This window comes from Scaptodrosophila lebanonensis, unplaced genomic scaffold, assembly GCF_003285725.1.
Source record: "Scaptodrosophila lebanonensis strain 11010-0011.00,11010-0021.00 unplaced genomic scaffold, SlebRS2 tig00000001-arrow-pilon, whole genome shotgun sequence".
Taxonomy (NCBI): Eukaryota; Metazoa; Arthropoda; class Insecta; order Diptera; family Drosophilidae; genus Scaptodrosophila; species Scaptodrosophila lebanonensis.
This window is the reverse complement of record NW_022060529.1, coordinates 7,622,354-7,764,779: the sequence shown is the minus strand read 5'-3', so window position 1 is coordinate 7,764,779 and position 142,426 is coordinate 7,622,354. Positions and strand designations below refer to the sequence as shown.

The window sequence follows — 142,426 nt, the reverse complement described above, 5'->3', positions numbered from 1 at the left end:
AACACCTAGATCTAAATCCTTGTTCAGTTTCTTCTGCTAAATTCATTCTGCAATCATTGGTTTCAAATGTTTTATACAATTACAATGTTCCGTGAAATAACTAATGTTTTGCCATTTCTCTAGTAAAATTCCGGCATTCTATCATCTGTTTAAGTAGCACACCAGATAAAAAATGTGTTCTCAGAGCTAAGATTTTAAGTTTGTCATCATGTCTTGGCAGCTTCTACGCACCTCTTACGTATGTAGCCCCAAATCATATGCATAACTATGGGCATGTGTTCTGTGTATGTTCGTATGTTCCTGGGAGTTAGCTGTGATTTACTTGCAGCCGCAAGTGTTGCCAAATGCAATAAAAACAGTGTTGCGGCGACACACACATGAAATATGTTGCTGGCGATGACACAAACCCAGGACAAAGGTAAACAGTGAAAAAAGGACTCGAGTGCGGTACGCTGGCCGCCTATCAACGCATGGACTCTTTCGGAAGGCAGGCAAGAAAAATGTAGCACGACTTTGCGTAAACTTGTTCTGAATTGCCACACCCGCCTCCCCCCGAAACGTGACCAACTTTATGCGTAATTTATGGAACACCTTTTTATAGCCTGTACCCAAAGGGTGAAAGGCTATACTAGTTTTGTGCGCATGTATGTAACACAGAAGGAGGCGTGGCAGACCCCACAAAGTATATATATTCTTGATCAGGATGAGAAGCCGAGTCGATATAGCCTTGTCCGTCCGTCCGTCTGTCCGTCTGTCCGTCTGTCTGTCCGTATGAACGCAAGGATCTCAGAAAGTATAAGAGCTAGAATAACCAAACTTGGTTTCCATATTCTCCTAAGACCGAGAAAGTACGAGTTTGAGTTTTTTTTCGATGCACCCCCCCACTCCCCCGCAATTCGTGTTTTTTCTTATAACTTCCGTAATTCTCGGAATTTTGAAATCAATTTTGGTAGGTACATCCAGTTAGTACTAATGTGTCCGTGTGCCAAATTTCATCATGATAGGTTAATTCTGAAGAAAGTTATAGCCATAAGTAAAATCGCTGCTCATGCGCTGCCTCTGTCGGCAGCGCTGCCCGCAGCTGTTGTTGTTGTTGCTGCTTTGGTTCAACTTTGTGCTGCATACATACACGCATATAAACACGCATAGGTACGTGATGTAAATGTATGCTGTTAAAACTAAACATAAACATATATTCTAATTTAATTTAATTAATTAATTCATTAATTTTTTTTAATAATTTAATTTTTTTTTTAAATTTTTTTTTTTTTTAATTTTTCTTTTTTTGTGGAGGGTACAGGCTATTTTACTGTCGGGCTTGCTCGACTGTAGCGTTCTATCTTGTTTCTTTTAGCTATGCGCATAAAAATGTAATGCAGTGTTTGTTGTTTCGTGATGTCAGGGGGTTAAGTGGCACGCTTGTGCCAACAACAAGCAGTCCTCAGCTCATTTCGATGCCTGCAGCAACAGTTATGTCCTGCGGCACATCCCTACTTTGCATGCTCTGTGCGAAAATAAAAACTAAGTAGCAACACCAACAACCTAACGACAAAACTTGCAACCGCAACCGAAGACAGAGGCAGTCAGCAACTCTTTGAACCCTGGCCCAAAACTTCTGCAGCGCAACTCGGCGCATTTCAAGAAAACAACTAAAAGTCAAATAAACAATTCAACTTTGAGCGCACAAGGACGACAGGAATAGCAACAGCTCCAGCAGCATCACAATCATCATCATCAACATCATCATCGCTCATAATGTTAGCAACGTGCAAGGAGCAGCTGCGCAGGCACACGCCTTGTCCTGACACTCTCCTGCCATAGCCATTCCCATTTCTCGGCTCCTATTTGTTTTCAGCCTGTCGCTAAGGTTGCTCTACCTCTTGAATTTAATTGTTAACAAGCGCACGAAGCAGCATCAATTATTGATGGTCAACAACTAGGGAGCCGAGAAAAGCCAAACTGAGATTTATATCTTTGAAGTAAGTAAATGAACTTCTTTCAAAGAACAAATAGTAAGGAGAGGAGCATTTAAAACGATTAGTCTTAAATTTAGGAAAAATATTTCATGTATTTGCTTTTGCTCCGCGAATTCTTCTTGTCTTCTTTTTGCTCAATTTTGACCTTTATCAGTTTATTGAGCCGTAAGTTGTTCAATACCAGAAAATAGCAATCTCAGTATTCAACTTCAAATGGGAAGCCAACACTTTCCAATAAATGGTGATCGAATATGTCCCTTGGTAAACGTTCAACGATTGCAGTTCATTTGTCAAACTCTTTATACCCTGTACCCAAAGGGGCAAGCCGAGTCGATATAGCCATGTCCGTCTGTCCGTCTGACCGTCTGTCTGTCCGTCTGTCTGTCTGTATGAACGCAAGGATCTCCGAAAGTATAAGAGCTAGAGTAACCAAACTTGGTATACAGATTCTCCTGAGACCGAGAAAGGACGAGTTTGTTCATTTTTTCTGATCCAACCCCCCACTCCCCCCCTATTAACGATTTTCTATAACTCCCGTAATTCTTGGAATTTTGGAATTTGGAATTTGGTAGTCACATTAGGTTAGTAATTATATATCCGTATACCAAGTTTCAATATGATAGAATGATCGGAAAGAAATTTATAGCCATATAACCAGGCCCAATGCACACAAGTACACAAACACGCATAAGGCACGATTCTGATGTAAATGTAAATGTATGTATTATATTTAATTATATTTAATTAGTTAATATTTCGTTAATTAATTAAATTAATTTAGTTAATTAATTTAATTAAATTAATTAATTTATTTAATTACTTTTTTGTGAGGTGGTACAGGGTATTTAAGAGTTGAGCCTGCTCGACTTTAGCATTCCTTTCTTGTTTTCTTATAATCAGTCAACCACAGTTGCGTGGTTAATGAATCGGATTTACCGATAGCAATATAGTTAATAATGTCATAAATATATTTTAACTTCTAACGATATAATAAAATAACTATACAACAATTATTCAGCATTTAACATCAATGTAAGTTCTTTTGTTTATCCTTTAAATAATATCTTAATTAAAAGATTCAGTTCCTTTAGTAGCAGAGTCAAAAATATTCTGGCACCATTATTTTGAATCGAATTTTATTTAAAATAAGATAAATCTATAGATCTTGTGCCTAACATGAACCTTAGTTTAAAGTCCTAAACTAACTACAGTAAGAAAATAAAGGTTCAAACATAATTGTATGAAGGTTCAGTGTATATATGTACTGAATCTTATGGCTTGGAAGCTGTTGTCGCTTACAGAATGGCTATTTAATCCACTGGTTTGTATTGGGGATAATATTGCAGTGTATTTTCTTAAATCTTGTCATAGGCCTAAGTCTGACCAAAGACTTTGATTTACAGCTGCTGATACGTTGAATCTGCTTATACAACAGTTTCCAGCTTATTATAAACTAACTATGCCCACACCTTTTTACCATACATCCAAGTAAAAGGAATATTTGCTGCTAGCAGAAAGGTTTATTCGGACAAAGACATTAGCACGAAAGGCGTTGAATATATTTCACATTTTCTGCGGAGGGAGCTTCCTAGGATGCACGCACCATTTACACGCACATATATCTTGCTTAAGCCGCACATTTTCCCATGCCTTTAATGATGATATATGCCTCATAATCCCTGGCACTTTGCTTAGAGGTTTCGCGCTTGCAGCCTGCTACGAACTCACAATTAATGCAGCTCATTATTCGGCTTGATTAGAGTTCCACTTACTTCAATATGCATCCAACATGTCGGTCGCTGTAACGCAGCATTTGCATGTTAGAGCGTTTTTTTTTTTTTTTTGTTGCTTACACACGCCTCAAATAAGGTCAGTAACACATACATACACACACGCGCGCAGAGACATACTAGCTGGGCATTTACATATGCCGCCTTTGGGCTAATAGCTGCCGGCCTGGCATGCATATTTCAAGATGTGAGCTAAAACGTCAGCCAACATCATTAGTCTTCATCAGTTACAGCAACGCTGGAGACGACGATGGCGATGGTGATGATGATGATGATGATGCCGCCGACATCTTGTCAAGAAACCCTTAGACACATACCGGTTCAAGTGTGCGAGCCAACGTATACGCTGCGTATACGTAACGTGCGATTCATCATGCGCCACCTTTGACTGCCTTGACTGCTTGCTGGCTTGGTTGTTGCTCGTGCTGCTGCTGGTGCGACAGCGCTGACACAATTATCACACGGCAGTGTGGCAGTAACAAGAGTAGCAACAACAACAATACAGCCCAGAACAGAGCCGTCGAGTGAAAAGCTGCAAAAGCGAAAAAGTTGTTTCAATTAACTTTGATGTGTTGAAATTCTGCCGCAGGCTTCAAAATAATTAATTGTTGTGTTTGGAAAATTGTGTTGAGTTTTCTCACTTCAGTCGTTCGTCGTTTGTCCTTTGTCGTTACCGTTACTGTCTCACTACTTTTGATGATGTTGTTGCTCTTGCTGCTACTCGTATTCCTGTTGTCTGTTGATTGGGTAACCACAATGCTTTAAGCACTGCCACAGCATTTAAATTTCATACGCTTTGTCTTCCAGCTTCATCCAGCAACAGCATCCACGATCCACCAATGCATCATGAATGGGCCAGCGCACGTAGCATCAATGCAAATTGAAGTAGCAGTGGCAGCCAACCAATTGGCGTACTGACAAATTTGAAGCATGCAAAGTGAAGAAGCCACAAGCAAATACCAAATACCAAAGAAAAACAAAAACAACTAAATTCTAAAAGTGCTGCACATTTGAAATTCAATGAATTTTTACCCCGGCACCGGACGTTGAACATCGCTGGGGTTAAATGAATGGTGTGGCCATATAGATAGAGCTGGGAACGGGGGGTATGGATATTGGCAGTGGCAGTGGCTCACTCAGCAAGGACTCGTCAATTGCACCACTTGACCAATGACTTGACAAAGCGTCGCGCTCCTGTAAGTGTAACACTTTGCATTATGAATGACTTGGTCGAATTGGTGCAAATATTCGGCCATGGCTGCCATTTTAGTTTTAAATTAAATTGCACAAGCAGGAGCTGAAGCAATGCAAACCGCACAAATTTCCTTTTTGCCCCCTTCTTTTTTCTTTTCAGCTATTTGCTTTAAAAGCGCTATAAATTTCCAAAGTTGTGTATGCGTCTGTTTTCAAGTTGAAGTTTACCACAAGTCCAGAGACAGGGAGAGAGACAAAGTGAAAAAATATCACTTGCGTGACTAAAGCAGAGAAATTAATTTCATTTATGCATTAAAATGCAAATAATTCATTTCTGCAATTTATTGTGTACACATATAAAAATTCCATAAAAAACGAATACTGCCATAAAAACTATTTACTGCCAGATATGTGTATTCGTAAGAACATAAAAAAGACTGTACGAGTATACCAAAATTGAATTGAAAAGCAAAAAATGCATGTCGTATAACTTTTAAAGAACTTTCCATAGATTTGAAGCTTGATAAAGAAATTTATGGCCCACATGCTGCATTGATCTTAAAACAATTGATATAAAATAATCAATTTGCACATCTAGGGATGTATTTTTAGGTCTATAATGTCTCTGACTACATATGGCTTGAATCCGGGCATAACTCGCAAATAAAATTACCCCATTTACTAAATAAATAAAATAAAATTTAAAAAATAACCTAATATACTTCTGCTATATGGAGGTGTAAGTTATAAAGTTATCCAACCTATTTAAAGAGTGTAATGGAAATAAAAATGTTGATTGGTGGAACCTTTTAGTATCATTTAAATATGTATCTTTTGAATATGATGAATTTTTTGGGACGATTTGTAAGTGCGTTTATAGAATAAATGGTTTGTGAGTATTTCTGTTGTGTTCCAAAGCTATGTTTAACTTCAATTGAAAGTATAGTATAGTAGGTGAGTTGGATAAGTCATTTTTGTGTGTCCTAAAGAACAAAAAATGTATTTGACTGAGTGCCTGCTTATTCAAAAGTCTAGATTAAAACGTAATCAAGCTCATTTACTGAAGCTAAATCACACTAAATAAGAATTGCAATTCTTTTATAGTGCGTGGTTCATTTAAAATGTTATTCTTCCGTATCAGTCTTGCTGAAAACCACGTTAAATGAAGTAGATGTTTATATAACCAAACTAAATATCTTAGTAAAGGGTGAGACTTCAAGAAGAATGAAACGTTTTTGAATCGACATACTTCGTATTTAAGTGTAAACTAACTTTTTGTTAAACTAACAAAAATCTTTTTTTACCGAGCCCTTACTCTTATTTCTTATTATCAATAAGAATAATGTAAGTAGTTATGTTGGCTGCCAACCTTTCAGGCCTTGACTAACATTTGCCAGTCGTTAACTAATTGCAAAAATGTACTGACATTTTAAAATTAATTCAAGCAATTTATCTTACAAACACTTAGATGTTTAGAACATCAAAGCTACATTTGCAAATAGTTTTCATACACCTCAAAAGCTTAGATACTGAAAGCCAATAGCCCAAAGCTTTATAATAAACACGTATATTGCTTATTTATTACCGCTGCATACTAGGAATTTCTGACACTCTATTAAATTCTCTACAAATTATCTGCGTGTCAGCTTAAACACCCCCAAAAGAAAATGCAAATTTGTGTTGAATTTTTCAGCGATTTTAGCATAAATATTTGAAGCATTTGGCCAAAAATGTATGCAATAAGTAAAATGGCAAGCAGACAGTCTGTGCAAATGGCCCCTGGGATTTGGAAGCTCAACAAGCAACAAGCAAACTAAGCAAGTCAGCAAGGCAGCTGGCACAACGTTGCGTATACGCAATAACAATTAGCAAAAGTTTCGAATGCAATTTGGCTCGTCAGAAGGCAGTCATGGCGGCAGCAAAGCATCTTTAAAGCAAAAATTCCACAAGGATACAGACAAATCGAAATTAATTTGATTTTGAAATGCACAAGAGTAGAGCGATTTGAGCAGAACATGCCGTTTCTGCAATATAATTCCCAAATGCGTGGCAAAACATAACAATACCAGCTGAAACAATAGCACAAACACACCACAACAACGGCAACAGCAACAACAGTAACAATATAAACAACAACAACAAATTTATTTGCCAGCCAACTTGTCAAGTTGGGCAATTAATAAATCAATTTGTACACAACCAAGGCGTTCAGATGTGTGGTGTTAGAGCGTGTGTTTGCCTGTTTACTTCAGAGATAAGCAAATATCCTTAAGTGTAACTGTGACTTGAAGCAATTTTGGTCAATTGAAATGTGCTCGATTAGAATGAGCATATTTGTCAGCGTTCAGGGATTTCAAATGCATTTCTTATTTAATTCAATTTTTAGCTTCGGTCGTCAATGTTAGCACATATCGGTATTTACGTTTATTTAGCATTCCAATGAACAGTTGCACTCTACTACACTTTATTACAGCAACCAACTTCAATGAACTGACGCAAACAAGCAAGTCTATTTACATTTTCTTGGCTTGCACAAAAAAGAAAATAAATACAACTGCTTACACAGGACCCACCGACTGCACCCATCCCTGAATTCAACGAACAGAGTCGCAAGCAAACAAATTGCCCTGCAAATTCAACACAAATAGTGCTACTTTATAACAAAACAGGAAATTCAATTAGGAAATCAAAGTTAAACGGCGTGTGAGAATAGTAATGGTATGCTCGTCGGCCACACGCGGCACACTTGGCTACCAAAAAAAAAAAAGAAAATAAATATTTAGAGATGAAGAAGGGAAGAAAAAGAAGAATATGTTTGCTCTTCAACTCGTGTCTCTTCACTTCTTCATTCTTTGGCAGCCCATGCTGAGCATGCAATATAAATCATGTGGCTATTTTTGGGCAAACAGTTAGCAGCGAAAGGTAAATGAACTAAAGTGCGATTTCCCAACAACAATAACAATAATACGTACATTCTAGTAACAACTACTGTAGCAGTCCTAGCCACTTCTACAGCCGCAGAGCTGGCCAAATGAGAACGCGCACGTTGCCACACTTTCGACTCGGCCAAATAGAGCCATTAAAAGCATTTAACTGCATAAACGAGTCAACGAAGCGTCAACGATGCTGCCCCCGCCCCTGCCCCCTCACATTTAAATGCGATGAATGAACAGCCAAGCATAGCTAGAAAGAGAGAGGGAAAGAGCGGGGGTGCGGCGCAAAATCAGTAAATAAGACAGAGACGCATGCGCGTGCTCATTCATACGAACAGCTGTCGATGCGACAACGCCGACGCCGACGCCAACATCAACGTCAATACTACGGCTTTTGAATTAGGGATGGCAACGTGACTAACAATGCCGAACAGCTATTTCATTAATTTTAAGTTTTCGAATGAATAACTTTTTAATTAATTAATTAATTTTATTATTTATTATTATTATTATTATTTAATTTTAATTTAATCAAAATTGCCATAAAAATTAAGTATTTTTGTTTGCCAATAATCAACGTATCACTTGACGTAACATGTGTATGCATACTATATATTTCTAATATCAGTTAATTACAACTCACTTACTAAGAGGGTTTTCAAGCAGCACCATTCATTAGCTAGTATCAACAACTCTGCAATTGGGAGTAAAGTTAAAATAAAAACTTATTCAATGGCCGAATATTTCTAAGCATCAAGATTCTTTTTTTTTTTTTTTTTTTGTTATGTCCAAAGTTGTAGACCGATTACTTGCATGAATATATTTCAAAAAAAAAAAAAAAAAAAAAAAAAAAAAACAAGCATTTTAATAATTTTCAACAACAACAATTTAATTTAAATTGTAAAACTAATAAACAAATTAAATATAAGAAATTCAAAAAAAATGTAAATTTCCAGAATTTCATAGTCAGTTTGAATTAAAAGCTTATAACAAAATGTAAGAAAATGGTTTCGGAACTCAAAGTTTAAAGTATGTCCGTACATCATAGATAGACCTAACTGTACGTGAACGAAAACGCCAGGGTACCAGGGCTTATTCGACTTATATCTATCTATAACTGGCTTATCTGCGTTGTGGCATTAATATTTCGAGAATTTTAAAACTGATCTATGTGGTAAATATCTTCAATCTCTGGCAGTACTCGGCCGTGGGCGTTCTGTTCTTTGGATTACTGCTATCGACAGACAGACGCCTGTATTTAAAGTTAGTTAACCAGTTACAGAATATTTGAAAAAGGTTCATCTTTCCACTTTTCTCATTGGCCATCGGTGTTGTACTTAATACGATATTTATAAATTGAAAACCGGACATTTCTGTTTTGTTGGGCTTAGTGTCATTACTACAGTCATTGTGTTGATTCGATTGTATGGCTACCCATTAAACAATTATAATAAAAATAGCCTTTATGACATTATTATTATTTTTTTTTTTTTTTTTTTTTGTTACTATTTATACATGCAAGTGAGATCACAAGACGTGACCATCAGAGTTCGGCTTTTGGACGCGTTTTGATGCTTCGGCGGCGCCGGTTATGCAATCGTTTGAACGGTAAATATCTGCGGAGCTACTGACGTTTGACTGACCAAGCGTGCCCAAAAGTCTTGGTCGAAAAATTGGTTTCAAGTGTAGCGCCCGGGGCGTTAAGTGGCACGGGCACGCCTCAGAGACGCAGCCACTTCCACAACCACGGCCACAGCCACAGCCGCCAAAGTTGGTTGCGTGCGTTGCTTGGTTAGCTGAGAATCTTGCGGTAGTTTTGTGTTTGCTCAAAACCGATTTATACATATACGAGTATACAAGTATACGAGTACATACGTATGTATATACATACTACATACAAATATATTTACGTACATGCAGCAGATAAGTTGATGTAAATACATACATACCCGTACATATGTACATATTTATGCGACGACGTTCACTTCCTCAATGGTTTGTGGTTTGTCTAGTTTGCCAGCAGCAATAATAACAACAACAACAGCAGCTGGCGTGCTGACTGAACAACTAAGTCGTACTGTTCTTTTTAGTAGTTTTCTTGAAATTCGGAATGCGGAGAAAGTAGGCCGCGTGCTCTGTGTGCCCGTCTATCGGCCGGCACTTGGCATTCTCAGACGCTCAGCCAGCCGAAGCCGAAGCCTCTGCCACATGCACTGAGAGACAAGTTCAAAATCCACCCAGATCTGTCGATAATGCTCGTATACCAAATTTTTACTCCAACATATGATAACATTTGATATGAGTATATCTTAGTAAAGCTGAGATTACTCCAAGGCTCACATTTTCGAGGATCTAAGTACAATTATAGTATAACGAAATTATCATGTAATTTGAATATTTAGCAGTGTTTACTCTTCAGCAATCTAATCGATGCGTTTTAGTTCTCGCTGTCCATATTTGTACAAAACAATGCCAAACTGTTTCTTCTTTACTCATTTTTTCCACAGTGTGTCGCTTCTGTGTCGCGTGCATGCAACATTCCATGCAACTACCGCATCGGCATCGGCCGTCGCTGCACAACAGTTAGTAGTTCCGTTTGCTGCAAACGGATTTCAAGCCACTAATTGGTCGCAATATGTCTGCAAGCCAGCTAGTCAGCCTCTGCTGGCTTGCTGATCATCATCATCATCATCTTTAGAAGCAGCAGCAACAGCAGCAACAGCAGCAACAACAGCTTCGTCCTCGGTTCAAATGTGGCAGCAACAGCAACGGCAGTAGCAGCAGCGGCAAGGTTGTTTCACGTTTGAGTTATTAGTGCAACATTGTTGCAAAGCCGCGGCCATTAGTCTGGGCCCAAAGATAGCAACTACAACCCAGACGGCGTCTCCATGAGCCTCAGCTATATTGCACATACTTACTTATAGATAGCTTTCATATGTTTCTGTTTGTTTGTCTACTTGTTGGTGTCAATTTTTTTGATATTTAAAGCACATGTATGTGTGTGTGTGTAGGTGTATGTGAGAGTGTTTGTTTTGTCTGCATATCGCTGTATCGGTAATGAGTGTCAACCATACAGCTCGTAATGTTTCATTGGAAAGCGCCACATTGTAGTAACTTACAAGTCATATACATGCATCAAAATCTATTAATGTTAATCAAGTGATTTGCTTGCGAAGGCGCCAACGACAAAAAAGCTACACCATTAGCGAGTTTCATAGATGTGTATACAGGCGAAGCAGCTAAGCTCTGGATTTAGCCAGAAAGTTATGCAATAAAGAATCTTCATTAAAAGTTAATTAACTCCTTAAATGTTAAGCTACAATCAACTAAAAAAAAGTATATCCATTGCTTTGCTAAAGATAAAGTGTAAAGTAGTCGATTTGTAATAAAAATGAATGCAACATTATGAGTAGATGAAAATACTTATACTTACTTTTAAGATTGACTTATCAGCTCTCTTGTTGTCGGTTCTACAGTCTTTAAAAGGCAAACAAGTCGTTCGAGTTAATTGTTTTGGTCCGCGTAGTTTACATCATATAATTAGTAATATTTTAAATATACTATAAATTAATGTCCTACCGAACATGAGTTGCATTGATAGGTGCTAAAAAGTTCCAACGGGAAATCAGAAATGATTTTAATTGAAAATTGTAAATAAATTGTAAATAAGAACATCAATTAAAATTCCAATATCTTGCACCATCTAAGTTCGATTGAAACTAATCAAATAAAACTTTTAGCGAGAAGGAGGTCAAAAGATAAAATCGAATAAAATCGATCGACTTCTGCTAGGATTCAGGCCGCAACCAACATCACCATTCTTAAAATAAATCTTTCAACAAACGGCTTTAAGGAAGAAACTGTCTGAGCTCTTCCAACAAACATAACACACTATTATTATTATTAATATAAAATTATTTAAGTTCATTGGGCTATAAAAACTATTTTGCACAATTTTCAGAATCGTGTAATTCCCAATGCATTAGGCATAAATTTATAAACAGCACAAATGTTGTTTAAAGCACAAATTGATTGTAAATTTTTATTAAATATCTTCCCACAAGGTAAGGTTAATAGGCATTTAATAATAAATATTAAAATTGTTGCCGTTGTAAATTTGCATTTATCTAGCTATGGTATAGTAACAAATTAAGTTTATCTCACATTTTCACTAATTAATTTCATTGCATTAAATTTTGAACTGGCACTACCTGTGGTTAGCCATTACAAGCAAATTCTAAAATTAAACATACAAAATGATGCTTATATTTATTTTTTCAACAGTAAGCATAACCGTGGGTACAAGCCTTTGTATTTATCGTTGTGTGTGTGTATGTGTGTGTATAAATGTGCGCTGTCAACTTAGCAAAATGCTCATTGAAAAAACAAAAAATAATAACCATTTGCGCAGCATTTTGCCAAAAAATAACAAGCATAATAGTACGAGTAATAATAACAACTCAAAACTGAATTCGTTGCGAAAAGAATAGAATTCGCGTTCATATATACCTACTATGTACATGTATGTGAGTATTTGTACATTCGTAGATATGTAATATGTATGTGTTTGTGGTTGTATGTATCAGTGCTATGTACGAATAAATATAGCAACAACCTACGCCACTAAGTACACACACCCCTGCCGCTAGCTTGGAGGTCGTCAGCTATCGCCCCTCGTCTACTTATATCTTACCCTCCTCTTCAGCACCTTGAACAGCTGCTGCTGCTGCTTCTGCTTCTGCTTCTGCTGCGTAGATACGCCGGAGAGTAAAGCAAACGACGCGCTACAAGATATACGATTGCTTTTAAGCGTCTCCCCCTCCCCATTGGCGCGCCCACAAGCCGGCAATGAGATAGGCAGACAAAAGTACTTAAAGTTTTGAATTGCGCTGCTTGAGAGTGTATGTCGCGAGTACACACACACACGCACACGCACACACACACACACACACACATTTGTGGGTAAAACAATTGTACAAATATAGAGATTGCGTTATTTTGTGCGAATGTGAATTCGAATTTGAATTTTTGGTTTTTAGTTCAAAAACATATGGCAAAAACGTAGACGGGAGTGCGTAGGGTAGGGTATCATTCGCCAACGAACGTTGGCGATGTCGGCGTCCAGCACAGCAGCCGGTTATACACGTACATACATACATATGTGATTACCAATACAATTAATGAAAAATACTACATACACTCATACAACTGAATATATTTATATGGTTATGGAATTTCCAGCGAACCGGAAGTTCATTTACCTTTCGCATGCCTTGCGCGGTCGCCGAGCGCTAAGAGAGACTAAGATAAGGAAAGAGTAAGCGCGGAGCGTGCGATCGTGCGCAAGAGAACGAAGGAGAGAACGAAGATACGAACGCACTAAACAAGAGAGAATGGAGTGCTTAAATGAAGCGAGCCCGACAGTAAAATACTCTGGAACCAAAACCGAGTCGCGACTGTGTGATTTCCTCAATTGAAATAGAGATTGCGAAAATAACATAACATTTTATACTAAATGGTGCGCTAAATAGATTTCTGTAGCAAAGAAATTTTGAAAAGTACTAGCGAAATTATGTTAACTCATATTGCTTAGGTATTATGAGAATCCATCCAATCCAGGGCTCGTTCAACCGTTTGCCAAATAAAGGTGGACACACGTACTGCCAGGTTTATAACTTTTTTTGCCTCAACCTGATTCTACTACATATAGTATATGTCTACTATATATTTAAATATGATTTGAGATGCTCCTCTCTGCTCGATCCACAGATTTTCAGAAACCTAATATGGCTTTTCAAATATAGGGTATAAGCAGGCAAAATTGCTGGTCAAAGTCAACTCTTTAAGAGCGCTGAGCGGCTCCCTTATGCTGTAGCTGCGACGCTGCCACTGGCACTGGCACTGCCGCTGCGCTGCGCCGCTGCCGCAACAAACGAACTTGACACACTGACGCAATTTTGTGTGAATTGCCTGTGCGCAGCGTCTAAAAAGTGTTAGGCGACGGGGTCGACCACAGCTCTCTGTAGCTGCAACTACAAGTATTGAGCAAATAACCATTTGATTTATCTACCGTTTGCTCTTGAATTTTTCTCGCCCGAATCAGGCGCTTGTCTTCTCTCTCGTAACTTGTTTTACTGCACTTGTCTGATGTCTGTCGTTTTTTCCATGTTTTTGTTGCAGTTGTTGCTGCAACTTGGAACTACAGTTAGCCATAATGCCTTGCTGACGTCTGCATCAGCCGTTAAGTTTCGCTTTAATCCGCTACGCTAAGCCTTTTTTGTTCGGTCCAAAAATAGCCATTACTTTGTGGAGCAATGTGCACGCCTTATGTGGCAATCTCTATAATTGCTCATGATAAGCCAGTCTTTAATGACGTCATGTTGGGATCGGCCTACGCACTCTCTGGCCCATTAATAAAAAAAAGCTGTAAAAATATGACGTAAACTATGGTAACGTACGATTATTGTCTTATTGCACCCACCCAAGGCAAATGAAAATTAGGGGTATTCAAGTACACAAAAAAATCGTAATTTAAGTAAGATAAAATATATTATACGAAGTCTCATTAATATAATAATATATGCAATAATATGATAATATATGCAGATAGCAAAGTTTTTGCACATCTGATAAATTTTTGTAGGTCTTAGTTAATTCTGCCTTTTTTTAAGATTTACAATTTTAATTGTATTTTAATAGACTGTTTTCTATTGCTACAGCTATTTCTATTTCTATTTCCATTTACAATTTTAAAAAAAAATTATGTTAACATAAATTTTATTTGCTAGTAAATCTTATTTAAACTTAATCTAGAGGAGCGATTTACTTTTTATATCATTGATTCGGCTTATTTAAATTAATATTCTCTCCGTAATTAAATTAATTAAATTTGTAGACCTAAAATTCGTATCATTTCGTAATGTTTTACAATGTATTTATTTACCAAAGATCATAGCATAAACATATAGATTGCTCTTTAACAATAATGAAATAAAAAAGGGCTGACATATAGTCTAAACGACTAAAGTCACATCTTAATGATTAATTCGCCAATCATAATATATCTACACATCTACAAGTACATATGCTATAAAATAATAATAATATCATAAATGAGTGATTAGTGCATTATGGGCTTTGCAATTTTTGAGTTAGGAACAATTTTATTGATAAATACATTTAATTTATTTTGTTCATTCATTGTGTTTACTGTGAGCATCCCTAGTGTAAAACAATTGGCCTCGAGCTGAACCCACACGTGCTGGTCGCCCTCCGCTTGATAAGCACTTGGGGCGTCCAAAAATTAAATAACAAAAATGGTTTCCATGCCAGAATATGGAAAGTGGTAAATGGCAAGTGCCGTACCCAACAATGCGTAGCGAAAAACGTCAACATCCAGCAGCAGAAGCAGTATTGTGCAATAATTTACAGTTTTTAATGACAACAATTTACCGTGGCATACTTCAAGGGGCAGGCTGTGGCTCAGGCTGAAGCTGAGGCTGTAAGATGGGGATGGGGATGTGTATGGGTATAGATATGGACATGCTACCCAAGCATGGTGTGGGGGATATGGCTGGGGAATGGACGTGAGCGGGTGCTGCTGTGAGCCAACACATTGTTGTGTTAATTAAATGTCATACGTGAGAAAATTGGCGCCATATTGGATTTTATCTGCGTCCTGGTGGCAACCACTGCCATTTGCTCAGCAAACAGACACAACACCACACACACCACACATGCAGTTCATAATCGTGGCCTCTGCCACTACTGTTGGTGGTGTTCGCGGTGGTGTTGGTGGCCACCTCGCTTTTCACATGCAAATACGCAACTGCAGGGAAATGCAGATACTAGATGCGAAATGCACAACAGCCGTCTCGTATGGCTGTGTGTGCTTATCTGCCTTTGGCTTTTGGCAAATTAATGAGCCACCTTCTGTAGCAGCAGTGGTTGAGTGGCTGACTGGCTGGTTGGCTGACTGGTTGGTTAGCTGGCTGGTTTGTTGCTTGTTTGGTTGTTTGGTTGGCCAACGTCACCGCTTTTTTGTTTCGCTGCGCCTTTTGGCCACCAACTTATAAGTAAAACATGTAATTTCAATTTTGTGGCTTTTGCAGTCGCTCTGCTTGCTGCTGCCACTGTTGTTGTTGCTGCTGCTGCTGCTTCTGCTGCTGCTACTGCTGCTGCACATCACGTATGCAGCGCAGGTTTTTATGCCCAAACGGCCCGCCACCAACCACGCCAATGTCGACAACAAAATTGAAGTTGATAATAATGCAGTGCGATTTCTTTGCCGTGGCCCCGACAAAAAAAAATAAAATAAAAGAAGAAAAAACAAGAACACATGATGTAAGCAAAGGGGCTAACTGGTTGGCTGTCTGACTGACTGACTGACTGACTGGTTGTTGGTATTGGTATTGGTACCGAGGATGGCGGCTCGGTTATATGTGGCTGTGGCATTGTGGCGTTGGCGGCTGCAGTTCATATGTCAAATTTGTTGGCATATGTCCAAAGAGAATTTACCAACCAACGAAAAAGTGGGCGGCAGTCTCGTAAAAATCAACGACGGCAGTTCTTAGTGAGTGTTGGAAAACGGCACTTAGCCAGAGCCAAAAAGCGACAGCGGCCAAAACAAATGGCCTGCCTGCCGCTGACTTCGTCTCTCTGGCAAGCTCCCATATGATCTTCCCTCCCCTCCCCAAACTTCTCTCTCACTTCTAGCTGACTGTGTGATGCAACGGAAGCGGAAGTTCGTATTTGCACTTTTGCATTTTCGCTAAATGCGCAATTTTGTTATGCGCCACTGACTAAATAAAAGGCACAGGGCGACAAGCACGACCCCGCCCCCGCGCCCTCCCAGCTTACCTTCGTAATCACTCCACACAGCTGGCACATCGGACAGTTGGCATATGCGGCGTATGTGCAATATTTTTTCCCATCCTTCTTCTTCTTTTGCCCTTTCCGTTTTTTGTTTTTCTTGTTTGTTTTCTTGTTGTTGTCTAACGCGATCCGCTTGTTTTTTGTCAGCAAGCATTTTTCTAATTAGTTGAAAGCATGACTGGTTGACTGACTGACTTGCTGACTGAGTGCCTGAGTGACTGAGTGACGTTTGTCATAACTTTTTATCGCCCTTGTTTGATCCGACTATGTACCACACATTGAAAATCTGCCCCAAGATGTTGCCGCCACATTTTAGGCTAATGAAAGGGGCGGGCGAACTCAAAGTGAGCACAAAGCCAAAGGCAAAGTAATCAAATTGCATTTTGTGCATTTGGCGCAATCAACGCACTGGCCGGCCGGTCCAACCAACAACAACAAGAACAACAAATTCCAGAGCAACAATACTAGGCATTTCCTTGGCACAAAAAGTACGATTTTCCGCACGCCCAAAAAATAACATAAATGACAACTGAAATTGTGCAGGAATGGAGGGGGCCCTCTGGCTAGAGCTCTGGCAAATTTAAAATGAAATACAAACGTTATGGTTGAATGGCTTGACATGACTTAAACCGGAAGCGGAAACGTAAACATTACTTTCAATACGGCAAAGTGGACGCCCGACACTGGCTCTGTGCAATGGCCGCATGAAAGCCGAGAACGGGCGCAGGCCTGGCCACTGGATGGCAAACGCAAACTGCATACCAAATGCGTGTGTCGCAAAACCAAGCAGTATGACTGAATATCCTGGAGGAGGGGACACCAGCCATAGATAGAGATGGTAGACAGAGTGGTAGACAAGGCAGAGGACCATATTTTTGCTGGACATTACAATAAATCTAAAATAAATATACAAGCGGTCACTAGCAACTCATGTCCAAGTCCAAGTTGGGACATCAGTGATGGGCCTAGAAGTGATTTCTGTGAGTCACTGTGATTTCTAAATAGCCGCGATCAAATTACAATACAGTTCGTAAAAAATCTCAATTTACACGAAACACAAATATTTAAAGTATTGATTTACTGGCGTTCCGAAACTTGTAAATAAAACTCATACCTCCTCCTTCGATTCGCCAGATAAAAATGTAAGGCAACTCGATTTATAAACTTACTGCTTACTTTTACGGGCCCCTATGCTTAACATTTCGATTGTAAAGTATGTTTTAATCATCAAATTAAAATAATCATGAGTAAATCCAAGGATTTCTTGCTTTCATGAACATTTGTTATACAATTTCCCAATAAACAAACCCATCATACTGCTACTTTCTGCACAACTCAGTCTGTCGTACACACACAAAGGCGCTCACATACTACAATTCCAGTTGATGACCACAAAAGGTAGTAGCACAAAAAAAACGACAGAGAACGGAGAATGAAAAAAAGAGTTTACGATGTGGCAGAACTAAAATGACTTTTGAAGTTCTTCTTACTTTTCGTTTTGATTGCTTTTTGTGTGTTCCAACTCATTTCGTTGGGGTTTGCCTTTTGGAGAAAATTAGGTGCAAAATGAGCACACAAAATAAATTTTCAATTGCAGCGAAACGAAATAAAACAAAAGCAACATACGCCTCTATAATAATGCCAATGCCCATTGGCAAGGCAATGAGCCGATGGCTCGACAACCGCATCGACAACGATTTGAACCGACGCCGGAACATAAAAGACCTACAAAAAAAAAACGACAACAGAAATCACAAAAACAAAAAGGTTTTGTGTTGTGTTAAGGGCATGAGTGGGCCTCTGATTTTGCTCGCCTTTTTATGCCGCTTTTATGGACCCTGCTTTACGATTCAATCTTAAAGGCATGAAATCGAGGAACGGATTCACTTTAAAGGGCGGGGAGTGCGGCATTTAATAAGTTAAGCACATAGGCGTTTAATATGCGTAATTGTTTTTGCAAGCTATGGCATGTCGGCGCCCAAAGCCATGCATGGCAAATAAACAGTAGCGGGCTGCCAGTAGGCAGGACTCCCGAAGGTGGGCAGGCAGACAGGACACAGACATCTTTATGCCTGCACACAAAATTTATGCGTATTTAGTGCACGCAATGCATAAACCAAAATGTATGCGTTGCACTGCACCTCCCAGGACTCCCCTTCCCCTCTACAAGTTTGCCTGCATATGCTTGCACATTCTTGCACACCTATGCAATCGGAGAGTGCTGGACTGTTCGAGTTTGCAGTGTAAATGCGTTAATCTCGAGTCCTGGCATCAAATAACCTGAAACCTGGTAACAAAACAATTAAAACAATATGCAATTTTGATATGTTTATTTGTTGCAGTCTGCCTCATCTATGCTCGGGCTATGCCACCACCAACAACAACAACACCAATAGCAGAAACATCAACAGTAACGACAGCAGATTGCAGTGCAGTTAGTTTTCATTTGAGGGTTTCCTTTGGGCTCAAAATTTTGTAATTGCATTTAGTTTTGCCTTCGTTTTTGTCTCCCTGCTTGTTGTCAGTTACCTTTGTGTGTGAGAAAGCTGGGAGGAGGGGCTATAGATGTGTGTTATGCATATGGTCTGGTTAGCTTAATGTCTTCCTTAGTTGTGAAATCCTTTTCATAAGTATCGCCCCTTTTAGATTACTTAAATGTGGGTGTCCTAGGTAATGCAATTGTTCCGGATAAACAACAAGCTTGGTGTGCTGATCCGGTTAGTTTGCAGAGTTCTTGTTTAAACAATTAGAACTGTGCGGTTGACGTAAATTTTGCAAATATTGTAAGTTATTTTGCCCCATGGAGGGTTAGTGAATAGATTTGATAATATTTCAGACTACTTGAAGCAAATTTAGTAACTAATTTAAAGCGTAACTTATCGGTTGTCCAAACAGCATTCATAATTGCTTTAGTTTGTTTCTGATAAAAAGTAGGTAATTCGAAAAGCTGTCATCTTCCTTGATACATTAAACAAATTCAGAAATATCCAATAACTTGGTGACACATTTAAGAAAAGAATTATTTAAATATTTATTAAGTGTTGATTTGAAAAATATACTCTTGTTTCATAAATAAATAAATCAATTGTCGACGCGAAAGGAGGGCATGAATACCCAAGTGTAAAATAAGTAAACAAAAAAACAGTTTTTTCATGTAAAATAAGTATGAAAGCAATAATGATGATAATGGTAATTGGATTTTTAGCTCGTTTTTCTTCATTGTCCGACATTGATCATTTGATCTTTTATTGACTAGCGTACTAACTCAAAAGTAACCTAATACTTGAAAATAAATAAAAACTTCACCCTTTCTTTTGAACAGAAATTATTTTTAATTTCCCAAACAGGTAGTTCTAAGTATTAAAATAATGAAATAAATTATAGTTATTTAGAATTCTTATGTCCAGAACGAATGGTGTGACTACCACAAACTATTTCTATGTTTCTCGATCTTGTGATTACAATACACAATATTATCGCTGGCAAGGGGTAAAGGAAAAGCATGACGTTAGATAGTTCTACCGATAACCACTATGCAATTCGATAGACAGGCAAAAAACCACTAACTACATGCGGCATTTGGCTCGGGTCTTACCAATACTAATTACCCGTGCTGACCCATTCATGAACTCGTAATGATTCAAACAGCAATAAAATGTCAAATAATTAAAATGCAATTCAAATCACACCCTCAATCGCACACACAAAAGCAATCGCAGCAAATGTTGCTGCAACTTTTGTTGCTGTTGCTGCAACAGCCTCTGACGTTTGCACATAATTTTTGCGGTTTTTGTGTGAAAATTACGCAAAGGACCCGTCGAATGCGCGCCCACTCAACACCTTTTGGAAAACATGTGATTAACTTTTGACTGCAGGCTGGAAGAGTCGGTACTGTTATTTAATGGTGGTTGCGGCTTTTACGTAAACGACAGAGGCTGTGGGCTTGTATCGGGCGTGCCACTATTGCCACTTTATTCCACTGCCTTCTTAGTCCCGCAATTGTTTAAAGTTTCATGCAAATGGCGCACAACGTCAGAACAAAAAGTGAACTTTTTGTACAAGTTTTGCATTGTGATGCTGCAGACTTGATTAAAATATATACGAGCATATACACATACACACACACACATATATATATATATATATACTCAAGTTTTTCCTGCGCCTAAAAGGGTATTTTGTAAAACGCCGCTGGACCTTCTCGGCTTGTTTTATTTTGTTTTGTTGGGCAATTTAACAAACATATCCGCATTAAGGTTAAAAACTTTTAATTGTTTGCTTGTTGTGAGCAGCAGTCGCGACACAAACACACACACTCAGATACATTCAAAGGCGTCGCAGCTGCCGCCTTAGTTCGAAGCAACAGCAACAACAACAACAAAAAAGCGCACTAATTAAAATTCGCGCGCTTTTCGCGTCGGTCAACCAGCAACAACAACAGCAAATACAAGATAAACAGAGGCTACAACAACACAAAACTTTTAGCACAAATGCCATTTTCTTTTTACTCTTTCCCAGTGTAAATGCCCGACAGCATTTTTGGGCGTTTTCGGACTTGGCTTGTTATTAATTTGACTTTTTTGGTGTTGTTTGCTGCTCACTTCTATGTCACTTGTATGTGACGCGACCCAGCGTTGAGTTGTTGCAGCTGCTGTTGTTGTTCTTGTTGTTGCTGTTCCGGCTGTTGTTGTTACTGTTACTGTGCACATTTCTAATGAAGTTTACCAACAGCAATTGTTTAGCAAACGTGCCTTGGCCTGCGTTTAAGCGCTTTTTTGTCAACGCGCGCACAAAAGGGTCATTGTTTACACAATCCTCTATTGCTGTTGTTGTTGCTGTTGCTGTTGAAGTTGCTTGTGTCAGGATAGTCTTTATTTCTTGTTATTGTTGTTGTTGTGACCAGGTTTGGTTAAACTACGCCAAGGCAGCAAGCGAAACGCCAACTGCATACCACTAAGCTTTTATGATTGAAAGAAAACCGGACAACGCCAAAAACTGTGCTACGTTTTTGTATTCTCTTACTACGGCACCCTTTCCCTCTCCATCACTCTAACATACACATGTTCTAATGTACACTTTTTTAGGAGCTGTGATTTTTCAAACTTGGTATGACATGTTCATCTAATTTATACGTCCAAAGATCTTCTTATCAAAACTAGCTTTCCGGTCAGATTATGGATGCGTGGAAACTTTCTAACAAATGGCTTTCTTTCTAGTCAATTAAAATAGGTCTACCTGGAATACATAATAATTGTCCTGGCAAATACTTTTGAATTCAATGAAAACAAACAAAGATAAAGAATTCAGTGTTATAATGACTGCAAAAGATGTTGTAGAATACAATAATAAATAATATATTTTTATTTGTAATAATTTCTAATAAAAAATGCACCCTTCAACTAATTATAACAATAATGGATTTATAATGCTCTTTATCTAATAAATGGAATTTATTTATTTGAATACTAATTTTAAGTTTATAAAATAAATTGTGAAATATTGCGGCCCTGCCGTTACTTTTCCGACCTGCTTACAAGTTGTCAGTCTACCCTCGCTCGCTGACAATGCCCAGTTTTATTTTCGTTGTCGTAAGCGTTTCTTCCATCTGTTTTTCGCCACAGTTTGGGGCGACACTGAGATGTATGGAACGGCCTTTTGATTTAATAGAATTTAAAGTTGTTGCCAACAGAAGAACAAAACACAATACAGCACAATACAATACAATACGAGCACAACACAAGTTGCCAACTAGCCGTAAAAATAGCACCCATCGTGTCTGCTTTATGTGCGACAATAAACATGAACAGAGCCATAAATGTCTATTTTTTGTTTGTCGCGAAAGGCTTGCGGAATAAATATATATAGGGAAGCGAAGCAAAAAAATTCGAAACATAACCAAACCATAGCGGCAAAAAAAAAACAGCATTACAAAACCCAATAAAGTGTAAGTAACGAAGCGAGCAACAACAACTACAACAATAAATGGTCAAACAGAAAGAAAACGAAATGAACACAAAATATTGGCAGCTTGTTTAAGCCGCAGCTCTTGATATTGTAGTTGTTGTCTTTGCTGTTGACTTTTTATGTGCAGCGTAACAAAATATTGTGGTTAACAACTATTTGGTCGGGTTGCGAGGAAATAGTTAAAGATCGGCGAGGGCGAAGGGGTAAAGGCATGCAGAGGCATTTTGGTGAGAGCAACGACAAAGTTTCATTTATTAAAAAGTTGGCCAAGCCAAAATATAAAATTTTTGCAACACATACATATAATGAGTGGCAATTTTTCACGTGTTTGCAATGACAACGAGCGACAATTGCAATTCCGTGCCTCCATCTCTGCCATCCTACAATGGCAATTAGTAAGCAGAAGGCTAGGGTGCACAGTTGTTTACGTTTCAAGACAATTTGTCTTGTGGCACAGAATGTTGCGCCACAAAGTAGGCAACGGTCGAGTAGCAGCAACATGCCGCAAGTTCATAAATTCACGTGCCTCTGCTTGGGTGTGGGACTGTGTGAGTGGTAATGTGTGTGTGTGTGTGTGTGTGTGTGCGGGCAGCTGTAAATTGATGCCGCAAGTGTGATTTATAAAAATGTTGATTGGAATTTCGGGCATGCAGCGCTTTGCCTGCGCAAAACCCTCACCACACACACACAAGCATAAAAGCATGAATATTTGCGTACATCTATCAATACATGACCGCCACTTCCGCATGTAGGTGCACATATATATGTATGTGTGTGTGGCGTTGTATGCCTGGCATACTTTGCGGCGCCACGCACGATTTTTCATAATTTTTTATGCTTTTAATGCTGCCACGCATCAGCTGAGACCATCATCGTCGTCGCCATTGCCGTTGTCGTTGTCGTCGTCGCCGTCATGCCGCCCAGACAGTATGCTGCTAGCACCATCAACACCGTCACATCCCCCTTCACAACTCACCCTATTACACTCTTGATGTCATGTGTTGCGCACAATGCGGCGTATGAGCAATATTTGTTATTTATGCAAATGAAGTTTTTCGCGCACATTTATTTGCTCGCTTTCAAGTGCCATTTAAATAAAATGGCTTTTCGGCGATAGCTGATAGACTTTAAAAAAGCATAATGCGCGGCTGGTTTGTAATGTTACAGAAATGCATTATAACTTGTACAGACAATAAATTATCTTTATGAAATATTGTTCAATTAATTTTTTTTTTAAACTCCTTCTTCTGCCAAGTTGCCTATAAAGATATAGGTTCCTATATAGTGTTAAAAAACTAACATCAACTTCTGACTTCATAGCAGTATTTTTTGCCAATATTTAATTTTCATTATTTTTTAGGTTGAATATCATCTTATTTCTTGTTACAAGTAATTTGTAATTTTGGAGAGACAAAACTTCATTCGAAAAATATTATTTTAAAGGGATTTAAAATAAATACTGTTTGAGTGGCTATTTGCAGAATCTTTGGCAGCTACTCTTCTTCTAATTAATTTTTTGTTTTGATACTTAAAATTGCAAATTGCATTGCAAATAACATATTATACTTAAGATCCAAAGTTAAGAAATAAACTAACGGAATTCGTGTTGTACAAAATTGATATTAGAAATGGCTCTCATCAAATACATGCATTATAATTATAATTCATTTTACTTGGAAAAGTATAAAAGTAAACCAAAACCTGTGAAAATGAAAACCGAATAAGGGCGAGACTAGGCACGTAAACTGTTTAAGGCAACTTCTTATATGAGCCTCGCTTGTGGCAAACATTGCTCAATGTGAGTCTTCCAAGCAACTAAACTACAGCAATTGCAAGCTGGCAGGACATCAAAAGACAAACGATATAAATTGCATAAGTGACAAATATATGCTAAAAACATTGCCAGCACTGCAAGCGCCACAACCATTGCAAATAAACCAGGACTTGTCCGTTTACACACGCCGACCGCTGCCCATTTGCTTTGTGCATGTGAGACAGTGTACCCGTGTGTTTGTTTTTTGTGTGTGTATAGTAAACAAGGCGTAGTGTAGCTAACAGCTTTGCTTTCTTTTTCTCATTTCTCCTTTTGCGCCTTTAGTTATGTGCTGCAGATGCACTAAAAAATGCCAAAGCAACACGAACAACTTAAACAGGAGCTCGACGACGACGCGTTGTTTTACAACAGCCAACAAGCGACTGCAGCAGCGTTCGCCCGATGTCCTTTTAGGCCGTGCACGTGCAACGTGCGCCACGCAAATGGGCACAAGAACTACAACGGCAACAACAACCAACAACCAACAACAACAACACTGCGCCCAGTTGCATGCAAAATTGGCGGCATATCTGCAGCGTTAAGTGGGTCGCCAAGTGCCCGACCAAAGGCCAACAGGCAGGCAGTCAGCCACCCGTTAAGATGCATGCCAAGGCAGAAAAAAAATAAAACCAACAAAAATATCAAATGCAAGGAAAAAGAAAGCGCCAACGAAAACGGCTCAACTTTAAGCTCTCGTCCATTAGCACGCTGGACTTCCACTCTGCCGCAACGATTTATCAAGAAGCACGCGCTCCAGCAAATTGATTATGCTAATTTTGTCGTAGATATTGCCGCAACACCCGCAGCGGGCCGAGCAGCCAAGCAGTCAACTACCCAAGCAGCCATGGAGCAGAGCAGCCGAGCAGCCGAGCAGTCGAGCAGCCAGCCAACTATTAAGAACATTAATGACTGTCATTACTTAATGGCAGGGCCTATCTATGTGTGTGGCGCGCAACATGCAATGCCGAAAAGTATGCAACATTAAATTTGCATTTGCAAGCAACACGAGACGACAACGGAACGAAGTATAACTCGTCGCACTGACAAACGAATAATATTTGTCGTTGCAATTGAGTACCGTACCCTGCTTTCCAAGTGAAAGGGTATACGGGGCTTGGCATTAAATTTTGAAACGTTGGAGTAAAGATATCTATTAGCCCCTTCTAGCGAATGGGCTCAGTCAGAAACATTCTCCCTAGAGTAACATACATACTTGTACATATGCCACTATCTTAACAGTAAAAATAAAATTGCCCAAATTGAACGGAAATATATCAGCAAACAACGCACTACCACTACCAGTGCAGTACACATCTAAAGGCCACCTCAACAACCATTCTTTAGTATTTAAACATTTAAAAACTAGTTGTGAGTTCCACTAAGAAAAAATACAATAAATAATATAATCATCAAGCGAACATCTATTTTTCAGCTGCATTAACAAATAAAGTCTTGTAGTGCCAACGAAAAGGAGTTAGTCAATTAACTGTTAACAATGTAGCAATGGGTAATCAGGATAAGTACAATAAATATTTTGTTACTGTTTGAAAAACATACTTTCTCCTCATCATTAGGTCATTTTTAAAGCCATTTACATACCTGAATAGGACTAAGAAAATGCAATACGATATGAGTTAATTGATGATTTTTTTTTTTTTTTTTTTTGGTTTACAGAGACCAAAATATCGGCTAAAGATGATCTGTTACAGAAATATGTTTTAAAATACTACCACATATAGCTTTGGCACAGCCGGACTAGTATTAAGATATTTGTTGCTATAATTGTTTGTCATTGTTGTTTTTTGTTCTACTGATAGACTCAAAAAGCTAGGACGCGTCTCAAAAATCAAGCACAAAAAGTTGTCACAAATTTCGTTGACAGGTTTAGTCTCAACTGAGATACATAGTTGGCCCTCTGTTTTCATCAAGCATTGAACAACTGATGAATGTTGCCTACAAGCCACCAGCTACCAGCCACCCAACCAGACAGTCTGACTGGCCTGTCAATTGTTTACTTTACAGCTGACAGCAGTTTTGTTTAATTTTTGATAGTTACCTCAACACCTCCACCACTCACTTCTGGCCAGCAAACAAATAAAACAATTTGCTCTGCCCTCCAGCAATTCATAGTTGTTCGCTGTTAGTTGTTCTTCGTCCTTGCGCAACGACAATAAAAATGGCAAATTAAAAATTTTGCACAAATACAAAAATTGCCCGATTTTTGTCACTGGCGCATGCCAAAACATGCCAAACATTTGAGCGCATCGCTTTTTATTACAACTTTTTAACTGCTACAGCTCGTGTTGTTCTGTTATTGCTATTGTTGTCGACAGCAACGTTGACACTTAATTGATGGTGGCAAGCCGTGATTGGTGCCGGGTGCTTTGCGTTTTGTTGAACGGAACTGAACAGAAAACAACAAAAACAAGATTGCAGATGTAAAATAAAATTGGCGCGAAAATCGGTTTAGCAATTGCAGTTTTAGTTGCGACTGGTAAAGTTTAAGCGCGGACTGCCATTAGCGCTGAATTTGTTGTGGCGCAATTAAAACGGGTTGCTTTTTGGGTAGAAATAAGAACGCTTGTAATGGACAATTCCCAAGCGATTTTGTGGAAACACATACTGCCATTACTCGTTCTGATTCTTGCTAGCTAATCATGCAAGGGTGAAATGCTCATAAAAACGAATATATATATTTTATGAACGCAATTCTGCAATTTTGATTTAAAAATAAATAAATATACAATTTGAATTACAGAGAATTGTGTATTGCTTTACAATATTTGTAAGGCTTTACGAAACGATCGAGTCATTAAACGTTGATATTTCTCTGTTGATTTCTACAAACATATTGCTAGAAATCTGTGTTGTGTTTCTTCAAAAGATAAGTTTCCTAGATCAAACATTTCAATAAATGCCTTCATGTCTCAGTCCCAAAGTAACCCTCTTTGCTCTTTTTGCGAAACAATACTCAAATTTAATTTTATCATGTTGTTATAGGTCCTTTCATATCTCTAACTTTACATCGCAATTTCAAATTCACTTATTATTTTATGTACATACACGTACATATATTTAAAAAGCAATCCTTTGCTATTACTGAAAAAATAAATTAAAATATAAAACACAACAATCTGAATTATAAGGCTTTTATTTTGTTTTATCTCTTTTTTTAAACTATTGAAAGGAAAAACAAAGAACGATAATAATTAAAATAAATAAATAAAAACCTTTTTTATTAAATTTACGTGCGTCTCTTTTAAAAATGTGCAATCATTTCGATAAATTTTAATCAATATTACATATACGCACCAATTGAACGAGTGCCTATGCTGAGGCACCTTTAAGTCCCGCTCAAGTTACGGCAACTAAGGTGGTCGTAAAAATCGAAAAGAAATCATAAATCAATGCCAACCTGTCCGGCTATATGGCCATTGGCTTCCTTGCGGCGCACGCTCGTACATCCGCTTTCCTTTTAAATTATGTTATCATTGAGCAAAATGCAATTAAGCGCTGATAGCCTACGGTGTGTCAATCAACGACAAATAAAGGAGGCAGGCAAGTAGCAGAGCACAATGTTTAAGCAGATAATAAACCAGACGCACAAACACACACACAGGCACACACTGCCAGATAGACCGATAGAGAGACTGGCAGCCCCACGAACAAGCCTATACGATATACAAGCATACAGCCGATGTGGCAAGTGCAGAGTTATCATTCTGCGGTAACCAGCGACATGCACACGCATTTAACATATCACGCACCCAGAGCGACTAGAGGAGGGAGGGGAATGAAAGGACGAATCATGCCTGCCTTGGCTACACGGAGTGCGCAAATTGACTTTTGCTGCATTCCAATGCCGATTCCGATGTCGATGCGAATGGCTTTCTCTTTGCCATCACGACGACGTACATTGGGACATATGGCCAATGCATATTCCATAACTTTCTATATAAATATACATATATCTGAACTGCACAGGAAATGCTCTGAGGTTTTTTCTCCCTAAACCTCTAAAACTGTCTCCGTCTTCATATGTTTGGCCGAAAGCTCAGGAAAAATTCATCGAACAATTCCTAGGCGCTATAAATTATAAGTGTATACTTTATTTAATTTATGGATTTATAACGCATTGATGAGTACTTGTAGTTATCCAACCCAATAATCTCACTGAAGATGTGTTAAGGATGAAATGTGAAAAGAACTTATCTTACTTTAGTACAAATTTGATGGCATTTGCTCCACTGGAAGCGAAGTTATCAATCGACAAACAAAGGTGAATATTCATAAGTATTACACGCGCTTTAAAAAAGGTCGTTATGACTTGAATGTTGGCCAGCAAAATTCGCGATTACCGAAAATGTAGTCGAAAAAATGCGTGAATTCATCAAGCTTCATTGAAATGGAATTAAATATTTATAAATCAACCATTCATCGCATTTTAGCGAACAAATGGCTTTACGCTTTGTTCAGCATATGTTGGTCAGCATTTAACAGCAACAAAAACTCCCATTTAAACTATCAGTCATACCTCACATTTACCTGATTTGGCAGCGTGCGATGCTCTTGCTGATGAAGCGTTAAGTGGGCGTAGTAGACACTCGACTACCTGAAGGCCATCACTAAGCCATCATCCCACGAGCTCAAGCCATTGTGAATAAAATACATTGATTTCGAAAAAAAAGTTTGTTTTACATACAAAGTTTTCTTAGTGCACATCTTGTATGCATTAAAATGCACGTGTAAGAGAACTGGCTGTGTTATAAGTGTTTAGTTTAGTAATAAGATATGCTTATGAATAAGAGAAGAGATCTCTGTTGTCGGTTTGCAAATGTATTTAATTTGCGTGATCCTTAAGTTAAATATTTGTATAAAAACATTGTCCAATTCATCACAGGAAGAGTTATATAGTTGTCTGGTTATTTAGCATATTTATCATATGCCCACCATCTCGGGATTCTATCCCATAGTGCGATGATGAGAATGTGTTGCAAGGCGAGACGAAGTGGGGCGAGTCGGGACGAGGCGCTGCCACTGCATACGGCGACAACTTACAAGACAGGCAGGAGCAAGTGAATGGGAGGCACCCGATAGTTGCCCGCCTCACGCACTCGAGTGTAACGTGATAATTTGTCTGACGTTACGTTGATGCGCCGGGAAGGACGTCAGGATGCCATTCGTCGTCGTCCTCGTCGTCATCGTCCCTTGCGCCGTCTGTGCCTTCGTTGCCTGCCTGAGATTGCTTGCCATTGCCATGGGTTGTTTTGGTTTTGGTTTACTCTGGCATCCATATCAGGCCACGGTGTTGATGTTGCACAGTCAACTGTGGCGCCTGGCTGCATGACACTCTGCCTCCCTGGCTGTTGCCTGCTGAGCTGCCATTCAGCAATCTGTCACCTGAGTAACAATTATAGCTGCTGGCATTTTAAGTGTGTGTTCAAGGGTCGCTCTCTCTCGGAATGTGTTTGTGTGTGTCTTCGTTAACTACGCCACTTGTCGGCAGCAACTGTGTGCATTTGTAAATGTGTGCGCCTTGAATCAATCAACTGCCATTTGCACAGGACTGCTGAAACGTCAGTAGGCCTCGACTTGGTTAAAAATTCCGCTCACTTTTCGTATAAATCCAATTTATAAAGAGTGCACCATTTTTAAGTTGCCCGAAATTAATTTTGCAATTACTGAAATGGAAATTGCCGGAGTCTTTTAATTGGAGACCGCCTCTCGACCATACATATGTATTTACATACATACAAACATATACAAGTAGTATACGCAATTATGCCCACAAGAGGTCAGTAGTTCAGTGCGGGGAAGCGTCGATAACGACATGGGCAGAATGACGATTGGCATGGCCAGAATTTTTAAACAGTCATCTTTAATTTTATGCGAACAATGCAACTTATGTAGGGAAATAAAATTAAATTATATAAATAATAAAATGAATTACGGCTGCTGAAAATAAAGAACAATAACTCAAATTATCAAAAAAAAAAACATAGTTTTATTTATATTCATTTTCACAATTATTATTATTATTATTATTATATTTAAAATATCTTGTGATTTTATTCCACATTCAAGTAAAAAAGAGTTCAGTTAGGAAGAATAAAGCTAGAGTTTAATTTGTACCAGCTAGTACAAGTATTCTCCAACGCGAGAAAAATGTAATTGACCTAAAATTCCACGCGATAGTTCCTGCTTAATATACAATACTTATAGTAAAGATCAATTTGTGACCCAAAGCATTGTTTTCCACTAAAGTATAAAGCTATGGTTTCCAATTTAATACTTTTGAATTAGTTGTTCACAAAATTAATGTTATTGAAGAATAATTTTGCTTCATTTATTAATAGGCAGAACTAATCGGAATTTATACCCACCGACAAAAATACCCCTGTCTGTGAATATTTATTTGTATGTGTTATTCGCTGGTCGAACTAATTTTGTTTAAATTTTACTCTCGGACTAAATTTCATTTAACGGTAATATGTGACAGTTAGGTTAATTAATGCATAATTTATTGCTCCACTGCCTTGACAATTGTACAAGTTGACTCACCCAATCGTATCGAACAAATCAACTCGACTAATCGCATGCTTATCCAAGGGTCCAACAATTTCCCAACACTTTAATACACAACAATCGAACAAGGCATAAAGTAAAGCTATAAAATTGTGTGTTAACAATCAATACCATTTAGAGCCTCTTCGAGCGCATTTCACAGCCTGTCGATTAAATCACAGACAGAAAAAAAATAAAGACAAACAACAACAGCAACTGAAACCACACAACAGGCATCATAAATCAATTGGCTTTAATGCGGCAGGCAGACGACAAACGAGAGCGAGAATGAGACCGAGAAGGAGATGGAGATGGAGATGGGGAAAGAGTGTGAGAAGCCACCAGCAGTTCGACCAGCAAACCAAGCTTTAGATAGATTCACAGCCATGACCGATGCCACAACAACAATAACAATAATGCCAGCAACAACAACAAGGTACCTAGACACCAAACAAAACGCGTTTTCGATCATAAATTATTTGCGGGCTCCCGGAAGTAGCTCCCGGCAACGAGACCAGTACACTTTGCCTCCAGCGCCTACGGCAGTGAGAAGGACATCGTCTGACAAATTCACGTTGCCCAAAAACCTAATTAAGCCACAAAGTTGCAGCTTAGGCATGGGGCAAGAGATAATGCCTGTGGCCAAGCTAAAACGGAACTCAAGCAACAACGTGCGACATTTTAGCATTGTCAAGTGTTGCTTGCCATGGTTAATGCTTAAGTAATTACAAATGCCTCGCTTTCCCGACTCCACACTGTGAAAAGTAAGCTGGAAGCTCACTTCTCATTAAGGTGTTATATAGAATGTTCGATTCAACAATAAATTTATATTAACTGACATATGACAGTTGAGAACACAGTTACAACTGTGAAGCTTGTTCGCAACAAATCAATAAAAGGAATAATAAACCAAATGACTGAGTCAAAGTCAAAACTCTGATTACGATGAGACACGCTGTTAATCTGGAAATACTTTTTTAATTTTAAAGAGCTAGATATGGAAGATAAGCTAACACTGTTTAATTTATAATATGAATTTTAAATAAATAAGTAATCTAGTCTACAAAATAATTGAATATCAAAGAAAGATTCGCATATGAATTATATATTTAAACAATATTTTATATAGGCATATATATTCCTAGGAATAATAAATAAACATTTTACGACTCTATCTATGGAGGGATAGCTGCAGCTATTTTCTAAATCTTTTGCGCATTCGGGAATATTTTTTGAGTGTATGCACGACATATAATAGTTTGTATCCTGCGGCTCATTGTTATACGAATATGTATGTATGGCCAGTCACTGTGACTGCGGCTGCCTAATGAAGCTCTTCAAATTAACAACTGCAACTGGTGAGACATATGCCGTTGATGTTCATGATAATGATGATGACGCGGCCAACTAATTGCCCCATCACACACACTCACACACACACACACACACACACACACACATAGATAAATATATATATATAGTATGTATAGACATGATAGCAATTGCAAAACAAAATTAAATTTTTCATCGAAATTTATGTGCGCTGAAATGCTCATCGATACGTAGCCTTGGCGCCGCATTTGCGTGCGCCGGCGTCCGGGGCTTGATTGATTGTTCCGATGCGTGCGCTTTAGCTTCATGGATTTTTGGTGGCAGAAGGCATGAAGCTATGGAGCATGGAGCTAGTCAAGGCGCTTGTTAATAGCCGGAGCGAATGGCCAGAGGAAGACAACCCGCAGACTTTCTGACGCTTAAGCGTTGCCCATTATTTTTATGCACACGACTCAGCAATTTTTTTCTCGGTTTTTTCCGGAGGCAAATTCCTTTTTCGCTTTGTTTTTTTTCGTCCTTATATGTATTCATGACAGTTTGGTTATAGTTGTTGCTCCTTACGCTGTGTTTGCCGCTCTTGTTGGTGTTGTGGTTGTGATTGTTGTACGCTTTGTTTGCCAACGCATAAGCCACTTAAGTTTTTGTCGAACACGCGCCACAATTTAGCGCCAAGTTTGGCGTCAACGGCAACATTGGCGAGCAGTCCAAGCTGAGAGACCCTAACAGCGAAACGCATTTTTAAAGGACAGTTGCATACTTTAAGGCTGCAAGGCGCCAAAAACTTTACCAAGGCAACCAACCGGCCATGGCACATAAATTTTTCCAGAGTAAAGCGGCTTAAACGAATTGCCGCAGCCACAACAACTTCACTGCAGCTATTATTGCTATACATATATTTTGCTTATATTGTTGTTGTTACTGTTCTTGTTGTCCTTGATACCGCTTCCTACGCACACACTTTGTCTGCTTGTTTGCTACACAAGTTTTGGATTGGTCTCAAGTTTTCCACATTTTATAAATAGTTTGTTCAATTTAAAGTCTACGGCACCGAACTTCATCGTCCGCAGATGCGCTCAGAATTACCAAATGTGGGGAAAGTATAATTCCTCAAACGGAACGATGATTATTGTGAATATTTCTTATGCGGTAACTCTTAACATTATTTAGTAAGAAATTATGTATTGCCTGAATATAATTAATATAACTATGCGTTTGTACTAACACAAAAATTCTCACTTCCCAATGTTGCATTTTTAATTATTTATTTATTGTATTAACAAGTCAGACTGTCAACGTTTAATCATTTTCTGAAATGTTGCTAAGCGCAATCAACTGCAGATTCGAAAAAATAATTTTTGTTAGTCTTCTGGACATAATGAACCAACCAAACAATTAATATAGGAAAAAGGAGAGAAATGAGCTAAGATCTCTATTTTTAGGCTTAAAATAAGAATCAATTTCTATTCGATTATTGACTAAGACATTTGAAATTCTAACAATTATAACAACTGGGTGGTCGAATGCTTGATACGTGAAGAGACAGGCATGACACATATCGAAGTCAATCTTACTCATCCTACAATTGAAGTGGAATTACCCAATATAATGAGGGAGGTATTGTGTTAATATGGTGAACTGTTAGTTACGTTTATTAATAACTTTATTCTACAGCTGTAGCATTGGAATAACCTGCAATTACTGGTCAAGAATACTTTATTTGACATTTTTTGGTTAACTGACATTTCAGCATGCTAAAAAGGTATAAATTGGCAGACTTTTTCTGAATTAAATGTCAATTCTTAGTGTAAATATCTGCCAAGTCTTAAGCAACTCCAACTTCAATTTCAGCTTAAATTGATTTCAAATTTTCACTAATTAGTCTTTATTGATTGTTTTTCTTCTTACAACTTGGCAAAAACTTGAATGCATTTTGATCCATATCGGTTGGGCACAAGGCTCACCCAAAACTGTTTGATAAATGTGACAGCGCGACAATGCGTCGCCTTGACGCACAAGCGCGTGCCTCTTCCCCAATCCCTATGCCCCTCCTAACCCTAACTGCTTGCTGATGCGCTGACTGGTTGACTGGCTGCCTGGCACTGTGAAACGGCATGCTTTTAGCATATTTTACATGCCAATCTCTTGGCTCAATGGCACTGACTAAAACAGCAACTACAACTATAGCAACAACTACAAGAGCAGCAACAAAAAAAAGAAGAGGAGCAGCGAATGGCAACGGAGCCAACAGCAATGACTGCATTTATGCAAGTCGTAAGTAAAACTTTTCACACGCAACTCGTAAAGTAAACACACTCGAAAACTAAGTTTTCACTTGCGGATGCGGGGAAGGAGGTAGCATTGGGGATAGGGTCTGGGGTACTAGGATCCTGTGCCGCCTGACTGGCTGACTGGCTCGCTGGCTGCCTTCTGCTTGAAGCTTTCGCACTTCCTTGCGCTCAATTTGCGCATTTTTTGCGCGCAATTACTCAGTGAGGCTTAAAGTGTGGCGATGTCTTCTGCCGTTGCTGTTTCTGTTGCTGTTGCCGCAGCTACTGCTTGGCAGCGCGCCATTCAACAAACCAAGGCTAAAGTTGGCCTCCATGCACTGCCTTGGCTTCCACGCTTAGCGTGCAGTCGCAACTGTGGCCATAAGCCGCCTAAAAGGTGCAAAGTAACTGCCATAAGCTGCTTGCTGCCGCTTTTGGTTTGCCCTCTCGCTGCTACCTGCTACCATTTTTTATGGTCACGCAGCTCAAGTCCAACTTCAGGCCCAGCCGCACAATGTACAACAACACAACGATGCGAAAAAATTAAAAAACTGATGACAGTTGCCGCTTTGCCGTGAAATAAGGAGCAAAGTGTCTTTTTCTTATTTTTTGTTCACTTTCTTCTCGTCTCTTCTTTCCTCTGTTGTCTCGCGAACACATTGCGTATGCGTAATTTTTGCGCAGTGGCTTTCATTAACTGCTTTTTAATTGCCTGCCAGCCCGAAAGCTTCACTCGTCGCCTTAGCCCTTTACCACATAAATCTTCTTCACACGTTCCTAAATAAACTCAAATGCACACACACGCACCCACACATGTCGACTGACCGAAGCTGTGTATGTAGCGCACTCAACAGCTTGGTAAATCGACTTTTAATCTGCTGCATATGGTGTAGCATCCACTGGCTGCCATTACGTCTCCAGGCACTTCCTGCCTCCCCTTACAGCCCTCCATTTCCAGCCATGAGATCCAAGCTACTGTGACAAATACTTCATGTTCATTAGAAAAAAAAAACAAACGCTGAGCTACGCACTTTTTGCAAATGTTCCTTCAACTTCACTCCTCTGGCCTTTCCAATAGTTACTCTTTAATACCCTGCTCATGAAATGCAAAGCACGCAGATATTTTAAGCTACAAACACAGTTTAGACTGCATTATTCATTTGAAACTTGCACACTTAGACTAGGGATTAGATGTGAATTTATTAAATTGTTATACAAATATATGCAACAATTTTTTGAGGATAAAACTAGTCTCTTTTGCAAACAAGAGAAAATCCATCTTATTATATAGAACTATTATTATTATCCACTTGTTTAGTTGTGTTTAAAAAAAATAAACAGATTAGATTTGTTATCGACTGTTATTTAGATACATAACATGCGTTAATAACGTCGTGAAATGGGTGTTTTCATTTTAAAACAATATTATTAAACAGAAATGTACATGAACTAAAAAAGCAAGAATATTCATTTAAAGAAATTACATTCAACAATTATTTTTTTGCTGACAATTAACTAAATCTGAACATAATTGCACCTCTTCTATTAAATTTATGAACGATAGGATTCACTGAAGGGCATCACATAGTCGATGTTTATATTGAATTATGCATTAACCTTACTTGGGAATATATAGTCCACCCCCATTTCGTCTGAGTAATCAGCGTTGTAGACAGCTTTTGTAAAAATTGCGTGCATATTTAAACAAAGGAGCTACGTGTTTTTCAACCGACATGGATTCGTGCATGTGTTTGAGCGCCCGTATGTATGCAACATGCAATGCATTAGACGGCTTATTTGCCTTGACATTTCTACGGGAGCATTGATGTATATACTGCGCGATTTTATGCACTCACATTCATTCGCTTAGTGACAGAAGACAACTTAGAGCTTTTGTACAAATCGCTGGCATCCTCGAATTACGAGCAACTGCCAGGATAGAATGAAATTTATATACTTGTTTGTCCACACAGGCCTTTCCAAAACTATTAATTTATCGTCTTATTTATGGCGAATTTTACGGCCCTCGACGGTGGCCAACAGCATGTCAATGGCATTAGTAGTCAGGCAGTCGCTGCCCCTTTTTTTCTGCTAATGGATTGCGGCACACAAATCTTTAAAATTACCCGTGAAAAGTTTGAAATTAGCCAGGCAACTCGGCGTCTTACATACTAGTACGTGCATAAGTATGTGTACATATGTGTATGCGCCGCCAGGCCCAAGTCCTCGCTAATTTGTAGTTTGATTTTTGATCAAAAGCCAGCAAAAATAAAGAGCACATGAAGGAAATGTTGGACTGATTCCGATTCCGATACCAAGCTGATTGGCCAGGCCAGTCTCAAATGGCAATGACGATGTCTGCAAATTTGTTGCACATGTCGCTGGCAATTTGCTGAACAGTTTGTCTCTCTGCCCGTCTGTGTCTGTCATTCTCTATGTTCTCGAAATTGTTTGTATTTAAAGTTGAGTTTGGCCAAACACTAATTGAAGGCCAGCTAACCGCAAAAGTTTGCCACAAAAAGGCATGACAAAAAGAAAAAGCCAGCCATCTGTGAGAGCTCGATATTAGTTGGCTAAAACTATTTTTTTCTCATGAATTATGGGGTTGAATGGGGAGGGGAGGTCAGAATGGGGTGGTACTGTTCTGCTGCACGTGCCGTGCCACAATGTAATGTTTTCCTTTTTGCCAACTCACACACACACACACACACACACAATCACACTATCACACAAATTAGAAAATTGTACAAGTAATGAAATTAAAGCAACCGCCCAGAAGTATGCAATACAAAATTGCAAATTGCAATTGTTGACAGCACACACCGCACATTGGGATCGAATAGGCAAAAAAAAGTGGAAAGAAATACCTTTTGCGTAGGGCATAATATTGACCAAATTATCCAGTAATCTATTCCATTTTTTAACTAATATTCAACGCACTAGCGAGGCGGCTCCTGTCCAAACCTAAGAAGAGAAGACTGAAGAAATGCCATCCAAAGGATCTCCCCACATGATCCCTTGTATAAAATATATAATATATATCATAAAATATACTTTCATTTTTCATGTAAAACATTGTAAATATTGTATATACATAGATGTAAGTGCGTCCTATAGATGCTTACTATAGACAACTTTTGTATTCCCTAACTTTCAACCAGCTTACGCTGCCATATTGGTAGTAGAAAACTAGTTTAATAAATTGTATATATGTAAAAATTGTAAAAAAAAAAATAAAAAAAATGTCGAAATATTGCTTTACACTTTTGTAAGCATGTTAGATTGTACCTGTGTATAGCAAATTTTCCTCGTTTGTTATTAAATAGCAACAGTAACAGTTGTAAACAGTCTTATTTGTTTGAAAAGTACAAAACTCAGAAAATGTCATTAGTAGTTTAACTCAAATTGTAAAGAATGGGAATAAATCAAATACAAATGTTAATATGTGGCTCCAAACCATCAATTGGACTCTTGATAAGTGAATGACAAGTAGGCTCAATCATATTTTATGATAACTGAAGAGCAAATATTTTCAACTACTACAAGTAGATCCAGACACGTTTTATTAATTCAATTAAGCTTCGATTTGAGTCCAGTGTGCGCTCAAAATCTGTATACGAGTGTGTTGAGAATGGCATGCTATCAGGTGCAGGTATATTCGCATTGTGTTGTTGCCTGAGCTGCCAACAGATCGGCTCAGACTCAATAGCTGACAACTTACACAAACTTTATGCCCAAATCATAAAACGCCAGGCTTGTGCAGGCGCCTAAAAAACGGCTACGGAAAATCCAACACAGCAGTGGCAACAAATGAAACGAGAACGCACGCACATAAATACACACACATATGTACAATGGTACACACATACTTAGAATATGCAATGGCAAGAGCGTGACACACACACACACACTCACTCACACATGTAGGCATACAAACCTATAGCCAGGCCGTCACACAGCTAATGTAACGTAAAACGTAAAATATTCCTGAATGCAATTCCCATGCAAACGAACACACACACACACACACATACATTGGCACACGTCGGCCGCACACACCACTACAGACACACATTTACACACACACAAACACACACACACATACATTGTAAAAAAGTCAAACTACAGCATTGCGGATGTTCAGGACATTCAACTGCACTTTGACCCATATTCCATTCCATTTTGTTGCAAATAGCTGCATCGGCAAGGGACGCACGACAAAAGCCCCAACAACAGCAGCAACAACAACAGCAAAAATGGCAACGCCAACGGCTCTAGGCTCAAGCACATGGACACGGCCGCAGATAGCACAGCTGTTGGGCAGCCCTTCCACAGCCCTGGCAGCTCAACGACAACAATAATAGCAACAACCAGAGCGGTTCTTCCACTAAATCGTTTATTTTTTTCTGCACGTGCATGCGAAGCGATTTTGTCTGAGTTATGCCAGAAAAGCCACCGTATCCACCAAAGCGCCAAGCCGTGTCAAGCCCTCAAAACCAGTGGCAACACCAAGGGCTTTACAGTAGCAGCCCGCCACCTGCAGGCAGCCACACCTGTGATGGCCAGGTAGGTTACATATCCGAGCAATATAACATGTAATTTGGCACACTGTAAAATTATTTAGTTGCCGAGGCAACTGGTAGCCTCCCGATGCTAGTGACCAGCTGCCAGCCCTCCTTTAAATATTTTTGTGACATTGGTTTAGCAACAAATCTTGCTTCCTAGCTAGCATGAGGACCCCTTCGGCCTCTTCTTACAGCTTACAAGTGTCCAAATTTCGAATGCCTTCTTTTATGGACAGACAAATATTTTTGAAAATCATATTGCATTTGTTACCTGAAAATGCATTTAGATTTATGCAGCTACGCATGCCTTTGAAATGAGAATGCTTACGAAAATACTTCAAATATTCTGTGCTATGTCTTGAATTAAAATCACTAAGAAATACTCGTACCTAAATATATTCAAGAATTACAGCACTTACACATCAATTTATTAACAAAATAAAATCATTTCACTGGTTTTTGAAAGTCAATTACCCAATCATATTCAGTTCACAAGTTAGACAGTTTTGGGATTATTTATACAAGCATTGAATAAAGAGTGTAAAAATAATATTTTTGAGTTTCTTTTTAACGATAAAACATTTTTATCTTGAATTTCCCGTTTTTATATGCTTCTTAATTACTGGATGAATTATTGTGATTGGTATGCTTACATGTTCATTAATTGACGAAGAAATAAAATCAGGCTATATATCAACTCAACAAGTGGGTTAAGACTATGATCAAGGCTTATACGAATATAAAAATACAATATATCAATCTTTGGGGGAAGTAGCTGTCGAAAATAAGGAAAACTTGAACACATTTTGTGGCAGCACTTATTGCACCGGAAAATAGCTAATAAAAGTTTTAAAACTAATAAAAAATAATGATATATGCTTATACCTTGAATTGCTCATCATCGTGGATTTTAAAAACTAAGAGCAGTTGTGAGGAATGAAATTTAAAAAAACCGCCTATTTATCATTTGAAACACTCTGTACATACTTATAAGAAACAGGAACTATCTATATCCACCCGCAAAAAGTTGAATTCCAAGAAATATTAATTTATTCTTTGCTACAAAAAACATATAAATCTGACCTTAATTTAGGTATTTTATTAGGAATATAAGAGTTTACTTAACATTTTTATAAATAAGATTCGAAATTAACTTAACAAATGCAATATTAGTAAAAATTTGTATGCATCACTTATTGAGTAATTGCTTGCGGATTCAAAGTACGATAAAACCAAATCCATTGCGTGCCCGTTCATTAGTTTAACGACTCTTTCTGAATATGCAAACTTCTTTTATAAGGGTCATAAAGAGATCCAAAAAAAGTTTTAGTAACTATTAAAAGAAGGCTGAGGCCAAAGCAAACACACAACCTTGCAGCTCAAAACCGCATACCACATATATGCCACCTGCTCTCGCACACAGACACACTCACACATACGCACACTGCACGCCTACCAGCATGGCTGGCAAAACAAACACAAGCATATTTCATCAAACAAAAGCCAACACGACAAAATAGACAGCACTAAACCATGAAAAATATAAAAAGAAAATGGGAACGAAATAGAAATCCACCGGAAAAAATAACTAAAAATGGCAAACATTTCACATTGGCCGCCACGCAACTGGCCAAATGTTTTACGGCCAAGCAGTTGAACCAACCATTAGAGTGTCCAAGTCTCGTCTACATACTCGTAGTCCCATTACAATTTGGCAGCAGTAGCACGGGTATGTACGTATATCCCAAGAGCCCAAGTACTTGCTGTGGTTCTTCTAGTTGTTGTTGCTGCTGTTTTTGTGCTGTCTGTGGCCAAATCCGCAATGCAAGGTAATAAACCAAAAATACGTCAACAACAAAACGCAAATAAAATGAAGAGAGAGACTACTGTAAGGTAGTCAAATCACAAAACCAAAAACCAAAAAATCCAAAATACCAAAACCATAAAACCAACACAGAAAGCTGCCCAAGCACACACTCTCCTAGCACACACATGTAATGCAAAGATAGTGAGGGAGAGAGGTAACCGATAGGTAAGCGAGCTAATTTTAATTATGGTCACAATGGTGCCGTCGGTCCAAAGGCATTCGGCATTTGGCATTCATCTTGGTTCATCAACACAGACTCAGGCATGTGTGTGTCGATCTGAGTGCCTCACCTGCGCACACCTATCAATGCCAAACGCATCGCAGCCATTATGGAAGTGCGCCAATTGTGAGTTGGTCTGGTCTGGTCTAGTCAGTCCAGTCCAGTCCAGGCCAGGCCAGTCCTGTCTAGTCTGTCGGTGTCGCAGGGGCTGACCAAATTACATAAATTAGCTACGACTACTTTTTTATTTGAGTGCGCGACCCTCGCCAAATCAAAGCTGCCAAATTTAATGGACTCCTGTGTAAAGATATTTCAAAGGACGACGCATCGACAGCACAGGAGAAAAAAATATGAGTATAAGAAAAAAGGAAAATTGGAAAATCAAACAAATAGCCATCAAGCCACGTTGGCACATTAGACACGCTGCCAAATGTTCGCTATCGCATCGTATACCTAGTACGTGATATTTGCCTGTCCACAAGTGATGAGAAAACGTGCGATTTTTCAATCGCCATCTGTGATTGCTGTTCTTAAGTCACAGTGATTTTGTGATTCTCTATATTAGCAGATGCAATGCTTTTTTAAAACCATGCGTCCGTAAACAAAAAAATCGACAATTTAAAGAAGTTTTGCATAATATTAAGCCTTTTTGCACAAGAAAAAATTAAGATATAGCTAACTAACAATTTCAGTTATTCTGTGCTGCAAAGAAGAAGTTTAAAAAATAAAACATTACACTTAACAATTAAGCAGTAAATACTGTTCGAAGCTTCATAATTAATTTATATTTGAGCTGATGTAAATACATTTTTTATAAGGTTTTTCCTTTCTTTTTCTTTCTTTCTTTCCCGTCCTTGCTTTCATTTTGCGGGCAGAGCTAATGTTAAGTTGTATTCATTAATACTATTTAATTGAGTTTGTCCAGTGTTTTTTTTTTTTTTTTTTTTTGTTAAATATGAATATTTAGGTGACTTATTCAATATTCCTAACAGAATTTTCATCTGGTATTTAAAAAGCGCTCATAACAGCGCTCATAACAGCGCTCATAACAGCGCTCACAAGCTGAGCTCTGAACAGCGATCGCAATCAAGGCGACCCTTAACAGAATTGATTTTTAACATTCACATTTGCAACTACAAAGGCAACTACAGGCACAGAAGGAGTGGCAATAACAGAGGCGATGGCATTGCAACCACAATACATAAGCATACTTAAACGAAATAGTAGTATAAAAGTTATTATTTCAATTTTCATTTCAACATTTTTGTATTTGGCAATCACAACGACTGAATCACAGCCAACGATTTTTAACGCAACACTGCTGCCCACGCAACCAGCAGAGCTCTGCTATCCAACCAATACTTCCCGCTATTTTCAACAGCCCCTTGGGCTAGCGAAAAAAAAATGTATGTAATTCTTTTTTTTTTTTTGGTTGCTCGACAAGCGCCAACATTACTGATTTCATTAAAATCCATGGCTTTTTCGGCGGTACACCACTGCGTATACGTAATGTTGCATTTTTAGTGCTCGTCGACGTTGTCGTTGTGGCCGTTGTTGTACATTTTTGCTGCAGTTTGGGAATTGGTTTTAGCCATTGCCCCCAAAAATCCAATCCACCCCACTGGCACCTCCTTAACCCTCAACCCTTTGTTGGTGTTTGTGCATTTTTGCGCATACCTTTGGCATTTCGGGCCAAGTCAAAGCGAATGTCCATCTGTCCTCTGTCTATCCGACTGCCCCGACCATTCCGGCCAGTACAAGCGACCGCCTTTCTTGTTGCGTTTCTTTTGCGGTAATAAAATAGGGCTAGCAAAATATGGGCCTGGCAAATGTAGCATTGCTCGCCATCTCTTTCCGCCTCTCGCTCCCTTTCTCGCTCGCTCACTCGCACATTGAAAGAGGTAATTTAATTTATGATGCAGTAAAATTGAAAATCCTCCTGGGCATGGCAGCGAACGCTTCGTTGCCGTTCATTCTTTTTTGCCTTTTCGGTGACACGCTGCGCTGCAGTGTACTGCAGTTTATGGTGCTTATGTGTATGTGTGTGTGTGTGTATGAGTGTGTGTATCTATGTGACTGAGTGTGCATCATGTCGTGTCGTTCAGGCGGCAGATCTGTGGCGGAGAGGCAGCCAGGTGACAGTTACAGATGCACAACTTGTTGGCTAGGGTAAGCTGGGTTTGGTTGATGGCGAGCCGACGGAGATGAGTGCCTGCTTCTGCATAAGAGGGAGCGTGGCTGAGCCGAGCCGAGCTGAGCTGAGTTGAGTTTAAATTGTGTGCTGGACGTAACGCTAAGTTGCTGAGCTGATTTAAGTTACACTGTGATTTATGAACAGATTCTGAAGACGAACAAATCGCCATTTATATTCATATGGAATTGGACAATTCATAATCAACAGGCAATAGATCGCAACCAAATAAATTTGGAATAATTAAATAATTTTGTTACTATATGTGCATTTTAAAAAATGTAACAAACAGCAATAAGAACATAATTTTATTTTGAATATTCTACAAAAAGATACACATATATGTTAGTCAAGCTTTAAATGTGGATAAAATGTACATCTAATCAATCAAATAAATGTAAAAAATTCAAACCTTACTAAATGGTTAACTACAAGTATATTTGGAACTGTTGAGTAAGCAGACAAGAATGCAACCATTTCGTTGTGAAATATTTGCCAGCTAGCTGCTCAAACAAATTAAAAAGCATCAAAAGCAGCACTAGAATTGACGTCTTCAAGACCAGCTTTCAAATGCATTTTTCTCAGTGCCTTTTGTCTTTGCACGCATGAGCCACAACTGTGGCAGGAACAGCACAAACAGCAGCCACATATAAGCAGCAATAACAACATCTATCGCTAAAGGACCAAAAAACTGATAACATAGCAAGCCTGCAGAGACAGCGTGTGTGGCCAACCTTTTGCATTGTTTCTGCTCTTATTATTGCCGTCTCTGTTGCTGCTGCTGTTGTGGTTATTGTTGTTGTTGTTGAAGCTGCCCATGGCTTTGCATATTAAATATGCAACATTCAACCAGGCGGCAGGCCACACACGCGCGCTCGCTCAACTCGACCACGACAAGGCTATAAAGTACCTGGAAATGCCAGCCGCACACCAATAACAACAGCAAAAGCATCAACTGAGAAACTGACACTTACCTGCTGCTACTATTGCTGCTGTTATTGTTGCAGTTGTTATTGTTGTTTTTCCTTGATGCTGCGCCTATCGCTGGCGCCGCTGTGTAAAAGAATTACGAGCTTGCAATGTAAGCCAGCGGGAGATATGACGTGTATCCAATCATTTTAACGCAAATAAACCACAACAGATGGCACTGGCATTGCCTCAGCCCCTACCCCTACCCCTATCCCCGGCTATGTCCTGCTCTCAACCACAACATCAGGCTCAGGACGAGCCTGATCCTTGCAGCCTTGTAAGTTGATGCACGAGTGAGCGCACCTCTGAGGCAACTGAAACTGAATCGCCTGTCCCAATGCATGTCCTTGCTGCACTGCAGTCCTGTGCTCCTATCTGCTTCTCTGCCCTGCGCCGAGCTGACAGACAGCTGGCCCATAATGAATGCATTTTGGGAACAGCGGGCAGCTTATCACACGACATTCGCGTCGACCAGCGAACGAATCGCTGTTATTAAAAGTGGCTCCGGTCCGAGTCCAGCACGTGTGCCTCTATCCCGTACACTCAACAAAAAACGAATTGTTTGCTTGAAATAAAACAAAGGTGAAAAGATATAAAAAAAATAATGACTCGGTAGCTTTGTAAGCAACTACTTTTTTTCGAACTACTACATATTTGTGTTTTTAGGGATCAATTGAATACCGACTTCGACCCAAGCACTAGTGTCAACCACTTTAAGACCCTCACCTTACAAAGCGTTGCATCGTCATCAAGTACATCATTTAAATGCAAAAATATACACTTAAGAAAAGATCAATTGTACAACAACGCTGCGACGAAAGCGTAGGAGGAACTTACATACATATACAATAAGAGCTAAATGTTGGTTATGCCCTATATAAAAGAGTATTAAAGGATAAAATCAAACCAAAAATTGCAATCAACAGAGGAAGGGATGTTTTATTTTCAAACCCCCTTCAAGTATAAATAACCTATAATGAAACAAATGTAATTTTATATTATTATTATATCTCGAACCTTGGCAACACAGAGGTCCCTTTCTATGTCTCTAGTGCGCATGTACCAGGGGGCATCGCATATCTTTCTGAGATTTTTCGATTGATCAACTCGTAACTGGTTTATATGGGATTTAGCAGCAATTCCGTAGATTGGTAGCGCATACTTCCATATTGGGCTTAAGATCGATTTGTAGATTGCCACCTTACTGTGTAGAGACAGCTTGTTGCTGGGTGCAAGCAGCCACGCCATCTCTCCAGCTTTTGTAATGACCGACCGCTTGACCACGTTATTTACCTTGTGAATTTCAAAGTATTTTTAGCCATTATTAAATATGTCCACATTTTTGTTCTTTTTTCACATTCATGAGTGGCTTCCATGGATCATTTAATGTAGACAAGGTGCAAACATAAAAACTAATTGCGATACTCTCTTATCTAATTCTTTAATAGGTATAATCACGTAGAATACTTTTAATCGCCATCCCTAATTTTAAAGTGTTAGCTTAACAATTCTCCAGCAATAAACAGAAAAGTGAGTGATTTTTTTTAGTGTAAGATTTTATTGTAAAGGTGCGCGACTGTAGTTTATGCATAGGCCGTGGCTGCAGCGGTCACTTGTGGCATGCCATGGGGCAGGAGCCGCGTCGCACTTTGTTTACTCGCGCTGCGGTTGGAATTTTTGTCGCATTTACCAAAGTGCAGCGGCTTGTGGCCGAGCAGAGCGGAGCGTTCGCCCTGTTCGTCCCGTTCGTTGCGTTTTGCTGCAGATAAATCTCATGAAATAATTACACGTGTTGCTGTAAATGCTGTTAAATTGCCGCACATACACAGTCTGCTGCTGCCCCCTCTCAACATCCCTCACCTAGGTGGCAGCCCTTAGTTCTCTACATTTACCCTGCTCTTGACGCGTGTAAATTGAAAACTTGCTGCTGTTGCGGCGGCTTGAACCGTTGCCTGCTTTCAGGCGCCACTTTTGCAATGTAAATGTAAATGCATTCATGAATGACTGCATAAATGCACGCAATGAATGACTCCACTCGACGTAACGGCTGCTGTAAGCGAGTGTTTCAATTTACACACACAAACACACACACACCCATTCACTCTCACAAAAGTAGACACATAAAAGCACACACACACACAGACAAGGCACGACATTCGCAGTTACTTTTTGGCCAATTGGGAAAATCATTTTGTGCCATTGCGGCAAAAAAAAATTAAATGTAATGCATGTCGTGTTTTGCCTTTTTTCTTTTAATATAAATGGCAAATAAACTGTCCAGGCGCGCTCATTAGCTGTTGGCAAAAATAAAGTGTTGCCTGCTTTCAGGCGCCTGCACGCCATAAAAGTCAATAAAATTATTAAAATTTGAACAGCTTCATTTAACCAAAATTTACGCATTCCCAATTCATTTTACAGCTACAACAATTTCAATACTGTTTCTGTCATGTTGCTGTTGCTATTGCTTTTGCTGCCGCTGCTGTTGTTGTTGCTATTATTATTATTGCTGGCCAAATTAAAATACAACTGCAGTATGCAGCCCAATACGTCTGCATAGCTACATACCCAAAATTTCTGCCTTGCGGTTGCTGTTGCTATTGCTATTATTATTGTTTATTAGCGTAAAATGGACGCATCTAAAATTTCTATCTAGCGCTTAACATTTAAATGACACTTAAATAGTTAGTGCTGACCTGGCATCGGTTATGTGAATTGGAATATTTGCGGCGGCCATCGAAATCGTTCAGAAATATATCTAATTGCAAGACTTTTTCATTTCCCATTCAAGGGGTAGCCACATAACTTAAATCTTTTACTCTACAATAGTATTTGGAGGTAACTCAGGAAAATATATAAAGATATTTTTACCGGTTCATTTCATTTCTAAATAAGAGAAAATTAAAAAAAAAAAATGTTTGGCATTTCTTTATTATTCAGAAAGTGATTTCTTAAGAAAGAATTCTTTATTTTAAACAACAAGAACTTTGCACAAACTTTTTACAACGATTTTTTCAGCTGGAAAACCTCAACGCATAAAACGTTGTTGCTTTATTGAGCTACAACTAAAAATTATTGTATATCGTATACCCAAGTTATGGCTCCACCATTTTGGACTTGTTGACCACTGTATACCTTAACGAGACTAGCTTCGATAGCCCGATTATAATGAATAACGTTGAGCACCGCAAAATATCAATCAATAACACACTCCACTTCTTCATAGTTGGCAAATCTTTTACCACAGCGCCGAGTTGTTCAAATTTAAAAACATAAATATTACGAGGGCGAATATAGTGAGTGAGAAAGAAATGTTAACCATTGTCTTGATTATGAAATACTTTGTTTTCGTTTTTTCGTGATTTATTTATAGCCGTTGATTGTTTTTTCTTTGGGAAGATCATCAATACGAATCATCTAATGTGCGTATCAAAAAACTGACGGCATAACCTTGTCTGTTTGCGGAACTCGTTTCAGGTGTGCATGGTGGACTAATATTTCATGTATGGTTCGGCATCGATGTACAAAGATCCCACCACGATGTTTTTAGTAGCTCAGCTCTGATATTGTTGGGGCCGACTCCTTTTAAGTGCAATTATTGTCAGGTCGGACCTTTCGTTAAAATGATTTCAAGCACATCACTGAAACGCATGAAACAGACTTGTGTGCTGTCTGAGTTTTTGCTTGCGTGTGTGTTGGTGTATGTATTTGTAACAGCATTTTAGGCTGTATACATTGACAAAGTGTTAATTACAAATTAGCAACAAATATTTATGCATATTTATTTTTGAGTTGACAGACAAATTCGACCACAAAATGTTTGCAGTATCCATTTCTGTAGCCGCCCTCAAATGCCGCCCCCAAAATACTCGGCACTCACACATATGAGTACACACAGATATACTTGTATGTAAGCTTGAAGCAGACACGCTTCAGTTTATTATTTGGCGTTCAAACTGAATGGCTTTTTATTTTTGGCGCAACGCCGCCGCATTGAAGTAATCACATAAATCACGGAGAGAAGCTGTAAAAGCGTCGACTGCAGCAGCAATTGCCCACGACTATGGCCATTATTATTTGTTGCCAGATAAACCGATGCAAAGATAAAAAACTTTATTAAGCATAATGTGGCCATAAAAGCAAAACGTTAAGTACTTTTTGGACACACACACACACGCAATATGTGTGTGTGTGTGAGTGTTTAAGGGACTGGGGCCGGCCAAGGTAATGCCATGATGGATGCGCCCAATGCAGCTAATTCCTTGGCCTTTGTTTTGAAAAACTCTAAATCATGCCAAGTCATAAATACACACACACACACACACACACACACACACACACACATTCACACACATGCACTGTATTGCAGTATTGCTTCATTTTAATTAAGGCGCTGCAGTTGCAGCAAGAAAAGAAGAAAAATTCGAGCAGAGACATGGTCGAAAGACAAATGGCCGACTCGCGAAATGTTTTACAACAGGCAACCCCATCTATCATCTATCATCTATCAAAGCCTAGGGGGCTGAGGGTGCTAAGGGTGGTTAGGATGCCAAGGGCGGCTAAATGCACTAAGGCAAATTGAAAAACCCGGCAGCTGGTTGAATAAACTCATGGACCATCGCGTCGGCCATAGCAATTATCACAGCGGCGGCTTCAACAAAATGGCGGCCTCAAAACGCTTACATAATTCATGTCATGTGATTTGCTCTTTTGACGCTAGATTAAACCATATAACCAAATTAGCAGCAGGACGCGCGCCACGCTCCAGCAACAGAAGCAGCAGCAACAACAACAACAACAGGACCAGCAACAAGAACAACATACCATTTTTATGACATGTATAAAATTTTTACGAGCTGCAAACAAGCCTACTTTCCTCCGCCTCCTTTCAACAATCGCCCAGTCATGCATCATTTTAGTTATTCTTCTTTTTTTCTGCTTTTGCTTTTGTGCAGCCTGTAATTTTCAAATTTTTCGACTGCCGACCATCCTTTGTGCCCTGCGTTGACTACTGCAGTGCATCTTTTCGTCATGGTGTTAGATTTATGCGCGTCGCCTCAAGCCTTTCCGACTATATGTTACTTTGCGCCTCTTCCTGCTCTGTCTGTTCTTCTGCCGTTTCGCGCAATATTGTAAATCATTTCCAAATTATTTAGTTGTTCATACATACGTACATATGTATGTATGTATGTATGTATGTATATGTGTACTTATGAATATTATGACTGCCTCTTTTTGTGGCCAGCATGTGGAGAGAATGTGGCACGTGATTTTATTATAAATTATGCATCATGGACTTGATTTTCATACTTTTCCCCCTTTTTGTTTCCTTTTGAAAAAAGTGCTTTCCTTAAAGTGTGCCCATTGTTTGCCGATTTGATGCGATTTATTATTTATTAGCATGAAAAGGTCGCTGGAATGATTGATACTAGACACTATTTTGCTTTACAAAACTTCAAGGATAGTACCTTACCAAAAACACAAATAAAGTATTTATTTTGTTCCAAGATCAAGTACGACTAACGTTAATAATTGGGTTACTTTGAAAATATATAACGACAATTATGGTCCATTTTTAAATATCGAGATTATTAATAATCATAGTTTTTTCTATTACGAATGTAACTTATTAAGTTGTCAATTGGGATATACTTGTATTTGTTTTATGTACAACACTGATAAGGACTTGGGAATTATGTTCAATTGAAAATTGATTTCCTTTTTAAAATCTCTTATTAGACAATAAAAATAAGTAAGTGTTAAGAGTGTACAACCCTGGTATTTCTGATTGATTGAAATGGTCTTATTAGGTATTTATTTGTGTAAAATATCCAGTTCATTTCCTGTTGGCGCAATAACAAAGATCGAAAGGGTATACTATGAAAGTGTATGTAATAAGAAGAAGGCCTCTCCGTATGAACACAGAGAACTTTTGAACAGTTGGAGGCACCAAACATGACATGTAGACTTGTCTATTATAAACCACGTACAGTCTCTTTATTTCGTATAACTCCCGTAGGACCAGTTGGCGAACAAATCATGTATTTTGTATGCTGTGTATAATGGCTCATTAAAATGTTTTTTGTAGTGTGAAATAGTGTGGTTACAGAGCTGGGAATCGTTCGACATTTTACAGTTGCGGTGAAATGTGCGAATAAAATTTGTAATTATTTAAACTTCTATTAAATTCTTAATTAAGCTTAGTTGCAACCATAACTATAATTTCATTATATAACCTAAAATCTAATCGGTTCTCAGGCGGTGTACAAGTATATCAAAATATTTCTGCTTCGTTTCCCCGACCATCGAAATCTCAGTTGGCATAAATTGCATCAATTGATATTGGCAAAGTTTTTTGGGTTCGGCTCAGCAATAAATTAAAAGTTCTATGTAATTTAATACTTATTATGCACATTCCGTTCTATTATACGGATATTTGCATGATCTGTCAATCTGGCAGGAGCCACCGGCAGGGGGCGCTGCCGTGCCACACACAATCACAGCAAGTTTGTTTTTCCCCAAATGCCGTTTTTTTCGTTTTATTTTATTTTTTCTTGCGCCAGCGGCCCAAAGTGGTGCTATCTATTTATATCGTTTGCTTCGCTGGCGCGCAAAGAAAAACAAGTGGGGAGGAAAACGCTGAAAACTACTAACGAACGACACCTTGTAGGCACTTTTCGTGCAGGTTCTGCTCTTCATTTTCGTTCTTTTTCATATGCACACGTAGTATATGGGACCGCTTCACACGACCAAATCGAGAAAAACAGGCGCTAGCGTGTGCCGCTTTTCTTTTTTCTGTTTTTGGTAGCCTTGTTTTTCTTGTTGCTTGCATTTGTTTGCCATTTCTTTGGTATATATTTGTTGTTTTTTTTTTTTTGTACTTTGTGATACTGCGAAATTGTAGCTGCTGTTGTTGCTGATGCACGAATGTTGTAAATCAAAAGTAGGCGAGTCACACGAAGGCTTTTCCTTTGCCGCCGTGTCCACGATTGCCGGCTTCGCCCATTTGACTGGCAGGCCGAGCGGATAACGCTGGCAATTATCGCGCTTGTGTGGCACGAACGGCGGAAGCGGCAGAGGCGCCATGTTACCTTTCGCCGAGCCTAGACCGGGGGGGTGGGGCCGTCACCGCCGCCATTACCTCGATCCATGTTTGCAGTAGTCGTTTTTGGACCTTTTTTCGTGCCCCGGCCATTGTATCTTTTTTCGCGCGCTGTGTGAAAAGCCAATTGGTAAAAAGTCACTTGTGCTTGGTGTGGTGGACCTCTTCTGTTAAGCGAGTTCCCAAAATATGGCCCTGCATGTGCATGCAGCGAACCCAGTCGGCCAGTCAGTCAGTCATTGAAGTCATTTATTGCCGTTGCTGGTGCTGCTTCAGTTGTTGTTGCTGCTGTTGTAGTTGGTATTATTTTTTTACTTGTTCCTCCTTTTTTTGACAACTGTACTTAGTTCGTTTGGCCATTGCTGTCCTGCTTGTTGCCGTTATTATTGTTGTTCTTTTTCACATTGACTATATGATAGTGGACGCTCCGACTCCAACTCCAACTCCGACTTCAACTTCAACCACCTCCAGCTACGTTCCGTGCAGGATGTGTTTGCAATTTGTGGACATGCCGCCCGTCATTTGATTGCAGTTGTTTTTCTTTTCTTGACTTTATTTCATTGCATTGGAGCCACTTTTTAAATAACTTACACAGATGTACTTGTATGGAGAGAAAAAAGCGTTGAATGAAAAACATTTTCCCTTCGTGTTGTTGTCGTATTTTAGTGCTAAATGAAGTGTTTGTAACTGTTCATTTAGTGTGGCTTCAAAGCTGCCCTTTACTTTGACCAACTAGTGGGCGAAGCAATTAAGTTAATAGAGCTGCCTATACTATATTTCAAATTGTTTTTCTTTTTTTTCTTTTTCACTGGCACAAGTTTCAAATGGTGAACAGATTTGAGGGTCAGTTAATTATTAGCCATTTCATGCAATGGAAACTTTAGACTGATTTCCTTCATAAACATACATTTAGATTCAATTATGATGTTGTTGACAAACAAAAATCAACCTTTCTGGCGTAACTTCAGGAACTTCCTTCATGTCGACAATTTTGTTTGGTTGGGTTTTTAGACTAACTTGTTAGTTTTTGCTAATTTTAAAAATTATTCTGCCTCGGGCCGGAATGTGTGAAGTGCATTTTTCAAGTTATAATTTATGGAACGCATTTCACCCTCCTTAGTTTCATTTGCTCCTTTATCAAAAGAAATATTGCAAAAATGTTAATCCAAAACATAAAGACTAACTCAATAAAACCAACAAAAAAATCGCTTTTTCCTTCGAAGTTAATCGAATAAAATCGATTTAAATTAAATAATAACTAATACTAAGTTTCATTAAACAAGTAAAAAGGGGAAATACTCTGCACATATGTACATATGTGTAGAATAATTATGCGTGTATGTGTGTGTCTGTGTATGCCTCGTGTGCCTGTGCAAGGCAGTAACAACAACAACAGCTGCTGAAATACTCTGTACATATGTGTAGAATAATTATGCGTGTATGTGTGTGTCTGTGTATGCCTCGTGTCCCTGTTCAAAGCAGTAACAACAACAACAGCTGCTTAACTTCCTGTTAAATCGGCCTATCATGATGAAACTTAGCATACAGACTCATAATCACTAACTGGGGTGTATTTTCAGAATTTCAATAAAAAATTCCAAGAAACACGGGAATTATGGAAAATCACTAATTGCGTTGTAGAGGGGGAAGGGAGGGAAATTCCAAAATACACATTTTCTGCCTATTCACATAAGGCATCTGGGACTAAAACAAACAGACAGGGCCAGATCGACTCGTCTCGTCATGCTGATCAAAAATAAATATACTTTGTGGGGTCATCCACGCCTCCTTCTGTCTGTCACATTTTTCACCTCGCGCGCGAGAGTATAAAAAGCTCTCAGATTTGCTTACGGGCCTTGGATGGTTGTTTTGGCCTCGCCTCATTGGTGGCCCTGAACTTCGCAAACCTGCAATCTTGCACATCTAATTCATGCCGCATTTTGCAGCACTGTCTGCATCCCAAACCCAAATATCCATCCATCGATAAAGAGTTCTAGCTGAATGGGTTGCCCTGCCAACTAGCTGTCAAGATAATGTGACATTCTTCAGTAAAAACCAACACTTGTATTTTCTTATAGTTCTTCGCATCCAAAAAAAATTTATGCTGCAGCAGAAGATACGGGCAGCTGCAATGTCTCTTCATTGACAAGATATACATACTTACATACATACATATGTATGTATGTAGAACAACAATACAAAAGATAGTTGTCTTTTTACAAAAAATTATGTTACTGTCGTTTTTAATCACCAAATGCGATATGCCAGCTTGGCTTATGGAAACACACGTAAATCATTGATTAAAATTGTATATGCGAAGAATTTAAGCAACCGAAATGCCTAAGTCAAATGTTTGCCTCGATATGTAATTAAAAAAAAAACTTTTGCAAAATAGTTAGATATGATTTACCCCAGATGGGACTCGAACCCACAATCCCCGGCTTAGGAGGCCGATGCCTTATCCATTAGGCCACTGGGGCGGTGTCAGCTGTGTTGCATAGTCCCATACAAAAGACACATTGGGCCGATTTCTAATAATTTAGTTAACAAGTTGGCAGCTTTGATATTCAAAAAAATAATTCCGGCTTTTACACGTAGGTTGCTCAACACTTTATTTCAATATTGACACTGAAGTTAAATTGTTAATTTTTTTATTTAAATTATTTTTCTTGTTCATAGTTAATATGGGTCCAGGCGATTTTTTGCGTTTTCTAGTAATATTTCTTATACATTTCGCATTGAATTTTATCGTATTGTATCGTCGCAAAATTGTCAGCGACGCCGCCGTCAAAAAAAACGACGGCCTAGAAATTTAATCAGCTGTTAATATGGCGGCAACGTGCATAACTTGCGAGCAAATAACGAGGAAATATAAATGCAGCAAATGTGAGGCGCCCTAGTAAGTAACAACATTGTTCCAACTAAAATCAATTATTCCTTCATCAATATTCTTAGCTGCTCACTAGCTTGCTACAAAAGCCACAAGGGCACAGAGGAATGTGCTCAGCTCCTGGCCGCTCATGACGATGCAACAAAATTCCAAAAACTAACAAAAACATCAGTTGATGAGGAAGAACCCACGCTACATGCTCCATTCCCTACAGAGGACACCGTTTCGCCTGCGATGCTACAGCAGCTAGGTACGATAATCACATATGGGTTAATGGAAGATACTAAGGCACAAATTCTTTTTGCAGCCTCATCAGAGCCACTTCGCCAGCTTCTGTACAATCCCCATCTACGCAATTTGCTGCAACAAATCGATGTGGCCCTCAACGCACAAAATGCCATGGCGGCCGCCATGCAGGAGCCGTTATTTGTCGAATTCGCCAATGCTTGCTTGCAAGTGGTCGAGCCCATGAGCGAGGCGGAACTTGCTGAGCTAGAACGGTGCAGTTGAGATCCGGAATATATTCCCAATGATGACATACTTAGATATATTTATATACACGTAATCTAGGACCAGTCTATAATATAGTCAAACAAATCGGACGGCAAGCTTACATTGCTCAACTTGAACGCAAGTGCATGATAGCGTCGACGAAGCAAAATTGCAGCTTCCTTGGGCTGACGATTGCGCGTAAAGACTCCTTTCTTGTTGCCGCCAACACGATGATATTCTGCAAGACCCAATTAAAATAGACAATGAGATCCATCAAATATCTATGCATCACTAACTTTGTGCCGTTTTGAAGTCAGCAAAGTTCCAAACAAATTCGCCGATAAACCATTCCTGATTCCTCAGCTTATCAAAGGCTTGGAAATGCTGCGTAAAGAGAGCTACCTGATAATCTTCGGACCATATGAAAGCCGGTAACTGCGGATAGGAGAGTCATTGGTCACAATATGCTAAATTCGACACAAAGTTACTTACCATGTGAAAACCCTCCATTGTATCAGCGCCGTACTCAAACATTATGATGGGTCGTTGGAAACGATTATACCAATCATTAGCCTCGTTGTAAACGTTTTTTGCTATAATGTCAACTTGGCCTTCATTATGATACCAAGCATTGTAACGATTAAAGCCAATGATGTCCAGAAACTGTACCATGTGATCCTTGTCCCATTCCACATTAGTGGCTGCCGTCAGTGGTCGATCTGTCGCGATGGTGCGCACATAGGCTGTTAACTTACTGCAAATGAAAACGGACAAACCTGGAATGACTTTCAACAAATATGGGCTCTCACAATTTCCCTACTCAAAATAGGGCTTCGAAGCGTTTTTGGCTGTTCGCGGCTCGTTTGCTATAGACCAGGCAATAACACTGGCATGGTTCCGATCCCTATGTACAAGTTGTTCCAATGCGGACATATGATTCTGCAGCAGTTCAAGCCCAAAAATATCCGCGTTGACGCTGGAACACTCATCGACGATCATAATACCCTGTTCATCGGCGAAATGCATGGACTCCTCGGAGTAGGGATAGTGCGAGGTGCGATAGACATTGGCACCCACCCACTTTAGCAAACTAAAGTCGCGGGCGAGCAGAGCATAGTCCAGGCCCTTGCCGCGTATCTAAAAAATGGGGAATACATTTTAGAAATACATTGTTCAATAAAAGTTGGTGTATTCTACTCATGTACATCCGAGTCCTCATGCTTGCCGAAGCCCCTCAAATAGACTGGGACTCCATTTATAAACAGACTCTTTGTATTCCACTCTACACTGCGTATTCCCACGGGCATCCGATAAACATCCAATAGCCGCATCGTGTCCTTGGCATGTATGGCAAACTCCAAATTATATAAATAGCCAGGCTGTTCATGCATCAGATACGGCCACCAAGGGTTTACATCAGGCACCACGAGCGTGCCGTCTAACAGATTTGTATTCTCTTGTTCTCTCACCAATTGGCCAGACTTGTCAAGCAATCTCACCCGCAATAAGCAGGGCGTCTGATCAACGTGATTAACCATTAATTTATAGTCAATACGGCCCCTCTTGTTTTGTACGTCAGTATGTAGTGCTATGTCGCTGATATAAACCAGCGGCGTGGTGTATAAGTGGACGGATCGATGTATGCCTGCATAGTTGAAGAAATCAAAAGTGTACGTTTGCAGGGGCTCGTTGTTAGATTCGCTTGAGTTATATACCACCGTGCCCTGTGGCACAGTGGTGTCGTTGAGTCGATTGTCGCACATCAGTGTCAGTCGATTCTCGGCTCCAAACTTCAAAAATTTGCTTATTTCCGCCTCAAAAGGCAAATGGCCAATGCTATGCCTCAGCGCCGAGTGACCATTGATCCAGACCTCAGTCTTGTAATGCACACTGCCAAAACGCAGCCACACCCGCTGTTCTCTCTCCCAGCTGTTGGGCGGAAAGAAACTACGTTCGTACCAAACTATGCCCACATGATCCCTCAGAGCAGCGTGTACGGTAATATCGTTGTAGGAGGCAGGCACTGGCATGGCCATGGTGGGTATTCCTGTCTGCTCTAATCCTAGTTCGTACCATTTCTCAAGCAATCCCTGCTGCGAATCGCTGGAGTTGGACTTGATAAAGCGCCACAGCCCGTCCAGACTGCGCACCTCGCGGGTCTCAGATTCCCGGGGATAAAGCAGACCAGTTGTAGGTCTGGGCAGCTTCAAAGCCTCATAGCTAAAGTTTATATCGTCCTCTCTGGGAACAGGTTCCTCAAAACATAATGAACATTCGGAACAAGAATCCTCCAAATTGGCAGATATAACCGCAAATACCAAACTGGCATTAAAGGCGATGATCCAGCACACAAGCAACGTCTTTAAATTCATACTGCACCGTAATTTGTGAAGCATTTATCAATATTTAAATATCTAACAAAAAACACACACACACATAAAATTAAATATTTACACGTAGATTAAAATATTTTTTCTATCGATTTCAGTAAATACATAAATATACTATAAAGCTTTAAAATTGAATTTAAAGTGTGAAGATGTTTAATCAAACTTTCCGGCTATTATTATAAATATTGACTTTCTCCATTAAATTTAAATTCACTACAAAAAAAAACATTACAATTTACTGAGTATGACGCACTTTAATAACAAAGACTTACACCTTGTTTTGTTACTCATTAATAAAACAGCATTTGAATATGATTTTAGTTAAGTGTACGAATTAACGACGAAATATTAAAACATTGGACTGAATATGGAAATATTCATTTGAATCATGTTATTTCTTTTTTGAGTGTACGAAGATTAATTAAAAAAAAGACAGTAGGGACACTCTCCACCACCTGGTAATTTCAACTGATAAGCCAAAGAGCTGCTACCTACAGACTTTTAAATTCTATGTATGTATGTATATTTAATTTTTTATTTCAACACGATTTGAAAATTAAAAGTTGTTAGATATGGTTGCGCGACTTTTTCCATTTAGCACGATTCAAAATAACAAGATCAATGTCTTTTTTACATGGTTTTTTACACGATTTTTTCTGGAACCAATCACCATGTAAAAACAGAATTAGGTGTACTATATTAAAATCAAAACATGTTCTACACTGAGAAAAGCGATTGATTACAAATGAAATGTATGCGGGAGAACTATGAAATATTAATTTGAACGGGCTCAAAGAATTCAGTTGTAGTATTTCGGCAATTGTTCTTATTTGCAAACAGCTGTTTGCTAATTCGAACAATAATTCCGCAGTGTGACCATAAAACTTTGCAAAATATGCTTTCATTGTTATTGTTGAAAATGCACCCAACTTAAAGCCTTGTTGAAGTATTTTTATACCCTGTACCCGTAGGGTATTTTTTGGAATTTTCCCCCCTTACCCCGCTGCAGAATTTCGCCAATAGCGTCCACATTTCAAATGCTACCTAAACCAAACTTTGCACACATCATGTATATATACTGTTGTATATCTACTGTTGTTTAAAAATAAAATTTTATTCAATTCGGTCAATTCTAAGAAAAGTTATTAGCGAAACAAATTCTCGCCAGTACAACCCCCACAAACTGCAGCAACAAGTTCGCTCTTCTTCTTCCTCTTTTTGCTGCTGTTTTGGGCGCATATAACTCAGTGACGGAAGTTTACCTGGGTACAGGGTATTACACAGCGGGCTTGCTCGACTGTAGCGTTTTCTCTTGTTAATTGAATATTCTCGCTGCAGAAAATAATTTCGTCACCATTCAACAACCAAGGTATGTACACATGCATCTCTGACAAATATATTACACATGAATATCCGATGAAGAAATAACCCGCAAATTTATAAGGGATTTCCCCTAATTCCTTTATAATAAACACCTAGATATCGGGCAAAAAAACCATAGTGCACTGTAAGAACTTGAGACACTGCTTACATACATATGTAAGTATGTTGTATGGCTAGTGACTCTGCATGGGAGCACACAGACATAAATTAGATGCAAATGTGCATTCATACACCCTTTACGTGAGTTAGAATACCGAAGAAGGAATAATCAACCGAAAAAATGGTTTTCCTACTACAATTTGCTTATTGCTTATGTTCAATTAAAAATAAAGTTTTTTAAATATCCTATGCGTAGGTACAGACTTTAGCGTTCCACTTTTTCTTTAATGGGATCTCTTAATGGATGTCTTTTTGTAGAAAATATTTTCCTTTAAAATTTATGCAATATAGTAGAATATTTTATTATGATTCGAATACACATTTGAAATCCTTAAGGTATTACGCATTATTAAGCAATTTGTTTACAACTTATATAATTTCAATTAAGAAATACCATATGCGAAAGTTACAATCACCTCCTATTAATTTGGAAATTACTATCGTATGTGCCACCTTGACGCTGCAATATAAGGATACAGATCATCTGGAAAACTGCACTGATCCATATCGTGACCCAACGCAAAATATCGCTTTCTCAGTAGATGCGCTACGGCTTTGGGCTGCCGCGCACGCGTAAATACTCCTTTCTTGTTTCCGGCGACACGTGTGTAAGCTTAAATAATACAGTAAGTAACAAAATTAATTTATTCTTAACTATGTATTCAAATATGCCAAGAGTTGTACTCACACTGGGCCGTCTTGAAGTCAGCAAAGTTCCACACAAACTCGCCGATAAACCACTTTTGGCGTCGCAGCGCATCAAAGGCCTTAAAGTGGCGCGAAAAGAGTTCCGTTTGGTACTCTTCCGACCACAAGAAGGACGGTTGCTAAAAACAGAGTCATGAGAAGGGAGAAACAACAATATTACTAGTTTTTATCCTCACCAGATGCAGACCTTCCAACGTATCGGCGCCGTATTCCGACATAATAACGGGCTTATAACACTTATAATACCAGGCGGTAGCCTCGTCTATTACTCGCTTTGTGATCATATCCAGACGCCCCGGATTACTATACCAACCATTGTAACGATTAAAGCTCACAATATCCAGATAACAAGCCTTTAAGAAAATTTATATTAAAACTAAACCTACTGGCAAGTGCCTTTGCAAAACACCCTGAAATTAACGCTAAAAACGCATTACTCTAAAATTTACAAAGTTATCTATGTACATAGTTAGGAATATATTAGTAATATAGTATCCAGCACATTCAATTCGGTGTGTATGAAAGTCATTTACACCAACTGAATTTGAAATACAGTCAAACAATGGTCGGTACGTCCGTTCTTGAGAAATTGGTAAAAAAAATATACAAGTATATAATTTATTTTCAAAGGGAATACGTTGTAGATTGCGAAAATATTTCATCTGGTTCCGTTTTGGTTTTTAAAATGTTTAAATTTCTGAGCCTATCTATTTTCTTGTTCACTTTGTTTTATTTATGTTAGAATTAAGGAAGTTGTTAAAAAAAACTTCGATTTTTTTACCCTGCTACCAAACAAGTAAACAACTTACTGCCTTATCTTCAATAGCAGACCCACTGATGGCCGCCGTTATTGGTCTACTGCTATCCAAGGAGCGGGTAAAGGTGGCCACATATCTTTTAATAATACTTAGTTAATGCAATATAACAGTCCAAAATAAATTTCATGTCACTCACTCAAAGTAAATGTCAGCGTTCTTCTCCCGGGTGCTAGGCTCATTGGCGATCGACCACATGACCACACTAGGATGGTTGCGGTCCCGATGTATGAGCTGCTCCAGTGACGACTTGTGCTTGCCAAGTAAGGCCTGATTATAGTTCCTGTGATGTCAATATACTAACTTAATAGAGAACTCCGGTCTATTAACTTTAGACTCACTCTGTATCCACGCTGGGACACTCATCGATGATCATGATGCCATGACGATCGGCAAACTGCATAGACTCCTCGGAGTACGGATAGTGCGATGTGCGATAGGCATTCGCCCCAATCCATCTCAGCAAATTAAAGTCGCGGGTGAGCAATGCATAGTCCAACCCTTTGCCTCGCACATCTGCATCTTCGTGTCGTCCGAAGCCGCGAAAGTACACCGGCTTTCCATTAATATTGAATGTTGTGCTTGTCCAACTCAACGTCCTTATGCCCACATTCAATCGGTAGATATCAAGCAGTTCCTCGTTGGCTCCGTGCAATTCTATTTTGAGCTCATAGAGATATCCCGGATCTGGATGCATTAGGTACGGCCACCAAGGTTTTACTTTCTCCACTTGCAGCATCCCCGACAGCTTTGCATCCGAGGTGGCATTGGCCACCTGCTCGCCCTCGCGATTATACAGCTGCACTCGTGCATATAGAGCATTATCTGCCTGATTGGCGGCACTTCCATTCACACTTATCGTGTAGTAGACATAGCCCACTAAGGACGAGTTTCGAATGGACATGTAAGGGAATATAAGTTGTAGCTATTGATAATTCCACCAAAGATGGATGATACCCACAACTATTGTCATTGGCCAGATCAGTGTTGATTTCCACCTCTTCAATGAAGGTCTTGGGCGTGGTATATAAATGCACCGACCGATGTATGCCCGCGTAATTGAAGAAGTCGAAGGAATAGCTTTGTACAATGCTTACTCCATTATCGTTGGCCACTTCCGAGATCTTGCCCTGTGGCACTGTGGTCTGAATCAGCGCATTGTCGCAAATCACGGTTATGCGATTCTCAGACCCGTACTTCAGCAAGTGCGTTACCTCTGCTTCAAAAGGTAAATGACCCATTTCGTGCTTGACGGCTAGCTCTCCGTTTACCCACTAATAAAAGAGTAAAATTGCACCTTCGAAAATGGGGGTTCTATTGCCCTAAATACTAACCACAAACGCTTTATAGTGAACGCTGCCAAAACGTAACCAGACACGTTGATCTTTGGCCCACAAGCGCGACACAAAGAAGTTGCGATCATACCAAACGGCTCCTACGTGGTCCCTCAGCGATTGTTTGGTGGTAATATCATTATACGAGGCCGGCACTGGCATTCCAATAACCTTACGAACCTTGTTTAAATTATCTTTGTACCATTGATCGTTAACACCCTGACTGGGGTATTCCTCATCGGCGGGAACAAAGTTCCACATGCCATCGAGACTACGGACCTCACGCGTTTCAGAGTCCCGAGGATAGAGCATACCACGCGATTTGCTTATAGTAATATCTTGTAGATCGAGAGCTGAAGAGGAGCTCAAGTAGAGGCCTAGGAGCGCATTACACATTAATATTGTTAAAATTTCAAAACTGCACTGAAGACACATTATAGTGCAGGTGCCTAACTTAATTTATACATAAATGTTACCAAACTATTCGGAATATCGAGGGCATTTCGTTTTACTTTCACATATATTTATAATTATTATATTAAATATTGCACTGACATACTGATTGGTAGTAGGGATCGATGGGTCTGCGTGTTACGAGCGGTTAGAGGTAGGAAGCTAAAATTTGAATTTTGTTTTTTATTTTTTTACAAAAATCTCGAAACCTTCGACAATAATTTAATTTTTAAAATTCAAAAGCGTGGGTAATATGATGAACTATGTTAAGCAATTGTTTGTTTCAATTTAAATACTGTCTGTTCAGAAATGTTCGACTAAAATTAAACGCAATTCGAATGAAAGTTATCCAAATAATTGCAAATAGGCTACATTTTAAGCTTGTACATATGTATGTGTATGAATGGGTACGTTTTGAGTTTCTAAGCAATTCAATTCAAAAACAAATGGTTCTCTTTCAGCTTAAAATATTGTGAATATGTATTTTACACTTAACCAGATATAAAAACATTACAACGAACTACTACTAGTTTAGATAATACAATGCGATAAAATCGAAATGCATTCGGTCTGTTGAGCTTTGGCTCGTAACATAAAAGATAAAAATACATATTTACAAAAATGACGTATCAGTATGTATAAACCGGTTGTACTCTCTTCTTGTCACTTTAAGTGGTCGGCAAAAGAAGCTATCAACTGTCTCTATAAGTCTGTGGAATCGTGTTTGCCGCTTTCACTTGGCTCGGCAATATAAGTGAACAGATCATCTGGAAAACTGCATTGATCCATCTCCCGACCCAACGCAAAATATCGCTTTCTCAGTAGATGCGCTACGGCTTTGGGCTGCCGCGCACGCGTAAATACTCCTTTCTTGTTTCCGGCGACACGTGTGTAAGCTTAAAAAAAAACAGAGAACAACAAATTAGCCAATTCTTCCCTAACTGTTCAAATATGCCAAGTACTACTCACTCTGGGCCGTCTTGAAGTCAGCAAAGTTCCACACAAACTCGCCGATAAACCACTTTTGGCGTCGCAGCGCATCAAAGGCCTTAAAGTGGCGCGAAAACAGATCCGTTTGGTACTCTTCCGACCACACATAGGACGGTTGCTAAAAAACAGAGTCATGAGAAGGGAGCAACCACCATATTACTAATTTTAATCCTCACCAGATGCAGACCTTCTAGCGTATCAGCGCCGTACTCTGACATAATAACGGGCTTATTACACTTTTTGTGCCAGGCTGTAGCCTCATCTATTACGCGCTTCGTAATCATATCCAGCCGCCCAGGATTACTGTACCAAGCATTGTACCGATTAAAGCTCACAATATCCAGATAACGTGCCTAGAAGAGACTCTATATTTATGCTCGAATACACCCAAAAATCAAAATCGCTCTGAATTTTTATCTTCAAGGCCTATTAAATAACCTATCAACCTCATTAAGATCACTCATTAAAATGATGACTCATTCAGATACAATTTAGAATAATATCGAAAAATAAACTTCTTTCCAAAAAGGCAGCTTATTTCAAGCAACTATATGACTTACTGCCTTATCTTCTGAAGAAGGCACAGCAATGGCCGCCGTTATTGGTCTGGTGCTGTCCAAGGAGCGCGTAAAAGTAGCCACAAACCTGTTGGTAAAAGATAAAGAATATTAGTGTCCAAACTCTTTGAAATTGCAGTTAACTCACTGAAAGTAAGTGTCCGCATTCATCTGTTGTGTTCGCGGCTCATTGGCGATCGACCACATGACCACACTAGGATGGTTGCGGTCCCGATGTATGAGCTGCTCCAGTGACGACTTGTGCTTGCCAAGTAAGGCCTGATTATAGTTCCTGTGATGTCAATATACTAACTTAATAGAGAACTCCGGTCTATTAACTTTAGACTCACTCTGTATCCACGCTGGGACACTCATCGATGATCATTATGCCATGACGATCGGCAAACTGCATAGACTCCTCGGAGTACGGATAGTGCGATGTGCGATAGGCATTCGCCCCAATCCATCTCAGCAAATTAAAGTCGCGGGTGAGCAATGCATAGTCCAACCCTTTGCCTCGCACATCTGCATCTTCGTGTCGTCCGAAGCCGCGAAAGTACACCGGCTTACCATTAATATTGAATGTTGTGTTTGTCCAACTCAACGTCCTTATGCCCACATTCAATCGGTAGACATCAAGCAGTTCCTCGTTGGCTGCGTGCAATTCTATTTCGAGCTCATAGAGATATCCCGGATCTGGATGCATTAGGTACGGCCACCAAGGTTTTACTTTCTCCACTTGCAGCATCCCCGACAGCTTTGCATCCGAGGTGGCATTGGCCACCTGCTCGCCCTCGCGATTATACAGCTGCACTCGTGCATATAGAGCATTATCTGCCTCATTGGCGGCGCTTCCATTCACACTTATCGTGTAGTAGACATAGCCCACTAAGGACGAGTTTCGAATGGACATGTAAGGGAATATAAGTTGTAGCTATTGATAATTCCACCAAAGATGGACGATACTCACAACTATTGTCATTGGCCAGATCAGTGTTGATTTCCACCTCTTCAATGAAGGTCTTGGGCGTGGTATATAAATGCACCGACCGATGTATGCCCGCGTAATTGAAGAAGTCGAAGGAATAGCTTTGTACAATGCTTACTCCATTATCGTTGGCCACTTCCGAGATCTTGCCCTGTGGCACTGTGGTCTGAATCAGCGCATTGTCGCACATCACGGTTATGCGATTCTCAGACCCGTACTTCAGCAAGTGCGTTACCTCTGCTTCAAAAGGTAAATGACCCATTTCGTGTTTGACGGCTAGCTCTCCGTTTACCCACTAATAAAAGAGTAAAATTACCCATTTGAAAATTGATTGTGGATTGCCTTAAATACCTACCACAAACGCTTCGTAGTGAACGCTGCCAAAACGTAACCAGACACGTTGATCTTTAGCCCAAGAGCGCGGCACAAAGAACTTGCGATCATACCAGACGGTGCCTACGTGATCCCTCAACGATTGCTCGGTGGTGATATCGTTATACGAGGCCGGCACTGGCATCCCAATAACCTCACGCACCTTGTTCAAATCATCCTTATACCATTGATCCCTAATGCCCTGTGTTGGGTTTGTCTCATCGGAGGGAACGAAGTTCCACATGCCATCAAGGCTGCGGACCTCACGCGTTTCAGAGTCCCGAGGATACAGCATACCACGCGATGTTGAAACGTCCTTATTAAGTATGATGAGAGCTAAAGAGACATGCAGAATGTAGAGGCCCAGGATCGCAGAAAATAATGATAGTGCTGAAAATGTATGCATGTATTAAATATTTTTATTGCCAAAATATAAGTTCAAGTTTTCCAAACTTTTGTTTCTCAAAAGTTGGTATTTTAATTGTAATGATTACACACGCGAAGAAAAATACATACATATGTATGTACAGTTTTTTAAAGAGCGTTGTTCAATAAATAAAAATTCGAATCAAAAGAATTTTCTTCGTATTGAAATTTGTTTTAAAATTCGAAATAAGTGTAAATGCGAGAAATGGGATAACACGTCAAACTTAATTACATCATACGTGGTGTTTCAAAAGAAAATGTGATTTTTTAATGCATTTTTTAGAAAAGCATTTATTTATTCATCAATATCCATTTTGCTTGTCCATCAGCTCGTTTTTCGATTTTGATTTTATTTCAAATAGCAAATATTTCAAGTAGCAAATCGCTTTCCTTTCATTGGTCTCCTTCAAAGAAGTTCAAAATTCACCTTTTCTTTTGAACAGACCTTGTATATATATAAATACACGTTCCATAACTTCCTAGTAGTATTCCTTATGAACCGTACGACCTGTTGGCCTGAACTCATGATGCATTGTAATCGAAGAAAACAGTGAGCAAACATGTTTGTTTGTATGTCAATTATAGTATTTTATCAATTAAACGATCAAAAAATTGCCTAACCTAAAAATGAAGACATTTATAATAAAATCGATATGAGGTAACTGTCCGAGCAATGTAGCAACAAATTGCTTCAGTTGCTAGATAAATACTATCAGTAATACTAGTACCTGATAACAAATTACAAAATATGATATGGAATGCTAAAAGTGAACAAAGCTAAGTCGTTGACACATTTTCTGTGAAAAAATTATAATGTTATGTCTGCAAACAAGCAAAAATATAGTGTTTACACCAAAGTGCAAATGAATGAGTCACTTATTTTCAAGCCTTTCTATTTCTAAGTATTAAATTAAATATATGTGCATATGTATTTATTCTATTTAAATAGCAACTATGCACCTATATTATACATTATGTATGTATTTACATGAGTATGCTTAGGCCTCAAAATAATCAAATTAAATCAATGTTCTCAACAATACGCATTTACATAAATATGTACATGTAGTACGTACAATGTACAAACGAGTGTTTTGTGTTCATTGAATACTTTCATATACGCGCCCTTTATGGTCATTTTTATGTCAATGTCAGAAGGCTTGTAACGGTAACAGTAGAAGCGCATTTCATTGTTCCATTGCTCTTCCATTCACGTTAATTATGCATTTTTTGCTAAAATAAAACATACTCACATTTGCAGTTGTAATGTTCGAAATCAGCACGCGAAACGTAACGGAAATGAAATGGTATACAACATTTGTTATTTAAATTACAACAATGTATGAAGAGCCAACAACAATTGGGACAAGAAAACGAATGTAAACAAAATGTCCAACAATAGTAATGTGCGCAAAACACAAAACAAAACACTTCCAAGTTTGGCTTGAGCCAAGCTTTCTAGCAAGAGAGCGAGAAATAGAGGGAGAGCGATACATTGCTTTGGCACTACAGGTGCCATAAGAACAGCTGTTGGTCTATGGTCAAATGGAGAAGGTATGGCATTGAAGACTGCTATTTTTTTACTCTAGCCATTCAGGTACCTCAAAATTGATCCATTTTGAGCTGTGGGGCAACACAATCTGCCTGCAGCACAAAGCATCATTTTGAATTAAACTTAAACATGGCAGGTCTAAAAAGTCATACTGCGTGAATTATGGCTACACCACGGCGCATTATGAGACGTCACACGAAGAGAACATCGAATGACGGACCTGCGAAGTGGCAACCTTCTAGCTTATTTGTACCATGCTGTTAGCCGGCAAGTTATCACATGCATACATATATAGTATGCACAATGTATGTCGGCTCTCCCGCACACACTCATAGTCGCACTCTCGCTCGCATAGATTAGGAAAAGCTGTTCGAATGCGTCAGCTTTGCTTGTAAATATTTTTCATGTTTTGTTTTATTTTGATTAATTAATTATAAAACGCCATATGCGTACGTTCGACATTTTGTTTAAATAATTGGGCACGTTTGTGTCAAGCACCAACATTTTAAGAAACGCGCAAAACTTCTCAGTCCCATAATCTGAAAATGCGGCCAATTATGTTATTGGCTCGCCCTCTCACAGATAGACCGCCAGCTCTTCTTATTTGAACTTTTTAGCGCTACAGCGGAAAGCACACTAAACCAGTTGAAAACGACGCGAACAAGTTTTGGTGTGTGATTCTTTTATTTATCTATTCTGAACTTTTACAACTAATTTTTGATTCTGCTATCTGCAATAAGCGAAAAGCTTTACGAGACCTGCTTAATAAAGGTGTTGAATAAAATTCAAATATTTAACGACAATTCAAAAGGGTGTTTCTTCGAATGCAGTCAACTAGCCCTTTATTGGTTTTTGTTAAAAAAAAAAGTATGTAAATGAAATGATTTAAGAGGAATAATTTTTATTTACAAAAAAGTTGTATTCGATACTATCCTTTTTTAAAGTAAAATTTTGCATAGAGAAATGTACTTCACAGGGTCATTTTACACAAAACTTTTTCACCTTAGAACCAGCAATCATCAGATTATTTGGACTAGTGGGACTATGTCCCGACTCCAAAGGTCCAATTGCTTTTCATCCACTTATGTATTATGTTCATTTTGTTGTTTTTATAACTATTTTTAATACATTTTAAGCAACTTTAACTTACACATGACCACAAACACTTAGCACCCATTGACGGCGACTGACGTTGCTAGCGCATTTTGGGGGCTCTTTTAAAGCCATTTCCCCTCAAATTCTGGCTGAATTGCGATGCACGGAAAACCGTAATTTTAATTCTAGCCACGCTTTTCTCACAGTACCGTTACACTGCATAGCAATGCGTTCAATTTGCATAAAAATGCGCGTCAATGCGTGAGTTATCAGCTTACCCCAGATTTCAATTTTGCGACACCGCAGCCGTATTTTCAAATACATTTTGGCGCCTATAAGCACTTTCCCGAAAACTGCACAGAACTCAACTGATTGCAAAAAATGCGTTGCGTTGGGTTTGACCAGCAGCACCAACACAAGCATTTAAATCAAAGCTGCGACGCTGATCCAGTTTCTTGTGGTTTCAATAAACGTCGCCAACCGACTAAACTAAATCAGCATAGTACCAGAACGGATGTGTCATTACCGGGTAATTGCGGGCTTGCGCGATGCTTGTTCTACGCTTATTTTGCGCACAAAGGTCAGCCGCCTGCGCCCTGGGTCTTTACGGGTAGTATTAGTAGTATTAGCTAGTTCTAAACGCGAGGGCGGAAGTCGGCATGAAAACAAAAATCGTAGGCCCGCACGCATCGCATACCCACACACACACACACCCCCGCAGTACAAAAAGACACACTGCCGAACACTTTCAAATGCAATGAATGTGTGTTCCTAATTAAATATTTGTCGAGCGACTCGATAAGCTGCTCCAAATTCTAAAGTGGAAGCTCTGTGCTGCAGGTCGGCTCCAAGGGGTGGACCCCCTTCCATACAAGAGCCGTCCCAACTGCCACAAGAAGCCGAGCGCTGGTCACAGTTAAAGTTAACAGCAATTGAGCTCTTCGGTCTCCGACTCTTTAATTACGTTTGATTAGGTCGGCAATGCGGAACTCTGCACGCAGTCAGAGTTCACAAAATTAACGATTGTTATTGTCATTTATGAATCTTACATAAAAAATAAAATAAAATTAAATCGTTGATAAAAAATATTTGTTATTTTCAAATTAAAATTAATAATTTAGAACTATTCTAAAAAAGGCTATCCATCACTCGGAAACGAAGAGTAGTGCTAATCCTAAGGGTCGGCCTAGGGCATTAGTTTGCTAAGTCGGCTGACCCTTGAAAAGCATTATGTATTATGTTTTAAAAAGACATTTTTATGTTTTTTATTACCAACCACAAAGCTTTTGAAACATTTTTTAACATTCTGGGTGGCCAGGTTTCGATATTCGTGGTGTTGGCAAGGATGTTCAGTCACTGGTCTTGTTTTAGAATGAATATTTCTTAAGCCATGTTCAATTGCTGGACCAATCGGAATTATTTGCCATTCATCATGTCTAGATGCACAACTGATTACGCTGTGCTCAATCGTTTTCGGGTCATTTGTTCTAATTACAATGATCTTTCATATTTGCTTTCGACAGAACTCGCTCTCTCTCTCTATTCTATAAAATTTATTATTTATAGGTATCTCCGGGGAAATATCTGGCCACTTACTGCTGTGAGTCGAGCCATAGCTTGCCGGACTGGCTTTCAAATTTTCCCCCACCGGGTTGGAGATTTCCCATTTACTCTTCCTCTTTATGCTTAATTAGCTGTTAAGTAGAATTACTGTTACCTGTTAGGTCTATAATGTCTCTGACCACATATGGCTGTGATTCGGGGCATAGCTGGCCAAATGGCAAATAAAATACCCCCAGCAGGTCGGAGGCATTAATAGACGTTATTGTATAGTTTTTCTTAGGCTTTCTGATCTTTTAAGTTGAAATTATAGTGTTGTATTATTAAATATCTTTATTTTAATATATATTATAATATAATATGAATATGTATTGACAGCACTATTTGTTGATATGCTAAGTAAAATAAAATAAAATGTATGTAAAAGCAAAGCTTTTTATCTGTGTACTTGAAGACAGTGCCATACGATAGACAGCATTGAAAACAAATTCATGAACGAAAACTGTTCTTTAAAAAATGAAACAGTGGTGTATTTCCATTGAAAATCAAACGGAATCAACCCGAATACCATAATACTATAGCAACTGTTTATGTCGAACAACCTACGAGTAAAATGGGTATATCATTAATGTTGCTATAAATACACATTGCATACGCAAAACGCTTGACAGGGTATATTAGGTGCAAAGTAAGTAACTACCATCCATGTTTAATTTTTTTGGAACTGTATTTGGGGCAATTTTCGGAATTTTGTAGACCTTTTTTAATTGGAAATATTTAAAAAACAAAAGCAAACTAAATCAGTTAAAAATAGGCATCCCAAGGCCATCATAGCACCCAAAAATGTTGAAAAACATGCTTCTTCGTGTTCACCTTTCACATTCTTCAGACGTGCCTATTCGAATTCTTAGAGATTGCTGCTTACTTGATGCACGAGCACGTAGAATATCTCCAAATGCTTATTTACTATATAGTAAATACTTGAGACTTGGTGTAGCCTAAATAGTTATTTTATTTTATAAGTCCAGTGCGTTTGTGTAATATATCAGTGCAGACATCTCGTAGTTATAAGTAACCTTATGTAAGAGTGCTTCATATATGTATGTTACTAAGCATTGGTGTCAACCAATCGCCTCCAGAAATCTCACGAGTTTTATTTTGCGGATGTCGTTTATTAATTACATTATATCCACGTCTATATATATGTATATTTGTATATTTAATTACGACTTGATGGAATAGGTCAGAATATCATTAATCACAAGCCATGGCTAACGGCTGTCGCTGTCGCTGCCCCAGCCGCTGTCCCACTGGGCGCGACAGTCCCTCAGTTTTTGGCATGCAAAACTTTTCTTTGCATATTTTCCAGCTGTTTTCCACCAAGCGCTTTCACTTTCAAGGCAACACAGCCAAAGAATCAATGGAACGGCATGCCGCAAAAGAAAGTGGAAATGTCAACAAAAGCTAATGACTGCCATGCACCGACAACTAAAATGAATCGAGCCGACCTATCTGGGATATTAGCTAATAACTTATTTTAAATGTTAATACCGTTGAATCAATTACCCATTTCTGATTGGCTCCTTCAACTCTATGATTATTCACTATTAAAATTTAATTGTGCTGCGTTTTGCTTAGGAACACGTTGTTTAGAATCAATTATAATAAAACTTAAACGATTTATAATTCGAATCTCTTCATCGTGCCATTGCTTTCGTTATCAATAACGGCTATGCTTTTGCACATAATTAGTTTAATACTTAAAGGTGCCGACTGCAACAACAACAAAAACTGCGAAGCCAACCGACCGAACACACCCTCTCGTCGTCCACCCAATCGCCCACACACGCACACACGAAACGCAGAACACACAACAACTCAGAAGCGCGCTCGCTGACCGACTGAATTTTGAGCCAAGCTTTGAGCTGCTGAAGAGCGACAGCAGTCTGCACTCAGTCTTTGCAATAGGGGCGGGGGGTGTGTTTTCTGAATCTCGTGTTTTTATACCCTATACCCGAATGGGTATTTTTAACAAGCAATAGGGGTTTCGCCACACCCAACAAAGATCTTTATCTTGACTTACATGCCATGTTTTAAAACTGATCTGATGGTCTGTCTGCCCGTCTATTTGTATAAAAGCAAAGATCGCGGTAAGTGTAAGATCTTGAAACACCAAACTAGTTCTGTATGTTTTCCCCAAGCCTTTACACTTTCTGAGACTTATTAAGTTAATAATAATATCCATTTCAAAATAGTGTAAGGCATGTTCAAGCCAACTGTTTTAGTTGGTATAATTCAAGTGCATCTGAAAATATACATATGTACTATATGAATTGGAATAGGGATATGTACGTACGCAGAGCTATATATTATAGTATTACATTAAAAACTTAAAGAAAATGTGAATAGAAATATAAAGCCCACGATTTTTTTTAAAAAATGACAATTTCTCAAACAAACTTTGGAGTACTCTTTCTCACCTTTAGAGTTTGAGTTCTCCTAAATCGCTTTTGAGTGCTCACCAATGCCATAAAAGAAAACTTAATATTAAAGAAAACTTCCTCTTACCGTTTGTGCTGTGCATTTCGTGGTTTCGTGCACAGAGTATCCAGCAGTCGTGTTCGCGCTACTTTAATGTTCTGCTCGGTTGTTTTTGCATTTTGTGCTTCTGACATTTATGCAGCATAAATAATTAGAGAGTGAGAGACGAAAACGTGCCTTTATTATTGTGTATCTTTTATCTTCTGTTTGCCCATTTTCAATGCAACTACATTTTTACTCGACATTTGTGCGTGCGTTCGATGGGCGGATTTTCTATTTGTCATTCGCATTTACAGTTGGTTGGCTGTTTGCATATTTGTCTAAGCGGCGCAAATTTTAAAACATATGAGTACAACAAAAACAAAAGTTTAATATACGCGCTGTGCTAAATCGATCTTTTGTATGTTTGTTTTTGATAGAAAAGTATATATTTTCTTTTTACAAACATCAGCGATTATATAGGGCAGCGATTTTAATAAAATTTCATATGGTATTGTACACCGATTTTGATTAAAACTTTAAAATATCAAGCTTTAAATGAAAATCGCATAACTACCAGGCAGGCTTAAGATATTGTAATAAGCAAAAAAATATTACTTATCCCACAAAAAGTGTCTTTATTTTCAATGATTGGTCCTATTTTATTTTCATTAATTTAATACAAGATTTTGGGTGCTTTTTAATAAAATTCACGCACGTTTCAATCTATACATGGATCGCTTATACCACGACGAAAACAATTATTACCCTAGACTCGTTGGTTGATCAGTTGAAACGTTTCCGAAAATTTCTTTCGTTTCACATATCATAGTGTAGCAATAGTATTCGTCTAAGTGGAATAAATGAATTAGCGCTTTGGAAATAGAAACGCTCATAGTATTCTGATGGAAAAGTGGGTCGCAATAAATGAAATACGTTTATTGGTTTGTTAAATATTTTATTGAACAGAAAATAGGTGTCTGCATTGTTCTGTATTTATTTTTAAATTCCAATGTATAAATTAATTGTCAATACTAATTAAAATTTTAAAATAACGAATGTTATAAAATGTGAATTCGTTCACACACACATATTCACTTGCAAGTCAAAATTTTGTATAAAACATATGCGTATTGGATTTTTACTATAAACTTAATTGCATTGTTTTGTATTTGTATTTTTGTTTAAGCGCCTTAAGAATTAAAACAGTTGTAATTGTCATCGAAATTATGTTAATTGTTTTACATTTTTTGGTATAACCTGTGCCCGTGTAAAACGAATTGGAAGGATATCAATTGTACAGACAGGATAGGCCCAAATCTAGATACACTACTGTTGAACGCTATCGTTAATGCTGAATTCGTCTTAGCTAGTCGTTCCAGTTATCGGACAGATTCAGAATCAGACAGATGGGAAGTAGGCTTTAGGAAAACTAGAAGTGGTGATAGCCAGAAGGTTTTAACCGTTAGAAGTGCGTAAACATTTTGTCATTTGTCTTTTCATCACCGCATTTGAATGTGGACACAGGAAATTATTTTCCTAGTCGAGCACTCACGACCCTAGAATTCTTAATTGATGATTTACTTGTTTTGTTTTTATTTGTTGTGTGGAAAAATGTTTACGTCGTATTTTAAGTCACATTTAGAACTTGTTTGATTTGTATTTTTTTTAAATATGTTTTACTAATAACATTTAAAAAGATCACCAAAGTTACAGATTTCCCATATTTACGTTGCTTACGTTTCTCTTTTGTTTTTTTTTTTAATATTATTCATAAGTATATTCTTAAATAATGTAAAATATTACTTTTATTGAATAATTACCCGGCATTTTGGTTTAAAGTAAAGGTTCGTCACCATATTTAATATTCGTACACATACAAGTTTTAAGCTTTCCATATTGTTATGATACCTTTGATTTACATTCAAGATTTTTTCTAGTCAAATTTCAGCTAAGGATTTCATCTTTTTCCCATTTGTTGTTGTGTTTTGTTTTTGTTTCTCTGTTTTGTTAAGGAGCACTAACTGGAGCAAAAGTGGACCTGGTGGAGTGAAGTGGACTGTCTTTACATACACACATAAGTATGTGGCTGATCACCACGCATTTCTTGGGAGGGCTCTCTGTGGGGACTAATTGGAAGAGTAAAGTACATAAATACACACACATAAGTAACGTATATAATTGCTTGGAGAGTTAGTCCGCGTCATGTTCGTGGATAATTTTTGTTTAATTGTGTCATAAATTGATTTTATTTCCTTTAGGAAGAGTTGTGCAATGCTGTTTATGTAGCTTCTATGAATTCTGCATATATATATAAAGTATTTTTATATATGTATAAGTATATACGAAAGTTAATCATAGACATCTATAAGTTTACTTAAGACTACTCATTTTTGTTGTTTGTTAAATTTAGTATATTATTGAGTTTCAGTAAACATGTTGATCTTTGTTAATTTGTTTTTCAAAGTTTAAAGCTCAATTTAGTATATGTTTTGACAGATAAAAGGAGAAGTGCTGCTTGAGTTGTATACACTAGACATCGATATCTTTTGTATGGGAATTAGGACAGAAGAAGCTGTACTCTTTGTAAATCACTCCTAAAGAGCTCTTTAGTGATAGAAAAATCACGGTGGGGCTCCCCATTCAATTCAAATTCAATACAAGTCAGGAGTATTCACTGTAAGTTATTTTTTAAAATTTTATGTGCTGTTTGGACTCTCAATATTCCAATCTGATTGAATTATTCGGAAGGAGTGAATTGGTGGAGTGAATGGTTTCATGTCCGAATGATCTGATTATGGGATGTAAACTTTGTGAGAAATGGCACCAGTTGTTAACTGTTGCTTTGAGAATAGTTTAAAAAGTCATACCCTCATTGATGGGATAGTTGAGGAGTTGGAGACTCGTACAGCAGCTTCTTCTCATGCACGACCCACTAATCTGTCAATAGTTTAGCTGCACGACAATGAAGAAACCATTTCAAATTGTGTGTTTACCTTTGGAAATAGACATAAGTATGTACATATATATGGTACATCATACACATGTACTATAGTTGGATATACTCGTGTACATGTACAAACTTTTATTTTGCTTTGTCAGTTTTATATAATGCTATATATGTATGTATATATATAAAGACGATAATTGTTGTTTTTTCTCTCTTCAATCTTAATCACAAGTTCTAAGTATTATTATTTATTGTTTATGTATTTTTAACTGCTGCTGGTTGCTTGTTTGATTTTGTTATTGGCTTTATTAATGTATTGTATTTCCTTATTTTCATTTTGTTTTGCGAGTGGTTAAAGCTTTATACTTCTTGTCCTTTTTGTTTTTTAAATTTAAATTTACGAGATGCATTAATTGTCGACACATTTAAGCTTAAATTAAAAACAAATGGTGTTCTTGCTGGTGTTGTTTGAAAAATGTTTTCCTATTACCATTAGGCTGCTGCTGCAGCTGTGGTCTAGCGCTTAAATATTTGCATTTTGTTATTACATGCTAGCTTATAAAGAATACGAGAATACGACGTGTGTCTGGCTCTGCAGTTGGCCACAGCTGAGACATATTGCCGTCTAATGGTTTCCTTCTTAAAAACAAATTTTAATGCTTTTGCCTTTCGTATTTGTTTTTGTTTCTGTTATTGCATTGTTTCGTTTACATCTCAACTGATGACAATTTAATCTTATAAACTAAAATTGGCTTTCTGTTTGTGTTGTTTTGCATATTTATGTATGCATTTACATATATGCTAATGCTTGACATGTTTTGTATTGTTTCGTTTGTATTGTTAATTTAAGTAAATATTTAAGAAATAAATGTTAAATTTTATTTTGTAATCCCTTGTGTTGAAACGTTAATTTACAAAAAAGTTTCGACTAAATTATGTGTTTTATCAACAAAATACAAATACACGCTGTTGCTAATAAACATTTTCTGCTTTCCTGCTTGGCTAATTTCTCTCGTTTTTTTCCCCTTGTCGCTTGGCATCGTTTATAAACTAATTGTTTAATTGTGTTGTGTAAATCAAATATTTACGAGTAATAATAATGCACACTCAATTTTGCAAAGATGGTCAACTTAAGATTAACAGATATTTGTTGCATTTCGTATGATGGTTACGGCTGCCTTTTTATTTCAGTTGCTATCGTTTAGCGGGTAGCTGCAGAGAGTTATTTAGAAACAAATGGCGCTGATACCGCGCAACGCTTAAATAACAAATGAGCATAATGTTAACTTGAACTGTGTCCATCTTGATATAATTCGATATATAGTAATTATTTGTGTAATATTATTCTCCATTTGTTGTTTTATGCTTTAAGTTTGAAAATAAAACTAAAACTATCTATACTTTTGTACAAAATTCCAAAAAGTATTTACTGAAATTGAATTTGTGTGTGTTGAATGAAAAAAATGTATGTATATATATATAATAGTATTCTAGTTTTTACCCGTACACCATGTTAGCAATTTCTACAAATAATAAAACATCAGATTAAAATAAACTTAGGTTAATATGGTGCGAAGAGACACTCTCCAGGCGAATTTGTTTTAAAAAATGTGTATAATTAAAGTATAATAGTTGAAAAGGGCGTGGGAAAATATACAATTTAAAAAATAATAAATAGCCAAAAATTTGTATACAAATATGCAACATTGAGTGATATGCCATAAAACGTTTTGTTGGTGTCGTTTCTCGTTTTACAAATATGCGTGTGTCTTTGTTAAATTTATAAATAATAATGCTTTTTTTAATTTGTTGTTGTTAGCATTTCAGTTAGGTAACTAAATTAAATATATTATATGGTTAGGAGTCAGCATGGAAAATTGCGTGATATTTGCACTTTGAAAAATTAAGTATGTATTTGTATAAATTAATAAAAGTATTTTTGTCACTGTCACCATTCTAAATACAAAGTATATTGATATCGCTTTGCTTACATAAACAAAAGACGAATTGAAATCGGCCTTTTGCGTTAATCATTTCAACGCAGTTGCCTCTGTCAATCATTATTTGTTTATGATGTTTACTTTTCGTGTTGTTTGTTTTTGGTAAAGCCCAACTTAATAACTATTAAATGTATTTTATTCCTTTGACAATATGCACGTGCTATTGAAGTAAATTTAATTGCTAATTATTATTACAATTTTCAATGTTTTATCGAGTTGTTTGTTTGCTTGTTTAACGCTTGGTTTGGTGGTTGTCTTCGTTCACAGTACAGAGAATTCAAGTTCTTTTGAAATGTGTCTGCGTGTTGATGTTGTTGTTGGGTTTGTTGTTTATTTGAATGTTTGTGAATTTGTGTCTATGTGGTTGTGTATGTTGGTGCTTGTTTGTAAATCAGCAACTGCTTTCACTTTTCGAAGTATGCTCTAAAAAAAACCTTTGGTTCTATGCAATTTCTCAGTTATTTCTCTTCTCAACGTATTGTGCAAAAATATATTTCATATATTATGCATAACTCTAAATGTACAATTACTGGACATTCGTTCTACTTGACAATAAGGTGTGTTTTGTTTTCTCGTGTATTTGCTTTTAGTTGCTCTGTTTAGTATTTTTCTGATGTTTTTGCATTTTGTTCCCATTGTTTTTGTTTGCTATGCTTTTTTGAGAATTTTCACATTTGTTTAACATATTCCTTTGATATTAGTTTGGTTTCCCCCTAAATTGCGCAAACTTGTGCTGACATTCGATTACTCTTGTATTTCTTCCGAGTTTCTGCCTGTTGGTTTGTTTGTTGTGAAGTATCTAAAAACTAATATTGTTTTGTGGTGTTCGTGTTCTTTTGAAAAATCTAAAAACTCATTTATAAATCAAAAAACTATACGACTTACTGGCTAATTAATAGTTATAAATATGCTTGGCTTCAAACGCATTATTCGAATGCAATCAATGTCCGAAATGTGAGGCTGCAACTTTTCTCGTTTCTTTTGTATTTGGCTGTTTCGTTTTTCTGTTGTTTGGAGCAGGTGGTGTATACTTTTTAGGCAAAGTACATGACCTTCTTGGTATCCGCATGCACGGTAATAGCACGGGCCATAGCCCCCGGCGTGCGGTCCTCTGAGCAGCCGCTCTGGTGCGATCCCTCACCGGAATCGTGCTCCTTCTCCACCAGATGATATCTGCAATAGAATAATTCGGAATTAACACCAAAATCAAACTTCACTCTTTCCTCATATGTTCTAACCTACATATAATCTATTCCAAGTACTATTTTTTCAAATATACAAATGAATGGCAGAATAATCCGCGTGCTTAAGATTGTTATGTGTTCGGTCTTCAATTCCTAATATTTGTTTTCTAGCAATTTCCTTAAATTTTATTGTCGTATAAAAGTGATATCGAAAGTCTTTAAAATGAGTCAGACCTCCCTGCTTTCTTCTGGTTTTTTAAAGTTTGTATTTATATATAATTTCTCATGCAGCAAATACTAGCGAACATTGTTCCATAATGGTTCCCTTATTTTCAAATTCATTTTGTTTCCCAGTTCAAATCTCAATGGATTTTTGAATAAGGATCGTTGTTATAACTTGATTCCCTTACTTACAAATTTTTCACTTCAAACCTCAATCGAGGTTATAATATGTAGGTTATGAATATAATCACTAAGCAAGATTTGCCACTTACCTGGCACGGAATGCCACCAAGTGCGCATAGTAAGCTGGTGCTGGTATGCTCACGGAACGGGTGCAGCGGACGTAAGTGTGGCACAGCTGATAGGTCAGGCATTGAAGCTCATCGGAATCGAAGTGGTTGTCATCCCACAAAACATGGTAATGTGAGGGCCGGCTAGTGCCTTGAATGCCCTGATGGCTACACAAGTAAAAGTCGAATTCCGTGGGATGTGTTATGCCAACATCAACTGTGGTGCCTGCTGGTATGTTGCCCGACTTGCCGCTTTGCTCCTTCTTTTCAGCGCAGAAGAGACGTGTGTGATGACGTTTTTGCACCACAATGAATGTGATGCCTGGCCGATACTCTGGCTCCAGTTTGATGCAAGCCTCACGTATGGCTGTCAGCTCATGCTGGAGCACATGCGGAAACTGGCCCTCGGAGACGCCATCGCGATAGAGTATAATGCGATGTGGCTTGTAGCCACCGGTGGATTTGTAAAACATTATGAGTAGCTCACGCACCATGCTGCTCAGCTCCTGGATGATTTCCTGGCGATGTTGCTGAACGCGCACAGTGGCAGCATAACGCGAGGGATGCGCATCCATCGAGCCTACAACAGCGGCGATTGATGGCTTCTTATTATCGCCTGCAGGAGGATGCGTAACATCGGCGCCCAAGAAGATAACTGGTTCGTTAAAGACCTTAGGTCGAATGGAGGGAACGAGTATAGAGTTGATGCCGCCGAGCTTCACGTTGATCTTCAGGCACAAATTGGATAGAGTTTGCGGCGACGTCTTGTTTACATTCTTGGCTTGCACACATTGGGTAGCCATGCCCAGGACAGTGTCGCCCACTCGTTTTACTTCCGCATAGACAGGGGTCTTTCCCGGCAGCACCACCACAACGAGCTGCAATCCCGGGAATGTTATCTTCAGATAACGAAACATGGGCTCCACCTGATCCGGTCCAGTGGCGTATTTGCAGAAGCAGGGCTGTCCAATTATTGGCATGCCCGCATCATTTGAGATCTTTTGCAGCTGTTGCGTAAAATTTCGCAACGCATCTTCGCGCACTGTGCGCTGTGGAGCAAAACAAGCAATGGCCCATATGCGTATCTCGACCCCGGTGAAAAACTGTTTGCCGCGCATATCCCAAACGCCCTGATTGGGCGACGCAAGACTCACTTTGTTCTGTGGTGGGAACAGCTGTTGACCCGTGATGCTAGACACACGACCTCCATACTGCAGTTTTGGTGGTGGCAACACACGACCGCGCACCTCCATCATGGAGTTTGATATGGTCAGACCAAACTCCTGCACATATGAGTCGTTGTTGAAGTCAGCGCGCTTCACCAAATTATTAATCTCGCGCTCCCTATCTGGAGCCGAGCGTGCCGTGGCCTTGATCATGGTCGAGGTTTGCATGTCCGTCAACTTTTTGATGCAGCGTTGACCGGCGACAATATTGCAAACCTCCAACGGCAGATAGGTGTGCTTGTGTTCTTGGCCCACCTGCAGGCAGGGCAGGTGAGGATAACGCAGCTTCATGCGATATTTATCCAGGAAGTACTTGGCCACAGTGCACTCGACAGTCTGACCGTTTTCCAGCTGCAGTGGAAAGCTACACAGATTGAAAAGTAGAGTAGTTATGAGATGAAATAGTCCACGCCCTCGCATACTTACGATTGCATTTGAGCTGGACGTCGTGTCACGTTGCACACACGGTACTTGCGACGCATCTGTCCGCAATGTGTGATCTCTATCTTCAGACCTTTAATTTCCTTGGTGAACTTGACGCGCTGCGAGTCTGTCAATGGCTTGCGCTGCTCATTAATGTCGCGTATGTCCAGCACCTCGCACATGAAGTCAATTACGGGCTGCGCCTTGTAGAATGCCGTTGCAGAAACTAATAGAGAACACAACAATTATTTAATTATATTTTTATTGAAACGTAAATTCCCCTATCGAAATAGCTAATAGCAATGCGAAATCTGATGCTGTGTAATGTTTCAAACATAAACTAAACAACCTAATTTTAAAAATGCTAATGCATTATTTAATTCAATGTTTTGAAGCGTTGTTTACCATTTAAAGATGTTTTCAAAATGGATGTTCAAATTAGCAATGAATTGCAATTACCTATTGGTTTCGATAAAAGGTTAATTTCATTTTTTTTAAATATATTCTAAATTAGAATTTCTAATACTTTTTTCCTAGTTGGCTACGTAATACATATTAAAAATATCGGTTTAAAACATAATCTTATCTCTGTTCGATACGCACCATCAATGTTGAGCATCATTTTCCACTGCGAAGGACGCACGCTCTGATGGAAACCAAACCAAACTTCACGACCACCGCCCAGTGGATGGTAGTAGCCATCGGGAGAGCTGAAAAAACTGCGTCCAACTGGCGTATACGTCATGCTGGGCAAATGCCGCATAACAACGTCCAGAGCCAAGATGGCATCATAAGGGATCTGTCGCGTGCGCCCCTCGAGTGCCTCCTCTAGATTGAAGAGTGACACCTGCGCCTGCCATTTAATTGTCACCCGAAAGATGCGATCCTTTCCTTCACCGGGAAGTGTCACCTCCAGCTCCAGACGTTCATTACCAATGGGCAGTGGATCGCGCGTGTACAAATTATTCCGCCCATCGAACACAGGCTTTAACACGCCAAAGATTTTGCTGTACGCATGTACCATAGTTTCAATGATCTCGCGATTCACCTTGCGCGGACACTTGTCCGGCTGTATATTGATGTCATAGTGATGCACGTAGCCGCGGGGCATGGTCACCTGGAAATGATTGGCACGCAGCACAATTGGACGGCCCTCTCTACCGAGATTGGGTCGGCGTGGACACGTGAAGACGGGCATGTCCGGTTGAGCAGCGGGCGCTGCGGTGGCAATGGCGGCAGTAACGCTGCCCGTTGAGCTCAGAGCGGAGGCGACTTGCGCGGCGGCGGCCGCTGCAGCGCCACCAACCGTGGCACCACCGGCAGCCACATTTTGCGCACTCGGACTGGTGACAGCGGTGGGATTGACTGATGAGCCTGGTGCTGGCGGTGCTGCAAAAAGCAAGGAACATTAATCGTGATCCTTCTAAGCAGCGTTTCCCAAAATTTAACGTCTAAACAATTTAAGAAAAAGCTACAGTTAACGAAACATGCAAACAAGTATTTTGACTTCTAAACAATAAATGCTAAAATACACTGTTTAGCGTTTTGTGTAGAGTAGTAGTGTACTGGTGTTAAGTTTAAAATTCTTTTTGTTATTTCAAGTGCACTTTGCATACAAAACAAACAAATTTACATACATATACGAAACAGAAACAATTTTTGTTAGTAAGAAATTTTGCACAATACTATACGAGTAGAAATTAGTGATGTTTTTTTTTTGTTAGTATAAACTTTGAAACTCTTTTTTTTAAACAGTAATTAAAGAGCATAAACAGTTGTTGCTTTTAGAATTTCAATTTTAGTTTTAGTAGTTGGTTTTGTTTGTAATTTTTGGAGAGAAATTTACATGTGAGCGTGTCGAAGCTAGTCTGCGCCTGAGAGGGACTCTGAGGCCGCGTGGGCGAGGGGGTCCACTGTGACTCTATAAAAAGAAAATGTAATCAAAACAAAATTTTCAAAAATAAAACACAAAATAATGTAAAAAAAAAAGAAATGAAATAAAAGAAAATAGCCAATTATTTTTGTTGGTAAAACCAAATATCAATTAAATCAAATCAAAATAAATAAATGAAAAGAAAAGGCGATAAAAATAGAGTGCGATTAATATTTTAGTTACAGTTTGTCAGCATCATTATTATTTATAGATAATATGCTTCCTTATTTTTACAATGAAATGGAACTTTTCTTTCCCTTGCCATTTGATGTCATAACCTGTCCCACACTTGGTGATTTTAAGTGGTGTTTGTGTGAGTGTGTAAGATTAGACATCGTTTAAAGTTTATACATGTGTATGTATGAATGTAACAATGTTAGTCTGACTGAGAATGGTATTGTTATGCCCGACTTAATATGAGTGCCAAATAATATCACGATCGGCAATATGCAAAACTCCCCTATAATAGTTTAATGCGCAAAATAAAAATAAAAAGCAATATGCGTCGCAATACTAAGCATCGCCTTTTGACATTTGCAACGAACAACAACAATGACGACAACCCCCCCAACCTAACTACCATTCAATTACGCAGCCACAAATAAGTGACAACCCTACGACTATGACAACAGAACAGTGTGGCCACTTCAATTATTTTGCCGTCAGTTTTGAACTTTCGAAATGCCGATAAATAGAAATAGTGGTTTTGGAAGAGGTTCTTTTTATAAAGCAAAATAAGAAAAAATGTAATTTTCATTTCACTATATACGTGAGTATAATATTGATTTTAAAATCAAAATTGTAATTAATACAAAAATATGTTCCAAAATTCAACGAATTGGAACAAACTTTACTGACATCAATGAAACGGAAGAGTTTGAGAAGTTAAGACAACAAATGAAAAAGCACATTTTTCCTTAAACTTTTACATATGTATGTACAAATATTTGATATTAATAAAGATAATCATACAAAGGTTGCCTCAGTTCATAATCTAGCTTTTCCTGAGGCAACACTGCCATACCAGGCTATGTATTTTGCATGCGCCGCAGACCCAACGGTCATTGACCTAATTCTGCAAATGAAAACCAAGCACGTGTCTGCCTTTAGGTCCACTATCTATGTATCTGACTTTGCATGTACGAGTATATTCTTCATACCCCTTCCGCCACCCTCACAACCATATCAACCGTCCCATAACCAAATACCCCCACGAACAACTACGGCTATGCAACATTTGCATTTTTCGACGAAACTGTCGGCTCCGAACTGTTGTCCGTCATTTTACACATTCATTCATTTTCATTACGATGTCGGTGTGAAGTCATTGATGCCTGTAAAATACAGCAGCAACAACAACTGCGCAATGGCAAATTGTATTTGCAAAGTCAGTGTGTGTAGTGTGAGCATGTGTATGTTTAATGGGCTTGCAGTCGCAGACGCAAAAAGCAGAACATCAAATAGTGTACACACACACATACACACGGAGACACACATGTGTTTATTAGTGGGCGTTAGAGGGTCACTTAGGGCAAGGTATTGGTTGATGTAAAGATGTAGTAAATATGTGTGAGCATGTGGCAGTGTAATATTTATTTTTTCTTTATATTTTTAAAAGTATGATCGCGCCACTTACGTTGTCCAACAGGATACATTTTGCACTAGTGATTTTTTTAAAGAAATAAGTAGGTATACAAAGTTGTGTGTATGTATTTGTGTTGTTGTGTTATAAATGTAATTGATTGTTGGTTGGTTTTTGTTTCTCTACTAATTATTAGTTCTTTTTTGTTTTTGTTGTATTTGATTTCAGCCTTTTGCTTATCACACTTTAAAGTAGTATTATTCGTTTGGTTGATTTTTGCATTTGTTGTTATTATTGTTGTACGTAGGTGCGCGTGGGCGTGGTAGGCGTTAAATTTTCTTCTGTTCAATTGGAATTTCACACTCACACGCTTACAAAAACATCTACTTATTTGAGTTGGGGTTGAGTCTCTCTCTGCTTTTTGTTGTAATTGTAATTTGTTATTAATAATATTTTCTATTAATTTATTTATGGAAAAGAACACAAATGTAGGCACAGCTTTCGTTTTATTTATGTATGTATGTAGATATACATATGTATATATTTAATCCGTCGTTGAATTTCTTTTTGTAATACAATTAAGAAAAATTCTCTATTATTTATCTTGCTTGCTGCTCAATTTGCGTGTGTGTGAGCTTGTGCTGCTGGGTGCTCCGCTGGACAAACGACGACGACAACGGCGGTGGCTTCTTTCTGCTTCTTCTGTACGTACAGCAAGAAATGCTTTTGTATGCGTTTGGTGGCTGGTACTGGCAGGCAGAGGCAGCAGGCAAGGCAAGGCAGCTTAAATGTGTGCACGAAGTTTTTCAAGACGTCGTTTTTGTGCACTAAAAACGTTTGCGCTGCTCGCTAATATTACAAAACAGTGGGGCGACTATTGAATTTTGTTTTTCGGAACGTTTTGTACACTTTTCACGCCGCGCACTGCATTATATTATGCAAAAATCTTTTCCGTTTTTCACACAGCAAAGTCCGCAGCAAACACACAAATTTTCTTGCGACGTGTGTGAGTGTGACGCATGCTGTACACGCTGACCGCTTATAAATGAGGGCAAAGCACTCTGGGTCTCAGCTGCTCGTGCATGGGAGTGAGACGACAATACATTGCAACGTACAATGCTACCACTTTTTCTGCAGTGTTGCCAATAATTTTCACAAAGTGCGGCCAAATTATGCGTTGATTGTCGATAGCACGATAAGAGCGATATGTCTGCAATCTGGTTGCGGCAAGCCGATATTTGTGTTGTTGAGGAGCAATTTATGTAATTTTTATTAAATATTAACAATATGTCGATACCATTTAGTGGTACTCTGCGGCGCTCAGGCGGTGTTGTTTCAGCTATTGGCAAACAATTGAAGAGCGTTAATTTAAAAGGAGTAAAACGCGTAACCGTACAGTTCGATCCTTTCGCGGAAAATGTTAAGTCCACACGGTAAGTGTGGGTGTGTATACATATGTATGTAGGGGAATGTAGTGGGGGGCTGGTGAACAGGGTTGGAAAAGCGCTTTTCCCGAATTACTTATCGATTATGAAACATGCGCAATGCGTGCCTTGGCAGCAAATAGAAAAAATTTTCTAGCAACAAAAGCACGCAAGGTACGTAAAGTAGTAAAAGATAAAAACTAAAAACCGTTCAGTGCATCGAATTAAAAGATACGAATAACAACTGAAGTAAAACGTACATGTGTATATGTATATATGTAAGTATATGTATGTACATATGTGGATCTACTTGCCAACACTTCTGCACACTTACCATATGCTTTCCCAATGATGCCCACCGAGTTCAGTTGCAATGTAGTGCCCAGATCGGGATATGTCAACGGCAGCGTATGAAGCTGAGCTGGCCCGCCGGGAGCCAGCTCACGCTCCGTTGACATTTTAGTCGGTGTCGGCGTCAGTTTGAAGCGTTCCTGCTATGCCCAGAATGAGTTTTATGGAGACAGCTGAAATGAACAATCAATAATAGAATAAATCAATAAATATTTCACGATCTGCCTATTAATGCATTCTTCTTCTATTGCAGTGAGTTTCTATTCCTGCTCTCAACGCCAAAGGTAACGCAGACGAATCCTAAGTGTGTTGTTAAAACAGATATAGTTTGTGATCGCCAGCCGGCACAGATTAAATTTTCCCTCATCGAATCAGCACAAGGTAGTATAATCTGATCCAATTAAATGCCATTTAATAATTGAGTTTCTTGCAGAGCTGGCCAAGGCCAAAGAGATACGTTTTAGAAGTTCAAATCTGTCTACTCTGGAGCTGCTGCAGCTATACAATAAGCACGTTTCTACGCTAGCCCCACCCGAAGAAATAGCGACCAAGGTACTGACCAAGGCCGAGAAACAGAAAATTGCTGGTGGTGGCGGCGGCAAAAAAGCTCCTAAGAAAAAGTAAATTCCAGGGAGGTTATCTAGTTACGGGCTCAACTGTGGCATCATGGTGAAGAAGCACAAGGGCACATTGGCTGTCATTGAGCAGATCTATCAGGACATACCCGCTTTCTCTGATGTCTTCACGGAGGAGAGTTTCTACACATTCGCCTTTTGTTTTGTTTGCGCCACCGTCTTGGTGGCCTTTATATTATCCCGATTTATAACCATTAAGCCTGTTGAATTTTAAAACATGAGTTGCGTCTGCCAAAGCAAAACATTTGCACTTGCACATTAAAATTTAAGCTTTAAAATGTATAACTTTTCTGTATTGTATTTTTTCACGACTGCTCGAAAGGGCAGCGTTCAACCAGCCAGTGGATGCTAGACGGTCCCGAAACCAGTTTTGGGCAACAGTTCGACTTTTTCGCTTCTCACTAACAAACCGGAAAATCATCTGCTGTTCGCAAAAAATATATGTATTACAAAAATGGGACAGCTTGCAGGCTGGTACTATTATGAAAGCGAAGGGAGAAGGAGCAAACGATGGAGCCAGTCAGTTGGTTGTCAAGTCATGCCAAGACTTATAATTTAGTTAAGTGGTTCCTGGGGAGTTGGAACTGCAAATTCATAATTGCACCTCACTTAGGAGGTCAGGTATTAACAACGTTGCTCGCTCATTAGAAAAGGAGGAGGAAGGAAATATATATATATATATATATGATAATGGTGTGAAAAAACTGAATATGTAAAATTAAATATACTATAAGGTTAGCTGCAGTTTTTATAAATCAGAAATGAGACCAAAGTCGATTTGGCTATTTACATACATATTTCGAATGTGTGTAATTATGGTTTGTACTTGCATTATTTGAGCCCCTATATTCAACGACGTAATATGGAATTCAACAGAGACACGTCAAAAAGGTGGGAAAACATTCTAAACAATATAGAATTTTACACAATGAACAATTCTTGATCGCCATTTTACTCATGCGCCGACAAAGTTTATTTTATTTACTAATAGAAACCGTAAGTCATAGGAAAGCATTTTACGTCGTTTATTTTTTTTTTAAATAATTATTATTTATTATTAAATAAATGTTTTTTAGAGAAACCATGTTATTTTTTAAAACCGTTTTTGTTATCTCTTGCGATGGCCTTTTTCAAAAGTTGCCAAACATTATACTTATATTAAGTTGAGGGAATATCATTTGAAGATTTCTCAAGATATCGATAAATAATTTATAATTATATCGGATAATACATCCGAGAGATATCTAAAGAATCTAATCCGAGATACTGGAGATCTAGCTGTTATAACCATTAATATTGCAAGTTGTAAATCAAATTGGACTCTTATATCATATAACAGTTGATAGGAAGAATATGGTTTCTGTTTTCTCACTCGCCTAGTTGTTATTGAAGAGTTCGAAATATATATAATATAAAATGATTTAGTTGATCAAAAACATATCATGATTAAAACGTTGATCACAAAACTAATAGAAATAAAATCTTTGTTTACTTTGAACACCTTTTTTACAAACAATTTGTTAATTCGAATATCAAGTTGAGAAATGCATAGATGTTTTGTCTACTTCAACAGGATAACAAAAAGACAATAGCTTTGGCTGCCAATATTAATTGATCAGATTAACTTGTAAGCTCACCAACAAGGATCTCTGACAGCTTTACAAAGCGCATTTATAATAGCAATAGAATTGCTTATACTTATAAGTCCAAACATTTCATGAATGTAGTTTGCCTTGAGCTCCCCTAAAATTCGATCGTAATTTAAATAAGATGTTTGCACCTATGAAACCCATCTACCAATATGTACATATATATTTTTATATAATTTGTTTATATATATATATGTATATAATATATGTAATATTTATATATAATTTTTTGCTGCTGTTGGTGCACTTAAGGGTTAAACAGGTGTGTGTTGGTAAATAGAGCAAACAAGTGAAAGGAAAGGCAGCCAAAGAGAAATATGAAGAAGTAAACGAAGAAACACAAATTTCACTTTCATCTTTAGATACATTCTTTTTTTTTATGTAGTTTCTTTCCAAATGTGTTGACCTCCACCCTAAAGTTTCGCAGTTGAGTGTGTGTGTGTAAAATGGGTTGCAATGTGTGCGAAGTTACGCAGTCCCCTTCCCGATGATTCGCCCAAATGCCACCCACTACAATGTCTGCAATGCGCGTTCTACGTATGCATAAGCTTTTGAGTCTACATCCACCATTTAAAATGGCGGGCCACTTGTGTGTGTGTGTATCTGTCGTGCAGAGACACAACAAGATACTACAATGTGTGGAGAAAATGCAAATCGATAAAATTTCTGCATATACCCAAAGAAATCAAATTGTCTGGAGCTAGCGCCAAAATGCACATTACTGGTAGATACACACACTTATATATATATATATATATTTATATATGCGCGCGCTCACACATGCACAAACAACAAACTGTTGAAATGCAGTCAGTCTGCAAATTGGTGAAAGCTGCTTTTTGAAGTTGTGCCCTGTTTTTGTTGTTACTGCTGCGCATTTTAACAAGTTATGCGAACGAACAACACCCTGCATTGTAACGATTTTTTAAGTTCGTTTAATTTACGCTCGGAGATATGTCCATACTTTTTTACATACATACTCGTATATATGTACATATGTGTGAATGTATGTGTGCAGGCCATTGTCAAGTTCAATGTCAAGTTGAAAAAGCTCAGCATTATGCTTTATATAAGTTCCTATTGTGTGGGCAGCGTATTGGAAAATTTCAAATTGTTAGGCGGAAAGTTCAACACCAACACATACATACACACACCAACTTACATTTAGCATGAATATGAGATTCGAGGGGGTTTGCATAACAGACTTGGGGAGGTGTGCGAGAAGGTGTCTAGAAAACCGGAGCTGCGAATAATGGTCAGTTTTAACAGCCCCCATATACATACAACATATGTACACATATGTTTGTATAAAACAACCCCATTAGGTGCACATAATTTAAAGTTATCTATACATTTGCAGTTTGAAAAGTGCTTTGGTATTGTCCTTCAATAAGCTTCAATACAAAATTCACCTGTGTGAGTATGTACAATAAGCCTTGGATTGTACAAGGATGTGGATGGGTTCGGTGGGCGGATAACTGAGGGAAATCGCCTGTGTGACCTTTCTACCAAAACATAAACACGGCGTCCACACAATGACATGCACAAACATGCATCATGCGCGCTCATATAGCTATCACGCTCCCACAAACTGTTATGAAGCTCTCTGAAATTCTCATAGCATATGCTCAGGCGCCATCTACTTGCATTTGTGTGTGTTTGTCTGTATGTATGCATGTTTATTTTCCTTCTCCAACTTTTGTATCAGGCAGTGTTTTTTTTTTTGTTAAAATGGCGCGCGCTTTAATGGCGCGTGGGAGTGCAGCTGTTTTGGGAAAATATTGAAAAATGTAGGCAGGAAATTTTTGTATACAGGTGCCAAGCAACCGAGCACCCTTTTATTAACCCTTCTGTATGTGTGCGTGTATATCTGTGTTTGGAAGGTTGCCGGCTAGTTTCAAAATCTTCATCATAACTGCAATTTAGCGGATATATGTACATTGAACGCCCACTTAGGCTCCGAGCTTTTACTGTAGTGGCTTACCGTCGGGCCCTCCCCCATTATCCACCCAACCAAAACCAACAACAAATCAACTACTTTTGATGTGGCTGAGCGTTGTTTGCTCACCTTATCGCACAATTATTTGCAGCTGACTATGCGAGGCGCTTTATGGATTTGCTCCTCCTATCAGCAACAAACTGTGCCTTTTTGTTGTTGCTGCTGCTGTTAATGTTGATACTGTTCTGCTTGGTGTTGAAGTGTCCGTATTTCTTCTTGTTGTTGCTATTTTTTATTGCAAAATAGTCAATGGTACACATTAAGAAAAAATTTGCAGTAATCGTTTGTCGAATGGTTCTTTTTCTTTAATTTTTTTTTTGCTTTGCACTTGGACAACTTTTTTTATTTAGTATAGTAGTACCGTGATTTTATGTGATTTCCGCTATGATTTTTAAATCATTGAAATTATAAAATTTTACACGAGTTCCGTCGTTTTGCTTAAGTTTTTCCCGCAAGTAAAAGCGCAAGCCGCAACGCAATTTCTTTTGCTTCTGCTGCTGCTGCTTCTGCTGATGGTGCTGTTGTTGTTGGTGTTGCCAGATCGTTGCCGGGTATAGCCAATAATTTATGTGCTCGCGCGCAGTGTCTTTCTCGCTCTCACAAAGTCGCAATTTTCGCTCAACGTTCACTTTTTGTCGTGTTTATTTGTTTTTAAAGAACAAATTTTTGCATAAAGTTTGTTTGTTTTTGTTTTTACACAATATTTTTTGCAGCTACTTACGAGTAAGTGTGTGTGCATGTGTGTACAAGTGAGTCAAAGATTGTTCGCTCGTGTGTGTGTGAGTTATTGGTGAGACAACAACTTTGCGAATTTCTCCCTTTCACACACACATACGTATGTATGAAACAACACATCTATTGACCGCTCTCTCTACCGCTACTGCTAATTGTTGAGTTTTTGTTTTTCTGTTTTTTTGGTTCCATTTGTTTTTATTTGGCCTGTCGTCGTTATTTTATACCAACAGAAAAAGCTTTACTATTTATCTCAACAATGCGGCGGGCAGTCATGCATTAAACAAATATACTTACATACTTATATACATACAGACACAGCAGTAAACATCTAGATATCTATGTACGTAGATTCATCTGTGTGTGTATGGACATATGTATGTATGTATGTACATATGAATATAAAAGCACTAGCAACGACAGCAGCAACAATGCAAACTTGCGTCAAAAATTTCAGCTTTTTTTAATGACATTTTCAGCTACCATTAAGGGTATTTGATTATTTTTCACGTAGATACGTTGTCGGGTGGATTGTAATATTTTTTGTTCGATTACACGAAATTTGTGTATTTTTCGCTGGGCGCGCGTTTTGTACACACAACTTGGTGGTATGCTGGCTGTTTGAATCTGAAATTTACTAAATACTTCAAAGCAAGCTGAGCGTCGAGGTTGAGTTTGACGCACAGACGCTGCGCTCTGCTCCAAAAGTTTTTGCAAACCATGCGCGATTCTATGTAGCTGTGTGTATCTGTGTGGAAGAGATTGAAAGATAGGGAGAGAGCGAGACTGAGTGGAAGAGCGCTCATCACAGTGCATTACAAAAGTTTGCCCCAGCTTAGACATTCATATTAGTGTGTGAAAGGGATAGATAGTAAGTAGCATATGCAAAGCGAACCTGTATTTAACCTATTGATGCCAACGTTAAAATATTAGCCATACACTTCAAAAATTCAATTCAATTAAATTAAAACAGAATCCCCTATCTATAAATGTGTATATTTTCAAACAAGTGGATAAGCTAAAGTAGTGTGTCCTAAAGTCATATATTCTGTAAATATTGAAAAAAATTAAGGAAATAGGAATAGTTTGTATGCGCATTGTATGAGACCGTGGGTGCAGTACAGAGTTGGGCCAGAGCAGGCAGAGTTGTTGTTGCTGCAACACCTGAGGGAAAAGATTACTTATCTTCTTTCCTTCCTTTCCCATGGACCTATCATGATGGATCTTGGGATATGGACACATAATGCCTAACTAAAAGTATTTGCCAATTTTGCTTGAATTATGGGAGCTATTAAAAAACTCACTAATTGCGAGGGAGTGGGGGATGGAGGAAATTTTTGAATTACACATGTACTATGAATACGCACCTTGGACTAAAATTTTGTGTCTCTAACTCGTATAGAGTGTGTCAAAAAATAAAACAAGATTAAAGATCCATATGTTCATACGGGCGGACAGACTGGGCTGCTGATCAAGAATATATGTACATATATACTTTGTGAAGTCTGCCACGCCTCCTTCCTGTTACATTTTTCACTTCCCGCACACAAGCCTTATATACCCTTCTACATTTCATGTAGAGTATAAAAATGGGGAAAAAATAAATTTGTTAAGCCGATTTATTCAAAACTGAATTATTGTTAAATGTTGTTGTTTTTAAGCGCATTAATTAATATGTTTTATGTGCAATTTAGCATTGCAATTGTTAGCACTTGGTTATTTCTGTTTCTCCTCCGGCTTTTCGGAGGGTTCGATATTTTCCTCCTTAGCTGCTGGTTCAGAATCGGCTTTTTTGTCGGATATCGGTAGCTCCTTGGTGCCAGCCGTGTCAGCGTCCATGGTAGTCCCCTCTGGCAAACTCTTTTGCAGAGCACGCACAAAATCCTCGAGGTTACCAGAGTACGCGGCGGCGACGGCCTCATTGGAGAGCTCGAACTGCTTCACCACCGGTCCCAACTGAGCCGACTGCAACGCATTGGAGAATTGTGCCAGTGCCTGCTGAAATTGTGGTGAATTGATGTGATCCTTGATTTGCTGCTTGCGATCCTCATCGGCATCTTCAGACTCGGGCAAGTGCACAATCAACGTCTTCACGCGCTCCGGATCTGCGATTAGCTGATTGATGGCCTCGGTGCCCGACAGTGCAGTCGATAGGTCGATATTCAGAGAGCGACCTGCGCCATGTTCGGGGGAGAGATTGGATAAGTAGGCTTGGAATGGATTGGCATAGGGTCCAGTTGTTGCTGTTGTAGAAGCTGAAGTGGTCGATTTCTTACCAGCATCGGAGGTCGTAGCGCTGCCTGCTGAGTCACCCTGCGAGTTGTTGCCGCCGATTAGATTGGTACGACTGCTGCCAGACTTGGAAGCCTTGGGTGCTGACGGTGTGCGTGGCACGCTTACATTTTCGGGGGTTTGCAAAGAACTGTTCGATCCACCGCCAGACGACGACGTGTTGCGTGAGGATGGTGTGCGGGGGCTATAAAGAAAGGGGTAAGTTAAAGAGTATCCACAGAGGGCTCTTTCCCACACTCACTTCATTTGTCCAAGCAGCGAGCTTAGCCCGCCCATTTGGCCCACACCCCCAAATAATTGCATTAATTGTTGTTGCGACATGTTGTTCAGCATGTACTGAAGCTCGTTGTTGTCATTACCGCCTCCGCGTTGGTGAGCCGATGGCGGATTGTTTAGCAGCTCATTGATACGACGACAGTGTTCTTCATCCTTGTCCGTCTTTGGTTCCTGCATCCAGAAGAACATGCGACGAGTTGACGATTTAAACTTCAACACATAGACGCGACCAGTCTTGCACTGATCCACGCGCTTGTATTCAAAATCATCGGGGAAGACAATTAAGTCATCCTCTACTTTGCCGGAAGTACGATCCTTCCAGCAAAAGTGCATAAGGCCATCGTCACTCTGCGTCATATAGACAAGGCCTTTGCGTGTGTCTGGATGCACCATCTTGCCGACCATATTCATGCGGCCAGCGCGAAACTCGATTAGGTTGCTGCTGCTGCCACTGGAGCTCCCCAAACCGCTCTGACGACCAAACATAATGCGAGCGCTTCTCGAGAGCTGCAAATTCAGAAAAAATTACAATGACACACATTTGTTATTAATGTTCTACTTACTGGATATATAATGCAATAATTATAAACAAAATGAAACTTTGAAAATCAAGTTTTAAACCGCCTTCGATCTTTTTTTTATATTTGTAAGACTGTTCACTTTTAATCCTGAACGACAATGACATGCAAAACGAAAATGACGGCAGACTTCTTCTTGATGGGAACGATGACAATGGTATCGGATTTCGATGCATGCTTGATGTGTTGGAAAACGGTCAATTAAAATAGACTTGCGACCGTTCTGTTGAGTCATTAGTTTGAAATAGACTTATTTAATAATTTTACCCGTATATAAAATGTACATATCCCAGCTTTGGTGTATATGTTACTTTGTCACACATAGATAGTGTCTTGACCGATAGGTGAATGTTGCTGTATTAGGGAAAAATACCGATATTGTTTGTGGTGGTATCGATACTAAGTTTCGCCGCTCATTAGTGTTTTTTCAGCCGATGAGAGAGGACGTGTTTTTGTGTAACGTGTTGGTAGGCGTAAATCGTAAAGAATCAAAAACTTATAGCCGCGGCGTCGCTGCCAAATCAAAAATTGTGCAAACGCCTATCAAATGAAACTGTAATAACGTGCTAAACAAGTTGAATGTTTGAAAAGTAAGTGGAAAAATAAATAATTTATGAAAGAATATTTAGTTCGAACAAGTTTTTTCTAACTTTCATGTATTTGCGTGTTTGTGAGTGTGTGTATGTGCCGCATTTTTTCCACACGCAGCGCCGCTTATGCTGTTGGAGTGTGAGTGTGCCTGTGTGTGTGTGTGTGTGGGTACGTTTGTCGTTGGCCCACCGAATGACGTAGCTATTGAAAACTTGTTTGTGTTTTCATTTCACACAAAATGTTAATGTTTTTCCTTTTTTGTTTGTTGCCTGTTTAGCGAACATTTTTGCTACAAATGTGAGCAGCGCACATTATTGATTAGCGAAGCGAGACACCCTGCACGTTTGTGCGTATGAGTAAGTGTCTGTGTGTGTGTTTATGCTAGAAGTAGAAGGTCGTACAAAATTCCTATTTGCACCAAATATTTACATGCACAAACTTATGTATATGTATGTATGTACAGCTATAGCTCTGGCTCATGAATTGCGAATGCCCGCGATACAATCCTATTAATAGCGGCGAATATTCCAACATCAGGCGTGCATTCATAGCTAGCTTGGCCAATGCATTCTCATTATTTTTTGCCTGCCTTATTTTTAGTCTTAAGCATCCACACACATACAATCATGGATAGTACATCCACTTATACCCATTACATTCTAATTAAAGTCGAGCAGTGCGCTCATTTCAACACATGTTGCATAATTTTATGCTAATGTTTTCAGTCCACAAGGCAATAGTATTAACCCTCCTCTTTTAAATTAGCGGCTGCTCGAAAACTATTCACGCGTTACAGAAACGCGAAGCTGTTTTTCATTACCATAGGCGTCTTGCCTTGTCCCCCAAAAAGAAAACACATACACACACATGTATGTATTATGTTTGTATGATCGTCTGTATATACGCGTACATACATACATCATACTTCCATACATCCAGCCAATTGTAAACAACCCACGCCCGTTAGCTCGCATACAAATACATACAAAGAGATTTCAGTTTACACATTTAAAAAAATATATGAATCGCTTAAATCTGTTTTAATGTTTATTTATGGTGCAATTTCTTAAAATGTTTGCCATTCTTTTGTTTCCATGCACAGAAATCTCTTCTAGCGCACATTAAACTGAGAAGTCGAAGTAATTATGAGCGATGATACATATCAGATAGAGACGCGTAGGCGATCTCGGTCCAAGACACCATTTCTGCGCTCCGGCCGCGATCATGAGAATTTGGAGCAAGTGAACGAGGACGGTCATGTTCATCAGAAGAAGAAGAAATCATCCGTGGCGCCCAATGTGCAGTAAGTAGCTCAGGCAAATGTATCCATTAGATACATGCCCAACAATACATGCATACTAACTAGCAGTTATTCCAACACACTTGGAATTTAAAGTATCCGCCCGACAGTTAACACTTTACAACATTAAGCAAAACTATGCAATTAATTGAAATTGTTAGTTCCAATCCATGCGGTTGCGAGTAGGTGAATGCTGCTATGAATTTTGAAGCTAGAAGCACGCGACTAGCGCAAGTGTGAGATACATAACAAAAAATACGTTAGTATCGTCATAAATAAAAGGCAAACAAAAACGAAATAACTGAGATGTAGAGATACATATGAAAAGAGTGCATATGTATTGCAGCTGTGGTTATTCACGCGCCCATGACGTCATCTACGTGTTATTCACACTCGCGCGAAATTTCAAACTAAACGGCCGGCCAGCGCCGACGCTTCGTCGGTCGCGCCGAGCAAAGCAACGTTGAAACACACGATAAGCGAATGAGAAGCGCTCACAAACAAAGCCGAATGCCATGCGTTGTGGTTGTTGTTTGTGGTTCTGATTTATACAGGGTGTGCCCTCTGAAGGCTAGACTTTTGGCGGGCTTTTTTATATATCTGTATCAAAAGTTTTTATGTCTCAGCCAGTGTGTTGTTTGAGGTTTTTTTTTGTAATGGCTGCCATATCTTGAGTCTGTCTATTTATATCGTTTTCGTTTGTTGTCAGCGATGACGACACATACACACACTGGCTATTAGCTATAGCTTGTTAAATCCATGTAAAAACAACAGCAACAACAAAATGTCTTGCCTGTATTCCAAAGCATTTAGCTGCTCTTGGCCAATGAAGGTCAGACTGGTACGAGTTTATGAGCACTCGTAGATCGCGCGCACATGTATTTTTGTCTGTTTGTTTTGATTCAATTTATACGCTTACATATACTACATACCTACCTATATATATGCATATGTATGTACGATTAGATATGAGCAATAAAATGTGAGGAATGGAGGGATTTCAAAATGTGCTTTGATAATGCGGAAATTACAAGAATTTTAATTCAACTGTAGATATCGAAATGATAAATTTACAGTTTTTTATCTGCAAACTGAATTAGTTATTAATATATATGTATGTTCATTTATTTTCAGGACTATTATTGAGGAGCACGTGACGAAGACAACAAGCAGCAGCAGCTCCAGTTCAGCGGACAAAATCCGCGGTAAGGTATCTGCAACTGCCAGGCAGCACCTGACCTCGGATTATTCCAGCGATGACACCACGCCGGAGGATAAACGCAGGCAGCAGCAGCAGCAGACAAAAACCACAACGGTCACGAGCATCATTACACAGACTAGTAAGCGTCTGGGAAATGCCTTCGGCAGTTTTAGCTCAGCCAGTACCTCTACACCGCGAAACAATAGTCAAATAGAGACCACACAGAATGTGTTGAATTCGGCTCAAGAGCAGCGCAGCAGCAGCAAACGCATCTCGCGTAGCAATGGCGGCAACGTTGGGAATAGCGAGCTATTGCCCTATCATGAATACAAAGAAGCCGGCGAGTACTGGAAGTGAGTAGCGAATCCTTAAACCCGCGGATGCAACTAACTACAAGCTTTTTATATTACGAATTTTGTTAACTGCAGCAAAACACCCAAAACGGATTATACATACTCAGAGCTGTCTCCTGACCGGCGCCTTCTAGCTCCCGGCATTGTGGCCATGCCGAATATGTCGCGACGTGGTCTAGAAAACCACAATGCTCGCGTCAACTTGATGGTACAACAGAATCCGGCCCAGGAGGAGTTCATAAGACGGCGCTATCAGTCTAAATACACGCAGCGACAGTCTCATTTGAATTACGACTCGGCGGATGAGGTAGACATCACGAATTTTGGAGCAAATCAGCAGAAGCAGAGCTGGTGGTTTTTCCGTCTTATAACCACTGTAGTGACGACTATCACCACTGTCTGGGCGCGCATCGCCAATGTGGGCGGCTCATCGGAGACAGACATTTATCATACCTACTATGGCACAAAGGCGCAGCAAGCTGGCATTCTCGGGAAAATTAGAAGCGGCCTGTTGAGCATATTGCGTTATTTATATCTGTTTATTGCGTCCGTTTTGAGCTTGGATACGTGGTTGCTTAAGAGCTCGAAACCAGAGAACAAGGCAAAGAAACGTTTCCTCCTGTTGTTGCTGATACTTTTGCCTTTGCTGCTGTTAACAGGTGAGTAATTATATTTTTAAACCAATCTGTCGATAGTCCACAAATTAGGCTTAATGGTAATTATAATGGGTATAGTTTGAACGTATGTAACAGGCAGAAAGAGGTGTAGATATATCCATTACCACTATCCGTCCGGTCATCAGATCGTGTGGACAAAAAGAGCTTTTAAACTGTATCGTAACCAAATTCGGTTTATTAACCTTTTGTAATGCCTCAGTACGTTCGTTTTATCGAAATCGGAGCATTATATTTAAAGGGGTAGAGGGGGCACAAAATAGATTTATTAACGATCTGATAGGATTATTATTATACCGTACATGTATGGTATATGTATCTAAAAAGCTGTTAGTATGTTTTCGCCTTGACATTGAGTGTTAGACGCGCTTCGACCTTGGTTTTTTGTGGGAGCTTTAACAACAAGAACAAATACAATATCTTAATGCATATAGTTCACCTCTGTTTTATTTATAAACTATTCAACTGGTCGATGACAGCACTTGACGTCAATAGTTGTCTATTTGTTGTTGTTGTTTTGTGCAAGTGTAATGGAAACACATGTGGACAACCTTAGCCGTAGATATTTATTTTAAAATTTTTATATTTAATGAAATTGTTTTTACATCTTACCACTTGCAGGTTTATTCTATTATCTACATCCCAATGAAAGTTTCCCACCACAATCCTTTTCCGAATACACTTTTACATTACCCGAACTACCCAAGATCAGTTTCAATGTCAATGAATATGTGAATCAGGCTCAATACGAGGCATACAAGGCACAGGCCATCGAGCAGGCAACTCGTGTACGCGACTGGGCCGATGACTATGTGTTGTATTTGAGAACCATTGGTCAGAATGTGGTCGATCGGGGGCGCAGTATATTTCGCGCCAACGATGAGGTCTATTATGAGCGTGTTTAGGCCTTATTTGGAGCATTTCGGCTACCAATTTTGCCTCGAACTCCTGCAGCAGTTGTTCATTTGAGATTGGTCAAGATTCAAGCTTCCCCCATAACTTGTAGTATGTATATCTAGGGCTCTAACAGTCAGCTCTAAAACGTCGCATAAGAAAAAATATTTTTATATATAACCAACACTTGAATATACTATATGTACTTTTTTCTTCTGAATTGATTTACTTCCCATCCTTCAATGGAGTTGACTGTTAGACTGCCCTGATTGATTTGCAAGCTTACAATTGATTTCAAAAATATCTATTTAGAGTACAAATTTATGCATTTGTTTTGTCTTTGATCTGATTGTCTGTCTGTCTGTTGTCTCTCGACTAAGTGTTGTCGTTCCTATCGTACAAACTGATCGCTAACTGACCCACCAAAAGTTCATACACACACACACACACAAACACACACACACACATCACTTGCAACACACACTCACACATACACATACATGCATAGAAACCTCCCTCCTCTACCCTTATTCAAAAGAAACAACACAGACGCAAATCGGAGAAGGATAGAGCGCGCTGCCATTCAATTCAAGAATTTAAAATTAAACAATAATAGTTTTTTGACGAACAAATTTTTCACAACATATTGTTCTTGTTGTTGAACAACATTTTTAAAGATGTTTTAATTTGCAAGTGCAACGGAAAATAAATTTAATCGCAAACTTCATTGTTCATTTTCAACATTGTCAAATTAAAAACAAAAAAGTTGATTTCTTTAAATAAAAAATGCAAACATTCATTTTGTGTTTGACATTTACATGATAAAAGAAAAAATAATTGTGTTTTATTTGCCATTGCATTGAATTTTGCCACGAATGCGACATGAAATGGTAAGTAAAATAAAAAAAATATGAAGTACATCAATTCTATTAAAGATAAACAAATAAACCATTGGTTGGTTGGTAAAAACTCTCTATCCTTCTGCATTTGTGTTGTTATGTAGTTGTTGCCACTACCCGAGACCCGAAACGAAATTCAAATTATTTGGCTTCTCTTGTTATTAGTTCCGCAAAATTATTGATTCCAAACAAATGTAGAAGGATAGCTTCTGAGTTGAAGGCGAATACTTTGTAAGAAATGTCTAAAAAGAACCGCTCGATGGTTGAATATTCTTGCGCGGCATTGCAATTGAAGTATAGTTCTTAGTCTCGTATTTCAGACATGGACAAACAGGCTTCGATTGTGCTAACTAATAATGAATCTTTGTCTTTTGCCGACACAGCCTGGTCGTTGCTACAGGATGAGCAACGTGCGCTCTACGCGCAGCGATTGGAGGCGTGGCTGCCCCTTACTCTATACGCCTCGCTACACAATCGGCTTACCAATGCGGGCGCCTCCTTCAAATCGCTGGTGCAGCTTCCCAGTCTGAATTGGGGCGCCGAGGTGAACGAAGCCGAGGCCCTCAAATTGCAAATGCTAAACATCGAGCAGAACATGCAGAAATCGCTAACGCCCGAGGAGTATGAGAACATACTGAATCATGTGCACAGCTATGTGCAGCAGTTGGTGGAACTAAAGTTGCAACAGCAAGAACAGCGGCAAGGAGAGTTGCGGCAACAGCTATCGCCACAACAGTTGAAAATCATCGTGAATCTTATGCGTGAAAACCTGGCAGAGTTTGCGGTGAAAACAAAAAGTCAACTAAGCGATGCTGATGTAGAGGCTTTGGCGATACGCTTGAAACTGCAGCTGCAGCAATCTGGTGAGTGGCAAGGTAGGCCCGTGTCGCTGACAGCCGCCCAGTTGGATGAGATTAGACAGCTGCTGGTAGTCGAGCTAAAACAGCATGAGCATTACACTTGGCTGGTGGAACGCATCGATTTGGATGCACTACTCGGTCGGATTTTGGCAGCACCGCAAATGGCGGAGTTCGTAGATGCGCGCATTCATTTAGCGCTGGCAAGGCACACATCTGAGCAGCCCACTGCTGGTTCGGGCCACTCGGCGCAGTCAGAGCTTCTAGTTGATGAGCTGAACAAGGAGATCGCGTTCATCAAACTGGCGCTCTCGGACAAGCATGCCGAGAACGCCGATTTGCAGCAGTCGTTAAGTAAGCTAAAGCTGTCGCAGGAGGATCTGCTGGAGCGCATGCAGCGGCATGAGTTGGCGCAGGATAAACGTTTTAGTGGTGTGCTGGCCGAAATCGAAACCAAGTTGGCCGCCTTAAATGACTCACAATTCGCGACGCTTAACAAGCAGATGAAATTGACGCTAGTGGAGATTTTGGGCTTCAAGCAGACGGCGGACAATGGCGGTGAGAAGCTTGATGACATTGATCTACAGAACTGGGTGCGTAGCATGTTTGTGGCTAAGGATTATCTGGAGCAGCAGCTGCTGGAACTTAACAGGCGTACTCACAACAACATACGCGAGGAAATTGAACGTTCGAGCGCTGTGCTGATGAGTGACATAAGCGAGCGCTTGAAGCGTGAGATCCTCTTGGCTGTGGAGGCAAAACACACTGAGAGAAGCACTCAGCTAAAGACTCAGATACGCGAGGAGGAGGTGCACAAAATTGTTAAGGCAGTGCTAGCCATTTACGATGCGGATAAAACGGGTCTGGTGGACTTTGCGCTCGAGTCGGCCGGTGGGCAAATTCTCTCCACACGCTGCACTGAGAGCTATCAGACAAAGTCGGCGCAAATCTCGGTGTTCGGCATCCCACTCTGGTATCCCACGAATACGCCACGCGTGGCCATATCACCGAACGTGCATCCTGGCGAGTGTTGGGCTTTCCAAGGCTTTCCGGGCTTTCTCGGTAAGTTCTTGAACATGCGCCTATAAAGAAGAATAAATTTCTTATATATATCCTACAGTTCTTAAACTCAACTCCATGGTCTACATAACCGGCTTCACGCTCGAACACATCCCCAAAAGTCTATCGCCCACAGGACGCATCGATTCAGCGCCACGCAACTTCACAGTTTGGGTGAGAGGCAATACTATTTTTTATATATTGTTGATATTTATTATTAACGTGACTTTTTGCTGCTTCTCTGTTCTTTTTAGGGCTTGGAGCACGAAAAGGATCAGGAGCCAGTGTTTTTTGGCGCATACGAGTATGTGGACAATGAGGCTTCGTTGCAATACTTTCCCGTGCAGAATCCAGACATTAAACAGCCCTACGAAATTGTGGAACTGCGCATCGAATCGAACCATGGACAACCCACCTATACGTGCCTGTATCGCTTTCGTGTGCATGGCAAACCGCCAGGTGCTTAGATGAGCACAAACTTAAACCTACAAGTTAATTCAGGTGTACATATTGTGCCTTATGAAGAAAACTCAACAATACTGCTACAAAACAACATAGCTTCGAACTATTCTATATATACATAAGTGAAGCCCCTCAATACTGTTATTAAATGTGCGTTCGAAAGTGTTTCTATTAGGGTATCATAGGCTATAAACTATTTGTATATAAATTTTAGACAATTAAGATAAGGTCGTCAGGCACAGAAGCTTAAGAATCGCTTTATGAAAAATATTGAATAAGTCGCGCGGTTACAACGATTATTGTACAGTTTTTTTTAGCATTGTTCCAAAAAACAACATTTCTATTGTCCCATAGAGTCCCACAGTTATGTTTAGAGATAGCCTTAGAATTGTCCAGAAATATTTATTTACTGCAAAGTGCATTCGATTACATACTTGCATGTACAACTTACCCTACAAAATAGGTTATTCATTTATTTTAATTTGTTTTGCCATTTCTGAAAACGTTTTGAGCTTTTATTGTATATAGATTTATGTCTATACCTATTCTACGATTTAATACACACACACATATCGTACATAAGTTGTAAAATATTATAATTTATTGAAGCAGCACATCTGTGCGTCTGCAGAGATGCATAATTGCCATAGGAATATATTTATATTTGAAGATAAAGAATTTCAAATCCAAGTTCACATTTGAAAATTCAAACATAAAACAGACAGGCATTTGAACATTTGGCTAAATGCCTATCTCTCTCTACAGTTTTCTCGTTTTGTTATAAATGAAATGGAATTTACAAACATATCTTAAGCACAAATAGTTGTAAGTTTCTTTCAATGTTGCATTAAGCGGAGTCCAAAAATAGATGATAGTTTTAAATAAATTGTTTGAAGATTACCTTGCAATGTATACATTTGTTGTTACCATAAGTTTCCTTAATTAGCTTGTTCAATCCTATTGTCATACATAATTATAAAACTTTGCCGTTGTTTGCGTTCTGAAATAAATGCGTTGCACAGAGTAATTAGTGCGTTTTTAATGTCAGCTACTACTTGGTGCATGGTACTTGGGCTCCTTTCTGTCGCCTGTCAACTCCATTAACTGCCAACTAATTAGCGCGTCCACGTCGTGGCGAAGTAGAGTTTTAAAGTGGCCGTCCATTCTCTTCCATACACTCCACAATTTGTCAACCGACAGTTAGTCGTTTTTGTATCTGTCGGTTGACTCAAAGTTGGCCTCGGTAATTAAAAAATAAATAACAAAAAACCTGGCCAACAGCCAATGCTGCCCATAAGCCGATAATATAAATTAAATGCAGAATCGCTGCTAACGATGGCTTACTAAAAAGTTAAGAGAATGTCTGAGTCCGAGCACGTTGTAAAAGTTTTAATATTCATAAAAAGTGTAAGTAACTAAACGGGCACTTAATCATATAACTACATCCTTTTAATCATGTGGTAAAGAGCAGCTCACATATTGGAGACCTATTTATACTTTTTATTTGCTGTATTGCAGACAAGCAATTGGCACAGAAAATCTGAAAAAAATTGATTATACTTGTAGTCGAAACAAAAACATGCCAAATCTCTAAGTTAGTTGGGGACTTAAAAATGATTTCTTAAAGTTTAAAAATATTTGTTTTTCTTCTAAACATGATTTGTTAGAAATACCATAATTGTATTTCCTAATTATATGTACATATAAATAATTTTTGAAATACAGTTGAACCTCGATTATCTGGACCTCTATTAACAGGCTATTTATAGCTCTTCAAGTAAGTATTTACTGAGATTTATCTCTACTATTGATCGTTCAAAAACTTGTTAATGCCTATCGTTTAATCCTTTAACATCTAGGATTTTTGATTATCCCGAGATTCACGATTTATCAGAACTTCTAAAGTAACTTAATTCTTATCTGAAATATAAAACTATGATTCTATTATAATGTTTTTTAATGTGCTATTGTTAAATATTTTCATTAGCATTCTGGAAGCTTAATCTTTGTACTGGAAATATAATATTCTGTTAACCGTCTATAGGTTGGTCTTCTATTGGACGAACGGAGCCTTACTTGAAGTGTATACTTTCTTAAAGTAACCACAATCGCAATTTGTAAGCTATTGACAAAAACGACAGTTGAACACAATCGGTTGACAGCCAAAGAAGTTATGAGCATTTTAGTGCCAGTGAACGTACATTATAGTAACAAGAAAGGAATGCTAAAGTCGAGCAGGCTCAACTCTTAAATACCCTGTACCACCCCACAAAAAAGTAATTAAATTAATTAATTAATTTAATTAAATTAATTAACTAAATTAATTTAATTAATTAACTAAATATTAACTAATTAAATATAAAATATTCCATGCATGCATACATACATTTACAATTACATCAGAATCGTGTCTATGCGTGTTTGTGTACTTGTACATATGTATGTATGTGTGCATTGAGCCTGGTTATATGGCTATAACTTTTTTTCCGATCATTCTATCATAATGAGACTTGGTATACGGTTATATAATTACTAACCTAATGTGACAACCAAATTTAAGTTAAAAATTCCAAGAATTACGGGAGTTATAGAAAATCGTTAATAGGGGGGGAGTGGGGGGGTGGATCAAAAAAAATGAACAAACTCGTCCTTTCTCGGTCTCAGGAGAATCTGTTTGGTTATTCTAGCTCTTATACTTTCGGAGATCCTTGCGTTCATACAGACAGACAGACGGACAGACGGACAGACAGACGGACAGACGGACATGGCTATATCGACTCGGCTTGTCATGCTGATCAAGAATATATATACTTTGTGGGGTCTACCAAGCCTCCTTCTGTGTGTTCCATGTGCACTCGCACTAAACTAATATACCCTTGTACCCTTTGGGTACAGGGTATAAAAATGAGCCAAAATGAACTGAATGACTGATATCTCTCAACAGTTTTGAACTTGTGTTTAATGGGATGGTTGGTTCTTAAAATATTTAAAATGTTTTATCATAGTCTAATCTAATCTTCATAATATAAAATAAAATATTTTTATTCACATAACATAATCTAATCAAACATACATTAATGTAATCTTAAATCATCTACTCTCATCTAATCTGGTCGTATCTCATCTAATCTTATATTCTCTAATACATTATCTCAAAGCCCCATCTGTCAAGAATGTGCACCATGGCAATTGTTAGATTTTCGACAACATTATGTTTACTACGATTACTTCCAGACCCATACCAACAAATGGTGGCCAAGTCAAATGAAATAGGCTTACATTCTTGAATGTGCTGTGATTGCCGCAAGATGATACAATTAGTTTTGCCAGCACACGAAAATGTTAACATAGTTCTACAAACACACACAAATATACATACGAGTAGGTATGTATGTATGTACTCATACGAGTATGTATGATAGCGTTCCCCCAATGCAATGCCGGCTCCCCCTCCATGTAATAATTACACAAGAGTCAGTGCACATCACAAATTGTGCTGCGAGTGGCATAAACACATGCGGCAACTAGAGCAAAATGAAGCGCAGCAGGCAGCAGGCAGACAGACAGATGGACAGCTAGACAGATGGAAAGACTTGAAGATGGGCACAGGTGTGCTAGGGCAGGTGTTGGGGAGGAGGGATGGGACTTATATTTGAGCAGAAACGGCATGCATTTAATTAAAAGCAGCCGTGGGCTGTGTAAGTGACTTGAGCATCATGCTACATACTAACTATTCGGGGACTGTGAATTAATTTTGTAATTAAATATACAATAAATAAAGTGAACGTAAATGAAATTGCATGCGCCACAAAGAGGTTGCTGTCGACATGCCCTGCAGATTGCAGATTGCTGGATATGTGTGGGTGTGTGATTGTAAGAGACAACGGGTTGGCTGGCAGGAGGATAGCGAGACAGTTTTGACAAAATCACGTGCCCTTAATGTCAGTGTAAAGGGGCGTGATAATGCGTCTTGCTGCTGGCCCGATGGCCTTTGTGTGTCAACAACAGTGTGCACAAATTAAAGGCATTGCTTACATGTTTATGTATGTGTAATTACTCGCCCATCCCACTCGGCGCTCCTACGACCATCCATCCATCCATCCATTCATCCATCTATCCATCCATCCAGTTCCCCTTCACATACTTTTGCAATGCCTTTTTGGCAGGGTTATGGGCCAGGACGAGTCAGCTCTTTATTTAATATCAGTGCACCGTGTCCTAATTTGATGGACCAAAAGACGAAAATCATTACCTAATTACTATGCTGTATAGTTTGAGAAGTAAACGTAGCTTGAAATAGCATTATTGACTTGTATTCTCATGTAATAAAGACCAAGTGAAATACTCTGTACCTATGTGTAGAATAATTTTATAAATTAAATAAAAAATAAAGAAAAGTGTAATAAAAAATGTTTTCTTGATCGATAATACGACTATATAGTACGTGTATATTTTACCTCCTTTTGGATTTCAACTGATGTAAAGGCAGAGCTAAATCGACTCGTGTTCTTATGCTGATCAAGAAGTCTCCTTCTACATGTTATATTTTTCAGTTTGTACAAACCTAATATCTTGTACCTTTCATATAAATAAATATAATTAATAAAACTCTGATTTGAATACATAATTTCGCTGCTGTTAACCAGTTATGACGTAGCTGCGATAAATAAGTAATATTCAAAATAATAAGTTTATTTGTGGAGCTTATACCTTATATGCATGTACATATATGTTTATTGTTTTCGAACATTCGCCACTTCGTAAACGAAGATTGTTTGCTAAAATGAATCATTAACTTTCGTTATTCGAATTGGCCTGGGGCCAGACAATTAAATTAGTTAAATTAGAAACTCTTTGGAATGTTATTGCTTTTGAATGAAGAAATTACAAAGAAACTTATGAACTACTGTCCGTAGCCATATGTCATGCAAATGTAATTATTGTGTGAATGACTTTTTAGACTTTTCAGTATAAAGTCAGCGCAAGAAAACTTTTCGCCCGATTTGACACTGTGCGGCGTGCGGCCCCATTAAAATATTTGCCCTTTGCCTAGGGCCTGTCACGCGCCACAGATGCCGATGTGCGGTTCCCCAAGCAAAGTTGCATGCCCCAGCTTCTAATTTAAGTTGTTGTTTTGCGTTCCTCTTGTTGCTGTTGTTGTTGTTGTGCTAAAGTAAGGTGCTGTGTGAAATTTATTTTAGTATTATTAGAGCTGGTCGCTTTCATTAAACAAATAAAATTGTGCTTTAGTTGTGCCAGCGGTGCAATGGAAAGTGGAAACTGAGACGAATCAAATTGCGTACACGAAATGAAATTTGTTTGCACAAATCTTGCAGCCTCAGCTGATACGAGTACAGCTGTTTTTAAGTTGAGCGCAAATAACAAATATTCGTAGAGAGGGGCTGGCTTTAAGTTTTTACGATTCTGCTTCAATCTGTTGCTTTCCTCTTTTCTCTGTCGTGTGTGTAACAATTAAACTGCGGCTAAAATAGTAACTAATGAGAAAAGTTTTTGGCAGCGGCCTTTAAAATAAAACTGCCTGTTGGGAGTGCAAAACTTTTTGTATTGTGTTTGTGTTGGAGTGCCGCCATTGAGTCGCAGCAGCTTGGAGCGCATTAAGGAGGCAGGCAGCGGAGAAAAATGCAACACTTCCAACAACTAGCAGCGGCAGCAAAATAAACTTTTCCCTCTATATAAGGTTGCGCATTTCGCCAATTGTTCAATAAGGCAGCACAAAAGAATTAAGTGAGTCTGTGTAAGTGTGTGTGTATCATAATGAGTAATAAAGTTTTGTTTTGTATTTTTTTTTTTAGGCAGCTGTAACTATGGGGTTGGATCAATTCAGCTGCCTGCTGCACTTTCTCTGGTTTTCCGGATAACTTTCGCTTTGATGCAAAGAAGAAGCAAAAGCTTTCACATAACTTCAGCCCGATAAGCATAAAACGAATTATTGGCCAAAGCATTTGCCATAAGCAAAAAAAAAGATTGAAAAAAATCCGAACTTCTCGAGAACTTTTGCTACGGTTTTATGTGAGGCTCGGGAATTGAAAGGAGCTGCCAATAAAGCCGCCAAAGCTTTTGTGTTTATGTTTGAAATTTAATCTTATTTATGCACAAAATACAAGTATAGTGTACACATAAATTGTTGCAGTTTTAATTCTAAAGAAACTAGCAGGCAAAGCAGCAAAGGAAGAGGTGACCCACAAATATAAATGTAATATTTGAAATTCAAATCAATTCTTTTTTTATTCCTTTAAAATGTCTGTAATTGCGATAGCAATTGATTTGCTAAAATGAAATCACATTAAGGAAATTAATAGCACAAGAATTTGTAGTTTAAATTAATAAAAGCAATTACAATTAGCAAAATAAGTAATCAATTGTCAATTCATGACAATTTAATTAATTAAATGAGAGGGCGTGATTATTCAATCAAACATTTGTATTAAAGTCTCTTCACGACCATTAGTATTTAATCGGTTCATTTAAAGCTTGAATAGTCATAGAGGTAACAAGTTACGGCAGTTGTTGAGACTTTTAAATTCTAGCTCAAAATGCAAAATTGTAATAAAAAAGTTTCCGCTAGAATGACTCATACCTACAAATAATAAATTTGTATCTACTTGTATATACAAGGGGAAAGGGTGTACGCAGGGGGGGCAGGGGGGGGGGTTGCCACCCCCTAGAAAAAATTTTTCCATATAAAGTCGACCACACGTTCATTATTATGACGCACTATTTCGCCTTAAGATGGATCTGCGTTGGATTTGTTGAAGTTTTTTCATCGATCATATGCAAAAATTATTTTTTAAATGCATCGGGCATTTTTTAATCCAAATTTTAATTTTTAGAAGTCGCACGGTGGTTATCAGGTGAATACGGCGAGTGGTTAATGGTTAAAATTTGATTTTTGGTCAAATAATTGGTCACAAGCGTCGATCGATGAGAGTAATTTTTGGTTATCTGTCAATTTGTGCGGAGCAAACCGTGCACCTTTCGTAAGCCCAAATGTTCGGTCAAAATGCGATAAATCGATGTTTTGGAGATGTTCAATTCCATTTCCATCAATTTCAATGATGATTTCGGCTGATTTTTGATGAATTCACGCACAGTTTCGATGGAATTTTCGCTGAACACGAATTTTGATTGCCCACACGTTGATCGTTATTTATGTCCTCACGACCACTTTGAAAACGTTGAAACCACTCGTGCACTCTGCTACAGGATAAGCAATCATCGCCATACATTTGTTCCATCAATTGAAACGTTTCGGTAAAAGTTTTACCTATTTTAAAACAAAATTTAATGTTGGCTCTTTGTTCGAAGCTCATTTTCGCACCGATACCACAAACATACTGACACTTAAAACGCAATAACTTCACTTCCAATCGATGAAATGTCATGAAATTCTCACTGGACAATCGATAAAGATACCAGATTCGAACGCACCAGTCGACATATAGATAGTGCCTCCAGGGGGCGCTAGATTCAAAAAGTCCTGTTTACTTTGGAAAGCACCTTGTATATAGCTGTTGGCTCAATTTTTTTTATATCAATAAAAAAACAAGATAGAACGCTACAGTCGAGCAAGCCCGACAGTAAAATAGCCTGTACTCTCCACAAAAAAGAAAAATTAAAAAAAAAAAAATGAAAAAAAAAAATTTTAAAAAAAAATTTAAAAAAAAATGTATTTTTTAAAAAAAATGAATGAATGAATTAATTAATTTAATTAAATGAGAATACATGTTTATGTTCAGTTTTAACAGCATACATTTACATCACGTACCTATGCGTGTTTATATGCGTGTATGTATGCAGCACAAAGTTGAACCAAAGCAGCAACAACAACAACAGCTGCGGGCAGCGCTGCCGACAGAGGCAGCGCATGAGCAGCAATTTTACTTATGGCTATAACTTTCTTCAGAATTGACCTATCATGATGAAATTTGGCATACGGACACATTAGTACTAACTGGATGTACCTACCAAAATTTATTTCAAAATTCCGAGAATTACGGAAGTTATAAGAAAAAACACGAATTGCGGGGGAGTGGGGGGGTGCATCGAAAAAAAACTCAAACTCGTACTTTCTCGGCCTTAGGAGAATATGGAAACCAAGTTTGGTTATTCTAGCTCTTATACTTTCTGAGATCCTTGCGTTCATACGGACAGACAGACGGACAGACGGACGGACGGACAAGGCTATATCGACTCGGCTTCTCATCCTGATCAATAATATATATACTTTGTGGGGTCTGCCACGCCTCCTTCTGTGTGTTACATACATGCGCACAAAACTAGTATAGCCTTTCACCCTTTGGGTACAGGCTATAATAACAACTTAAAATCCTTCCTGGTACCTATATGTGATGGTGCCTGAGTTGCCTGTATTTGAATCAAGCGCCTTAAGAGCCGCTTGTCGGTCCAAGTATGTGTATAACGGGCTAGGATTTCTCTGGTTGTGATACATTTACACATTTATTTAACGCATTTGTGCAAAATCAACAATCACTCAAAATAGTTGAGCAAAGACCAAAAAGCACACACACAATATGGTTGACAAGGCGTTAACTGTTTATCCGTATGCGTCTGTTTACTGCAGGCATTTTGGGCACTCAGCATGAAATTCATTTTAACATGTCAATGCTTTGTTTTCATAATGAAATAAACTTGTCACACGCTCGCACAAAAGGCTGTTTGCTATCTTGCCGCTTCCTTGCACGTTGCCCATCGGCATGCACAAGAGCAGAACTATGCAGAACTGTGTTAAAATAGCACAGTAGGCGAATGGACTGGATAGACGTTTAAATTTAAGTGCTGTAGTCGAATGCAATACTAGTAAATGATGCCACAGCAGGATATTTTCATTTGAAATTAATTACGCATAAAACTTGTTTACAAATCCAAAGTTAATCCTTGCTGCCTGTGTACACATTAAGCTTAATTAAGTGACAAACAACAGTGGTTGTTATTATTGTAGTAGTGTTGTTGCTGTTGTTGTTGTTGTTGTCAGTGTCTGCTTCAGTTTCCGTCGAATCTTCAGTTCAATTCTCCTACAATGGCGAAGTCAACGATGCTGCCGCCTTGGGCTCTCTTCATTTACAGGCAATTGAATTTAAATAGAATTTAGTCTTGCAAAAATTCCGGCCTTGCTCATGCTCTGTCGATTGTCGAGGGTCCATTTGCATATTTGTTGTGCTGTCCTGCTACCCTGCAGTCCTGGTATCCTGCTGCCTCAACTGGGGCAATTTGCTAAAAACCTTGGCAGCTGTGCAACTCTTGCCCTCGGCTTTTATTTTGTAATTTAATTTATTGTGAATAGCAAATAGTTGCAGTTGTCTGAAATTCTCTCAAATCTTAAGTGAAACAAAAGCGGTTGTTTGCAATGTGGCCAAACAAACATTAAAGTATCTTGCGGTTGCAACAACCACAACAGGCTTAGGACCAGTTGTTGCCTTCACTCTGTGTGTATTAACGCATCATTTAAGCCGACAGGCGCTGCTGTTGGGTCGAAAGCTTGGTGCTGTGTTTAATTAAAGATTAAATGTGCTAAATGGTGCGACCTCTTGCCTGAAAATGACTGAAATTTTAGCTTCAGCTCCGGCAGAGTTGTACATCAATCAATCAGTCAATCAATTAACTTGGCAATGGTAAAAAGTTTACTTTGCTCTAGGCAGAATTACTCGTATTTGGTTGTACTCTATAGCACATATTTATGCCAATATATTTTGCCTTTTTTCACGTTTTTAATATGCAGATTGGTTTTTACAGGGTACAAGTATTACTCAAAGCGTGAAGGTATACTAGTTAACTGCGAGTATACATGTAAAATGCGGAAAGGGACGTGGCGGCCACCACAAGGAATATATATCCTTGATCAGTATGGCAAAACGAGTAGATATAGTAATGACAATTTGATGTTATAAAGTTATTTAATTAATTTTTTCTTTTAATTCATTGAATACTTATTTATATATTGTTGTTAATGAGTGTGTGCAGGGAACAAAAGAGTTGGGCCTGCCTAACTCTAGCTTTTCATGCTTGTTTTTGTAATGAAATGTTTGTTGTGTATGTAAATAAAATGTATAATAATAAAAGCGCACTTGTAAATTATTGTTGTAAATATTCTGATTTTCCCTTGTAATTTATCGTGGAGCTATTTTATGTTAAGGTTTTTGCTGGCGATGGAGTTGAATTAAAATATATTTAATTTTAATATTCATTGAAAATGCTTCTATAGTGTGCATCCTATTAACTGTAAATTGAATGAACAATTCTGAAATTTTACTCGTATAAAATGAGCAAAAAGTATTGCATACTTTCGGGGCAAACTTAACTATATTATCTCTCTCAGCAAGAATGTGCTCTTGGTGGATGGATGAACTTTTTTTTTGGGAGTTGTCTGTAATATATATTTATGGACTGCTTAAAATATGCGAAACTCTACTGTGAAGGGCCATTGACCATAAGCAGCAGGTTTCAACGACTGAAAAAATAGTTAGCCCAACAAAAGAACAGCGTAGAGAATCAGCTTTATTAATTGAAAACTAACAAATAATACGCATGCAGCTGTGTCAACAACGTGCCAAAAGATAAACTGTACAGCTTCCGAGTGTGTGAAAGAGCTCTTTCCCCCTTTTCTGTTTTATGCATCGCTTAATGGTTGCTATGGCGTTTCCTTTATCAATAAAACTGCGGCGTAATCACGACTGCAGGCTACTTTTGACGTATTAAATGCTAAAAGCATTTTGTGTTGCCAATGAAAAGGTGGGCGACATTCACGGCTGTGTTTATCTCTGCGGCAATGATACGTAAACACTCGTACATATTTATAAATACATATATATATCAGGGTGGTTAAAAATGACAATATTCCAAATTTTACAATATAATGAAAATATAGCTATTTGATGAAGTTGAATAACACTATTTAGTAAATACATTTTTCAACATCAGTTATAATATAAAAACTGAATAATTTTAGGTTGTAGTGCTATGGCCTGAAATGGTAGATTGTTTTTTTTTTGCTTTTTAAAATAATAATAAATAATAAAACAAAAAAGTAGAATTAAATTTTACAATAAAGTGCAAAATACTTAAAATAAACTTAATTCTGATTTAATTTAAAAATGGTCGCCCTACCACATTCGTGTATACCTATTCACAAACCCTATATGGAGCAGATGCATCCACAAAAAAGCATCTCATGGCAGTGCGCTGTTGACACAACTCAGTGCAGATTTCACCGCTTGCCGTTTCATTTGCGCGTCTGTAAATGAAAATACACAGATGTCCCATTTGTATATATATATATATCTATATATCTATATACACATAATATGCATATTTATTTAACAGATATATGTAAGCTTATCAACTGTTGTGTTTTCATTTAAGTTGTTTACATAGCCGTTGTCATCCATTGTTGTTCTGCTCAAAATTACACAATGTGCATTTGTAATTGCATTTTATTTTCTCCCTTTTGATTGATTCGACATTTTGTTTTCCATTCTGATTTCGCAATGTCAAAATGGTCACTGTAATTTAATATCCAATTAGTATCATTTGCTGTTGATAAATACATATAAACAAGAAATGTAAAATTAAATGCAAAAATAATTAATTCTGCAACGTACAATACGTCTTGTCTTTCGTCCATTATATAGTATATTATAATGAAGAGTCTTAAAAGTAAAATCAACTATTATTGTTTATGTGGATCTATGTACACATGAGAACAATCAATCATTTAACAAGAATAAAATCCTAGTCGTAAAATAGTTAAGACAAATCAATTTACTTGTAGCGAAAGATCTAAATTTTCATTATTAGGCCTCCCCAGATAAACGTGCCAAGCCAAAATCTGTAAATGGGCGGCATTGGAAAGCAGGGCGAAGTCTACGGACGAAGATTACGGAAATTGAGGAAAAAGGACAATAAGCTGGCTTAGCAGATTTGTTGACGAAATTAGCAACTTTTGCGCAAGCCCGACAATGGACGTCCGGGCTATTTATTTTTGGCCATGTATTTTATTGTCAATCGCCAAAGTATTTGTCGACATTTGCACAGATTTATGCGCTATAAAAAAGGCACATATAGGCTGCAGGCCAAACGCTTTATGGCCGCTAATAAAAAACCCTTGACAAAAATGATACAATGAAAGCAAATATGGGTTCGTGGGAGGGGGACAGGATGTGGGGGCACCCAGAGATCGACGAGAGCATTGTTTACACATTTGTGTGGCAGATGCTTAATTTTTTATAGCACAACACAATAATTGCGGGCAAACATTAAATATTTGCCTCTGTGATGCAGTCCCATGCTAATTTTTATTGTGTCGCCACAAATGAAAAGTCAACACAACAAATGTGTGCATGAATGCGTGTGTGTGTGTGTGTGTGTGTGTGCGTGCTAAGCTCTTGTTTATTTGCCGAAGGTAATTGTGGGTGCGTTGCTTTGAAAAGTGGAGCTGATTAAATCCACCTGCACGCTTTCAAGCTTATTTGTTTATGTGCCTTCATTAATACGTGCGCTTGACCTTTTCGTTGTTATGCTGTTTATGCTGTTTGTTTATTTATTTGCTTTGCAAATCAACAGCTAAACTGCTTGGAGTTCTAACTGCACCCAAAGCCAAGCTCTTGACCATTAGCCATTTATTTGCATATTTGATGGGGCACGCATCATATGTTTGTTGGCCCCAAGGCCGACAATTGCGCCTTCTGCCGCTTTAATTGTGGCATCTGAATATTTTATAAGCTACAAGCACATTGCTATTCGTCGTATGCTCTACTCGTGTGTACCTACATAAATACACTCGAAAAAACGAATGCTACTCATCATTTAATTCAATTTAAATGGGTTCTAATTTGTTGTTTATTCATAAAATATATCCAACTTGATTAAACTGTCAAAATTTGTACGTAGTATGAAACGAGTTTAATAATAACATTTTGTATATACTCCTATGCTTTATGCAACTTTTTGGATACATAGTCATTATTTAAGTTTGCCTTCCCTATTGTGTATTTAAAATTTAAATAAATTTTTAGGCTTTTTGATTATAGTGCCGATAAAAAAATAAAATAACTTGAATAACTTTTCACTCTTAATGCGTTATTCTTTGCTATTACTTCTCTCACTGCATCTTCTTTAAATACCAGTATGTATATTTATCGTCTATATAAGTATTTATTTGCATAGAGACCAAGAAGCCGGTCACAAGTTTCGACCGCAGGTGCACCTAGCATGCACTTTAATAAACTTTTCATCTGAGTAATATAATGTCTACATAGTCTGCAGCTATAGAGAACAAGTGTTGCCTTGTTGCGTTACCGACCTGCTGCTCAGCTGCGCACTTTGGTGGAAATTCCTCCCGCATTTCAGCTTCATAATTGCCATGGAAACGATACGCTAGCTAGCTTTTGCATTTTGTCGCAAGTTCGCGTTGTTTTCGTTCGGCGTTGGTCCTTGGGCCTTGGCGCTTTTTGCCAGGGCCATCTTCCACTCCTCTGAGCGCGTTGTTGCTGTTGTTTTTAAATTGCTTTTAGTAATCTTTCATACTTTTTTCTACGCTTCAATGGGCGTTACTTTATTCCGCCGCTGGTATAATTGTTGGCGTTGGAGGTCGTAACGCGTTTTAGAATAAGTTTTTCGCTATTCTGCTCTGCTCTGCTCTGCTCTGCAGCTCGGTCGAGTGCATTTCATTTAACTTTTTTAAGAAAACTTTTGCGAATTGAAAAGTGCAAATGGTTTGTTCTTAAGTTTCTGTTCAATATGCGCCCTAATTGTGTTTCTAGTTAACACACGCACAGCTCTCCATTTCTTCCTTGTATATCTGTATCTGCCTCTATTAAAGCATTGGGGAATAGCAACTAAAATTATAATCAACTTAATAGCAATGCAGCCTGTTGTCACTAAAACCCGTTGTTGGTCAGAAATAATGAGTTCATTTGTGCGCATGTATTGTGTTAAATTTCAACTGCTTTCATATTGTTGTCACTCTTCTGCAAGTGCGCATTTTATGCAAACATATTATAACTATGTACATGCACGAACAAAAGCCAAAGTTTGTTTTCCAAACTTTTACGCAGTGCCTTTTTATGCGGAAAACTTTTTTATTTTCCTTTTCCCCATTTACTTGAGAGTATGTATATATTTGTATAAATTTAAACTTATCGTGCTGCCAAAAATGCAATTTTTTCTAAAATTAAAAAGTAGTCGAAAATTAGGAAATATAAAACGAGATCAAATCTATTAAAAGTGACAATCTCTTTGGTTAATTGATTATGAGCTCTATTTTTTTATAGGACGCATAAAAGTCATAAAATAAGATACATGCTATCTCTCTAAACTCTAGTTTTTGAACCGAATTTGAAATCCTGGCTTTTAAGCATAATTTCTATACCGAATAAATTTAAATTTAAACGACCATACTAAAGACGAATCCCACATTCAAAGGTTTAGGGTTTTAAAATATATTCAGCGCATTAGTTATTCCTGTTCTAATCATTAGCTGCCTGCCTCGGCCTCCATTGAAAAGATTTCTTTAAATTTAAATTGACTTTAGATTATAACTTAAAAACTTTCATACAGCGTAACGTTCTTGCAAAAATTTTATTTACACCAATGTGAAATAGTTGTTTCCATAGCGCCTATTAAAAGAATCTCACAAAATTAAATAACAAAAAGGTTACTAAACCATAGTTTTGTACAGAAAAGCCACAAAACCAAAACAATTTAAGCAAACACTGGAAGCCGCAAAGCCAATTTACAAGAAAAACTAAAAACTAAAGCACCTGTGTGGAAGACCCGAGGATATTCGATACAAGTTTGTTGTTGTGCGGTTATACAAGGGATAGGGGGATGGAAAACCATACGAGCAGAAAAGCAATATCAGAACTTGCTGGACACTAACAAAATCTAAATATTTGTTATTTAATTAAGAGCTAAAATTGCCAATGAATGCGGCAAGAGGCATCAAACACCCAAGGTGAATGATACTGTTGGGAAAATCAAAATTGAAAGAAACATTTTAGATGGAATTGCCACAAGCGTATTTGCATGTCCAAGTGGGTCTTCATGTAAACATGCTTGTCTGTACATGTGTGGTTGTGTGTATGTGTATTTACGTGTGTGTGTGTCTGTCATGGAAATTTGCATGAAGAAGCGTCGCTGTACGGGTGTCAAATTCATTTTAGCATTTTAAATATTTACACGTTGCACATTTGCATGTGCGATGCAGGTTTCTTAGAGCCATCAGATTAGGCCAAGATGACCTCGCTCGCCATGCTTAAATATGCCGCTTGTGAAGGCGCACAAAGGCCTCGGCTTTAGAATTTATAATTCATTCTCATTTCATTTGCATAATCTTGGTCGTATTACGTAACAAAGGAGCTCACACACACACACACAAAGGACTTGTCAAATTCTAAATATGAGTCACTTGATGGCTTCTGGCCAGCCGCCGAGCTTGGTCTATTTTAGTATTTACGCGATGAGACTTTAATTTCGAAACAAAAATAACCATTTAATATTTATGGCATAACTTTATGACACTGTGCTGGCATGAAAAAGGATTTGGGCTTTGCTAATAATAATGAAACACAATCAGTAATAAAATTAAACAAAAGCATTTGACACTTTTATTAAATTTTGTGCTGGCGAGCGCCATGCATAATTCATGGCCCTCAGTCCGAGGGCTCTGAAACAATTACTTAAGAGCTTTCCTTTGGTGGCATGGGATCATTTGCCTTTGCTTATATCCAAAGTCGTTTTAATTAAACTTAAATGCAAGGGAAACCCAAGAAACTCAAATACATAAAGGGTTCACTTTAATGTTGATAAATCATTCTCAAGCGCCTATAATAAATATAAATTCTACTTAATATGTGAGCAAAATAATCTCAGACTTACTGGTTATGCCTCATAGTGTGAGTGATTTCTTAAAATTATTTTCCCCTACTTACTATTTTGTATTCCTGTTGCCTTTCCCAGAAATGTCAACTCAAATATTCCGGCTACTCATACTCTCTAATACTTTAGTATTGCAGGCAATTGACATCTTTCATATGCCAGCCATCATTGATTTCCGTTTAGTTGGCTCGCTGGCTCGTTGTGGCATAAGTCGGAAATGAATCGATTGCGTTTATGCGATATTACGTCTTGTCTCTGCCATATGTCATGTGTCATATGTATGTGCCAACTGTTGAATGTTCTCCAGCACTTTCTTTGTGTGTGGGTGTGTGTTTGTTGTGTGCACAGTAAAATTTATGTCCATGAATATATTTTCATTTTGCCAGCTGAGTGCTGACAGGCATCTCACAGCACGGGTACTTATTGCATTTATGTACATGGATACTTCAATAAATTTTTACAGATATGGATAATTGTATTTATTGGCACAGGCTTGAGAATGTTTCAATAATGTAATATATATACTTTGGTTTATGGTCCTTATTCTCGCACTCTTAAAACATCCTTTAGGATGCCACCAATCCCTCTTAGTATTATTGTTTCCTCCACTACGACAAACTAAAAAATTTCTTGTCTCATGATTGTTGCTTAATTTAAACCAAAATTTAGAATGTTTGTGTCGATCCAATTATAAATATGAAAACATTAAAAAATAACTTCAAATTTGTACAACTAATTAATGGTCAGTCTGCTGGAATAGTTCAAGAATAGTTTAAAGAAAAATTAAAAGAATAAGGAGGATAGTTAACTGTAAAGTTTCCACAGTCTTTCAGCTTTCAAGACATACATTTATTTTTCCTTACTTTTTTGCATTTTTATTCATGTAAACAAGTGTAAAATATATATTCTAGTATTATAATCCCAATTAAACGACATGATGACATGATTAACGATCATGATGAACTAAATTAAATTATTTAAATCTTACAAGATTTGTATTTTTGTATTATCAACATTAACATACATACTTAGTAAGCAGTTATTTTTCTGTTACATACTCTACACAGTTTAATTTCACTAACACCACAAAATACACTACAAAAATATCTCACAAAATATCGAAATAAAAAAATATATACATATAAAACATATAAAAAAAATGGATCTGGATGAAGAAGACATCTACTGGCCTCCACAAAACACGAATACATTCGGCATACCAAATGAACCGGAACTGCTCAATGAGTATGAGCTGTACAAGCCTTCGAAGGGCACGCGCATGCTAATCAGCGAGCGAAATCGAGAGGCCTATGCGGAGGCTTTTATAGAAAATCAGCGTCTCGGTACTTTGGCGGACTTATGTGTGCGTATCTTGGCCAAGCGGGGAACGAGGAACATTGCCTTGCCCGTGCAGCAGGATCCACTGAAGCTGCGAATTCATTATGATTCAATCGATGTCGATTTACCTCTAAACAGGTGCTATTTTGTCGATGATTTACGATACTGGCAGCGGGTGGTACTGTCCAAGTCATCTGATAAGTCACTGCATCATAAAAAGATTCATGAATACGACTGGAGGGGCACGGGCCTTAGTATTAAGTTTATCGAGTTAGTCGAAGCTTGTCCTGCTGAGTTTTGGCCTGAAGCCAAAATGGCAAAGCTCGCTCGGAAAATACGGGATAGTGTTCGATCAATGCATATTAAACATTTGCAATCTCTCAAGGACTATTCCTTCGAACAGTATATACAAAGCGAGTCGGAAATTGATGTCACATCGGAAGAATCAGATGAGGTAATAATATCTAGCGATGAACCCGACACAGTTGAAGAGGAAGAGGAAGCCGAAGAAGAGCACGAAACAATACACAATGCGAGCAAAAGACCCTCGGCGACCCTTGGCTTAGTAAAATCGACGCACTCAGCTCAGTATCAAGAGAAACAACATGTCACAGGAAAGTCTGTTGGGCTTATGCCGGCGGTTGATGATTTGGATCAGGGTGACGACCTAGGTATTGACGAACGAACTATGGAACGTCGAAAAGCTCGATATGCTCGGAATGCACAAAGGCAGTTACTGAGGGATCTGCAGTTGCAAAAGAAAGAAGAGCATGATCGACGCCTGCGTCGCCGTTCTCTTTTGCGGAAGCCTCGTGTGGAGGAAACGGTAGTAAAAAAACGCAGGCGCAAGAAAAAAATCAGGGGTGTGTTTGATATTGAAGTAGAACCGGAGCCTGATGATGGCGAAGACAAAATTCCAGATAAGCGGAACAAGGAAAAGCTGTTACAACGCATCAAGCGTTACAATTATCCATCGGAGCATTGCCACCATATTGATTTGAGTTTTGTACGATGGTTCGACAATCTTGTATCATTCACTTTGGAGTTTCTGGGACCCCATATGGGTCTAGATTATCACAATCGGCATTTGAACTTCTCTTTAGATGACATAATACGTCTTTCAAAGTGAGTAATATATGTAAAATTGTATCGATCCAACTACTTATATCTACTTGTATGTTCGTTTAGGGGTCTGAGATCATTAGACAAGTTGAAAATTTTTCGATTGCGCAATAGCCGCATGGATAATATTAAATTACAGATCTTGGCACGCGCTTTGAAGAGCTTGGACACGATTGAAGTAATTGATCTCGGATTCGATCAGCTGTCTGATGATTGCGGAACCTCGTTGGGAACATTATTTGAAAACGAAAACTCCCTCAAAGTATTAGAATTGGAAAACAATCGGTTGAGCAAAGCCGCCATGGATTCCCTAGGTATTGCACTCAGTTTTTATGATCATCACAATTTGGAGTATCTGGGCTTGGCGCACAATCCTTTAGGAGATGAAGGACTGAGTGCCATATGCAGATACATCCTGGGAACTAATCATGTAGAAGAACTTAATCTGTCAGGCATCGATGCTACTAGGATAGCTGTGCAACGCTCAGTTGCCACATTGTTGAGAAATCATGAGCCACTACGTCGCTTACATATTGCGGCTATACCCTTGGATCCGCACCTTACAAAAGGCATTATTCGGGCCTTGGAGACCAATCACAAAGTTGTACATTTCGATTGCCGTGAGTGTGGCTTTGACAGTGATGAGGAGTTCGAAGCAGACCTTATAGTTCGACGTAACAACTTTGAGTTGGATAACACATATTTGGGCGATACTACCAAAACTGAGGAAGATATCATGGAGTACATTAATAATGTTAGGTAAGTAGAACGAAATTGCATGTCTTTATTTTTCTAAACGGCCTCATTATAAAAAGACATCCAATATTGCAAAAAGTTGAGAACAACATTTCGTGCCAAGATGAATGCATAAAAAATCGTCCTGATAAAACACCAAGTGAGCCTAGCGTGGAGGAAGAAGAGGTGGAGGAGGAGTACGATATATGGGCTGTGCTGGGGATCAAAGCAAGCTTGGCGCCCCATAAACCCGAACCGGAGCCAGAGCCGGAACCACCGCAAGTGGAGGAATCAGAGCTCGATTTGGGCCCCTTTGTGTATGACCCTAATTCTTTTGATATGGACCAGTTTAGAGAGTTCGTGAATAATCCAGGTCCAGAAAACCGTTTCGAATACTTCCAAAAGAATAAAGAACCCTAAAAAGGAGATTAAAACGGTATTTTCATTTACATTCAGTCTTATATTCGCTGCAAAAAATTGTCTTGGACAAAGTATCTACATATATCGGGAGGTTTTGCAGATCGAACGTTGTAGGTATGATCGGTATGATGTTCAGTTGAGTCAATGTCATGATGAAAAAGAAGGTTTGTCTGCGAGGAGCGGACATCGCGTCTTGATCATATAAATATATAGTATATGTATAATGTTCGGTGTACCATTCTTAATTGTGAGTTTTACAAACATGCACAACAAAACCAGTGTACAATTATACCTTTTCTTGAAGGTATCAAAGTACTTGTGTATTTAAAATCACATTTTCCAAACTTCTCATACACGCAGAATCTTTTTTTTCTATCACCACTAAATAAAACTAGCAACTACCATAACAAACATTGATTACATTACATGAAATGGATTTAGAGGAAGAGGATACATTCCTGCCCCCACAACACACGAATAAATTCGGTATACCAAATGAACCGGAACTGCTCAATGAGCATGAGCTGTACAAGCCTTCGAAGGGCACGCGCACGCTACTCAGCGAGCGGGATCGAGAGATATATGCGGAGGCTTTTATAGAAGACCCCCGCCTCTTAACTTTATCGAATTTATGTGTGCGTATCTTGGCCAAGCGGGGAACGAGGAACATTGCCTTGCCCGTGCAGCAGGATCTACTGAAGCTGCGAATTCATTATGATTCCATTGATGTTAACCTACCGCTCAAGCATTGCTACTTTGTGAAGGATGTGCGCTACTGGCAGCGGGTGGTACTGGCCAAGTCTTCAGATAAGTCCCTGCGACTCAAGAAGTTTCAAGAGTACGATTGGAGGGGCAAGGGTCTTAGTATTAAGTTTGCCGAGTTGGTCGAAGCTTGTCCTGCTGAGTTTTGGCCTGAAGCCAAAATGGCAAGGCTCGCTTGGAAAATACGGGACAGTGTTCGATCAATGCATATTAAACATTTGCAATCTCTCAAGGACTATTCCTTTGAACAGTATATACAAAGCGAGTCGGAAATTGATGTCACATCGGAAGAATCAGATGAGGTAATAATATCTAGCGATGAACCCGACACAGTTGAAGAGGAAGCCGAAGAAGAGCACGAAGATATTCCAGAGCCGGCGAAAGAAAACAAAACCAAACTCAAGGCGACAAAAAGAGTTTCAATTACGGGCTCCGTAAAATCTGCAAAATCGTCGCATTCAGTTCGTTATCAGGAGGAGCAGCGAAGTACAGAAAAGTCGGTCAGGCGTAGTAAAGAGGATAAGCATGTGGAAAAGAGTGATTATTTAGGATTTGGAGTTGATGAACGAACGATGGAACGTCGTAGAGCCCGCTATGCTCGGAATGAACAAAGGCAGTTACTGAGGGATCTGCAGTTGAAAAAGAAAGAAGAGCGTGAGCTACGCCGGCGTCGCCGATCTCTTTTACGGAAGCCTCCAGTGGTTGAGGAAATTTTTGTTAAGAAACGCAAGCTTAAGAAGAAAATCAAGGGGGTTCTAGATATTGAAGTAGAGCCGGAACCGGATGATGGCGAAGACAAAATTCCAGATAAGCGGAACAAGGAAAAGCTGTTACAACGCATCAAGCGCTACAATTATCCATCGGAGCATTGCCACCATATTGATTTGAGTTTTGTACGATGGTTCGACAATCTTGTATCATTCACTTTGGAATTTCTGGGACCCCATATGGGTCTAGATTATCACAATCGGCATTTGAACTTCTCTTTAGATGACATAATACGTCTTTCAAAGTGAGTAATATATGTAAAATTGTATCGATCCAACTACTTATATCTACTTGTATGTTCGTTTAGGGGTCTGAGATCATTAGACAAGTTGAAAATTTTTCGATTGCGCAATAGCCGCATGGATAATATGAAATTGCATATCTTGACGCGCGCTTTGAAGAATTTGGAGACGATTGAGGTAATTGATCTCGGATTCGACCAGCTGTCTGATGATTGCGGGACGTCGTTGGCAGCTTTATTCGAAAACGAAAGCTCCCTCAAAGCCTTGGAATTGGAAAACAACCGGCTAGGCATTAACGCAATGGATTCATTGGGTATTGCACTTAGATTTTATAATCATCATAGCTTGGAGTATCTGGGCTTGGCGCACAATCCTCTAGGAAGTGAAGGACTGAGTGCGATATTCAGACACATTATGGGAACCAAGCATGTACAAGAGTTAAATCTGTCAGGCATTAATGGCGACAAGATAGCTGTTCAACGTTCAGTTACTACTTTGTTGAGAAATCATGAGCCACTACGTCGCTTACATATTGCGGCTATTCCCTTTAATCCGATTCTTGGAAAGGGCATTATTCGGGCCTTGGTGTCAAATCACAAAGTTATACATTTCGATTGTCGTGAATGTGAATTTGAGAGTGATGAAGAGTTCGAAGCAGACCTTATAGTTCGACGTAACAACTTTGAGTTGGATAACACATATTTGGGCGATACTACAAAAACCGAGGAGGATATTATGGACTACATTAATAATATGAGGTAGGTAAAAAAGAAATACTGCAGCAACTGTTTTAAAATCTGCTTTATTGTAGACACCCAATATTGCAAAGAGTACATGAGCATATTATGTGCAGAGACGAATGCATTAAGTATCGACCTGACAAAACACCAAGTGAGATTAGTGTGAAAGAAGAAGAACCGGTGGAGGAGGAATACGATATTTGGGCAGTTCTAGGAATCAAAACAAGTTTGGCACCTCCAAAACCAGAACCGGAGCCAGAGCCGGAACCTCCAACAGTAGAGGAATCAGATCTTGATTTTGGTCCGTTTGTGTATGACCCTAATACGTTCGATATTGATCAGTTTAGAGAATTCGTTCACAATCCAGGTCCCGAAAATCGCTTTTATTATTTACAAAATAATAAAGAGCCCTAAGCTGGGTTGCTGTACATGGTGTTTTAAAAAGTAAACAGACTTCTAGAAAGCATTTCATAGCATTGGCTAAACTGGTTTACTTCAGGTATACGCTGCTAGAAAATGGCCGTAGTGACCAGAATATTTTCGTTTATTTCCATCCTATCTCTTATCTATTGAAAAATCAATTGACTTTGCTACAATTATTGTTTGTATTGTTTATTTTTTAAAAGTTTGGTTTACTTTAGAACTTGCCTAGAATTTGGTATGTTTGTATTGCCATCGATTGTAGAAGAATGTATAAACAAAATTCCCCACTTTTCCTGCACTAATGATAAAAACCGCCTTGAAACCTTAAGAATCGTAGGATACACATTTTTTAGCCAGCATTGTATGGAACTTAAATTAACAACAAAAATTAGGAGAAAAAACTGGCTACTGTGTTGACAGTTATCCCGACGTAAACACGCATTGTAATGTCTAACAAGCTTCACATTCGCATCACATGGCACGTCACTCAACATTGTTGACAGGCCAAGTTGTGTACGTTCAATATGTTTGTGTGACTTTGGTATTTACATATTAAGGTTTTTTCAAGTGTGTAGCAAAAATAAAATGTTTGCCTGAATTAAGCGCTTCACACATCCATTAAAGAGATGTGTGAAGCGCTTAATTTTCTAATCTATTAGCTATTAGGACTCCAGAAACTGGTAAAATGATCTTCTCAATTGCGAAAATTAAATCAAACTGCTCTTGCGGCTGCCTTTTGAGTGTCAAAACACGCAACTTTTGTTTCTGTAATCGAATTTTCGATGGCAATAAATTCCATGACATTTAATTCATTTTGATGTGCGTCCCAAAGGGAAATGCAATTTCGGCAGGAAGCGCAAAAATGGCTGCGCAAAACTGATTTGTTTAATACGATTTGCTTGGAGACTGATGTCGCCCGAACACGAAATGCAAGGCGATAGCTGTAACAGTGTATTAACAGCGCACTGTTAACGTCATGTTATATTCTCAGAGTGCGACGACACACGCTGTGTTTGATGCTTACTGAGAGCAAAAGCAATGGTCAAAGCCATTCATAAACAGCCGAAGAGAGCGGACACGAGAGAGCAATGATTGAGTTGTTGTTGGCGCCGAAGGAAGCTGTCTAAGGAATCTGTTGCCGTATACGTAATAAAAACGTGGCGCACAGCATCCACGAGCAACAGTAGCGGATGCAGCTTTCGATGAGCAAAACCAGCTCAACGGTTATTACGTAGCCGCTGTGTATGACAGACAAACGCCGACGATAGGCTGTTCTGCGTGAGAAGTTGTGCGTGAAGTGATAAAGCGCTACATTACTGTGGAAAAATTAATTGAAATGCTTTAAAAATGTATGTGCATGGCGATAATTAACATAAAATATATAATTATACAATTAGCTGGCCTGTGCGGGAAAGTGTGCGAGTAAGAGTGCGGAATGCAATTAATTAAATGTGTAAAGGGAAATGCAATAAGTGACGGCGCATTGTCTAAGTGGACAAAGCGGAAAAAATGCTTAAATTAATGAAGCATCATCCTCTTTATAATAATATACAACAATTAAAATGCAAAGCATTCATTTTTTTTTTTTTGCAGAATGTATATAATTGAGTATTATGCAAATTTGATTTAAAATTAATTTCCTTAATCAGTTGACTACCAGCAAGTGATGCGAAAATTGTCATAAATTGAATGAAATCAAATATTGCCCATACGCCACGCGGCTCTACCTAAGGGGAGTGAAAGGCAGCGTGGACAATTCGTTTATTAAAAGTTATGGCAATTGCTTTCGGCATTGCTTTGTTCCATGCCGCTATCAAACTGTCCTATGCAGCAGTGTATGTGTGTGTTTGTGTGTGTGTGTGTGTGTGTGTGTTTGCCTTTGTTTTTGCCATTGCTACTGCCATTGCCTATAGCAGCGCGCTAATTTCTCACACTTCAAACGTCTGGCAATTCCGTTTATGTCGGATGCTTTCATTTCGCCTCACGTTCTGATTTCCGCTCTTGCTATTTTTGCCATTTTTGTTTTGCCTTCCCTTTCTCGAATTGTTTGGCTCGAGTGTTTGCCTGTGTCTCTGGTTGTGAGCGCCATTTGTGTGTGTGTGTATATTTGTGTATTATTGTTTGCCTTTTCTGCCATAAATTAAGTACACTGACAGTGCATTTACCTCGCATTGTTTGCCGATAAACAGTTTATGCGAATTTAAGCCCGACATTAGGCGTAAGAACAAAAACAATCCTTTCAACGTACACTACGTGTCTTTGCACTCTCTTTTGGCTCCTCAAGCCTTTTATGTGCGTTTCCTTTTGCCATTTTTATGATTACTTAATGGCGTTTATTTCGTTATAATATATATATATATAAGTACTATATATAGTCGCAGGCTGGCAGGCACTTTTCTGTGAGCCGCTTAGAAATTGGCCACATCAAGCAGCTGACAAGGCGGTGCTCCTGATTTTGCGGTTCCCAAAGGCGCCGCTGCGGCTACTTTGCTAAGTCGTGTTGGCTTACGTAAGGAACGGCACGTTCATGGTGATGTGAAACACTTGTTGGCTGGATGGCTGCCTACCATTTCACAATTCTAGCACGTAGCATTGGCAAATCACAGTTGGGCGATTACCAACTTCGCAAATGAATTGAATATTGGAAATGAATGTGGGTAATAGCGGTAGTTGGCAATGTGTATGTGTTTTAGTATGTGTGTCTGTTACGCTAAAGTAAAAGTTACATTCAATAGCATTGCAGTAAATTAAACATGTGCAGAGTGGATTAGCATGGCTCACTGGATGTGATGCCTACTTATTGGCGCCAATAATCTGAATCTCCTTTGTATGGATGCCATTACTATTACATAGAGTTACATTCAATTTATTTGTTACAACATGGAAAACAGCAATAAGATAATGCATATTTTATTGTTTCCTAATACGAATATTTTGTTAGAGGATTAGTTTTGATTATTTCTCCTATACTCTTTTTATTCATCTGAAAACCGATTAAGCTTTGTGCAAATTACGTATTATATTCAACTGCGACCAAACTGGGTATGTAGATTCTGTTATTCCAGGCGCAGCACGAGTTTATTTTGTTTTTTGATATGCCTCCCCCTTTCTCCTCTAGCCAAGTCAGCGGCTTTATTCATCTTTGTATTCTTTTTGCTTTTGTTATGTCAAGCATTTTGTTATACGGACTTTTTCTGTTTTCTTTTAATTCAATTGTGTAAGATTGAAACAGGTTTCAGCTTGAGATAGCCCAAGGTAGGCTGGGTATTTCAGGGAATACATTTGGCTTTATAAAAGAGTTATCCCCACGTTGTACCGTATGTTTTGACTATCGCTCATGAAAAGGTTCTTATTTATTAGTGATCAAAGTCCTAGATAAAATATAGCCACTGTTGTTAAAAATACGTTTAAGATATGTTAAAATGTCTTGAATGGTGGTCTATGATGGTCGATTTTGCCTGGTTCCATAAGTTTTCTAGTAGCTTTCGAATTATCTTTAGAAATGCAAAATCTAGCATCAGCTCGCACAGGGGACATACATAAATAAGAAACGTCAAGGAAGTTATTAAAAGGCTTGAGCTGGATGTTTTTTAAGCGAACGCATATTGTATAGTGCTCATGATGAAGAATATTTTAAAGGACAAGCCCATTTCTTTGTTGACCTTTTCTATTTTCGAAAGATTAGTGACATAACTGTACCTTTAAGTCACTTTTTTTGCGTTGAGATTCCTAATCTTTAATATTTTTCTTACTCACTTAAATATATTATAGTAGACTTACTTTTGAAGAATATCAGTGCCTCCTTTGAATGCCAAGATTTGTCAGCTAATTAGTGGTTTCTTTTCTTTGTACTACATTTGAATTATAATTAGGCTTACCAGATAAATATTAAGTATAAATACAATTTAAAATTCAATTGAAAATCACAACTTTTTTGAAATAAACATAGAATTGTAGTCCTATTCTCTCAGCAGAAACTGCATACATCCAAGTGCATATATGAAAATCAAAGCATAAGCGAATGAAAATAGCGCGTATATTTAGTGTCAAGTGTTAAAATGAAAAGCACAAGTGCATGCTCCGAGAATAGAAACAGCAGTAGTTACGAGTACAACAACAAAAACATAGTGGACGTGCATACCAACAACAAGTACAACAACAATAGCAACAAGGATATCTGCAAAGTGTAAAGAAGAAATGCAACACTTGGCGAGCTTGGAGCGCAAAAATAAACAGCACTAAGCAACGACTTAAAACTAAACAAATCCGACTGGAAACGTCAGACCGTGTGAAGGAAGGTCGTTGAGTACACTGTGTGTGTGTGTGTGCGTGGGTGTGTGTGCTTATTTATCTGCTAAACAAACAAACCGAAAAAGACTGCAACTTGCAACGACAATAGGAAGAAAGGGAAATGTGCGCGTAAGCACGCGATTTTGTGCAATAATGTTATCCGAGAAGTCGAACAACAATTGCAGCAACAGCATTATTTGGATTATCTGCAATAACAATAGCATGAGCCGAAATCGAGGAAACAGTATGGCAAGCCAAAGTTCCTTGTGGTTTCATCTCTTCTTGATTTGCTGCTCCTGCCATATTCTGGGATTACTTCAGTTGGCTGCGGGTAAGTGACACTGTGATGCATTAGCATGTAATTTGATTTTGATTGTTACGCCAGCGCTTTATTGTGACACGAAATATGAAATTCATTTTACAGCGTTATTAAATCTGTATTATACAAATTGCAGCATCGCCCATTTTATGGACGAGCGCAAATTGTGTTTTTCACATTCCGCCATTTTATGCTATAATGAGCGCAGCCTTTTGATTTAATGACAACTGTCGTGGCAGGCGATTTATGTGAGCATTGCATAAAACGTCCAGGCATACCAGCACATCCACATCCCCATACACACACACACTCATGTACATTTAATCCTGCCTGTGATTTATGACCAGAAGTGAAGCTGCAAGGAGCGAGTGGTTGCCTTTTCATTTCATCTTCCTTTTTTTATGATAATTTATAAAATATGTAAGTATGAAAAGGCTGAGCGTTTGACTTTAGCATTTTATTGCGCAGCTGTTTTCATATATATTATATACATATATTACATCTTACGAGTATGTGTACACAAGTACATACATCAGCCGGGGAACAGCTTGTTGAAATGAATTCGTAAATGGCTATAAAGCACTTATAAATACATACATAAATACCTATATGCAGCTATAAGCAATCTCAGACACAAGTAGGCCAGGTTTATTTCCCTTATACCCTTGCCATTTTAAAACCCCTACAGTGATTACCGTAAACAAGCAGAAAACGCCAAAAGGCGAATCAATAACGGCTTATTTCCCACTTCTGCTCCTCCACACCTTCTTCTGTTACCACAGCCCTGCCGTTTGAATATTTCGACGAACACGATGATTTGAACTACGACTTGGATACGGTCCAATCTCAGGCCAAATACGACGCACACCTGCTATCTGAGCAAATGCTGAGCGATGCCGAGCTCGAGCAGAAGCCGGACACGGGCATTGGCACGACCGGCAGCAACAAGGAACAACAGCAGCAGGAGGAGGATAATATGGAACCACATAGCCGAGCGGCTGCCTGTTTTACAAATGGCCGAAAGTACACACATGGACAGAAGGTAGGGCACACAGATTATATATGTATATGTATACCAGTAGGTACGTATGCCGTATATAATATACACTCAGAAAAAATTAGAACGAAAATACTTGTATTACTCAGATCCGACTTGCATTTAACTGAAATAAAAATGCAATAATCTGAATGGTAGGGTTTCAGCGGCCTAATGGTAGGATTAAGAGATTTGAGTATATGGCATTTTTTTTATAGATAAGCATCATCCGTATTAGAAAAACAATATTATAAAAAGTTAAAGATTTCAACATCCAATGGCACAAATCACAATTTTCCAAATAAACACAAAAAATTCAAAAATCCGTACGAGGTTATTGGGCTTAGGATGAATGCTAGTAACATATAGATTCCAAATTAAACACAATTACTATATCTCAACAACAATCATTGTTCCGTACATTTCGATATTTAGATTTCTGCTGAGCTCACAGCTATATAGTATATCTAAAGGTTCTTAAATGTCTATTAAGCTTGGTTGTGTCTTGATTTTCATTCTTTTTAAAAGAAAATTTATTTAATAACAAACACATTATCTTTATTGTTATTTACTTTTGAGGAATTCATTCTGCAGACTGTTGAACGTAAGAATGAACTTATGAGTAAGCTCCATTCTTCGACTAAAGACTACAGATTAGCCTTCCACTGCTAATCAAAACTCATGTATTCATAAAAGTCATATTTTTGTGATTCTGCTCAAGTTTCCTACGTACAAATTCTGCACAGCCTTAACAAAATATGGCCAAAAAATTTGTAAAAACAAACTCGGAGGCTGACTTAAATTTGCTGGTATTTTTATTTGCTGTAAATGTTTGGTGAACCCCTTTGGTTTGACAACATTTGACAAGCATAAAACATTTTCGGCATTTGCCTTCAATATAATATTTTATGTGCTTGATTAACGTGCTTGATTGTTAGTAACAGCCAAGTTGATTCTAAAGAATATCAATCTAGCCTAATTATTACTTGTGTAAAACAATTTTAGAAATTCCAATTCAAATAAACTCGCAATGTTGTTGCTATGAACTCCCTACAATTAAATCACAAATACTACAAACATAAGCCGTTTATATCCGTTTTGCATTATAATTGGCTTCTTGACGACGCGACGATAAAGGCATGCATATGCAAACATAAATATCAATTTGTGAACGATAGACACTTGAAAAGCACTTTGGGCGCTCTTGTCAAGTGAATCCCTTGGCCCCGTATTTAGTTTCGGTTATATGGAAAGATTCGTTGTAAGCATTATTTTTTGGTTGTACGCCCGAAAAATGCTTGAAACTGTTTTTAACACACACCATACACGTATGTATTATATGCAAATTTCTATTACACGTTCTTTATTTTTTTGAAAGGTACGGCGCTGGGATCCGTGCGAGGTTTGTCTCTGCATGGACGGTGAAATATTTTGCTGGTGGGAGAAATGTGGTAAGTTTGGTAAACTCAAACCATCGTCTTGTCTTTATATACATGGACATTTTGCCGTCTATTTACATTGCACAGACAAGGCTAATGTAAGCACTGAAGCGAATGAGTACTCGGACCCGTACCGCTACGAGACCACGACAAAATCTTTCACAAAACTTTATAAAGCGCCAAGGAGAGTTGGGAAGCGGCATAAGCATCATAAGAATCAAAAGAATTTTAATGACTACCAAGTTTATCACAGCCACAAGCAAGCAGATTATAAAAAGGAACACATAAAGCAACTGAAACAAAAGAGCAACGCCAACAACTACAATAAAATCAAGGAACACAAACATACCGAGCTGCAGCAGCAACATCAAAACTTGCAACCAGTTACGGTGACGGAGGCAGTGGCAGCAACAACAGAGGAAGTTGAAGTCTCGGCAGCCGCGACTGCGACGGCAGCGCGTGTTAATCAGGCTGCCAAGGAAATGCATTATCAGCAGCAGCAACAGCAGGAGCAGGAGCAGCAGCAACATTTGCAACAACTTCATGAGCAGCAATTGGAACGCACACACCAACACCACCAGCAACAACATGCACACACACATCCATCCCATTCGTCGCATGCGTCCAGCAAGATATTAAATTTCCCCGAAAACTTGCCCTCCCTGCTCTATTATGACTACAAAACCGAAGAGCATGAGCATCATCAGCACCAACATCATCAGCAGCACTTACTTCACCAGCAGCAGCGACTGCAGCAGCAGCAACAACAGCAACAGCAACAACAAGAAGCCTTAGTACTGCACCGGCAACCACAAGGGCCTGGGTCCATTGTGACGTCAGCAGACCCACCCACAGCTTCTCGACAACGTGCACTTGAAGCAGGCGTTGAACTCAGCAGCAGCAGCCGCAATAGCTTTGATGATGCGGAAACTGACAGCGATATTTTGCCCGAGCCACCAACGAAGCGTCCGAAGGCAACAAGGACGACAACTAAGACGGCAACAACAACAACAACAATGAGCATGGCCAAGGCGTTGATGACATCGTCAGCATCCTCGTCGTTGTCGTCATCGCTGTCAGTGTTGACAACAGAAAGCCCGGCAGCACCAATTCCAGAAACAATGGCGGCGAAAGTTACGGTGAAGGAAACCGGCAAGCAGGCGTCAGCTGACAAGTCAAATGAAATGCCACAGGAACCCATGGCAACAGGCCCGGACACGGACAAGCCAGGGGACATAAATACAGCCATGCACAAAAATGTGAGTAACCGCAGCTGTATGCACATCTATTGTGTATGCTCGCCTATATTTTGTTCCAAGCCCACAGTCGAACCCAAAAGCAGTTTCCAACTGCAACTGAAAATGGAACTGACACTACGAAACTACGCTTTACAGAGCTGTACGGTCTAGCTACATTTATAAGAGTTGCTGTGATATAAGCATAGTTCTAGTAACTAACATTTCCGGTGGTAATTACAACTAATTCTGTTTTTACACGGTTTTGATTTAACGCGGTTTTATAATTAAAAATTTTATATATGGTTGCACGACTTTATTCCATTTAGCACGATTCAAAATAACATATGATCAACGTCTTTTTACACGACTTTTTCCAATGTACCGTGTAAAAACAAAATTAGGTGTAAAATGGATCCAGAGTTAGCTAATATTTCTCGCATTCGCTCTGACTTAGTTTATATTCTACATCAGACTCTATAATGTTCCACATAAAAGTATAAGCTTCTTTTCTCAAGTTCTGCTCAAATAGAAATGTGTCTTAGGGCCGCAGTAAAATGTAATTAAGTCAAGCTCATATTAAGCGCTTAGCTTCAACTATTTGGGGCACATCAGAATCACTCTGTTCCTCATGGATTTTACTTGGATTTTAATCCTAAGTTACAAGCAGTCCAAATACAATGATGTGTATCGCTTTAAAAATAAACTCTTTTTGCAAGTTGGCTTGCATACCGCATATACACCTTCGTCTAGTCTAGTTCACAGCAATGCGATACAACAATTCGTAGTATATCTAGTACAGTATTATAGCATAGTGTAATTTATTTGCGCTGCTCCGAGCCAATTCAACGCCAGCTCGGTCAAAAGCTCTGCAAGTGGATACAATTAAGTTGCTGGCATTTTTGTTATGTTTTTAGACTTGCCCTTTATAGCTATGTGGCTGGGTTTCCAATTGAATTTTTCATGCTTCAGCTAATTTATTATTTATATGCTTTTAACGTTTATGAAGGCTGTGTCGTATAATTTATGAATCTCAAAGTTTATCAAGTGCATTAAAATGCTATTTGGTTGGGTTATTTTCTGTGTGGGTTGAAAACTTAATAGAATCGTTAATATATTTTATGTATTGTGTAGCAACATAATATTGAAGAGCATGATCGCGAGATGGAGGAGCTTGACGATGCATTCCATCGCTGGTTAACATCGACGGAACTCAATGTTGACAGTGAGAACACAAACACGCTGGACGATAACCTGACAGCCAGCGAACAGGAAACATCAGCATCAACAATAATCGATGATGTCGGCAGCAACCAGGGTGGAAGCAAGAGTAACAATATTACAGAAGCAAATGTCACTGCACATGCTGATACGCCGGCGGATGGGCAGGACACGGGTCACAAGGATACTGGCTATGGCAATAGCATCGGCATCGGGAACGGCAACACCAACACCAACAATATTGCAGACAATGCCGATGCCGTGTTCTTTCGCAGCTCCTACAACGATTACAGCAGCGAATTCAATGGCAGCGTCGTGAACATTGACATAACACTAACAGCAGTCGATGTCCATCCCCAGCACTTGCATCAGCAACCGAAGCAAGCGCCAGAATCAACTCAAATGCTGGCCAAGGTGGTGCAAGCCGATTTAATTGCGAATGACAACAAAACAGCAACAGCAACAGAACCGCCAACGTTACATGCGAACCAAGAGCAACAACAGCAACAGCCACCCTATATGCTGACAAGCATTATAACAACAGATACAACAACATCGCCGGTGCCAACGGAGCGTATGTGCAATGTTCTGGGTAAGTTGCAGGCGACATTGGGATAAAAGCCTAAAAGCTTTGCGTTTCCTTAAAACGTATGGTAGTTGCTCAGAATGTTCAGATTTCGGTATATTTCAATCTTTGTTTTATAATTGCGGGGCATAACAGCAATACTAACACTTGGGAAAACCCATTACTTTATTAATCCATCGTTTAAAATATCAAAATAGTACCAAATGAATTAGTAGACTTAAAGGAAGAGTATTATATTATTAGGTTTCTTTTAAACTAGTATTTTGTATTATTCTTGTATTTTATTTGTATTATTACGCTATTTATATTTATTAATTAAATCAAGACCAAATTTGTTTATTGGTCTTTAAGTTAAAGTCTATATCGAATTGCCAGATTGACATTCTTTTATTTGATTATATTTTAGAGATAGTAAATCGAGTAATAAATTCGACTAATTACAATAAAGGTTTGTTTTTAGTTAATTCTATTCACAACGTTTTTTATTGAAAGGTTCTGTTTTGAACATCTTTTCCCCGTCTAAGCACCACAGCTTAAAACATGAATATGTAAAATATTTCTAGCTTTTAATTGTTTTCTATTATTTTTAAAATTTGTGAAATTATTGTGGACTTTATCCCATAGTGGGCCCAAAAGTTTGCACAACAACCCTAATCCATTGTAATGGCCATGGTTCGTCGCTGGTTTTCTCGTTGCAGGCAAATTGTACAAAATTGGCGACATTCTGCCACAGGACACCGGAAACTGTTTGCAATGCATTTGCACGGATGCCGTCACGCCTGATGAGCAGCCCAGCGTGACCTGCAGCCCTCACAATTGCCCGCCGCTCGTCCTCCCCGATCTATTCGATGCGACTGGTTACTGAGGTTACGGGTTTGTGCTGTAAGTTGCATGGCCGTCTAAATTGGGATTCAAACAACATTTTGGTCGCGGCTATCTTCCATTGACGAGCTGATAAGTGTGAACAATTGAAATTCGAATGGAATGGAATGCGAATGCAAAAACAGCTTTCAGAACTGGACATTATTGTTTTACTCTCCAACTCTATTACAACGGCAGCACATATGTATACACATATATGTGAAATATGGAACTATATGACCTACATATTTAAAACAAAACAATATACATATAGCCCTACACACAACTCTTGAGCAAATCTCACAATTATACATACATATACATATGGATTTCAATGTAAAGCCCTCCCTATCATGAGTCAGTGCACTCAATAAAACAAATAACTACATACGAGTACATATATAGTGAACAAAACAAACCAAACATATTTACGCATCTATATGCATATTTATTGAGCTGGGCATAATGCAGGCGCGAGGATAAGAGAGAGCAAACTTTAGTTTTTAAGCTGAATGTTTATGAATTTTACAATTTACAAAAGATGTTAAAATAAATGTGAATGATTGAAAAATGAAAGAATTATCAGCACATTGAGATGAAATGTGTCCCAAATCGAGCGTCAAACAACCCCAAATATCTAACCTTTACCTTCCATTCGCTAGAGGTCAACCAGAATGTAATAAATGTATACACCAGTAGAACTTTTAAAGAATTTATAGATGTACTTACCAACTACATACAAGAAGGAAACTAAAGATTTTTCACTGTGAAAACCTTACAACTCTCAACAAAACCACAATAAATGCAGTCGTTTTTGTTTTGAAAATTCATTTAGACATTTACTTCAAACGTTCATGACTGAAGTGGTGGCATAAAGTGGCAAAAAGTTCGTCACATACATACATATACATATATTTCTATATAAAAGTAAATCAGTGTATTTGTAAGCAACTAATTCTATAACGAAAAAAACTGAACAATGACAAATAATATAATGATATATATGTGTTTATTATTTTCAAATAGCTTAAGAAATCTGTATTGATTTAATTCATTTTGCGTATATCCCCATATTGATGATGTATTGCATATGAAATGAATTCATTTAACCATATATGTTAAATATATTTATGCTTCTTCTTTGTAGTTCATAGACAATACGTAATCATTTAAAACAATTTCATATACATATGCGATTTGTTTTTGTAATGCTGAAAAGGCTAAGGAAGACACCATATCTTGTAGAAATAAAAATTGTAAAGGAACAAAAACATTTAGTTTTAGACATTGGCGTAGTCTTAAATAAGTTAACATGTCGTTGCTCCTAAAGAAAATGGAGTAGAGCAGATTTTTGAATGCAGTTCTACCTTTCTATAGAGGAGTGACGATATGTGTGCGTGTGTGTGTGCATCATACATATGTTTGTATGTGCTATCAAAATGATGCAATCATTTACGATTTTTACAAGCATTTCATTTCAAATTCTGACCTTTTTTTGTACTACTTAAAGACCAACTACTAAATTTATATTTTACCTTAAGCTTCTTAATGTCATTCTATATAGGATATAATTATCTGTTCTGTTAGTTCAGCTCCGTATATCAAAGTTGGTACGAAGATAGGAAGTACGACTACATACTGAGTCCTTCTGAGCAGCAAAGTTATAATACTACACAAAAAATATAGAAAAGAAGACATCAGTTGATAATTTTAAAGCAACTTTAGGCGTGATAATACTTACATACATTATTTATTGAAACAAGTATATTAAGTGAGACATACTTGAAAAGTAGCAACAATTATTTATTAAGAGAAATTATACACAGTAGATTTAATGGAAAAGTTTTGTCGAATAGTACGATCGAAACTGAGCGCGACCGAGGAACGGGCATAGCTCTTCATTTTAAAGAAGACTTTTCCTATTGCATTATCTACCCTCATTAAATGAAAATAGCAAACAGCAATTTATTACGTATTGATGTCTGTAACTGCATGCAAAATAGGAGAAAGAGCAAACAAGAATAAAATTTAAAACAAAAGAATAAATGCAACGTTAAGTACATAATAATGGCAAACAAAAGAATGCAAAACTATACATACAATATTAATATGTATGCAAAATAAATATGCGATTATATGTGTAAAATAAATGTAACTACAATTCTTACCTAATACTATACTATATTTACCAACGTGTACACACAATACAACACACACTCACACTCACACAGGCATATGCAAACATTCATACAAATAAAACAGGCAAATATCTTCTACGTAAAGTATATGTGTGTAAATTGGATTTCAAGTTAAACAAACCAACTTGACATAAATAAACCAAATATGATAAATGGCACACACTGCTTTGTTTTTCTTTCAAATTTAATTTTAGAGACTATAAACAACCATTGCCAGTGCAATAGACATTAATTTCCAATGAATTTATTTGCTCTAAGACGCGATTCGGTATTTAGTTGTATGCTATTTAACTCGAATCAATCGCCTTCACTGCCGGACTCAAAGCCAGAGTCATCCTCCCGTTGACCGAGAATTGGATCCAACAACACGACACGGTAACGACCAAAGACTTGCCGGCGGGCCTGAGCCTCAGCCTCAACCATAACCCGATGGGCGGCACTCTGTCTCAGCCGGCGTTGATGGCGCTGAAGTAACGCCATTCGCCTATAAGAGGGATTGTTGCGCGAGTTTCCGGCTGACAACTGATTATCTCCACCACCGTCCATAGCCAATAGGGAAGCAAATTGAGTAAAAATATTCTAATGGTTTCCAGTGAGTTGTTGGTTTGTTGGTTTCTATAGTGCCGAAAATAAATGAATGCTTTTGAATTTAGAGCTATGTGTGTGTTCGTGCTGAATGCTAGTCTAAACAAACTGTTTTCTTTTTTTGTATATGTCACATATTTGACGTTGAAAGCAAAACAATGGCTCGGAAAATTCAGTTGCCATTTTAGTTAGTACATTGTGTGTATATATGTATGTATATATCTATATGAGCATGTGCAGTATGTATCAGCTGTTGATGCAATAAAATAAATTGTGCACACACACAGACTCACGCACACATTTCCATTATTGTTTGGGCTCTTTATTAGTTTTGGGTCAGCAACCGCAGCGCAATCAACGCGTACACAGTAACCGCAGAACGTTTTTCGCATGTGTACGAGTAGATGCTATAGCTGTGAAGCGGAAGCGGAAAATGCCATGCTGTAAAATGAACAGTAGACGGGGTTAACTGACCGAGTTGCCAGTCGCCATTTGCCATTTGCCAGTTACCAGTTTCTAGTTTCCAGTTGCCACTCGCTATCGGTTTTGCACAGCTTTGCCAAAGTGCTTCATTTTAGTCGCTGTATACGAGTATGTGTATACGTATATATGTATAATCCATTTCAGTCAATTCGTGATAGAAGCAGCTTTATTTGACAACATTGCTATATGCAAGAGAAATAACCGCTTTTAAATTATGTACAAGAGATTTATGTGGCCAATAATTTGAGTGTGCAGCCAGACATGGCCAGACATTAAGCAAAAGTACTGAGGAATTTCAAAATGGCATTGCAAGGGTAAGTACAATTTGTTCTTAGTGTTTTTTTTTTTTTGTGTTTTAAGTTCCTATTATGCATATTTAAGAAAATGCATACATGCAGCAAAAATCAATGAAATACATAATCGTATATTTGAAAAATGTTTTATAATTATTTATTGACGCATGCTCCGTTTAAATTTGGCACATAAGCAGTCCAAGGATTATGAAGACAAATAATATATTTGAAGTCTGTAGACTAGCGGACAATTATTTTTACGCCATTAGAAAGTTTTAAAAAATTTGTTTACAAGTGTCAGGCAAGTATAGTAGGTCGTCTTTTGAAACACAAATACATAAATTTAAAACCATAAAAAAGGACAGAAATCACTGATCTTATTAAATTTTTAGTTGACATTCATGTTGTTAACTCGGAACAAGAAATATTGTAGCTTAATTAAAATCAATTTGCGCTGTTTCCAGTGAATCATGTATGATAAAAGTTCCTTGAATTAAAAACAAATCAATTATGTGTGTTTGTACAGTTGGTGGACATGATTTTTTTTATCAGGCTAATTAAATCATAAAAAACAACTTGATTTTTGTACGGTTGTCGGCAACTGTGCGCAAAGTAAGTTAGGGCATAGGAAAAGGGAAACTGGGCAAATAGCGCCAGACCAACGGCAAACTATGCGCACTTGCACATTTTTAATTACGCTGCACATTTGCATTTGAATGGCGTATTTTACACGCTGATAAACTGGAATAAAGGCAACAGTTGGCGAGCGGGCAAAGATGTGCATGCTTGCATGAATTTGTGGCTCCCCTGCCTTAGCCCCTTCGGCTTAGCCCCCTCGCAGTCATAGTCAACTTCCACGTTCATGCATGTAGTATATTAATGATTTACAGAACGTGTAATTTTCAAGTTGACAACTTTTGTCCCGAAGCAGTGACCTCGTTTGTGCACATACAAACACATACTCATATGCACTTCTACCTAGCATTCTCGTAGTACACGGCGTAGGCTCTGTAATGTGCTTATAGTCGGAAGGGAGGGTGTGTGCGGGCTTGGCGGCATTTGAAATAGCCTTCCAAGCATAGCATACTTTTGCGGGCACTCGAAAATCATATTCCAATGTAAGTCCAACAAAAGCGAAAGTCCGGAATCCCTATCTGAAGTATACCGGTGCCACACAAAGTTATGTGATGCGCATAATGTGGAAGAAGTTGCACTATTCAGTTTTTAAAAAATGTATTTATTTACATTCCAGTTTCTGCATTTGGCTGTGGCGCAACGTTGTTTTCCCCTTGCATGGATTCTGCTGACACAAGACGCTTAAAGAGCTGCTCCGTCTCAGCCGTGTGTTTCTCATAAGCCGCATGGCGTGCAATTCTGGGCTTTTTCTCCAATTCAAGCAGCCATGGATGTATTCGCGGCAACGTTATTCCAACGGCAAAATCACGCATATTAAAGGGTGGTGAGTCCCATAACTCCACATTCGGACGATCTGTGCCTGCCACATTGCGGTCATTGTTGTTGGTGTTGCCGTCCATAATGCAACTGTTTGTTCAAATGAGTTAAGGACCTACAGCGCTGTCCTGTTGCTAAGCTTACCTTTCCGGAAAATGTTGTCTTTAAAAATTTTGGTTTGTTTTTTGATTCGAACTCAAAGATAATGAAATCAAAACCTACTTTGGCAAAGCAATAACATATAAGCTGTGCACAGTGGCTTAGATAGGTACAAAACTATTTCCCATCATCTATTATAACTCCACTTTAATCTAAAACTAAAACTAAACTAAAACTTGCCTACTTTAATAGTCTAGGGACAGACTAAAATGGGTTCTAGAAAATGCGGGCCTTAAGTGGGGGATAATTATTGATTTCCAATTGTCTTCAGCCTGTGCTTGCATATGAAGCGCAAATTAGTCGATTGGCAGCTCCCTAATTTATGTACGAAATTAATTATATGAACTTTATGAATTGTGTAAGGAACTAAAGGCCGTACGAGGACCGTCCGCAATCGCTGGAAACCACGATGTTGTGCCTCTGGCCCAGGTATGTCTTGGCCATCAAAGACAGATTGTGCGCACAATTAGCGTTCGAGACCAGGTTCGCACACGTGCCAAATTTTGGCAACGTGTGTCGCTGTCACGTGCCTTGAAAAACGCTGTGCAATGCCCAAAAACCACTTTTAATGACGACCAACAGGCCCGGCCCAGCCTGAGGGCTAATGACGGCTGGGTAAAGTTTACACTTCGAGTCTGCCTCTGTGGCGTGAAAGCGGGTAAAATTGAATATTTTTCACTAATTAAATTGGCAGAAGTTTCAGCTAGTTCTACCCACGCCTAGGTGTTGTCAAGTTCTGTGTATAATGCGACGTTGGGAAGCATGAAAAATGATTTAAGCTGAAGCGGTTTTGAAAGCATGTTCGGTGTAGTTTGCGGAAGAAACTTGCACTATTAATTAGTGGTGAGACACTCCCACAAATGCTTATATGTATATACAAGTATGTACACACACACACACACACACACACATACTGAGCTATTCAGAATATGCTTGAATTCCTGATGCGCGCGGTTTAATTTCGCTAAGATGTCGTCACATAACAAGAAATTTGGGTCATCCGTGGCGACAGTCCAAAACTGCTCAAGTCACTAAAATTGTGCATTCATCTGATTTGCCACTGTGCTGATTTGCTTGCTTGAAGGTATGTCTGTAGGTATCTCTGTGGCTGTGTGGAATATTTATATGTGTGTGGAGGACGGTGGCATGCCTCTGGGCGACAAGTCAGCTGAAATTACACATTCTGTTCGCATGAGATTCGCGAAAAGCCGCCAACAACAAGCAATTAAGCGAAAGCAAGCAAGCCGCAGAAGCCACGCACAGCTTTGACAATTAAAATTGCGTAATAATTAACAGGTACGACCTATAGGTTACAGCACAATAGCTCCCTTTATTGTGGCTATCGAAGCTCATATCTCTGTCAGGCAAATGTAACGGGTTACGTATATAATCCAGGCTAGATGGTGGGCATAGGTGAGAGCGCACGCGAAATTTTTCCGGCTCTGGCTCGTCGGCAAGTGGGGTGGTGA

At 38.6% G+C, this 142,426-nt stretch overlaps 12 protein-coding genes, 1 long non-coding RNA gene and 1 other non-coding gene across 23 annotated transcripts; 8 read left to right on the top strand and 6 right to left on the bottom strand.

Annotated features, from left to right (window-relative positions):
- Positions 1–54,025: 54,025 nt before the first annotated feature.
- Trnar-ccu lies at positions 54,026–54,098 on the bottom strand. The gene has a single exon. It is a non-coding gene; the product is annotated as a tRNA-Arg (tRNA).
- Positions 54,099–54,375: 277 nt separating this feature from the next.
- LOC115631992 (zinc finger HIT domain-containing protein 3) lies at positions 54,376–55,280 on the top strand. Its single transcript, XM_030528924.1, has 3 exons — positions 54,376–54,517; positions 54,574–54,758; positions 54,816–55,280. The coding sequence occupies exons 1-3, from the start codon at positions 54,447–54,449 to the stop codon at positions 55,016–55,018; spliced, it is 459 nt and encodes a 152-aa protein (XP_030384784.1). The 5' UTR covers positions 54,376–54,446; the 3' UTR covers positions 55,019–55,280.
- LOC115631983 (beta-glucuronidase-like) lies at positions 55,028–58,003 on the bottom strand. Of its 3 annotated transcripts, none has more exons than XM_030528893.1 (6): positions 57,663–57,993; positions 56,206–57,414; positions 55,821–56,137; positions 55,493–55,754; positions 55,297–55,435; positions 55,028–55,238 (listed from the first exon to the last, which is right to left on the bottom strand). In XM_030528893.1, exons 2-6 carry the CDS (start codon positions 57,394–57,396, stop codon positions 55,075–55,077), a joined length of 2,073 nt encoding a protein of 690 aa, XP_030384753.1. In that variant the 5' UTR covers positions 57,397–57,414; positions 57,663–57,993; the 3' UTR covers positions 55,028–55,074. The 3 variants fall into 3 exon arrangements, with proteins under 3 accessions (XP_030384753.1, XP_030384762.1, XP_030384773.1); XM_030528902.1 differs by having other exon boundaries at positions 56,206–57,373; positions 57,663–57,992; XM_030528913.1 differs by lacking the exons at positions 55,028–55,238; positions 55,297–55,435 and having other exon boundaries at positions 55,679–56,137; positions 57,663–58,003.
- Positions 58,004–58,651: 648 nt separating this feature from the next.
- LOC115628072 lies at positions 58,652–59,650 on the top strand. Its single transcript, XR_003995739.1, has 3 exons — positions 58,652–58,759; positions 59,405–59,540; positions 59,609–59,650. It is a non-coding gene; the product is annotated as an uncharacterized LOC115628072 (long non-coding RNA).
- On the bottom strand, positions 59,210–62,439 carry LOC115628066 (beta-glucuronidase-like). Its single transcript, XM_030524037.1, has 8 exons — positions 61,790–62,439; positions 61,417–61,729; positions 60,797–61,334; positions 60,595–60,738; positions 60,450–60,534; positions 59,817–59,993; positions 59,621–59,759; positions 59,210–59,545 (listed from the first exon to the last, which is right to left on the bottom strand). The coding sequence occupies exons 1-8, from the start codon at positions 62,222–62,224 to the stop codon at positions 59,370–59,372; spliced, it is 2,007 nt and encodes a 668-aa protein (XP_030379897.1). The 5' UTR covers positions 62,225–62,439; the 3' UTR covers positions 59,210–59,369.
- Positions 62,440–62,697: 258 nt separating this feature from the next.
- On the bottom strand, positions 62,698–71,644 carry LOC115633676 (beta-glucuronidase-like). 2 transcript variants are annotated; one of them, XM_030531129.1, is made up of 9 exons: positions 71,349–71,644; positions 65,133–65,539; positions 64,760–65,072; positions 64,140–64,677; positions 63,938–64,081; positions 63,793–63,877; positions 63,409–63,585; positions 63,212–63,350; positions 62,698–63,138 (listed from the first exon to the last, which is right to left on the bottom strand). In XM_030531129.1, the coding sequence occupies exons 1-9, from the start codon at positions 71,350–71,352 to the stop codon at positions 62,945–62,947; spliced, it is 2,001 nt and encodes a 666-aa protein (XP_030386989.1). In that variant the 5' UTR covers positions 71,353–71,644; the 3' UTR covers positions 62,698–62,944. The 2 variants fall into 2 exon arrangements, with proteins under 2 accessions (XP_030386989.1, XP_030386990.1); XM_030531130.1 differs by lacking the exon at positions 71,349–71,644 and adding an exon at positions 67,630–67,756 and having other exon boundaries at positions 65,133–65,485.
- A 2,448-nt stretch (positions 71,645–74,092) lies between these two features.
- Positions 74,093–91,005, bottom strand: LOC115633675 (protein argonaute-2). Of its 3 annotated transcripts, XM_030531125.1 has the most exons (7): positions 90,240–91,005; positions 85,871–86,060; positions 82,444–82,518; positions 81,201–81,986; positions 80,601–80,823; positions 78,931–80,538; positions 74,093–78,425 (listed from the first exon to the last, which is right to left on the bottom strand). In XM_030531125.1, exons 2-7 carry the CDS (start codon positions 85,992–85,994, stop codon positions 78,287–78,289), a joined length of 2,955 nt encoding a protein of 984 aa, XP_030386985.1. In that variant the 5' UTR covers positions 85,995–86,060; positions 90,240–91,005; the 3' UTR covers positions 74,093–78,286. The 3 variants fall into 3 exon arrangements, with proteins under 3 accessions (XP_030386985.1, XP_030386986.1, XP_030386988.1); XM_030531126.1 differs by lacking the exon at positions 82,444–82,518 and having other exon boundaries at positions 90,240–91,003; XM_030531128.1 differs by lacking the exons at positions 85,871–86,060; positions 90,240–91,005 and adding an exon at positions 84,167–85,100.
- On the top strand, positions 85,343–86,543 carry LOC115633677 (39S ribosomal protein L53, mitochondrial). Its single transcript, XM_030531131.1, has 3 exons — positions 85,343–85,545; positions 86,141–86,268; positions 86,321–86,543. Exons 1-3 carry the CDS (start codon positions 85,400–85,402, stop codon positions 86,509–86,511), a joined length of 465 nt encoding a protein of 154 aa, XP_030386991.1. The 5' UTR covers positions 85,343–85,399; the 3' UTR covers positions 86,512–86,543.
- Positions 86,528–86,804, top strand: LOC115633678. Its single transcript, XM_030531132.1, has one exon. The coding sequence runs from the start codon at positions 86,554–86,556 to the stop codon at positions 86,734–86,736; it is 183 nt and encodes a 60-aa protein (XP_030386992.1). The 5' UTR covers positions 86,528–86,553; the 3' UTR covers positions 86,737–86,804.
- Positions 91,006–92,503: 1,498 nt separating the features above from the next.
- Positions 92,504–94,167, bottom strand: LOC115627216 (proteasomal ubiquitin receptor ADRM1 homolog). 2 transcript variants are annotated; one of them, XM_030522847.1, is made up of 4 exons: positions 94,034–94,167; positions 93,436–93,977; positions 93,179–93,378; positions 92,504–93,076 (listed from the first exon to the last, which is right to left on the bottom strand). In XM_030522847.1, the coding sequence occupies exons 2-4, from the start codon at positions 93,954–93,956 to the stop codon at positions 92,619–92,621; spliced, it is 1,179 nt and encodes a 392-aa protein (XP_030378707.1). In that variant the 5' UTR covers positions 93,957–93,977; positions 94,034–94,167; the 3' UTR covers positions 92,504–92,618. The 2 variants fall into 2 exon arrangements, with proteins under 2 accessions (XP_030378707.1, XP_030378699.1); XM_030522839.1 differs by having other exon boundaries at positions 92,504–93,378.
- Positions 94,168–94,445: 278 nt separating this feature from the next.
- LOC115628347 lies at positions 94,446–103,172 on the top strand. 3 transcript variants are annotated; one of them, XM_030524427.1, is made up of 8 exons: positions 94,446–94,638; positions 94,917–94,995; positions 95,742–95,942; positions 97,074–97,493; positions 97,569–98,152; positions 100,344–101,879; positions 101,938–102,050; positions 102,131–103,172. In XM_030524427.1, exons 3-8 carry the CDS (start codon positions 95,785–95,787, stop codon positions 102,341–102,343), a joined length of 3,024 nt encoding a protein of 1,007 aa, XP_030380287.1. In that variant the 5' UTR covers positions 94,446–94,638; positions 94,917–94,995; positions 95,742–95,784; the 3' UTR covers positions 102,344–103,172. The 3 variants fall into 3 exon arrangements, with proteins under 3 accessions (XP_030380287.1, XP_030380279.1, XP_030380295.1); XM_030524419.1 differs by lacking the exon at positions 94,917–94,995 and having other exon boundaries at positions 94,447–94,638; XM_030524435.1 differs by lacking the exons at positions 94,917–94,995; positions 100,344–101,879; positions 101,938–102,050; positions 102,131–103,172 and adding an exon at positions 98,789–99,858 and having other exon boundaries at positions 94,479–94,638.
- Positions 103,173–119,333: 16,161 nt separating this feature from the next.
- Positions 119,334–121,871, top strand: LOC115632098. Its single transcript, XM_030529084.1, has 3 exons — positions 119,334–120,713; positions 120,777–121,469; positions 121,526–121,871. The coding sequence occupies exons 1-3, from the start codon at positions 119,410–119,412 to the stop codon at positions 121,863–121,865; spliced, it is 2,337 nt and encodes a 778-aa protein (XP_030384944.1). The 5' UTR covers positions 119,334–119,409; the 3' UTR covers positions 121,866–121,871.
- Positions 121,872–122,233: 362 nt separating this feature from the next.
- LOC115633980 lies at positions 122,234–124,826 on the top strand. Its single transcript, XM_030531501.1, has 3 exons — positions 122,234–123,639; positions 123,703–124,395; positions 124,449–124,826. Exons 1-3 carry the CDS (start codon positions 122,297–122,299, stop codon positions 124,789–124,791), a joined length of 2,379 nt encoding a protein of 792 aa, XP_030387361.1. The 5' UTR covers positions 122,234–122,296; the 3' UTR covers positions 124,792–124,826.
- Positions 124,827–125,981: 1,155 nt separating this feature from the next.
- Positions 125,982–136,754, top strand: LOC115631968 (probable serine/threonine-protein kinase tsuA). 2 transcript variants are annotated; one of them, XM_030528868.1, is made up of 7 exons: positions 125,982–126,222; positions 128,750–129,421; positions 130,192–130,451; positions 131,824–131,893; positions 131,972–133,143; positions 134,254–134,932; positions 135,625–136,754. In XM_030528868.1, exons 2-7 carry the CDS (start codon positions 129,244–129,246, stop codon positions 135,789–135,791), a joined length of 2,526 nt encoding a protein of 841 aa, XP_030384728.1. In that variant the 5' UTR covers positions 125,982–126,222; positions 128,750–129,243; the 3' UTR covers positions 135,792–136,754. The 2 variants fall into 2 exon arrangements, with proteins under 2 accessions (XP_030384728.1, XP_030384718.1); XM_030528858.1 differs by having other exon boundaries at positions 131,824–131,896.
- Positions 136,755–142,426: the final 5,672 nt, after the last annotated feature.

Coding starts and splice junctions, on each gene's coding strand:
- LOC115631968 (XM_030528858.1), top strand. CDS start 129,244: ATGTTATCCGAGAAGTCGAACAACAATTGCAGCAACAGCATTATTTGG. Junction 129,422..130,191: donor ATTACTTCAGTTGGCTGCGG/GTAAGTGACACT, acceptor CTGTTACCACAG/CCCTGCCGTTTGAATATTTC. Junction 131,897..131,971: donor TTGCTGGTGGGAGAAATGTG/GTAAGTTTGGTA, acceptor TACATTGCACAG/ACAAGGCTAATGTAAGCACT.
- LOC115633678 (XM_030531132.1), top strand. CDS start 86,554: ATGGTGAAGAAGCACAAGGGCACATTGGCTGTCATTGAGCAGATCTAT.
- LOC115633675 (XM_030531125.1), bottom strand. CDS start 85,994: ATGTCAACGGAGCGTGAGCTGGCTCCCGGCGGGCCAGCTCAGCTTCAT. Junction 81,987..82,443: donor TAGCTTCGACACGCTCACAT/GTAAATTTCTCT, acceptor TGCTTTTTGCAG/CACCGCCAGCACCAGGCTCA. Junction 80,824..81,200: donor AATGATGCTCAACATTGATG/GTGCGTATCGAA, acceptor GTTCTCTATTAG/TTTCTGCAACGGCATTCTAC.
- LOC115632098 (XM_030529084.1), top strand. CDS start 119,410: ATGGATCTGGATGAAGAAGACATCTACTGGCCTCCACAAAACACGAAT. Junction 120,714..120,776: donor GACATAATACGTCTTTCAAA/GTGAGTAATATA, acceptor ATGTTCGTTTAG/GGGTCTGAGATCATTAGACA. Junction 121,470..121,525: donor GAGTACATTAATAATGTTAG/GTAAGTAGAACG, acceptor CATTATAAAAAG/ACATCCAATATTGCAAAAAG.
- LOC115633676 (XM_030531129.1), bottom strand. Junction 65,073..65,132: donor TTCACTACGAAGCGTTTGTG/GTAGGTATTTAA, acceptor CTCTTTTATTAG/TGGGTAAACGGAGAGCTAGC. Junction 63,878..63,937: donor AATGCGGACACTTACTTTCA/GTGAGTTAACTG, acceptor TTTTACCAACAG/GTTTGTGGCTACTTTTACGC.
- LOC115631992 (XM_030528924.1), top strand. CDS start 54,447: ATGGCGGCAACGTGCATAACTTGCGAGCAAATAACGAGGAAATATAAA. Junction 54,518..54,573: donor AGCAAATGTGAGGCGCCCTA/GTAAGTAACAAC, acceptor CAATATTCTTAG/CTGCTCACTAGCTTGCTACA. Junction 54,759..54,815: donor TGCGATGCTACAGCAGCTAG/GTACGATAATCA, acceptor TTCTTTTTGCAG/CCTCATCAGAGCCACTTCGC.
- LOC115633980 (XM_030531501.1), top strand. CDS start 122,297: ATGGATTTAGAGGAAGAGGATACATTCCTGCCCCCACAACACACGAAT. Junction 123,640..123,702: donor GACATAATACGTCTTTCAAA/GTGAGTAATATA, acceptor ATGTTCGTTTAG/GGGTCTGAGATCATTAGACA. Junction 124,396..124,448: donor GACTACATTAATAATATGAG/GTAGGTAAAAAA, acceptor GCTTTATTGTAG/ACACCCAATATTGCAAAGAG.
- LOC115631983 (XM_030528893.1), bottom strand. CDS start 57,396: ATGCTTCACAAATTACGGTGCAGTATGAATTTAAAGACGTTGCTTGTG. Junction 56,138..56,205: donor GCAAGCATGAGGACTCGGAT/GTACATGAGTAG, acceptor CCCATTTTTTAG/ATACGCGGCAAGGGCCTGGA. Junction 55,239..55,296: donor TGACTTCAAAACGGCACAAA/GTTAGTGATGCA, acceptor TGGGTCTTGCAG/AATATCATCGTGTTGGCGGC.
- LOC115633677 (XM_030531131.1), top strand. CDS start 85,400: ATGTCGATACCATTTAGTGGTACTCTGCGGCGCTCAGGCGGTGTTGTT. Junction 85,546..86,140: donor GAAAATGTTAAGTCCACACG/GTAAGTGTGGGT, acceptor CTTCTATTGCAG/TGAGTTTCTATTCCTGCTCT. Junction 86,269..86,320: donor CCTCATCGAATCAGCACAAG/GTAGTATAATCT, acceptor AGTTTCTTGCAG/AGCTGGCCAAGGCCAAAGAG.
- LOC115628347 (XM_030524427.1), top strand. CDS start 95,785: ATGAGCGATGATACATATCAGATAGAGACGCGTAGGCGATCTCGGTCC. Junction 95,943..97,073: donor TCCGTGGCGCCCAATGTGCA/GTAAGTAGCTCA, acceptor ATTTATTTTCAG/GACTATTATTGAGGAGCACG. Junction 101,880..101,937: donor AGGCTTTCCGGGCTTTCTCG/GTAAGTTCTTGA, acceptor TATATCCTACAG/TTCTTAAACTCAACTCCATG.
- LOC115628066 (XM_030524037.1), bottom strand. CDS start 62,224: ATGTGTCTTCAGTGCAGTTTTGAAATTTTAACAATATTAATGTGTAAT. Junction 61,335..61,416: donor TCTGGCCAATGACAATAGTT/GTGGGTATCATC, acceptor ACTCGTCCTTAG/TGGGCTATGTCTACTACACG. Junction 60,739..60,796: donor TGTCCCAGCGTGGATACAGA/GTGAGTCTAAAG, acceptor TTGACATCACAG/GAACTATAATCAGGCCTTAC.
- LOC115627216 (XM_030522839.1), bottom strand. CDS start 93,956: ATGTTTGGTCGTCAGAGCGGTTTGGGGAGCTCCAGTGGCAGCAGCAGC. Junction 93,379..93,435: donor TCGCTGCTTGGACAAATGAA/GTGAGTGTGGGA, acceptor CTTTCTTTATAG/CCCCCGCACACCATCCTCAC.